Source organism: Heterodontus francisci, chromosome 6 (genome assembly GCF_036365525.1).
Source record: "Heterodontus francisci isolate sHetFra1 chromosome 6, sHetFra1.hap1, whole genome shotgun sequence".
Classification (NCBI taxonomy): domain Eukaryota; kingdom Metazoa; phylum Chordata; class Chondrichthyes; order Heterodontiformes; family Heterodontidae; genus Heterodontus; species Heterodontus francisci.
Genome location: NC_090376.1, coordinates 63,021,122 through 63,165,300, shown reverse-complemented (window position 1 = coordinate 63,165,300; position 144,179 = coordinate 63,021,122). Strand labels below are relative to the sequence as shown.

General features: G+C 41.8%; 1 protein-coding gene across 1 annotated transcript; it reads left to right on the top strand.

The window, feature by feature from the left end:
- The first annotated feature begins 69,512 nt into the window (after window positions 1-69,512).
- Window positions 69,513-142,504, top strand: LOC137371346 (GRIP and coiled-coil domain-containing protein 2). The gene is made up of 23 exons (XM_068033801.1): window positions 69,513-69,680; window positions 77,742-77,798; window positions 77,951-78,035; window positions 80,954-81,021; window positions 83,323-83,427; window positions 89,756-92,245; window positions 92,992-93,064; window positions 103,576-103,676; window positions 103,768-103,866; window positions 105,204-105,323; window positions 109,007-109,171; window positions 109,290-109,394; window positions 111,021-111,183; window positions 117,334-117,434; window positions 118,140-118,217; window positions 120,202-120,339; window positions 123,729-123,850; window positions 125,060-125,236; window positions 127,089-127,306; window positions 132,258-132,452; window positions 133,489-133,628; window positions 136,301-136,502; window positions 139,262-142,504. Exons 1-23 carry the CDS (start codon window positions 69,675-69,677, stop codon window positions 139,327-139,329), a joined length of 5,076 nt encoding a protein of 1,691 aa, XP_067889902.1. The 5' UTR covers window positions 69,513-69,674; the 3' UTR covers window positions 139,330-142,504.
- Window positions 142,505-144,179: the final 1,675 nt, after the last annotated feature.

Sequence of the window (144,179 nt, the reverse complement as noted above, 5' to 3'; positions counted from 1 at the left end):
TGCATTAATTCCATATCCCTCTATGCCTTGCTCATTCAAGTACCTGTCCAGATGCCTCTTAAATGTTGCTACTGTTCCTGCCTCCACCACCTCCTCTGACAGCTCATTCCAGATAGCCACTATTCTTTGTGTGAAAAATTTACCCCTTTGATCCCCTTTAAACCTCCTCCCTCTCACCTTAAATCTATGCCCTCTAGTTTTAGTCACCCCTACCATGGGAAACAGACTCTGGCTATCTACCCTATCTATGCCTCTCATAATTTTATATACCTCTATCATGTCCCCTCTCAACCTCCTTCACTCGAGGGAAAACAGACCCAGCCTATCCAATCTCTCTTTATAAATCAAGCCCTCCAAACCAGGCAACATCCGTGTGAATCTTTTCTGCACCCTCTCTAGCGTAATCACATCTTTCCTGTAGTGCGATGACCAGAACTGCACACAGTACTCCAAATGCGGCCTAACCAACGTTATGTACAACTGTAACATGACGTCCCAACTCTTGTACTCAATGCCTCGGCCGATGAAGGCAAGCATGCCATACGCCTTCTTCACCACCCTGTCTACCGGTGTTGCCACTTTCAGGGAATTATGTACTTGCACCCCAAGGTTTCTCTGCTCAACAACACTCCCTTGCCCACGTTCCCAGTTGATCTATATCATGTTGTAACCTTAGACAACCTTCTTCACTGTCCACTATACCACCAATTTTGGTGTCATCTGCAAACTTACTAATCATGCCCCTTACATTCACATCCAAGTCATTAATATATATGACAAACAACAGAGGGCCCAGCACCGATCCCTACGGCACACCACTGGTCACCGGCCTCCAATCTGAAAAACAACTCTCCACTACCACCCTCTGCCTCCAATCACCAAGCCAATTTTGTATCCAATTTCCTATGTCCCACCCTGGATCCCATGTTTTCGAACCTTCTGGACCAGTCTACCATGCGAGATCTTGTCAAAGGCCTTGCTAAAGTCCATGTAGAAAACGTCCATCACCCTGCCCTCATCAAACTTCTTGGTCACCTCCTCAAAAAACTCAATCAAATTCGTGACACATGATTTCTCATGCACAAAGCTATGCTGACTATCCCTAATAAGACCATGCCTTTCCAGATGTATATAAATCCTGTCTCTCAGAATCCCTTCCAATAACTTTTCCACCACTGATGTAAAGCTCACCGGCCTGTAGTTCCCTGGCTTATCCCTGCTGCCCTTCTTAAATAAAGGCTCAACATTAGCTATCCTCCAGTCTTCCGGTACCTCACCAAAACTGGGCATCCATGAGGCACTGTGGGCCATCAGCAGCAGCAGAATTGTACTCAACCACAATCTGTAACCTCATGGCCTGGCATATCCCCCACTCTACCATTACCATCAAGCCAGGAGACCAACCCTGATTCAATGAAGAGTGCAGGAGGACATGCCAAGAGCAGCACCAGGCATACCTCAAAATGAGGTGTCAACCTGGTGAAGCTACAACCCAGGACAACTAGCATGCCAAACTGCATAAGCAGCATGCAATAAACAGAGCTAAGCGATCTCATAACCAACAGATCAGATCTAAGCTCTGCAGTCCTGCCACATCCAGTCGTGAATGGTGGTGGACAATTAAACAACTAACTGGAGGAGGTGGCTCCACAAATATCCCCATCCTCAATGATGGGGGAGCCCAGCACATCAGTGCGAAAGATAAGGCAGAAGCATTTGCAACAATCTTCAGCCAGAAGTGCCGAGTTGATGATCCATCCTGAAGTCCCCAGCATTACAGATGCCAGACTTCAGCCAATTCGATTCACTCCACGTGATATCAAGAAATGACTGAAGGCACTGGATACTGCAAAGGCTATGGGCCCTGACAATATTCCGGCAATAGTACTGAAGACCTGTGCTCCAGAACTTGCCGCACCCCTAGCCAAGCTGTTCCAGTATAGCTACCCAGCAATGTGGAAAATTGCCCAGGTATGTCCTGTACACAAAAAACAGGACAAATCCAACCTGGCCAATTACCGCCCCATCAGTCTACTCTCAATCATCAGTAAAGTGATGGAAGGTGTCATCAACAGTGCCATCGAGCAGCACTTGCTTAGCAATAACTTGCTTAGTGATGCTCAGTTTGGGTTCCGCCAGGGCCACTCAGCTCCTGATCTCATTACAGCCTTAATTCAAACATGGACAAAAGAGCTGAACTCAAGAGGTGAGATGTGAACGACTGCCCTTGACATCAAGGCAGCATTTGACCGAGTATGGCATCAAGGAGCCCTAGCAAAACTGGGTGACCATGATCAGGAAGGTTTCTTTTTTCACTTTGGATCCTTTAAAAAGCCAGTGAGTCGGACAAAGAGCAGGCATTTGAAATCTTTGCTTTGACCTGCCTGGAACAAGAGAGAAAGACCCAGAGGAGTGTTACCCCTCTCTGGAAAGGAGACTTGCAGCTCTTGAAAAGGAATCCTGCATTTGAAAGGTGGCAGATTCCTGTTGCCTCCCGTCTCTTAAGAATTCCTGCATCCAGTGAGATTCCTGTTGCCTCCTGTGTTCTAAGAAATTCTGATATCTGAAGAATTCTTCTACTGTTAGACTGCTGCTGACCTAAGCAGACCTGTTGCTACACCCCTGATGGAAGACCCCTGTGATGCCTGCTGCAGTTAAATTACCATGAACACCTACCCATCACAGACTGTTCATCAACCTTGCCTGGAGAGACGGCGAGTGACATCCGACTATTCGCCTCTGGGACACCTCACCATACCGAAAACATCCTACCAGAATGTGATAAACTCAATTATTTTTATTATTCCTTCTATTTCTAAGAAACAGCCGTAACCCAAAATCCTTTTTCCCCCGTTAGCTGTTTTTTTTTATGTATGCTTGCGTGCATGAGGCTTAAGGAAATAAGGAGTTTTTCATATATATAGATTTATCTCGTTAGTAGTTAAGACTTACTATTTATTTTCTAATAAATAATTAATGTTGTTGTTGTTTAAAGAAACCTGGTTTTGGTGTATTTTATTCTGGGGGACAAATAGAGTGTCTAATTTGACCATTCTTTGGTCGGTGAAAAACTTTCTTGATATGCTGTGACCTGTGGAGTAGTCGGGCTGAATTAACAGTGCATTACTCCCGCCTTGGTCGTAACTGTAATCATTCTCTTGCATGTTCAGCCATTCCTCAAACTTTCACAGTCCAGATTCACTTTTCAAAACACTTCCACCACTTCTTGCAGCCACAGTTCACCTTCCCTTGAAGAAGTGCAGGCTGCCTTTATGTAGTGCAAGTCACTCATGATATCAGGGCTCTTGCTGATGTGCAGTCAATGAGTAGCACTGACTGCACAGAGCAATCATTTGAAACAGCAGGCAGCACGAATTTAACATGCTACCTGCATCACAATGAACGAGGGCAGGTTAATCATTTAGCACGTTCCCCATGCCTGTTTTTGGGGTTTATCTAATTTAACCTCCACTCTTTCCTCTGTTGGAGGAATCCAGAACAAGAGGACATCATCTTAAAATTAAAGCTCAGGGTAGTGGAAATGTGGAAGTTGCTCCCTCAATGTCTGTTAGGTCACTTGCAATTTTCAAGAGTAAAAGTGATAGATTTTTGTTCGTATCAAAGCATATGGAGCAAAGGTGGGTAAATAGGCTCAGAGACAGGTCAGCCATGATCTGATTGAATGGCAGAGCAGACTCAAAGTGCTAAATGACTACCTCTATTCCTATGTACCTACCAAATATGCTGACAGCTCACCAAATCACTCTGAAAAATGAAACTTCACCAATGGATATCTTTAAATTGTTAATACATAAATGACAGCAGTGCCAAATTCAAATCAAGACCTCCAGTACTTGGTTAGACCTTCATAAGTCTTTAATATGACACTCTGTACTTCCACAATCAGTTGATGTTACAACACTTGTGATATGTCCTCCACATGAAACAATGGGCAGAAAATATCTCAAGCTCTTCCTAAAAAGGTGTTTCTATCTCTAAATTGAAAAATATGAAACACTTGCAGTTAAGTGGAAAATCCTAGCTATTATTTATTGTTCTGTTGAACAGGGCACACATGAAATGTCACAATCTGTTCATTCTCTTGACAGATGCTGACTGATCTGCTGACTGACAAGCCACTGTTCTATGTTCATTCCAAGCAATTGGCATTGTGAAGTGACAGTCTTCTCTTTTTATGTGTATGGAGTAGCACCGGACCAGCTGGTTATCATTCTCTACCAATACATACCGTTGCAAAAAATAGGGTAAGAACCACAGCAACTGCAACAAAGGAGATCCCGGCACTGATGCAGGATCATTAGGATTACATACAAACAGTGACAGATAGGAAAAGACTCTTTGGTCCATCTAGACTGTCCCACACAATTGTGATATCTTCTATATCACAATATTTACACTCCCCACTCCACCTAAAACCTTGAGATCTCCTAGGAAAGGCAAATAAACAGATAAAAACACCAGCCAATTTGAGAAAAAATATCTCGGAAATTCCCTTCTGATCCCCCCGGGCAATCAAAACTAGGCCAGGAACTCACTCCAGTGCTGATAATTCATCTCTGTACCTACCTTTTGTAAGAGGTAATCTCCATCCCAGCCAGAAACGGTCTAGCTCAGTAGGTCTTCCACTGCACGAATCACCTCCTGCCATCTAACCTATCACAGAATCACAGAATTGTTACAGCACAGAAGGAGGCCATTCAGCCCATCGTATCTGCACCAGCTCTCTGACTGAGCAATTCACTTTATGCCATTCCCTCCACCTTCTCCCCATAACCCTGTACATGCTTCCTCTTCAAGCAACTATCTAATTCCCTTTTGAATGCTTCGATTGAACCTGCCTCCACTGCACTCTCCGGCAGTGCATTCCAGATCCTAAACACTCACTGCATGAAAAGGCTTTTCCTCATGTTACCATTGCTTCTTTTGCTAATTACCTTAAATCTGTGCCCTCTTGTTCTTGACCTTTTTATGATTAGGAACAGTTTCACCCTATCTACTCTGTCCAGACCCCTCATGAATACCTCTATCAATTCTACTCTCAGTCTGCTCTTCTCCAAGCAAAACAGTCCCAACTTCTCGAATCTATCTTCATAAATGAAGTTCCTCATCCCTGAACCATTCTCGTGAATCTTTGCTGCACTGACTCCAATGCTTTGCACCTTTCCTTAAATGCAGCGCACAGAACTGGGTGCAATACTGCAGCTCAGGCCAAACTAGTGTCCCAGTGTGGCTTCATCTCACCGGAAGTACTTATTAATAGAACATAGCCATAAATAACATGGGGCAGAATTTTTGCCTCATATGGGCGCGCACACGGAAGGGGGCAAGCATGAAAATTCTGCCGCCGGCTGACATGCCGGTTTGCCAGCACCATCCTGCCCCTGGGCCATTTTCCAGTGAGAAGCGCTACTGCCATTTATGGAGAGGCAGTGGCGTAGTGGTAATGTCACAGAGCTAGTAGTCCAGAGCCCATGCTAATGCTCTGGGGGCATGGGTTCGAATCCCACCTTGGCAGATGGTGAAATTTGAACTCAATTATTAAATTTGGAATTAACAGCCAGTCTAATGATGACCATGAAACCATTGTTGATTGTTGTAAAAACCCATTTCGTTCACTAATGTTCTCCATGGAAGGAAATCTGTCATCCTTCCCTGGTCTGGCCTACATGTGATTCCAGACCCTCAGCAATATGGTTGACTCTGAAATGACTGAGTAAGCTACTCAGTTGAAGGGCAATTAGGGTTGGGCAATAAATGCTGGCCTAGTCAGCAATGCCCATATCCCACAAACAAATAAAAATAAAAGCAGCAGGTAGCCAATTGAGGTGAGTAAATGACATATTAAGACCAATTCTCAGAGGCTACCTGGAATTTTCCAGTCAGCCTGCAGGAACTAGGCTAGCTGCCTGAAGGCGGCCTCCCAGTGGCAGACCAGGAGGCTAGCTTTGAAGTCCTATCCGCCTGCCTGGCCACAGCTACAGCAGCCACGGGCCAACCTGTGGAGGGGTTCCTCTCCAAAATGGTGGTCTGGCAGTTGTGGTCATTTTTTAATTTAAAAGTTTTAAAAGTTGCTGAGAGGGCACCTCAAGATGGAGGTGCCCTCTCTCTTACCCGAAATGGCAGGCTGCAGCTCCTTCCGAGTTTCGAGAGTCTACCCTCCATCCTTAATTGGAAGATGAGCTCACTGTCTGGCCACTAATTGGCCAATTCAGGGAAAATCACTGCTGGGTGACTGTTTCCCACACAGTGCAAGGTCAAATCCCCCATTTGAACCCAATGTTGAGGTTCTGACCCAAAACCCAAAAGGCTGTGTTTCTTGACAATGCAACCACCAGGTGGTGCACTACTGGCACATGCACAAATGCAGCCTCATCGAATGAAACGTCACTGTCTGCGACATCTCAGATAGCTGCCAGTAATAAAGATGGTGCTGCTCAATTTGACACAAAAAAATGAATTGAACCCAAACCCTCTCACCCCTTAATGGCCACGATTGCTGCCTCCACAACCGCCCATCAACAGTACCCCACTCCCTCCTGCAATCGCCACTTCCCTTCGCCGCTCCATCCTACACCTGCCTTCTCACCGCTTCATCCCGCCATTCCCTCCCGCTGCTCACTCCCTGCCTCGCAGCCATTGAGGGGTGAGGCAACACTTGAACGTCATTACATCTGTTGTCATTATGTGGTGATGTCACTGCGAGCATGCGTGGACTCATACTGGCAAGCTGGCAAATGTGTTCGTACGCACTGATGATGTTGGCGATCACTCTGCACATGCTCTGAATTGTCAGGAGACACTTCAAACCCAAAATCCTGACCATGGCGTGGGAACAATAGTGTAGTGCTTTCAGAAACATAGAATAAAAAAACAGAGTAGGAGGCTATTCAACCCATCGTGCCTGTGCCAGCTCTTTGAAAGAGCTATCCAATTAATCCCACACCCCTGATCTTACCCCACAAATCTGTGTGACGGAAACCACACCTGCCAAAATGAGAGATATTAATTTTGTCATATGGAACATTATTTTTGAACTGTTACTGGACTTGAAATAACTTGTTTAAAAAGACCACAACAGTGGCTGAAAACATGGCTGCACATTGGCATTCTAAAAGACAGTTGCATGAAGAAGACAATGGGAGTACTCCCTGCTTCAATTAGCCAGATGGGTTTTGTCAATAGTGATGATCAAGAGACATTGAGAGTTATTGAGCCAGCATTCCACGCAGCCCCATCCCCCCAACACCCACTCCCACTGAGAGTGTCTGGTAAGCTTGGAGAAATTCACAAATCTCACAGGCGAGGCTGCTCCACACAAGGAGCTAGTCACATGACTAACCTGCTGGTTTTTTTGAATTGTACCTGACACATAACAGGTTTTGGAAGAGACTGCAACTGAACTTCAAGAGAATACCTCTCTCTCTCTCTCGCTCATGCAAATTTCCAGGGACCCACGGAAGTAACTTAAGCCTCATGACAGGAGACCAGCAAAACAAGTTTGAAAGTGTGCGCTGGGCTCCAATGAGAACTGCAAGAATTAACTTCAATCAAAGACTTTTCATCCAATCCAAAACCAGTAACTAAATTCCATCTACTACTTTAAACCTCCTCCCCCTTTAATTCTTTCTCCTCCTCTGTCTCTATTTGCATGTGTGTTTATTGTGAATGCATGCTAGCATTGTTGCGTCACGTATTTTTAGTAGTTTTAACTGAGTTAGAGTTTTAAGGTTAATAAACTTACACCTTTCTTGTTTAAATATGAGAAAACCTGTCTGGTTGATTTCTTTGCCATTACAATTAGAGAGCAGTGAGCAAGGACTCACTGAGGGGAAGCTAAAACATGATGTTTTAAAAATTAAACACTGTTATAGCCAAACCAGGATAAAAGGCTGTGAGGGAAGCCCTAGACCACTGCCTCACCTGGTCATAACATTTGTAAATGCTTGTCTTTACAATATTTATCCAATTCTCTTTTGAAAGTTACTATTGTATCTGCTTCCACCACTTGCATAAAACAAAATCCTGTTGCCACCTTTGGTTCTATCGCCAATCCCTTTAAATCTGTGTTCTCTGGTTACGACTCTCCTGCCATTTTAAATAGTTTCTCTTTATTTACTCTTTCAAAACTTCATGATTTTGAACATATCTATCAAATCTCATCTTAACCTTCTCTGCTGTAAATAGAATAACTCAGCTTCTCCAGTTTCTCCACATAATTGAAGTCCCTCATCCCTGGTACCATTTTCGTAAATCTCCTCTGCGCCCTCTCCAAGGCCTTGACTCCCTACCTAAAGTGTGATGCCTAGAACTAAACACAATACTCCAGCTGGAGTCTAACTAGTGTTTTATAAAGGTTTAGTATAACTTCTTTGCATTTGTACTCTATACCTCTATTAATAAAGCCACAAATCCTGTAAGCCTATTTAACAGCCTTCTGAACTTGTTTGTCACCTTCAAAGATTTGTTTACACACAGCTTCAGGTCTCTCTGTTGCTGCACCCCCTTTAAAATGGTATCATTTAATTTATATGCCTCTCTTCATTCTTCCTAACCAAAACGTATCACTTCACACATCTCTGCATTAAATTTAATCTGCCATGTGTCTGCCCATGGCTTCTGTCACAGTGTTGCTGTTATGTACAATGGGTTAAGCCTCAGAAGTACTTCCTCATAGGGTTGGAGTTGGCTTCAGGGCTCTGACATTGGGACCAAATGGGTGTCCCTAATACACACTTGCCAGCAGCAAGACTGGCGGTGCAATCTTCCGGGAGGTGGCCTCCTAATTGGCTGCCTCCACTTTCACCATCATTGTGGGCTCCAGATGCTACAGGCCCAATCAGAGGGCTGATAGCTCTATGGCCTTGGCAGCCTGACAGGGAGAGGTGAGCGCAACTGATGCAGGTCAATGATCGTGATGGGGCCTTACCATGGTAACGCTCTCGCTGACCAATACAGAAGGGCTGCACTGAAGACTCCCGAAGCTGGTAGGGACATCAGGACGGAGTGGAAACCGCTCAGCAGGCCTATTCACTGATAGTGCTTAATCGGGCAGTTGAACTGGTCGGATGCTTGCTATGATGTATTAGAATTGAGCACCATGTTGAAACATGATACTGTTGGGGAAGTGATGATAGCAAATAAGACATTGAAAAAATTGAGTTTAGTCAACTGTACACTCGAGTTTCCAGCATTGGGTGACCCAGAAGAAATGAAATTGTTCATTTTTTGTGAAGTCTCACATGCTAATCTTCCCGATGGTTATTCGAGCACAGCAGGGCTCATTATATTTTTGGTGGGAAGAAATGATAAATGTTGTTCATTAGCCTAGAAATCAAAGAAAATAAAGAGGATAGTTAAAAGCACCTTAGCTGCTGAGACACTTGCACTGATAGAAGCAATAGATATGGGTATGTATTTATCAAGTATTTTAAAGGAACTCTTATATAATGGGGCAATCAGAGAAAACTTTTCCTATAGAATGCTATGTAGATAATCATTCTCTCTGGAACAATGTCGATTCGATAAAAAGTGTCACGGAAAAGAGGTTGAGGATTGATCTCGCGAGTATAAAAGATTTGTTGGGAAAGAAAAGAAATTTCCAAAATAAAATGGGTCGACGCATGTCATCAATTGTTGGATTGTTCTACGAAGAGAGGTGCTTGTTCAAAGAAATTGTTGGATGTCCTCGAAGAGGGCTGTCTTGTGTTATGATGAGTTAGGAAAACGTGGACATTTTTTCATGTTAGATCGTTTTGTAATTCTTTAAAAAAAGTTTTTTTTTTAAAAGGGGAAATATACAGTGTATTAATGGCTGGTGCTGTTGAAGGTTGATGGTATAATAATGTAAGATAAAGAAAAATGTATCATTATTTTGTCTCTTCTTTTTGATTTTATATATATGTATTTAATTTAAAGAAAAGAGGGAAATCTGTTAGTGTCTAATAAGTTCTGTTAATGGATGTTAAATACCTAGTAGTTGAAAATAACAGGGTAAACAGGTGTTGGGTGTGAATTAGTTAATTGTACTTAAATGTATATCGAAAGAAGAGCCAGCGAGCACTGGCTAGGTGTTAGGTGTGGAGAAGTAAGCTCTGTGGCAAGCAATAAACAGTCTCTACCAAAGCATCCTAGTCTCTGTGTCAACTTCACAAACAGGCTTGGAAGTTTCTCTAACACACTGTGCTGCCACCTCTGGTGGGTCTGTCCTGCTGGTGGAACAGGACATACTCAGGGATGGTGATGGCTGTATCTGGGACATTGACTGTAAGGTATGATTACGTGAGTATGACTATGTCAGGCTGTTGCTTGACTAGCCTGTGGGACAGCTCTCCCAATTTTGGCACAATCCCCCAGATGTTAGTAAGGAAGATTTTGCAGGGTTGACAGGGCTGGGCATGATATTGTCGTTTCCAGTGCTTAGGTTGATGCCAGGTGATCTGTCTGGTTTCATTCCTTTTAGACTTTTCTCTAGCAGTTTGGTCAATTTCATTTGCAGCGAGCAAAATCATGCGATCCCTTTGAGCAGTCTAATGGAAGCCGAAATGTTGGAGATAGAAAATCAGTTCCCAAAGAGACAAGAAAGGCCAAGATTGCAGAACTCGGATAGTAAGATTCACATTCCTCAGTGGTAGCCAATAGTCTGTGCCCAGGCAGATCCCTCATCATCTTTCAAGAATTTCCAGTGCTCAGGGCATGGGAGGAGGTGAGATGGATGAGCCAGCTGCCACTCATATTGATAAAAATTCCATCAAATCCAAACAGCCTTGCCATGCTACCATATGCAGTGACCCAAGCAATGTAGCTTCTGGCACCACCTCTGTCAGGATCATGAAATCAATCCTCAATGTGCTGGTGTAAGTTTCTGTGAAAGAGGTTTTGGCCCAGATTTTGCTGTCAGTGGTGAAGCATGTCGCTGACTGCACTGAGAAATACAGATTTACCTGGTTCATTGGCTGCAGCGAGAATTTCAACTTCTTGCTGCAGCATAGCCCACTGACAAAACGACCTGCAAGGCCTAGCAGTGAAGTGCATTCCCAGCGAAGCCATGCTGCCTCATGACATCACAAGTTGAAGACATGCCCCTTGAGGTCAGTTTTCAGCTCAAAGGCAAGTGAGTGTTTTATCATAATTTTAAATAGTTTTAAATACTTTGGACACTTTTGAAAACTTCTATAAACTTTTAAATACTGAGACAGAGGGAGAAGGGGAGGAAGACAAATATAGAGAAAGTCAGACAGGGAGACACAGAGGGCTGAATTTTTACCACAGAGGTGGGAAATAGGAGTTGGGTCTGTTTTTGGGTCAGAAACCTGCTTCTGGTGGGAAACTGATTAAGGTTCAGATTTTCATGGGAGTGAGCCTCAATTGATATGGAGGCAGGTTTCCTGTCCTAAAGCCAGTGCGAGCAGGAATGATTGTGGGTCATATGAAGTGTGGAACTCATTTAGACACCCCAGGACAGCGATCACTGAGGCTGCTGGCTGTCCTGAGGGAGAGATCTGCAGTTTGTGCTAAAGCCTTCCACTTCAACAGAGGGAAGTGAGATGTCACCTGGGAGACGGAGGCCTGGCACCCGGGGCAGGGCAGCCCCTCGCTTCATCAATATTAACCTGTATCTAATGTTGGAGCCATGTAAGAGAGGAGGGCGCTCCTCTTCCCAGAGGATGGCAGGAGGACACCACGTCGTAGTGCAGCAGGGGAACCTCTCTGTTCAGCGTCATCTACCTCCTCATCCTCCTCTTCCTCGTTCTCTCTCACTTCCTGCTCTCGCTGTTCCCCGGATGTGCTGTCTCCTACCAGGGACTCACCGTCCTCAGGGTCCACACCTCTCCGCAAGGACATGTTATGGAGAGCACAGCAGACCACCACAATGACCGAGACCCTTGCAGGTGGGTATTGGAGGGCACCACATGACTGGTCCATTCATCGGAATTGCATCTTCAGAAACCCAGTGGCATGCTCAATGGTTGTGCTGCTGAGCAGGTGGTATTGGTTGTATCGCCTCGGTGCATATGTCTGGGGATCCAATAGATTGGTCAGTAGCCATCTCTTCAAACGATTTCCCTTGCCCCCTAGGATCCATCCACTTACTTTGAGGATTGGAGTGAAGGTCTGAGGCATCCTGGACTGTGGAGGATGAAGGAGTTATGGCAGCTGTCAGGAAAGTGAATGCATGCATGAAGGAAGCTCTTGTTGTAGTCAGAAGCCAGTTGGACATTGAGGGAGTGGAAGCCCTTCCTTTTGATAGATCTCACTGGCTAGTCACTGGGTGTCTTGATGGCTACCTGGGTGCAATCGATGATGCCCTGCACCTGGGGGATCCAGCGATGGAGATGAAACCCAATGCCGCCAGTCCCTATGAGGCCGTATCTGTTATGAAATGAATATGTTGTCCAGCTCTGGCATCATTGACCAGTGAGACGCAAAGGTGTGCAGCTGTTCACAAGATGCCGTCAAGGTCTGCAGCTGACCCTTGGAAGGAGCCAGAAGCAAAGACGTTCAATGCCACAGTGATTTTGATGGCTACTGGAAGGGCATGGTGACCTGTGCTGTGAGGTAGAAGGTCTTCAGCGATGAGGGCACAGATGTCAGTGACCATTTCTTGGGGAGTCACAGTCTCTTGTCGCACTGGGTTTCAGTAATTTCCAGTCATCTTTCTGAATTGAGAGTTTGGCCTCCATTGCCTTCCTGCCCCTCTTTCCTCCCGAGCCCTCCTGATGCCCAGGATTCTGCCCTTCTTGTGGAGAGCATTGCCCCTCAAACCACTTTTTTTTAAGAGATACAGCACTGAAACAGGCCCTTCGGCCCACCGAGTCTGTGCCGACCATCAACCACCCATTTATACTAATCCTACACTAATTCCATATTCCTACTACATCCCCACCTGTCACAATATTTCCCTACCACCTACCTATACTAGGGGCAATTTTTAATGGCCAATTTACCTATCAACCTGCAAGTCTTTGGCATGTGGGAGGAAACCGGAGCACCCGGAGGAAACCCACGCAGACACAGGGAGAACTTGCAAACTCCACACAGGCAGCACCCAGAATTGAACCCGGGTCGCTGGAGCTGTGAGGCTGCGGTGCTAACCACTGCGCCACTGTGCCGCCATGATTCCTGGGTTGTCCTATGAAGAAAGGCTGAGTAAATTGGACCTATACTCTCTGGAGTTTAGAAGAATTAGAGGTGATCTCATTGCAACATTTAAGATTCTGAAGGGACTTGACAGGTTAGAGAGGTTGTTTCTCCTGGCTGGGGAATCTAGAACATGGGGGCACAGTCTCAGGATAAGGAGTCAATCATTTAGGACTGAGATGAGTCAAAAGATTGTGAATCTTTGAAATTCTCCACCTCAGAGGGTTGTGGATGCTCCATCGTTGTGTATATTTAAGGCTGAGATAAAAAGATTTTTTGTCTTTCAGAGAATCAAACGATATGGGGAGTGGGCAGGGAAGTGGAGTTGAGGTAGAAGATCAGCCATGATCATGTTGAATAGCAGAGCAGTCTCAAGGGGCCGTATGGTCTACTCCTGCTCCTATTCCTAATGATCTTATTTTCTTATGATGTTAGGTTCCTAACCCAACGTCATTTTTAGGGGATTTAACTCCTCGCATGCACCCAAACCCGCTTCCCCTTGCCTGGGAAATTGATAATACTTAATTCATTTTAAAGATTGTTTGATAGCAGTTACATCTCCACCTGATTCCTTCATCTATCATCTGGTAATGTGTCTGTGTTCTATAGCAGCGAGTTTGCTACATCATAAAAGCTCCTTTCAATGCATTTTTTAAAAATCGAGTATTAACTTTTAAAAATGTCCTACGAATCTGGAGGTTGCATTGCAAAAGATCCCACTGTTTGAAAATATTTTGCATGTTTAGATGTATTTGTGAAGAGTGCTTTAGGTTAAGGGGCTCATTAATTTATTGTACGGAATCTCCAGGCACGCTGTGCACCTACTAATATAAGCTTTAAAAAAAAAGACGTGAACCAGCGTAACATGTGGATAATCAGCTCAAATTGTCAAATTTCCGTTCCCAGAGCAGCTTGGCAGACCATCGTTGTACATTCCTCCACACTGCAACTTCTGGTTTGCAGTGCATGTTGTTATGATCATTGTGGAGACCACCAACAAACTAAAGTAATCGAATCCACCGATTGACCCCAATTTAGGAAACCAAATGGACAAGATTTCACTTTTATAAATTTTACTTCAACACTCAAACCAAAACCAACATAAATTAAACATGAAGTAACAGACAGATCACAGTCAATATATATATTCCAAATTATACCTGAAGAATCAGACACAACAAAGATGGGTCTCATGGTTGCACTGAGCAGTCCACCCAGCATGTATGGCAGCAAATTACAGTCACACAGTTCTTCAGAACACTGAAGTTCCTCAGGTAAATTTTCAGCTCCTTTCTTCAAGGATTTAGCCACTGTTCTTCTTCCGACAGCATTTTCCTCTCAATCCAAACTCCATGGATTAAAGTCTTCACCACAAGGTGCACTTTTCCAGCTCGGCTTACGACAGTCTTGATGGCCTTGATTTACCAGTCTTTCCTTTTATCCAGGTCCTTCAGTGACCACCTGTGCACTGTATGTCTGGGTCTGGTTAGTAGGCTACTTTAAGTAATAGAAACAGATCTTGGATTCAGTCTTTACTTTTTTCTGCTTGCCGGCGTTCCACTTGTGGCTGGTCTGCCTGATCTGGGGAGAACTCTGTCTCCTCTTATCTGGTTCGAACCAGTGTCACTTTCCCCAGAAACCTGAAGTTGTTTTTCCAACTTCTATTTCATTTTTGGTTTCCATTTCTGTTCAGTTTCTGGTTTCCCTCTCAGTTAGATAAAAAAGTTTTGCAACCACCGATTCCATCACAAAGTGCACACGTTGGATATTGCAATGCTGTTGCAGCCCTCAATAGCAATGACCGTCTCAGCGTTCACTGCTACTGGGACTGCAAAATCCAGGTCTTGGTGTTTTAATGTTCTCTAGCAGTGTACTGCTTAACATGCTTGCAAAATTATCTTTTTGGCAACATTTTAAAACAAGTGTTAATTTATTTACAATTAACAAATTAGAAGCCTCAGTAAAATAGTGCACAAAGGAATTTGAACCAAAAATTTTAAGCAGTGCACTACAAAGTTTAAATCTGCTGGACTATTTCAGATGCTGCAAAAAAATAGCTACCTTTGCACTATCAAATATTTGAGCTAAAAATTTATTTGAAGAAGTGTTTCTAATTATTATGTTGTCATATGATAAGGAAAGCTAAAACGCGCAATTTCAGAATATTTTGTATGCAGTTAGATATACAAAAAGGCTGCATTAATGCAATAAAATGTACAGCCATGTCAAAACTCAATGCAGCATTTTGTTAAATTACAAATAGAAAATGTGACCACTGATTGATGACATAATGGGGTGAATTTAATGAGTAATTGTTCCTGATGCAGGGTTTCACTTGATGGGCGGGCTGATCGGATAATTGGACACAGAGGTTATGTGCAAAATTCACGGGCCTCCCTATTTTACAGTTATTAACCTTCATCACATTAAAATTACAAGGATGAGAAAAGATTTACAAGAATGGTTTCAGGGATGAGGGACTTAAGTTATGTGGATAGATTGGAGAAGCTGGGGCTATTCACCTTACAGAAGAGAAGATTGAGAGGAAATTTGATGCAGGTTTCAAAATCATGAGGGGACTGGACAGAGTACACAGGGAGAAACTATTCCCATTGCTGGAAGGGTCAAGAACCAGAGGAGATTGATTTAAAGTGATTGGCAAAAGAAGAAATGGCGACATGAGGGAAACCTTTTAAGCAGCGTGTGGTTAGGATCTGGAATGCACTGCCTGAGAGTGTAGTGGAGGCAGATTCAATCATAGTTAATATCTGAAGAGAAAAAAATTCCAGGGCCATGGGGAAATAGCAGGGAAGTGGGACGAGGTGAGTCTTGAAGAGAGCCAGCATGGACTCGATAGGCTGAATAGCCTCTTTCTGTGCTGTAATCATTCTATGATTATATGGCAATCCAGCAGGGTGATCTCCTCACTTGATTATCGAATTGCCTTTCTGTCAAATGGGACTCCATGTCAGGAAGGCTGGCTTACCTCAATATTCACTGCGATTAAACTAAGCATGCTAATTGTCAAAGAATTATTGCAGTACATTATAACAACCATTCCAAACAAAGAAAAAAGTTAGCTTTCAAGTATAAATAAAAGGTGCATTGCAGACATTTTATTTACTTTGATGTAGTGGGGTGATCAACTTTGACTTCCACAGATGCAATGGCAAGAATACACATCGACAAAGATGTAACACAGTTGATAAATATTGAAAGAGGAATGAGACTAAGGGATACAATCCCACTAAAAATATTCACCACAGTAATGGAAGACATATGCAAGAAGGTACCCTTAGAGGGGAGGGGATTAAATATTGATGGAAAAAAACTAGCAGACTTATGCTTTGCAGATGATGTTGTACTAATTACTTCATCTGTTAAAGACTTGAGAGTACAACTAAATAACTTAAATATAGAGAGTAAAAATATTGGACTGAAAATGCCCAAAGGAGAAACAAAGTATATGACGAACTTTAAGAAAAATTGAAACTGAGAAATTGAAAAGATGACAATACAAATCCTCCAGGATGGAGGATTGTACAAATGAAGAGGTACGGAGTAGGATTAGGGCAGGATGGAGTTGTTTCAGGAGAAACAGAGATATTCTGTGATATGAAAATGCCACTAGCATTAAGGAGGAGGGTGTATGATCAGTGTGTGCTACCGACAATGACATATGGAGCAGAAGTATGGACAATTACAAAATATATAGAACAAAAACTGTGTACAGCTCAAAAAGCAATGGAAAGGCAAATGTTACACATCTCCGTTCATGATAAAATCAGGTGTAATGAAATACACCAAACCAGAGTTAAGGCCACATTCAGAAGATAAAACAAGCCAAATGGAGATGGGCTGGACATGTTGCTTGAAGAAATAACAGGGTGGACAAAGAGGCTAATGGAGTGGTAGCCAAGAACAGGAAAATAAAAGAAGGGGAAGACTGAGAGAGGACATAAGAACAATAAGGGATAGAGATAAATGGAAAAGGCATGAGACAAGCTATATCCTACAGTGGATGAACACAGCCTAAAAGAACGAAATGATGATGAGTGGTGTAGTCATCCTCATAGCAGGTCACTTCAAAATCACAGGCCCCGAAGAGTGCTGTTTATGTTAACATCCATATCTTCTATTGCCATCTCAGTGAGAGTTACCAGACTTGATCTCTCCCATAGCTAGCTGCAATGGCATGTAGAAATATCTGACTTGACCCCCACAGGGTGGTGAACCTGGCTGAGGGGTTGAAAATAGGCTGTAGGCTTCACCATCTGATTTTCCTGCTGTTTCTGCCACTATACTGTCTGACTTGGGGTAGGCTATTTAATCATGGAAGGCGTTACAGCTGAACCTAAATCCATTTTCGTCCATTATTCAGATAGCTCATTGGGTAGCAATCAGGAGCAGGAACCATGCCAGATTTACCCCTCACTAACGTTGAGGCACTGAGAATAACTGTAGCACCTCTATTGCTGTGCTGTCTGAAATAAACTAACTCAACACAGCCCACGTCAGGGAACAAACCTGGGACCTTCTAGTCAGTTTGGCTCAGCTACTCATTGCCTTAACCAGCTGACCTGAGAGGGAGCCAAGCATTTGATGTTTCAATATTCTGGAGTGAATTTCTCAAAAATCTCCTTTCCAATTCATTTAATTTTACAAATGTGTAAGATCTGCATCCAGGGTTGGTATGTCGTCCTTTGTCATGAATCTCCTTTGCAACACAAGTGCTTTATTCACAGAGCTTTATCTGCTTGAAAGCTTACCTGTGGATAGTTGATTGAGTGCGATTGGATAAAATCCAGGATAGTGCAATTTGTACATATTTTATGTATGCTTGACAGGCCAACTGGCCTTTCTTACTTTGTAGTTTGTATGGTCTCCATGCCTCAAACAATGATATACACAGCAACATTTCAATAATATTTATAGCTTAATAAAAATAAATTGGAGAAGCAGGTAAGGAACATGATATGAAAAGCAATATCTCACTTCATTAGTTGCTTCGGTGACTTTGACAGGATTAATCAGTTTATTCAATTCAAAAGAAACAGTTGGTTCTCAGAATTCTATTGCGCACATCTCCCTTTATTATTTTTCAATTTTCTGCACAGATATTTCTGTCACATATCAGCAATAATACATTCTGCTTGACACAACTTCCTCCAGCCAGCTACAGTGGGAGGTTTTCTTAGATGAACTTCTCCATCAATGTCAATTTATGATCTGTATGGAGAGAGATTTCCTCTGTCTGATGTTTGTAGCAAATTTGTAAACACAAGTATAAAAATACATTTATAATATCACTATCGTAGCAACTAGAAGAAACCTTCTTTCCTGACCCTTATTTTCTATTTGATACAACGGTAGTAGCTCATGGTATTAATCTGCTGCTAATGTATCAATCTGGTAAATCTTCATTATGGAATACCCATTTTTGTTTTATATTGATGTATTGATATTTTAAGTACTGGTTTTTAACTTTTGGACACCAGCTCTGGGCAAGGAATCACTTTTTTCATTTTTCCACACAGAATTAGTATGGAGCACTTCTAGATAAAATATGCCCCAATTAGAAACAATAACCGAATATTCAATAAGCTGAAAACACTCAGCATGTCAGGCAGCATCTGTGGAGAGAGAATTGGTAAGTTAACATTTCAGATGTGCATCCTTTTTCAAAACAGTTTTGAGGAAGGGTTCACACCTGAAATGTGAACTTCTCTGTTCAGTCCATAGGTGCTTCCTGACCTGCTGATTGTTTCCTTGTCTTCTCTATTCTTAATTCAGATTTTCAGCATCTGCAGGTTTTTTTTTAAATTACCCTTTATCACATAATTAGATGTGGAGTCCAGATCCCCCTACGATACCTTACAACATGGGTAATTTTCAACTTCAACACTTGTGCAGTAATCTGGTGCAGCGGATCACCTGCTCATTGAACAACCTGCCGATTTTCATCCCACTGATTTTAATAGGAAGAAAATCCAGAGGGCAGACTTCACCAGATTATGCCCAGGCAATGAAGGTATTAATGATCCCCATTGTCTCTATTTTAATACAATTGTGGAATGGAACATTCCATTAAATGTTATACTTCAGAAAGCCAGATAGTGAAGGATAAAACTGCAGCCAATCTTTGCACACTTTTATAAATATTTATTTACAGAGATACATATTACAAGTATGCATCTCCTAAACCAACAACCACAGTTTCAGTCTGTCCCTATTTATAGGACACAAGTGAATCCCCAGTTAACACCCTTCACCTACATACAATTAAATACAATTAATATAAAATTAACAGATTCCCTTCTCTCTCTTTAAATAAAGATTAGAGTTTATATGTACAACCAAAATGTCAAAACAAATTAAATCACAAACGCCTGTTCTCAGTACAAAGCATTACATTACGAGACACCCCTTCTCTAGGACCCCTAACAACTTCTTTGCACATGCATTTCTTTTTGTAAAACAATACAACAGTTGATAACTTGCATCTACCCATTTAATTTTAGAGATTTCCACTCTCTCCAGCATGTATTTCAAAGCAGCAAAGTCAATTCATAACATTTTCTCACTCACACTTTTCGTAGAGTATACATTATCCCACAAGGAACAATTACTTACATAACATTCAATTGGTATGCTATCTTCAATAGTCTATTGTACAGAATCTCACTTAAAATATTTGATAAATGGAATCTCATATCCACTGCCTCCACAAGAGCTAGTGTTTTGGCAGCCAAAGTACTTTAACAACCCTTTTTATTTCCTTTGCTTCCCAAGCTAAAGGACATTTCCCATTCTCACCATCAGAAATATTATGAAACCAGCCAAACTAGAGTACCCATCATGAAGATTGGCATCATTGAAAAATCACTAACTTTATGTTCTTTGGGTCACCTAAGGATGGGAACTTAAGTTCACATTTATCCAGATTTAACTTTCTTATTGTTTTATTTGCCCTGAAAACATTCTCTACTTTAAGGTGTTTCATTATAGTACCTGACCCCACACATCAAAACTAGCATCTGGTCTCGTCTGAGTGCACAACCAGTTCAACTGACCAATCAAGCTTCACAACTGCTCTGCCTTTTCTTCAGATATAACACCATCTTTCTGTGATGAACTAGTACAATTAACTAGGATGGAAGTAAACTCTGTAAATAGGATTGTTGGTTTAAAATTATTCCAGACCTACTTAGCTTAATAGCTAAACCAATATATTTAAAAGCCGCAGAAGCCTGACTCCCAATTTTAAATTCTACACCAGCTTTATTGATGACACATTATTCAAATTCTGCAGTACCATCCCATAAGAAATCAACATGCATCATGAAGATGCCTAGAAGTTTTCCTTTATGATACCAATGAAACATTGCAGGATCTGCTTTAAGTGGAACACAACCGATTGTCAGGAAAACCGTATATGCCTTTTAATAGAAAAATTCCTGCAAGTAACTTAAAAATCTAGCAGCCAAGATGGCCACTACCATTTACATCTGAAATACCAGGAGATTGGACTGGAGACTAAAGGTCTAACAAGAAGCCCAGCGTCACAATACCCCCAGTGAAAGCATAGCTAGTGAGGAAGCTACCCCTAGCTCAGGGCCATGTGCTGAGGTCTTAAAGTTCTCCCAGTTGATTCCAAAGTTCAATGAGGGAGATGTGGAAGCTTGCACTTTTGAAAAGCTTGCAAGACAGCTGAGATGGTCGGCCAAGAGCTGGACCCTGTTGTTACAGAGCAAGCTACCAGGAAAAGCCCATGAGGTTTATTCACTGTTGCCAGATGAAAGTTCATCAGATTATGAGTTGACTAAAAATGCTATCCTTGGGGCATATGAGCTTGTACCGGAAGCATACCGCCAGAAATTCTGAACCCTCTAGAAGCAGCCTGATAAAACTTATCTCAAGTTTGAAAGAGCTAAGCAGCTTGCTTTTGACCAGTGGAAAAGGGCACTTAAGATACAGTCAACATATGAAAACCTCAGAGAGATGATTCTTCTCGAGGAGTTTAAAAACTCACTTTCCCTGTCCATTAAAACCCATGTCGAGGAACAAAAGGTTCTCAGAGCCAGGCAGGCCACAGTTCTGGCTGATAAATTTACTCTCGTACATTAGTTCTTACCCTAAGGGAAACTCTTCCCTAGTCACCCCCACAACCCCGAAAATGATAAAATGCGGGAGGGTGATAGGAGCCTGAACGGCCCTAGGTGAGAAAGGAAAGCTGGACACACAGGGGGCCTTCCTCAAGCCAAAAATGATGGTGCTGAGAGCAGAAGTGAGACCCAAAGACCTGTGGTTTCCACTGTAACAAGGCAAGTCACCTCCGAGCTGACTGCTGGAAATTACGGGGAAAACCTGTAGGATTAATCAAGGCACATCAGACTGGTGCAGGAAAAGGGGCCCTGATGGAAAGCACAGCAGAGTAGGCTGTGCCTTTAACTGCAGCAGCAGTAAGACCCAGTAAACATACTGCTGTGAGTGCAGGAAAAGTTACCAAAATCCCTGAAGGTTATCAGGATTTTGTATGCCAAGGGAAAGTAATCCCATACCCCTCGAGTGAGGCGAGCGAGCCCATCATCCTACTCAGGGATACAGGGACCACCAGATCCCTTTTGCTGGAAAAAGGCATGACCTTTCTCCAAGAGTTCAGTGATTACTAGGGCGTTAGTGAATGTTATCGGAGGGCGATGTATCCTGTACCTTTATATCTGGTACACTTGGAGTGCGACCTAGTTTTGGAACAGGTGACTGTGGGGATTGTCCCTAATTTGCCTGTGGATGGGGTTGACCTGCTCCTGGGAAATGATCTGATGGGTGGCAAAGGTGGTAGCTTCCCCAGTAGAGGTAGAGAGACCGAAGGAGGTTCGAGAGATGGGGCTGTTGCAGGAGTCAGTCCCCAGCATTTCCCCTGACTGTGTGGTGACTAAGTCCATGACCAAACCAGCTCCCTCAGAGGAGGCAGAACTGGCACTGCAGACAGATGACCCTACTGTCTGGTTGTCTGAAGTTAGTGACCAAAAGAATGGGTTAAACAGATCTTCCCTACTTGAGGCTCAGCAAGCGGACCCAATATTAAAGAAGTTAGAAGCAAAATACTGCGGATGCTGGAAATCTGAAATAAAAACAAGAAATGCTGGAATCACTCAGCAGGTCTGGCAGCATCTGTGGAAAGAGAAGCAGAGTTAACGTTTCGGGTCACTGACCCGAAACGTTAACTCTGCTTCTCTTTCCACAGATGCTGCCAGACCTGCTGAGTGATTCCAGCATTTCTTGTTTTTATTAAAGAAGTTAGACCAGACTGCCCAAACTGAAACTGAAGCAGAGGGAGTTCCTGAGTGCTACAATTTAAAGGATGAGGTGTTGATGAGGAAGTGAAGACCTCCTCATAGACCTGCAGATGAAGAGTGGACAGTGGTTCACCAGATAATGGTGCCGCTAAAGTGCCGTAAAGAAATATTAAAAATGGCCCACAAGCTTCCAATGGTTGGACATGTCAGAGAAACCCAAGCCCGCATTTTGACTGGCCAAAACTCCACAAAGATGTGGTGGAGTTCTGTAAAAGTTGCCACATATGCCAGGTTGTGGGGAAGCCCCAACCTGCAGTAAAACCTGTACCCCTAATTCCCATACTGGCTTTAGGGGAACCCTCCAGTCGAGTACTGGTGGATTGTGTGGGACCCCTGCCGAAAACAAAAAGGGACAGACAGACACAGGTCTGTCAGACAGTTAGCGAGGAAGGGGACAAAACGGACATTGAGGACAGGTTAAAGGAGGGCCAGGAGGCTTCCCAAATGGAACCCCTACTGTCTGGTTAGCCAACCATGAAATGTTGGAAAAATTAGACCCCACACAGTCCTACGTAAATGCAGGCCAAAGAAGTACCTTACTAAGGCTGCTAACAGCATTTATGGAAACCTGCAGGGACAAGGAAAGTTCCCAAAAATGCAAACCAACAGTGAGGGTGATGCCTCACCTAGTCGAAGTGCCTCAGGGGAGTGCAGTGAAAGCTGGACAGATATCTGCGGGCAGGAATGTCCCAGAGGATATGGGGGTGATTAGCAAAGAGACCCTCTCTACAGTAAAGGGAAAAGGGAAACGAAAATGCCTTACATTAAACAGCACTTGTGTGACTCACCAGAAAACTAAAAGTGAGGTCAGGGTGGATCTACCCACTGAAGAACCCAGTGATCAGGGTCCAAATCTAAAGCTAATCAAACCCAACAATTTCAATTCTGAATTCAGCAAAACAAGGGCCCAGAGGAAATCCCCAGGGCCTTAAAACCAATTTATTACCCACTACCACTATAAGGAGAAAAATTGTCAAGGTACTGAAACCTGAATGGTTAAAGACACATGTTGCAAAAACAGCAGTTGAGGGGTTAAAGCGTGTACATACAGGAGAACTTGCCTTAAACAAGAATGGAAATTTGCAGAACCCAAGCTTCACCAATAACCACATGTTTATTGAGATGCCCATCCCCACGATATTACAAATTGATACTAGAGAAACCCTAACCCCATTTGACAACATGTGATCATCCCAGACAAAACTCCAAAAAATTAAATCAGCATTGCCGTTGCAGAGAAAAAACAGCTGCAACAATTCTAAGATTAATGAGTGAATTTGGGGAGTGAATGAGAATGAATGTGTGTTTTCCTTTTTTTTTTCACTCCTTTATTGAAATGCTGCTATCATCGCATTTCATTCTGCGTGGGACAGAGGTGTCAGGAACACCCTATATGCTAAATGGGACATATTAATTTCTTACCTTAGACTTTACATGGAAAAAAATTTCTTACCTCAGACTTTTCATGGAAAAAAAACCCCTACAAGTGTTGTGACCAAGGTGGGAGGATTGCACTGTGAGAAACAGAGAAAAATAGGACAAGGAGTAGGCCATTCAGCCCTTTGAGCCTGCACCGCCATTCAATACAATCATGGCTGATCATCCAAACTCAGTACCCTGTTCCCACTTTCTCCCCATATCCCAAGATCCCTTTGGCTCTAAGAACTATATCTAACTCATTCTTGAATATATTTAATGATTTGGCCTCAACTGCTTTCCGTGGTAGAGAATTCCACAGGTTCACCACTCTCTGAAGAAATCCCTCCTCATCTCAGTCCTAAATGGCTTTCCCATTATCATTAGACTGTGACCCCTGGTCCTGGACTCCCCAGCCATCGGGAACATCCTTCCTGCATCCAGTCTGTCCAGTCCTGTTAGAATTTTGTAGGTTTCTATGAGATCCCCTCTTATTCGTCTAAACTCTAGCAAATACAAGCCTAATCGACCCAATCTCTCTTCATACGTCAGTCCTGCCATCCCAGGAGTCAGTCTGGTGAACCTTCGCTGCACTCCCTCCATAGCAAGAACATCCTTCCTCAGATAAGGAGACCAAAACTGCACACAATACTCCAAATGTGGTCTCACCAAGGTTTTGTATAATTGCAGCAAGACATCCTTGCTCCTGTACTCGAATCCTCTCGCTATGAAGGCCAACATACCATTTGCCTTCTTAACTGTCTGCTGCACCTGCATGCTTACTTTCAGCGACTGGTGCACAAGGACACCCAGGTCTCGCTCCACCTTCCCCTTTCCCAATCTATCGCCGTTCAGATAATAATCTGCCTTTCTGTTTTTGCCACCAAAGTGCATAACCTCATATTTATCCACATTACACTGCATCTGCCATGTATTTGCCCACTCACTCAACCTGTCCAAATCACACTGCAGCTCCTCAGCATCCTCCTCACAGCTCACACGCCCACCTAGCTTTGTGTTGTCTGCAAACTTGCATATATTACATTTAATTCCCTCACCTATATCTTTAATATATATTGTCAATAGCCGGGGTCCTAGCACTGATCATGCGGTACCCCACTAGTCACTGTCTGCCATTCGGAAAAAGACCTGTTTATTCCTACTCTTTGTTTCCTATCTGCCAGCCAGTTCTCTATCCATGTCAGTACCTTATCCGCAATTCCATGTGCTTTAATTTTGCATGCTAATCTCTTATGTGGGACTTTATCGAAAGCCTTCTGAAAGTCCAAATACATCACATCCACTGGTTCTCCCTTATCCACTCTACTGATTACATCCTTAAAAAATTCCAGTAGATTTGTCAAGCATGATTTCCCTTTCGTAAATCCATGTTGACTTTGTCCAATCCTGTCATTGTTTTCCAAGTGCACTGCTATTACATCTTTTATAATGGACTCTAGCATTTTCCCCACTACTGATGTCAGGCTAACCGGTCTATAATTCCCTGTTTTCTCTCTACCTCCTTTTTTAAATAGTGGGGTTACATTAGCTACCCTCCTATCTATTGGAACTGTTCCAGAGTCTATAGAATTTTGAAAAATAACCAGCAATGCATCTACTATTTCTAGGGCCACTTCCTTAAGTACTCTGGGATGTAGATTATCAGGCCTGGGGGACTTATCGGCCTTCAATCTCATCAATTTCTCTAATACTATTTCCCTACTAATACTGATTTCATACAGTTCCTCCTTCTCACTAGACCCTACGTTCCCCAACATTTCTGGGAGGTAATTTGGGTCTTCCTTTGTGAAGACAGAACCAAAGTATGTATTTAAATGGTCTGCCATTTCTTTGTTCCCCATAATAAATTCCCCCATTTCTGACTGTATGGGACCCACATTTGTCTTCACTAATCTTTTTCTCTTCACATATCTATAGAAGCTTTTACAGTCAGTTTTTATGTTCTCTGCAAGCTTACTCTCATACTCTATTTTCCTTTCCATAATCAATCCCTTTGTCCTCCTTTGCTAAATTCTAAACTGCTCCCAATCCTCAGGTTTGCTAGTTGTTCTGGCCATTTTATATTTCTCCTCCTTGGATCTAATACTATCCCTAATTTCTTCCGTAAGCCACGGTTGAGCCACCCTTCCTGTTTTATTTATGCGCCAGACAGGAATGAACAATTGTTGTAATTCAGCCATGTGCTCTTTAAAAGCTAACCATTGCCTATCCACTGTCAACCCTTTAAGTAACGTTCCCCAATCTATCATAGCCAACTCGCGCCTCATACCTTCATAGTTTCCTTTATTTAGATTCAGGACCCTAGTCTCGCAATCAACTCTCTCACTCTCCATCTTAATGAAGAATTCGAGCATGTTATGGTCGCTTTTCCCCAAGAGACCCCACACAACAAGATTGTTAACTAATCCTTTCTCATTACACAATACCCACTTTAGGATGGCCTGTTCTCTAGTTGGTTCCTCAATGTATTGGTCCAAAAAAAATCATGTACACAGTGCAGGAATTCTTCCTCTACAGTATTATTGCTAATTTGGTTTGCCCAATCTATATGTAGATCAGATTCACCCATAATTACACTTGCACCCTTATTGCATGCATTTCTAATCTCCTATTTAATGCCATCCTCTGCATCACCACTGCCCTTTTTGGGATCTATATACAACCCCCACCAACGTTTTCTGCCCCTTGTTGTTTCTTAGCTCCACCCATACAGATTCCACATCAGGATTCCGTGAGCTAATATCCTTCCTCACTATTGTATTAATTTCCTCTTTTGCTAACAAAGCTCCGGTTTCCTCCCACATGCCAAAAGACTTGCAGGTTGATAGGTTAATTGGCCATTATAAATTGCCCCTAGTATAGGTAGGTGGTAGGGAAATATAGGGACAGGTGGGGATGTGGTAGGAATATGGGATTGGTGTAGGATTAGTATAAGTGGGTGGTTGATGGTCGGCACAGACTCGGTGGGCCGAAGGGCCTGTTTCAGTGCTGTATCACTAAACTAAACATCTTCCACACACTTTATAAGCATTCATTTATAGAAATTCACATTACAAGCATGCAGCTTCTAACCCAACAACCACATTTTCACTCTTTATGGGGGCATAAGTGAATCTCCAGTAAATGCCCACCACCTGCATACAATTAAAAACAATTAATATATAATTAACATTAGTGTGTGCCTTTTTCAAGTCTTTATGTAGCTCATCCACACGGTAAACTCCAACAAATCATCACAGGCCAAGGGAGGACTGTGGCCACTTGGATGTTAGAGAGGACCTTGTAGATTTTGTTTTGTGATACAGACAGCCTTCCACTTAACTGAATGTGGAATCCACAGCCAAAAGAGAGACACAACTGAGTTAACATGAACAGTTTCTGGCCCTGAGACCAACCCAGAAATATCGTCTAAAGCTTTGCTTTATTATGGTAAACATACATCAGCAATGAATCAGATCAACCAGAACAAACAATTGAACACTCATGTTAACGAGTGGTTACCATACCCAGCAACTGGGGCTCTGGTGCATCAGTCATTATTCTGTTCCTGCAAAATGGAGCTCTGATATTAGATAGGTGGACTATTATTGGATAGCATTGTCTCCTTGAGGTGCTTCCTTCAAAGGCTATTGTGACTTCTCCAGCTAGATAACTTCTTCATGGCCCTGGATTACCAAGTCCAGTACCCCTTTACAAGAGAGCTATAGTTACTCCTGCGCCTTAGGAGAGCACCATTTACTGCACCACTTGAACTACCTAAGACTTGATTCCTTTTCATGTGGTTTGAAAGTAGAGGTGATATAAAGTCATTATGCAGTCACTAATTTGCAGCACTTGTCCAGCCACAGATGTTTTTGAACCTTTTAAAATATTGTTACATCTCTTTCATTTTTAAATGATAAAAACAAGGAGCCATTTCCCAGATAAGACACAAATAAATTACCCAACTGACAGCAAGAATAAAGCAGAAGAACCAAAGGTAGGTGTGGCAATAAATGTTTGTTGCTGTTGCTATTTCACTCTGGAGTCTGCCAAAAGATAAGGCATCTGTAAAATAACAGGACAGCATATTGTATGAAACTCACCAACAAGATTTTTTTAAGATAATTCAGTTTATAGAGATTTTGTTTTTATAGATAGGAATCAAATTGAGTCAAATAGGTTTTTATACTTGCTCAGATGCCTCTTGCTTGCTATAGTAAACAAACTATTACAGACAGGAGATTTCCATCCCATTAATCTGGGCTGAATTCCAAACAATATCTTTGCATGAAAAGCCACAGTATTATTTTATCCTTTAAAACATGCTGATAGCTTTCATAAATTATGTGAAAAATCATACCCTGCTCATCATATATTTATTACTTTAAATTCCTGGTATAGAATTGTAGTAATGTATCTGGAAAATGTAAAACTACCTGATGAGGAACAACAATCTTTATTGTTTGTTAAACTGTTTGCAGGGATCCTAGTACTCCTAACCTCTGAGGATGCCATTTGTGGAACTAAAACCTGATAAAGTGCTCCTTGAATTGACTCAAACTCTTTCTAACTGCTTTTTGTTCATGCTCACTGTAAAAAGCAGTTTTCATAGGGAACCTCATGCCTCCAATAACCCAAATTTCAATTGTATGTGTGAATTGATTGCAAATAGTATGCCTCTGCGTAAACAATCCTTCCTTGTCCACTATGCTCTCCTCATGTCTCAAACCATATCTCGCAAGCTAAAATTAATATACAAAAGAAAGATATCCTGAAGATAACTAGTGAAAAAAGAACCATTTCAGTACTTCACTTCTTCTGATAATTGAAACCATTATCTAAAATTTAAGAAAACAAGTCCTCATATTCCTTTTTCAGAATTCTTTAAACTGAGTCTCTTTTGTGTTGTTTCAGAGCCATTTCTTGGAAGTACAGCCTAAATGAGGAAAGTGAAGATGTTACAAAGACTACAGTACAGTAATTTTATTATATCCAGCACAAGCAGCCTCACACACCTCAGATCAAAACAGAATTTTCTTCACTAAGCAAATTTCTTTGAAATATCCAGATCCTTTCTCAACGATCATCAATTATGTCTATCACTCCAGGTGATAGAGAAATGCAAAGCAACCTGATGAGTTGTTTTGTTCAGATCGGAAATAACACCCAAGAATTTCCTCAGAGCTGCTCCCACTCCACTGGCTTTACTTAATCATAAGTCTGGTGGCCGCCCTGTTTATGAATTTAAATAGTTCATCACTCTTCCGGCAATGTAACAGTGACGGTGCAGGAGCAGCTCTGAGGAATTTCATAGCTAAGATTTATTGAAATTACATGTGATCTTACATCCCCACTAATAGCACAGCAATCAAAGACAATGACTTTGAGCCAGGGTTGCGGAAGAGCAAATTGTGTGTGCAAAACCTTGAAGTTGGTGGTTCAGATTCTCTAATTTTGACTTGATTGAATCGTTACATTTTTCCTTCCATAGTGTCATGTATCCAAGCTGATGCACATCCACATGTTGTGATCGGAAGCCACTATTTAAATGGTTGACACAGAAATGGAATTTGAGCATCCAGGTGGTGTTTAATATGGAGCCACGATGAGCAAAGTCAGCAGCCAGATTCAATGATGTTTCCCTTGAAATTAATGCTGTGTTTAGTCAGGAGCAGAAGGGACACTCTTTTCCCCATCAATGGAAGGCAGAAACCTGCTGCTGTCACCGAGAATGGCTGGAGATGGATGAGGAAGTGAGTAGCAGGAGCATTGTGCCATGGTCGTGGATGCCGTGCAGGAAGTATTTAACGAACTAACCAGGTCAGGAAAAGTGAGTACATTTGCTGATTTACCTACATCCTGTGGGGTATATCCCGCTCACTCTGTCTTGCCAAGCATACTGCATCACATCACCCCTCATAACCACTTAATTTTCAGTACTGCTGCCCATCCTTCACTTTCTAAGCAGTTCCTCATCTCCTCATGTATCCATCTACCTCACACCAATGCTTATGCAATATGATGCATCTGTCTGATCATCACCTTCACCGAATGCAATGTATCCATCTGGTGAATATGTGACCTTCAGGCATAAACAGGCCTGTTTTTTACCCCTTGTAGGGGAAGAGATGACTAGAGGTGCCTCCCCACCCCACAAATTGTGCAGCTGACAGATGCAGAAGAAGCTATGGAGATGATTGGCACATATGCACCCATCTCAATCAAGGATGGAGAGATAGGGAGCTCGCAGATAGCTGATGACACTATTACAGATATCACTGACACAGTTTATTTCGTTAGCTGAACTATGAAAAGACTGAGTATGGTGTTTGTCAAGACTGTGACTTTGCCATGACTAAATAATATCCCTTTCTTGTGTTTTCCAGGGTCTTCACGTGTACAGCAAGTGTTGCAGGCTATCCATAAGGACAATTCCTCAGAGGACCTGATTCCTTCCGAGGGTGCACTATCACAGAATGTAATGCCATGCACCAGCGTAGATAATCCCACTTCAGTGGGTCCTCTTAGACAATTTGTTGGGTTTTCACCTGGTATTTCACACCTCACAAGTGAGCACATGTAGAAACTGGTAGCAGGGACAGCTGTGCAGTATCTGCATCGGGGGAGAAATCCTCTCCAAGCTCTGCTCAGCTGGACACAGGTTCTGAATCCCAGGGGCTATCATTGAGAATGAGAATGTTAGAGCTCTATCAGCAAATTTGCAAGGTACTGACAAACCTGCCACCCACACAGTAGCATAGAAGATTGAGGAGTCCAACTAGATTACTAGTGGGTTGGTGGTGCAGAGAATTGTGACAATATCTACCATAGAGTGGCCCCATCCATGGAGCTTCAAGCAAGTCTGTCAAATAAGACAATTCAGGCCTTGACCTCAGCTATGCAGGAGATGTCTTCAGCCTTAAAAAGAATGATAGATACCTCATCCATGGCCTTACAATAAGTCACTGATATTCACCAAGCCTGCTTTGCAGCAGAGTGATAGGTGTGATATGGCACTGGTGTAGGAGAGGGGTAAAGGTGAAAGAGGACATTGAAGTAGGAACTCCACTCAAAGCACTCCCACTTCTCATCCGTTGCCCCGTCCTCAGCCAGAACCCGACACGCTGCCTCCTCTCCAAATGGCCTAGTCTGCCCTGCACATATTTGGGTAGAGCAATCTTTGGCAGAGACCAAAGGGGCTCCGAAAACCAGAGCTCCTAGTCCAAAAGCATCTCAGCAGTCAGGACAGAGATCTGGACATCCTGCCTTACTTCTTCTGAAGCCACATGAGATGTGCCACGTAAAAGCAGTAGGAAACATAAGTTAAATAAATTTAATTCACCAGGGTATTGACATGATTAAAAATTTGTTGTGTTGGTAAGTTTCCTTTTTTTATAATGCCACACAAAATTTATTGATTAGCACCACTTCCACATCTTGCTCATTACTGCGTCCCAAGTATCAACTCACACTTCCACTTGCTTCACAATGAATGGCAATACATGACAGGATCCATTGGATTGACAGTGAGTGCAAAGAAGATTTACTAGGCTGATTCCTGGGATGGCAGGATTGACGTATGAGGAGAGATTGGGTCGACTAAGCCTAAATTCACTAGCGTTTAGAAGAATGAGAGGGGATCTCATAGAAACCTATAAAATTCTTACAGGACTAGACAGGCTAGATGCAGGGAGGATGTTCCCGATGGCTGGGGAATCCAGAACCAGGGGTCACAGTCTCAGGATACGGGGTATGCCATTTAGAACCAAGATGAGGAGAAATTTCTTCACTCAGAGAGTGGTGAATCTGTGGAATTCTTTGCCGCAGACGGCAGTGGAGGCCAAGTCATTAAATATATTCAAGAAGGAGATAGATATATTTCTTAATGCCAAAGGGATCAAGGGATATGGGGAGAAAGCGGGAACAGGGTACTGAATTAGACGATCAGCCATGATCTTTTTTGAATGGCGGAGCAGGCCCGAAGGACCAAATGGCCTACTCCTGTTCCTATTTTATAAGTTTCTACATTTCTATGGAGTATGTGTGATTGAAGGACTGTTTTTTGCAAAGGGAATGGACAGTTGGGACGATAACGGTGAGAGTGGACTGGAGGAATTTCATTTTATATTTCCTCCTCTGTGAGTCAACATTAGCTGAACCTTCCAGCTAATAGGGCTTCCCCAGCATCCTGGGCAGCAATGTACACCACTGGTATGGTGTTGGGTGCCCCATTTTCATAGTCCTCATTCTCCTTCTGTTCTTTAAGCATCTTCTGAAGAGAGAACATTAATGAGCACCATGGTTGTCCTCCACCTCTAATCCTCTTTGCGATGGAATATTGTGCAACCGTAGCACACTACTATGATTCTGGAGATCCTTGCTGGCACGTATGAAGGGCACCTCCCAAATCTATCAGGGCACCTGAAGCACATCTTCAACATGCCGATGGTTTGCTTGATGACACACCTGGTGATCATGTGGCCCTTGTTGTAGTGCTCTCACACCTCAGTGGTGGGGTTCCGCACAGGTGTCATGAGCCAAGTTGGAAGGGGGTATCCTTGTCTCCTATGAGCCAGCTATTTGATTCTACTTCTTGATAGGAAGAGATTTGGGATGTTGGACTGCTGCAGAATAAAAGCATCATGAAATCTCCCAGAGAATCTGCCGTTCACCTGCATGAACCTCTTCTGTACATTGATGGAAGGAAATCTCCGGCAGCTGATAAAACATCATGGTTGTATCTGGTTGTCCTTGGATTGTCAAGTGTGTGAAATCAATGGCACTCTGTACCTGTGGAAAGCCAGACAGAAAAGCAAATATGACTGCCTGTTCATTCTGGCTATTGTTACTGCAACAGAAGTCGAGATAGGTCAACGCCCTGGCACTCAACCCATCCGTGACTTACCTTATACATTTACGTGCAGCCGACTGAGAGATCCTGAAGATATCTCCGGTGGTTCACTGGAGAGAGACAGAGGGAAAAAAATTGAAAACAATGGTAACTTTCACAGCAACAGGCAACATGTGGCCCAGTCCAGCAGGGAGCAGCTCTTCTTAAGGGATGCTACAGATGTTGGCAACCACCTGCTGTGTCAATCTGTGCTTGTAGTAGCACTGCTCTTCAGATAGGTCAAAGAAGCTGAGCTTCTGTCTGTTAAACATTTGCCAGAAAAAGCTGACAAAGCAGCTTTAGCACTGAGTCTCAACTCAACTGGGCAATCTGAATTTTAAAATGCCCCATGAAGTGCGGCTGAATCTCGCTTCTGTTTCACTCGCGAGTTTCCCAAGCCCCAGGAAACCTGTGGTCAAGCATGCCTTTGTGAAACTGGAAATGAGCATGTTGAAGGTGTGTTTCTATCATGCTTGAAATCTACTACTTTTACTTCTCATCGAACCCAAACCACCCGTTCTTGGAAGATAAAATTCCACCGAATTAGAGGAAAGTAAGGGCAGAAATTGGTGAGGTACTGGCCATAATCTTCCAATCCTCCTTATCTACAACAGTAGTACTAGAGGACAGCAAATGTTACAACCTTGTTCAAAAAAGGATGTAGGAATACCCAGCAACTACAAGCCGGTCGATTTAACCTCGGTGGTGGGAAAGCTTTAAAAAAAATTAACCAGGACCCAATTAATAGTCACTTGGACAAGGGTGGATCAATTAAGGAAACTCAGCACGGATTTGTTAAAGACAAATTGTGTTTAACTAACTGCTTGAGTTTTTTGATGAGGTAACAGAGAGAGTTGATAAGGGTAATGTGGTTGATGTGATGTACCTGGTCTTCCAAAAGGCATTTGATAAAGTACCACATACTAGGCTTGCCAGCAAAGTTGAGGCCCATGGAATAAAAGGGATAGTGGCAGCATGGACACGAAGTTGGCTGAGTGACAGGAAACAGAAAGTAGTTGTAAACAGTTGTTTTTCAGACTGGAGGATGATATATAGTGGGGTTCCCCAGGAGTCAGTGCTAGGACCACTGCTTTTCTTGCTCATTATTAATTACTTAGACTTGGGTGTACAGGGCACAACTTCAAAATTTTCAGATGGCACACAACTTGGAAATATTGTGAACTGTGAGGAGGATGATGATAAACTTAAAGAGGACATAGACAGGCTGGTGGAATGGGCGGACATGTGGCAGAAGAAATTTAATGCAGAAACTGAAGTGATACATTTTGGTAGAAAGAACGAGGAGAGGCAATATAAAATAAAGGGTACAATTCTAAAGAGGGTGCAGGAACAGAGAGACCTAGGGGTATATGTGCAATAATCATTGAAGGTGGCAGGCAGGTTGAGAAAGCAGTTAAAAAGGCATACAGGATCCCATGTTTTCTAAATAGAGGCATAGGGTACAAACATAACAAAGTTATGAAGAACCTTTAAAACACTGCTCCAGTCTCAACTGAGTATTGTATCCAATTTTTGGCGTCACACTTTAGGAAGGATGTAAAGGCATTAGAGAGGGTGCAGAAAGATTTATGAGAATGGTTCCAGGGATGAGAGACTTCAGTTACAAGGATAGGTTGGAGAAGCTGGGATTGTTCTCCTTAGAGAAGAGAAGGTTGAGAGGAGATTTGATAGAGGTGTTGAAAATAATGAGGGGTCTAGACAGAGTAGATAGAAACTGTTCCCTGTGGCGGAGGTTTCGAGAACCAGAGGACACAGATTTAAAGTGATTGGCAAAAGTACCAAAGGCAACATGAGAAAACATTTTTTAGGCAGCGAATGGTGAGGATCTGGAATGCATTGCCTGAGGGGATGTTGGAAGCAGATCAATTGAGGCTTTCAAAAGGGAATCGGATAAGCACCTGAGGATAAAAAAAATTCAGGGTTACGGGGAAAGGGCAGAGGAATGGGACTGGTTGTCTTGTTCTTGCAGAGAGTTGGTATGGACTAGATAGGCCGAATGGCCTCCCTCTGTGCTGTAACCATTCCATGATTCTATATCTGAGTGATTCTCTCTTGTTTATTTCCTCTATCCACATGTACTCAAAGCAAGGACAAATGAAATCCTGCCAGAAACAACCGACTTGGCTCCAACATTAAAATTTTAGGGCCCTATTATAGCTACTAACTCACAAAAGGATAGAATTTAAAAATATTTTACAACATTGGTTGAAGCTGGTGTCCATCACATACATCACTGGGAAAATCTGAGATCAGTTTCATCAAACTTGTGATTTCTGCACTCACACGCCGATCTCTGTTGCTGACAATAGATTTCCATAACTGACGGAACCAGAAGCCCAAGACAATGACCTGAAGTTTCCAGTGTGTGCACATAAACAGCATTGTTTTTTTCTGTTAGAAATATTTTTTGTTTCCAAAGTTATTCAAATCTGAATGAAACCAAAATAATATATTAATAATCTCATTTTGTAATAAATATGTAAATAATACAATTTGATAATAATGCTAAATAAATGAGGCTGCACTCAGAAAATCATTCATAGGTTCATAATTTCTTTAAGTACATCTTCACAACTGGTGCGTCCCCATTTTTCGCCAGCTCTATGGCTCAGTGAGTCAAATAGATAAGGGAGGTCTCATATTGAATCTATCATATGTGCTGATTTACTATATCTTAGCACCAATGCTTTTTTTGAACAGGACATACCTGAGCAATTTTCCATTTTGTCGGGTAAATGATAGTGTTGCAACTGTACTGGAACAGCTTGGCTAGGATTGTGGCTAGTTCTGGAGCACAAGTCTTCAGCACTACAGCCAGAATGTTGTTGGGGCCTTAATCTGTTGCAATATCCAGTGGGCTCAGCTGTTTCTTGATTTCATTCGGAGTGAATCGAATAGGCTGAAAAATAGCATCTGTGATGGTGAGAACCTCAGGAGGAGGCTGAGATGGATCATCCACTGGGCACTTCTGGCTGAAGATGGTGGCAAACACTTCAGCTGTGTCTTTTGCACTCATGTGCTGGGCTCCGCCGTCATTGAGGATGGGGATGTCTGTGGAGCCTCCTCCTCTTGTTAATTGTCCACGATCATTCATGGCTGGATGTGGCAGTATTGCAGAGCTTTGATTTGATCCATTGGTTGTGGGATCGCTTAGCTCTGTCGATAGTATACTGCTTCTGCTCTTTAGCATGTACGTTAGTCCTGTGTTGTCGCTTCACTAAGTTGGCAATTCATTTTTAGGTATGCTTGGTGCTGCTTCTAGCATGCTCTCCTACACTCCTCATTGAACCAGAGTTTGAGCCCTGGCTTGATAGTAATGGTAAGGTGAGGGATATGCTGGGCCATGAGGTTCTGATTGTGGTGAAATCAATTCTTCTGCTGCCAAAGGCCCACAACACCTCACGGATGCCCATATTTGAGCCGCTAGATCTGTTCTGAATCTATCCCATTTAGCACAATGGTAGTGCCATGCAGCACAATTGAGGTGTCTTCAGCGTGAAGACAGGACTTTGTCTCCACAAGGACTGTACAGCTATCACTCCTACCAATACTGTCGTGGATAGATGCATCTTCGGCATATAGATTGCTGAGGATAAGGTCAAATAGGTTTTCCCTCTTGTTGATTTTCTCACCACCTGCTGCAGGCCCAATCTGCAAGATAAAGTCCTTCATGACTTGGCAAGCTCAGTCAGTAGTGGTGCGACCAAACCATGCTTGTTGATGAATTTTGGTCCCCCACCCAGAGTACATTCTATACTCTTACTAGCCTCAGTGCTTCTTCCAAGTGTGTTAAACCTGGAGGAGCACTGATTCTCCAGCTGAGGCAGGGCTGTAGGTTTCCTTGCCCATATTTGACCTGATGCCATGAAACTTCATGTAGTCTGGAGTCATTGTTGAGGACTCCCAGGGCCATTCCCTCCCGACTGTATATCACTGTGCTGCCAGCTGTGTCAATGGGACAGGATATACCAAGGGATGGTGATGGAGGAGTCTGGGACATTGGCTGAAATGTATGATTCTGTGACTATGACTATGTTAAGCTGTTGTTTGACAAGACTATAGGATAGCTCTCCCAATTTTGGTACAAATTCCCGGATGTTCATGAAGAGGACTTTGCAGGATCGACAGGGCTGTGTGTCATGTCTGGTGGTGGTCCTTCTGGTTTTATTCTGATTTGACTTTTTCATCGACTCAAATGCATCGCTTACTTGACCATTTAAGAGGGTACTTAAGAGTCAACCACATTGCTGTAGGTCTGGAGTTATATGTAGGCCAGACTGGGTAGGGCAGCAGATTTATTTCCGTAAAGGACTTGAGTGAAACAGATGGGTTTTTACAAGGATCATGGTCACCTTTTCTGATACTAGCTTTTTATTCCTGATTTATGTAATAAAAGCTAAATTCCCCAGCTGCCATGGTAAGAGTTGAAATGATGTCTCCATTACTCCAGGCCTCTGGTTTACTAGTCCACAAATATAATGTCTATGCCCCATTATGTTTGCCAGAAGTTCGGTGGAAACCTCATTTGTGCGCAAAAATGGATTTCCACCACACTTCCAGCAGTTATGGTGGCAGACCGGGAGGAGTTTCAAGGAAATTACCAGAAATTAGTTACGGTTTGGTTACTCTACTAGTTATCAAGTCTCAACTCAACTGTCAGTTCTGAGACTAAAACTATGGGCTGGATTTTATCAGCCCTCTGGAGACAGGCTGGGAGATGGGAGGCCTTGTAAATTTGTGGCAGAAGGCATCAGGAGGGGCAACACAACGCCATCCCACTGCCACAGAATATTTTCAATGGTGGGAATGGCAGTGGTGCAGCTGCCTGCCAACCAGAGGTGGGCAGCCAATTGAACCAATTAATTGGGCAATTAACGACCACTTCCTGCCCCCGTCGGCTTTTTACCAGTGTCAGGACAGGTTCCCGCCACGTGTGGAGACCACCAAATAAACCATGGTGACCGCCTAGTGGATTCCAGGGGGTGGGGTGATGGGATGGTGCCTTCCTTTATGGTCACTCCATGGCCCACGGAGGGGCCACCCAGTGGCAATGGCTGTCCCTGCGGCTCCGACACCGCTGCTGGAGCGTTCATCTCCCCGCCCCCCAATCTCCGGGGCCTGCCTGCCTGCCCCCAGCAGATTGAATAAAACATCCTTACTTGGCCTTAGAGATGCCCTTTTCTTCTTCCTGCAGCCTCTATTGGTGGTGCTGCCAAGGCTGCTAAGCTGCCAGCCCTCTGATTGGGTCGTCAGCTCTGAGAGAGGAGCTGCTATCCTCTTAATTGGGCGCCGCCAGTAATATCAGCCTTATGATCAGGACTATATCTCCAACACAGAAGTCCTTGAAGCGGCCAACACCCCCAGCTTATACACACTACTGAGTCAGCGGCGCTTGAGATGGCTTGGCCATGTGAGCCGCATGGAAGATGGCAGGATCCCCAAAGACACATTGTACAGCGAGCTCGCCACTGGTATCAGACCCACCGGCCGTCCATGTCTCCGTTATAAAGACGTCTGCAAACGCGACATGAAATCGTGTGACATTGATCACAAGTCGTGGGAGTCAGTTGCCAGCATTCGCCAGAGCTGGCGGGCAGCCATAAAGACAGGGCTAAATTGTGGCGAGTCGAAGAGACTTAGTAGTTGGCAGGAAAAAAGACAGAGGCGCAAGGGGAGAGCCAACTGTGCAACAGCCCCAACAAACAAATTTCTCTGCAGCACCTGTGGAAGAGCCTGTCACTCCAGAATTGGCCTTTATAGCCACTCCAGGCGCTGCTTCACAAACCACTGACCACCTCCAGGCGCGTATCCATTGTCTCTCGAGATAAGGAGGCCCAAAAGAAGAAAGAATGATCCCAGTTTGAGAAATTTGAATTTTTCAAAGCTTTTTCTGGACTTTCTTTTTTTCCTGGATGAAATAAGAAAATTCAAATATGATCAATTCTACAGGATTATTTTTACAAGGAAGATGCTGACTGGCATTTTTGTGAGCAACAGTGGCTAGGAGTGTAAGGCTTTAAGCGCAAGATGGTATCTTTCTCAACATTCACTGGGGTTGGGAAACCTTGCCCTATGGCAGCACATTTTAGAATATTGGCTCAGAATGTAGTTGTCAGAATCTCTGTTTATAGTTCAAGATTGATCTAAATACACTAATATCTGATAATGGTACTTCAGACATGACAAATACAGAGATCTTGATTTCTGTTGAGTGAATGTTACCCTCTTACTTTGTCCCTTCATTTTTCTCTCTTCCAGCCAAATTGGATCACATGCCTCTTTCAGCCAAGAAAGAGACCGTCAATCTGTCTGCAAAAATGGCAACCAAACAAATGTCTTTTCCATAGGAACAGGAATAGACCATTTAGCACATCACAACAGTTCTTTTTTCCATATCCTTCAATACCCTTAGTTCCCAAGTAAATACTTTCTAAAAACCTCAATTGACTTTGCACCTATAGCCTTCTGGGACAGCACAGCCCTTTTTATGAAAAGGTAGTTTCTAGATTTGATTAACTAGCTTAGCTGGCAGTCAAGCCTTGTAAAATCAACCCATATAGGTTTGGTACATGGGTGTTTAATTTCATAAACGGGTAAGCGAGCATATAGGCACAGTGTCAGCTGCAATAACTGATATAAGAAATTATTTGTGACAGAGCATGAGATAGAGATTGCATCACTGATGAGATTGGAAGAGAGGGAAGCTTGGGATGGTGCAACTAGAACAATACTTGTAAAAGCAGCTCATTCTCTACCTGCAAACTGAAGCTGGACTTTGGTTCATCAATGCATTTACAATTACTATGGCAACTCAGGCTTTCTTTACGGCCTTATGCTGTGGTCCATATGTACAATTTTTTGAAAGAAACATATTTGAATTTCTATGAAAGAAAGGCAGTTTTGCACAAAAGGCAAAAATGAAAGCTCTGAAGATCACTGTCAAGTTGACAGAGATAATTTATACAAGAAACGAAGCAGCACTAGTTCTCTGAATGCCTGTAGAATACTTGTTTCATTACTAATCTTTCACGTTAATTTCATGACATGTCAATATGACAAATGGGCAAAATACTTTGAAAAATTATTTTCCTAAATCAAATCATAATAAAGTTAAATGTCAACAGTTTGATAAGATTTGCAAGTAAAATAACTTTTGTATTCTATTGCAAATGCAGACAGTTGGCAAAGCAGAATGAAATTTGAAGGCTGCCTTGAAAATGTCAGTTCTCTTCATCAATAAATCAAAACTAAAATAGTCCCTTGACTTTTATCATGAATTACAAAAGGTATAGAGATTTTACATTGTTACAGAGAATAATGTGAATGAAACAATGTGTCCTCTCCAATTCTTTTGCACATAGTTCAATATTTATATAAGACTATTACATGACAAATTTAATGTGCATGTTTTTAAAGTACTAACAGAACTCCCTTGGCCTTGTTCACAGATAGTTTGGAATCTGGAGCATGGTTGTGATGTTTAGTTGCTGAACTGACCTGTTCCTGTAACAGCAGACTTCCCAGACATTTTCCATAGGATTTCTAGACTGCTGTCCAGAATGGCTGGGCAGGCCATGAAGCAGAATACACTGAGGAGGGTTCCTTTTTGGTCATAGCTCTTCCAGTAGTTATCTGGTGTACAGGGATGAAATTTGAGGAGTTTAATAGGATATGGAACATTCAATGTATGACCTTGAATTGGCATTTGTGCAGTTTGTTTTCTCTGGTACAGTAGCGTTGAGTATCTGAGATTCCCTATCTCTCACCACTCCTCTTCTTTCTTTAACAGATGGTTGAGGTCACATTTTCAAATTTCCCTCAGATTTTCTGTCTTGTCTTTTGTGTTCAGTTTCTCCAGCTTGTACTCAGTAGATGTCTGGATTCATTCTGATATATATCACCAGAGGTTCATGGTCCAGGCAAAGAAGAAAGAATATAGGGAGCCTCCCCATCTGGTCCCCTGGTGGAATTGGAGCTGAGTCTATTGAAGCCCACTGTGGATGTGAGGTGTAAGTGAAAGATTTTAATCACTTCCTGAATGCATCACCAAACGCCATTCTCCTGAATGTCACAAGAAGGAATTTCCATTCTACCCAGCTAATGACATTGCTGCATCAGGGGACATATTGGTGTCATTACAGTGATGCATGATAGGGAATAGCTTATCTGATGTTGCCCTTCGAGAGGCAGCACTATTTAGTAAAATGGGTCATCCCAGAATAATTGTATCTTGACTAGAAGTCAGGATCTTGGGCGTTACTTTATTGTTGGCATTGAGGAGAGATACAGGTCTGTATGATGAGCACTGGGTGGAATCCTTTGCTGGGAATTTTCATGGGGTTCTTCTTTGATGGAAGATTAGCAAAAACCCAATAAAGATCATGTAAATGGTGTTTCCACCAATCTTCTGCCAAAGTTACAGTCGCCAATCAGGCAAATCCCTAAGGAAATTCCTGGTGCTTAGTCTTTCTATGGACAAGCATGATAACGTTGAAGGTGTTTTGAAGGCTCTTTATCTTCAGCATAGTGGAGGAGTTGCAATTATGGAGAAGTTAGCTCTGGCAAGAGACTCATGTAAAAGTGAGCAGGGTAGCCATCATGGTTTGAGGTTCAAGTTTAAAGCATTTCCAGCACAGACATGATTAATGTTAGCTAGGGTGTTTGGTTTAAATTTATAAGGCCAGATAATCTAATTACCCAACAACCCCCAGACCCCCTGCCAACACCCTCCATCCCCACCACCATCCCACAGAAAATGTTAAAATGTTGTTTATTTTGTTGGCACCAATACTAAGGAACACAATAGGCTGGATTTTACCTTAGGCGGACGGGAATTCACCACCAACGTAAAAGCATTTTACGGGTCCCCAGGCTTTAATTGTCCCGAGGTGGACTTCCACCCGCCTGAGCGAGGAAGTCCCGCCTCAGTGAGCTGCTGGCTAATTAGCGGGCCGGCAGCTCTTAGTCCCAGCAGCATTACTGAGAGCGGTGGCCACTGCTGGGACTGCAGCACAGCTGACCAGATGTAGCCAGGAGACGAGGTAAGCTGGGAATGCCTCACCAGGGAGATCGGTCCTTCCCTGGCGAGGCTAGAGTGGGCGTTTGGGGGGAGGGGGCGTATTGGGTTCCGGGGGTGGGTTGGGAGGCAGGGGTAGCCCTCAATCGGGCATCTTTCACATCCCCAGCATGCCACAGGTAAAATACCTGTGGAGGTGGGCGAGGGCCCTTAAGTAGTCATTTAAGGACCTTGATTGGCCTCGGGCAGGCAGGCCGTTTCCCCCCAATGCCTGACCATCGTAAAAGTCAACCAGAGGTGGGAGCGGGGCGGGTAAGCTTCCCAGAGCCTCCCGCTCAATTTTACGCCGCCCCCATGCAGCCATCCAACCCGCTGGGGTGGTGTAAAATTCAGCACAACAACTCAGCTATATACTATCTCCTTTGTGTGTTAGATTTTGCATAAAATTGTGAGAACAATGCTTTCTCTTAAGTGAAAACGTTATTTTACTTGGTTCACCAGCAATATAAAGGAAACATTCAGTATAGTTGTGAAATAGCATTGAAGCCACCCAACTGAAATAACAATGCTTTACATTGCTTTTCCACACCAAATTTTGGTCAGATTTTATGAAAGAAAAATAGAAAGCACCAATTAAATCCAGATTCAGTGCAACTAAAAAATTGATAAAATATTCAGTGTAAAATGTAAGACTGTGTAAAATGTAAGACTATCAAAAACTGCAAATCATAACTTTATCTCAATTCCAGCACATTGAATTTAGCCTGAAGGCTATATTTTTCTTCCAATTTTGCCGCTGAGTGAACATTCTCTTAAAGACCACCTATTCATGGTGACAACCTAATATCAGTCTCAAGATCATCATATCAGTTTAAAAAAGATCATGCAGGATAGCAACCACTTCAATGATGTAAACAAACGCTACTGTGTTCCATTGAACATTAAACTTTTACTCTTGAATAATGACTGTAAACTATTTGAATCAAACTTTCAAACAGAATCTTTTATTCAAGGATCCAAATCTGGACTGCCTACAAATGATTTTAAAAGCTGATATAGTATGTATTTTGCTGGAAAGCTTTCTTAAATATTGAATATAATTGTATCTTATTTTTGCCATCTCAGAATATTGTATAGAAAACTGTCAGCAGTATTGGTGTAGAACGTTCCTTTCTCCCTCCTTTCTGCATGTCAATAACTTAACTGATATTTAGTTGCACTTAGGATCCAGAATGTTCCCACCATTATAGTCTATATCCAACACAGTACCACTTTTTCAACCTTCCACTTGCAGTCTCCATCAATTTGTTTGGTTTAAAAGGGAGTAAACACCAAACTACAGCTTTAGAACCATGTTGCTAGGAGTATTCATCCTTAATGAATAGAAAACTATTTATAAAAGTACATTTAAATGTGAATACATGAGTTTGTGCATCACAGTTTCCATGACTGTACATATCCTCCAAGATTGTGGTATCACATCACTGAGCTGGGAGTCTGTGATCTCATATATTTGATTCTGTCCAAATACAGCAGTATTAGCAGGATTGGGTAACACAAAGGTCCAGCATAATCTATCTATTATTTGGAAAATTGCAATCCCAAATTAATAAATTAAATTTACCTAAACTTCTTTGAATTAATTTTAATGTGAAAAATAGGGGTAATGCATTCTATTCAGAGAAATACATATCTCTGCATACTCTATTCTACTTTCATATTTGCCAACTGCCTGCTTCTTACATGGACATTGATGTTTTGAACCCACATTCATGGTGATCATACTGGGGACAAAATAGTCACTTATTCTTGGACAGCCTAAATTGCCTCATAAGTCATTGTGAGTTTTCTCTACTATACGTGTGTGATGTCGCATATGTTGGAAGAGGTGACCCATGATGTATTATGGGGCAAGTTTTGCCAGCTTTCCCAGGAAGTAGCATGAATGAGGCTCAAAGATTAGGGAGAATGAAGTGTTGCATGTTAGATTTGTTGTAAACATGTTTTTAATAAAGGTTGGTTACTTAAATCCTAGTTTGAAAATGCTTCAAAACCATCCCAAATTATAGTTGAATTTAGTGTGAGAAGATAGTTCCAAGATATCATTCAAGTGGTCTTATTTATTCCTTAATACTATAATTGTATAGTGGGTGGATATACAATTTCTCTCACTACTCAATTATAGCATATTGGGAACATCCTAATGTAGTGTTGCAAACATCCATAGAAAGGAGACTCAAAGTAAATGAAAACTTTATTCAAAAAAACAAAGAGCTAATCTGAATAAAGACCCCTTTCTCCCCTCTTCCAAGTTAAACCCATGGTTCCTGGATATGAGCTGTACAAAATCAGCCTGTGAATAGACTCGTGTATAGATGCACATATGGTTTTCACAAGGATTTTCAACACTTCCAGCTTACATTTGTGTTGTCCATATTAGCTGCTGGAATCAGCTGAAAATGGTTGGCATTTATGTGTAAGATGCATTTGTGCCTGAAACTTCATCCCCTTAGAATGCCTTCTAAATTAAATAAAAGCAAGAGGTGGCTGCAAATTACTAGTTATCAAACCCACACAAAAATTGTTAAGTATATATTAATTGTGTTTAATTGTTGGCAGGCAGTGGGTGATAACTGGGGATTCATTTGTACCCCAAGAATAGACACTGACTTAAATTGTGATTTTTGGATTAGGAGGTGTTTGCTTGTAATCTGTAAGTATGTAAATAGATGCTTATAAAAGGAATAAAAACAGTAAGTGCTGGAAATTCTCAGCAGGTCTGGCAGCATCTGTGGAGAGAAACAGATTCAAGTCTGTGACCTTTCATCAGAACTAACAACGGTTAGAAATGTAATAGGCTTTGAGCAAGTGAAAAGGGGGAGGGGGAAGAAGAACAAAAGGGAAGGTGTGTGATAGGGTAGAGGGTAGGAGAGATTAAATGACAAAGATGTCACAGAATAAAGGCAAAGGGAGGGCGAACAGTTGTATTAAAAGACAAAGCATTAGTCCAAAGAGAGTGTTAATGGCAGAATAATGAACAGCTCTGTCCAAAAGCAAAAACCTGAAAAACAAGATTACGACAGGCACATGGTTAAAAAATAAAATAAAATAAAAAAGGCTCTGAAATTGTTCAACTCAATGCTGAGTCCAGAAGGCTGTAGAGTGCCTAATCGGAAGATGAGGTGCTGTTCCTCGAGCTTGTGCTGAGGTTTACTGGAACACTGCAAAGAACAAAAGAACAAAGATAATTACAGCACAGGAACAGGCCCTTCGGCCCTCCAAGCCTGCGCCGATCCAGATCCTCTCTCTAAACATGTCGCCTATTTTCTAAGGTTCTGTATCTCTTTTCTTCCTGCCCATTCATGTATCTGTCTAGATACATCTTAAAAGACGCCATCGTGCCCGCATCTACCACCTCCGCTGGCAACACGTTCAAGGCACCCACCACCCTCTGCGTAAAGAACTTTCCACGCATATCCCCCCTAAACTTTTCCCCTCTCACTTTGAACTCGTGTCCTCTAGTAATTGAATCCCCCACTCTGGGAAAAAGCCTCTTGCTATCCACCCTGTCTATACCTCTCATGATTTTGTACACCTCAATCAGGTCCCCCCTCAACCTCCGTCTTTCTAATGAAAATAATCCTAATCTACTCAACCTCTCTTCATAGCTAGCGCCCTCCATACCAGGCAACATCCTGGTGAACCTCCTCTGCACCCTCTCCAAAGCATCCACATCCTTTTGGTAATGTGGCGACCAGAACTGTACGCAGTATTCCAAATGTGGCCGAACCAAAGTCCTATACAACTGTAACATGACCTGCCAACTCTTGTACTCAATACCCCGTCCGATGAAGGAAAGCATGCCGTATGCCTTCTTGACCACTCTATTTACCTGCGTTGCCACCTTCAGGGAACAGTGGACCTGAACACCCAAATCTCTCTGGACATCAATTTTCCCCAGGACTTCTCCATTTACTGTATAGTTCACTCTTGAATTCGATCTTCCAAAATGCATCACCTCGCATTTGCCCTGATTGAACTCCATCTGCCATTTCTCTGCCCAACTCTCCAATCTATCTATATTCTGCTGTATTCTCTGACAGTCCCCTTCACTATCTGCTACTCCACCAATCTTAGTGTCGTCTGCAAACTTGCTAATCAGTCCACCTATACTTTCCTCCAAATCATTTATGTATATCACAAACAACAGTGGTCCCAGCACGGATCCCTGTGGAACACCACTGGTCACACGTCTCCATTTTGAGAAACTCCCTTCTACAGCTACTCTCTGTCTCCTGTTGCCCAGCCAGTTCTTTATCCATCTAGCTAGTACACCTTGGACCCCATGCGCCTTCACTTTCTCCATCAGCCTGCCATGGGGAACCTTATCAAACGCCTTACTGAAGTCCATGTATATGACATCGACAGCCCTTCCCTCATCAATCAACTTTGTCACTTCCTCAAAGAATTCTATTAAGTTGGTAAGACATGACCTTCCCTGCACAAAACCATGTTGCCTATCACTGATAAGCCCATTTTCTTCCAAATGGGAATAGATCCTATCCCTCAGTATCTTCTCCAGCAGCTTCCCTACCACTGACGTCAGGCTCACCGGTCTATAATTACCTGGATTATCCCTGCTACCCTTCTTAAACAAGGGGACAACATTAGCAATTCTCCAGTCCTCCGGGACCTCACCCGTGTTTAAGGATGCTGCAAAGATATCTGTTAAAGCTCCAGCTATTTCCTCTCTCGCTTCCCTCAGTAACCTGGGATAGATCCCATCCGGACCTGGGGACTTGTCCACCTTAATGCCCTTTAGAATACCCAACACTTCCTCCCTCCTTATGCCGACTTGACCTAGTGTAATCAAACATCTGTTCCGAACCTCAACATCCGTCATGTCCCTCTCCTCGGTGAATACCGATGCAAAGTACTCGTTTAGAATCTCACCCATTTTCTCTGAGTCCAAGCATAACATTCCTCCTTTGTCCTTGAGTGGGCCAATCCTTTCTCTAGTTACCCTCTTTCTCCTTATATATGAATAAAAGGCTTTGGGATTTTCTTTAACCCTGTTTGCTAAAGATATTTCATGACCCCTTTTAGCCCTCTTAATTCCTCGTTTCAGATTGGTCCTACATTCCCGATATTCTTTCAAAGCTTCGTCTTTCATCAGCCGCCTAGACCTTATGTATGCTTCCTTTTTCCTCTTAGCTAGTCTCACAATTTCACCTGTCATCCATGGTTCCCTAATCTTGCCATTTCTATCCTTCATTTTCACAGGAACATGTCTCTCCTGCACGCTAATCAACCTCTCTTTAAAAGCCTCCCACATATCACATGTGGATTTACCTTCAAACAGCTGCTCCCAATCTACATTCCCCAGCTCCTGCCGAATTTTGGTATAGTTGGCATTCCCCCAATTTAGCACTCTTCCTTTAGGACCACTTTCGTCTTTGTCCATGAGTATTTTAAAGCTTACGGAATTGTGATCACTATTCCCAAAGTAGTCCCCTACTGAAACTTCAACCACCTGGCCGGGCTCATTCCCCAACACCAGGTCCAGTATGGCCCCTTCCCGAGTTGGACTATTTACATACTGCTCTAGAAAACCCTCCTGGATGCTCCTTACAAATTCTGCTCCATCTAGACCTTTAACACTAAGTGAATCCCAGTCAATGTTGGGAAAATTAAAATCTCCTATCACCACCACCCTGTTGCTCCTACATCTTTCCATAATCTGTTTACATATTTGTACCTCTATCTCACGCTCGCTGTTGGGAGGCCTGTAGTACAGCCCCAACATTGTTACCGCACCCTTCCTATTTCTGAGTTCTGTCCATATTGCCTCACTGCTCGAGTCCTCCATAGTGCCCTCCTTCAGCACAGCTGTGATATCCTCTTTGACCAGTAATGCAACTCCACCACCCCTTTTACCTCCCTCTCTATCCCGCCGGAAGCATCGATATCCTGGGATATTTAGTTGCCAATCATGCCCTTCCCTCAACCAAGTCTCAGTAATAGCAATAACATCATACTCCCAGGTACTAATCCAAGCCCTAAGTTCATCTGCCTTACCTACTACACTTCTTGCATTAAAACAAATGCACCTCAGACCACCAGTCCCTTTATATTCATCATCTACTCCCTGCCTGCTCTTCCCCTTAGTCACACTGACTTCATTATCTAGTTCCTTACAGGCTTTTGTTACTACCTCCTTACTGTCAACTGACCTCAATTGGTTCCCATCCCCCTGCCACATTAGTTTAAACCCTCCCCAACAGCGTTAGCAAAAGCACCCCCAAGGACATTGGTTCCAGTCCGGCCCAGGTGTAGACCGTCCAATTTGTAATAGTCCCACCTCCCCCAGAACCGGTCCCAATGTCCCAAAAATCTGAACCCCTCCTTCCTGCACCATCTCTCAAGCCACGCATTCATCCTGACTATTCTTTCATTTTTACTCTGACTATCACGTGGCACTGGTAGCAATCCTGAGATTACTACCTCTGAGGTCCTGCTTTTTAACTTGGCTCCTAACTCCCTAAACTCTGCTTGTCGGACCTCAACCCGTTTTTTACCTATATCATTGGTGCCTATGTGCACAATGACAACTGGCTGTTCACCCTTCCCCTTTAGAATGTTCTGCAGCCGATCTGAGACATCCCTGACTGTGCACCTGGGAGGCAACATACCATTCGGGAGCCTCGTTTTCGACCACAGAACCGCCTATCTACTCCCCTTACAATCGAATCCCCTACGACTATTGCCCGTCCACTCTTTTTCCCGCCCTTCTGAACAGCAGAGCCAGCCACGGTGCCATGGACCTGGCTACTGCTGCCTTCCCCTGGTGAGCCATCTCCCTCAACAGTATCCAAAACGGTATACTTGTTTTGGAGGGAGATGACCGCAGCGGACTCCTGCGCTGCCTTCCTGCTCTTTCTCTGCCTTTTGGTCACCCATTCCCTTTCTCCCTCAGCAATCCTAATCTGCGGTGTGACCAATTCACTAAACGTGCTATCCACGACCTCCTCAGCATCGCGCATGCTCCAAAGTGAGTCCATCCGCAGCTCGAGAGCCGTCATGCGGTCTAACAAGAGCTGCAGTTGGACACACTTCCTGCACGTGAAGGAGTCAGGGACATCAGCCATGTCCCTGAGCTCCCACATTGAGCAAGAGGAGCATGACACGGGTCTGAGATCTCCTGCCATTTTTAATCTTAAGCTTAACTTAGTTAAATGAAAAAGGAACGAAAAGTTTTTACCAATCACGATAAAACCAGAGAAATAGAAAAAGCCTTACCTTATAAACACCCCACCGAGTCCTTTTTTTTTGGTTCGAGGAGGAGGGCGGGTGGGAGACACTACAAGTGTGGTGTCTCGGGTTCAGAAACCGCCCAAATATATAGTGTTTTACTTACCCAGCAGCCCCCTGGCCTCCGCCGAAAACAAAAGGAAATTAAGTTTACTTTCAAACTGACCTTCCCAGCTGCTCACTCGCTCACACTCTGCTCCCGAAAAAGCTGCTGCAATGAAAGGAAAGTTATTTTAAACCGCCCAAATATATAGTGTTTTACTTACCCAGCAGCCCCCTGGCCTCCGCCGAAAACAAAAGGAAACTAAGTTTACTTTCAAACTGACCTTCCCAGCTGCTCACTCGCTCACACTCTGCTCCCGAAAAAGCTGCTGCAATGAAAGGCAGTAGGCCAAGAACAGAAATGTTGGCATAGGAGTAGGGTGGTGAATTAAAATGGCAAGCAACTGGAAGTTCAGGGTCATGCTTGCTGCCTGAGTGGAGGTGTTCTGCAAAGTGGTCACCCAATCTGCATTTGGTCTCCCCTATGTAGAGGCGACCGCATTGTGAGCAGCGAATACAGTATAGTAAATTGAAAGAAGTACAAGTAAATCACTGCTTCACCTGGAAGGAGTGTTTGGGGCCTTGGATGGTGAGGAGAGAGGAGTTAAAACATCTCCTACTATTGTACGGGAAGATGCCGTGAAAAGGGGACAAGGTGTTTGGTGTGATGGAGGATTGGACCAGTGTGTCACGGAGGGAATGAGCCCTTTGGAATGCTGACAGGGGAGGGGAAGATGTGTTTGGTGGTGGCATCATGCTGGAGGTGGTGGAAATGATCCTTTGGATGTGAAGGCTGTTGGAGTGGAAAGTGAGGACAAGGGGAACCCTGCCACAGTTCGGGGAAGGTGTGAGGGCAGAAGTGTGGGAAATGGGTCAGACACAGTGAGGGCCCTGTCAACCACAGTAGGGGGGAATCCTCGGTTGAGGAAACAGGAAGATGTGTCAGAAGTACTGTTGCCGAAGGTAGCATCATCAGATGTGTCAGAGAAGGAGAAATTGGGAGAATGGATTAGAATTCTTACAGAGGGTAGGGTGTGAGGAAGTGTAGTCAAAGTAGCTGTGGGAGTCGGTGGGCTTGTATTGAATATTTTTGGAACCTCAACGCAACTCAATTCACCACCCTGCTCTCATGTCCACATTTCTGTCCTCTGCCTGCTGCAGTGTACCAGTGAAGCTCAACGCAAGCTCGAGAAACAGCACCTCATCTTCCGATTAGGCACTCTACAGCCTTCTTGACTTAGCATTGAGTTCAACTATTTCAGAACTTGACTGCCCTTTTTATTTTATTTCATTTTATTTTGAACCATGTACCTGTTGTAAACTTATTTTTCAGGTTTTTGCTTTTGGACAGAGCTGTTCATTATTCTGCCATTAACACTCTCTCTGGACTAACGCTTTGTCTTTAAATACAGCTATTAGCATTCTCTTTGCTTTTGTTCTGTGACATCTTTGTCATTTAATCTCTCCTGCCATCTACCCTATCACACACCTTCCCTTTTGTTCTTCTTCCACCACCCCCCCCCACCCCCACTGCCCACGCCACCCCCCCACCACTCCGCTTTTCACTTGCTGAAAGCCTATTATTTTCTAACCTTTGCCAGTTTTGATGAGAGGTCACAGACCTGAAATGTTAACTCTATTTCTCTCTCCATAGATGCTGCCAGACCTGCTGAATATTTCAAGCACTTTCTGTTTTTAGTTCAGATTTCCAGGATCCGCAGTATTTTGCTTTTCTTTTGATGTATATAAAAGATTGCCTCCGGTCATATCTTTCACCAACTGGTTTTCTGGACTATGACAAAAGTAACCCCACCAATAATTAAACTTAAGTTGTTTTACACAGTTGTGAAGATGAGCTAAACATGGGCAGCAGTGCGTTCTGGGAGTTGTAGTCAGGTCTGCTAGTTTTCATATGAACGATCATAGATTGTGGTCAATGGTGTTTGATGCATTGGGTGGATGAGGAGAGTTCTGACCTCAGTATACAGTGATGGAAATAAGGGCTATTAGTACTGAAAGTGTAAGGCATTTGGATACATCTCTTTTTTGTTATGCTGTGAGGCATTTGTTAATATCTCCTGTATTTTTGTTCATAAGTAAAAGGTAACCAGCTGTGGTATGGACCAGCGTGCAGAGCTCACCGGGTGGTAAGAATATGGAGGCGGAGGACATCAGGACAAAGGGAGAAGAATTCTGACCAAAGACATCATCACTGGGGTTCATATTGGACTTTTTAAAAATAAAAGACAATGTATCCGGACAAGGACCACCCCCCCCCCACCCCCCCACCAACCACACACACACACACACACACACAGAAAAGTCAGGGTATGCCACTGATTTGGTAGTCTGGGCTGTTAGAACATTAAACAGCCTGTCTACAACCACTCTCATGGATAATGGCCTTTTGAAATATGTGTGAATGGTTTCCTTCTTGCCTTATCAAGATTCAGATTTCACATCCATGGGTGGTATGCACCTAAGAACTCCCCCTGTTGAGAGCAGGATATGACCTGCATGTGCAGGTGGTCTTCCATAGCCAGGGTGGGATTAGTAAGGTACTGAAACCCAATCACATGACCCAATTCAAAACATTAACTTATTTTTAGTATAGTTTAGAGATACAGCACTGAAACAGGCCCTTTGGCCCACCGAGTCTGTGCCGACCATCAACCACCCATTTATACTAATCCTACACTAATCCCATATTCCTACCACATCCCCACCTGTCCCTACCACCTACCTATACTAGTGGCAATTTATGATGGCCAATTTACCTACCAACCTGCAAGTCTTTTGGCTTGTGGGAGGAAACCGGAGAAAACCCACGCAGACACAGGGAGAACTTGCAAACTCCACACAGGCAGTACCCAGCATTGAACCCAGGTCGCTGGAGCTGTGAGGCTGCGGTGCTAACCACTGTGCCACTGTGCCGCCCGTATGTCAAGGGACCAGGGTCAGAGAGGGGTATAAAGCCACAGCTCACAAGGACATTGTTGCTGCAGCCGAGAAGTATGACTTGGTCAGTCACAGGACGTTGTGTGGGAGAAGTCGTTCAGTGGACCTGACCACCCGGGAACGAGCTCCTGTACACGGGTATATAAGCGACTGATGTTGTAAGTATATACTATTGCTTGGTGAGTTAATAAAGGTGTTCCACATAAAGTGGAAATTGTATCCAAAGTCTGTTTCATGCGATTGATACTCAGTATGGGGTCAGGACCTTTGAGGAAGTGAGACTCCCTTTTTAAGAGTCTTATAAAAGCACATTAAGATGAGGCATTTAACCTGTTCAGTAAGTTAGCCAGTAGATTATTAAGAGTGGGGCCCGACTAATTTGAATGCTAACATGTTTTGACGGAGCCCGAAAACCCTGTCAGTATCAACCACTAAGCATGTTTGCCTCTGTGTGTGTGTGGAGAATATAGAATCAATATTCCCTGAGGAGAAAGCAATTTAAATAAATCCCATGCAAAAACTGTACTGCCCAAATGTGTCTTCTGCTTCTCCTGCACGTCAAATTAACTGCCTTACTCAACCAGATATGGTAATTGTAATTTAAATTAGCTCATGTTTATTTTATACATTCAGTTTGATTCTATTCTGAAGTAGATCCCCAATCTACTCAATCACTGGTTAGTACAGAGCAGTACACTTCAACTACTTTTTTAAAAATAACTTCTAGCAACTCTGCCCTTTAAATTTTCTTTCAAACTATCTTTTATCTTCTTCAATGACAATACAAGCAAGCAGTCTGTCAAGTGTTGCTGGGAATTTCAATCCTAAAACCTGTAGTCAGTGTGAAATCCAACAAAGCTGGTTACAAATCCAAAATTACTGTAAATTATTGGACAGGCTTGGCTCAGCCTAGGGTGGGGTGTTTATGCAAAATGTCGTAAGTGAAAAGATTACTAGTTGAGGTATAATTGGTGTGACCGATGTGTGGATTTGATTGTTGCTAATTTGAAGCCATCCCTTCGATAGTTTTTTACTGCAGCTAAAGATTTGTCACAGCTTTTGTTTAATTTAAATATAAATGTATCAGAGTTCCAGATGTGGATACATCTTGTACAAACATGGCAATTATATTCAGTTGATTTCCATCCATCAGCAAGATTGGGGTTAAAGAAAAGTCTGTTGATATAAACATTATAATAGTGATTACATTTCAAAATGACTTAATTGTCTGTAAAGTGCTTTGGGACATTCGGTGGTTGTGAAAGGCACTTCCTAAATGCAAGTCTTTTTTTTGGATGGTTGGCAGTAGTGAATACAACCGAAGGAATATTTGGTATGTCTGCAGTTTAATCATCACATGTTCATGCCGCACCTACATTCCCATTATAACTACTTTTTATATGTCATGTTGGGTTTCAGCTTTCGCAAGGAACAACCTAAATTATTTGTGGAATGTTGTCCAAACACCAATCAAATCCTGAATTCCAATGTAATAAAAGGATTTTGATTTATTTCATTACTTGTGAAATATTTTGGGATGTCCTCAGGTTGTGCAGGGTGCTGTATAAATGCAAGTTCATTCTTTTCTTTCCTATTCAGATACCATGAAGCAGTGGCCTTGATCATTGGCCTTTATTGAGTGTTGTTTTCTATCCTACATTGAGATTTTTGAAGCTGTCTGTCAGCTTTTGAGTTTTGTAGGTTGTCATGTAAAAAAAGAACTTGAATTTATGTTATATCTTTCATAACCTCAGGACATCCTAAAAAGCTATACAGCCAATTGAACTTTTGAAGTGTAGTCATTAATGCTTTTTCCAAGGTACAATGTATGGCCTTTCATGCATACAAAAACAATTGGTATTTTGAAATTGACAGTCTGAGTTATATAGATATTAATAACATTACTTAATATTGAGGTAGGAGAAGAGACTTAAATGTACCCTAAAGTAGTTTCACAGTGAATTACTTTTTAAGTGTAGTCACTACTATATTTTGTAGGCAAATACAGCAGCCAATTTGCATACATCACAGTCCCACAAACACCAATGAGATGAATTTGTTTTGGCGATGTTGGTTAAGCGGTAAATATTGTCTGGACATCAAGAGAACTTCCCTGGTCTTCAAATAGTGCCTTGGGATGTTTTTACCAGCATGCTTTGCAAGGCCAAAAGACTTTTAGAAGTAAAGTAACCTGCTAAATGCTGCAGTATGCTTTTTCCCAGATAAACACGAAGCACTGATGGGAAACAGCACTTTCAGGCCATGGAATGTTTTTCTGAGAGGTACATGGACATAAAATAGGGCTAACATAACAATCAACTATGCTGCCATGCTGTGTTAAGTCTTCCAGCTAAACCATGCCCAATTAAGAAATGCTTGCTGGAATGCAAAAGTTAATTAGTGTTTAAAGCTTGAGCATGGTTTCAATAGTCTAATAAAATCAGAGAACATCAGCTCTGAAAGTTAGTTTACAAATCGGAGACAAGATTTTTTTGAGAGAGTTGTGCAAAACAGCCTAGAATGAGATAAAGGAAGACAATGTAAAAGCTTGGTTGATCAAAGACAGAAGGCATGTATGAAAGCTCTAGAAACTCGTGGAGGATAGACAATGTAAGGGCGGGCTTTAACTCTATGGTTCAAGTAAGAACCCAATGTTCCATTAGATAATGTATGGTTACAAAAGATTTTTCCTGGATGGTGTTCAAATCCCACCACAGCAACTGGAGGAATTTAAAATTAATTAATTAATCTAGAATAAAATGCTAGTCTCTTTATTAATAATCATAAAACTGCTGGATTGTTGTTAAAAACCCATCTGGTTCACTAGCATCTGTCAGGGGAGGAAATCTGCTGTCCTTACCTGGTCAAGCTTACATATGACCCTGGACCCACAGCAATGTGATTGACTCTTAGCTGCCTTCTAGCAAGCAGTTCAAGGGCAATAAATGCTGGCCTTGCCAGCAATGCTTACAGCCCAAGAATGAATAAAAAAATTATTGGTGTTCTGCTCACATTATAGTGTTTTTATAACTAACTTTAGATTGTGTGGTCGTGATGGTTTTGAATCTGTCATGAAGATACAATAAAATCTTATAGAAGGAACATGTGTGTACTGTGTAATTTCTCAAAACACTCAAGTAAAAGAATCATAAGCCTGTGGTCACTGGGAATGTGGTCTTACAGAATTAATGGCAACCACAAAGAGATTTGATTAAGAATTAACAGACCAGTAAAATGGGTATTAAAAAACTCCAAGACAATGGATGAGTTACCCACTAAATATGTTGCAGGAAAGCTGCCACTGAATGAGAGGTGGATTCGAGATCGAATCTATGAAATGGAACAATGGGCACAAGGGTCCACTAGTCGCTCGAGAATGATGAAAGCAGTATGGTTAATGACATATCAAAGGCAGGTCAAAAATGACAAAGGATTGAACTACAAAATATGTGAAGGGACCAGGAAGCATTGGGAATAGGCTATTAAAGGAACTCAAAGAAGAATAATTAAGTCAGTTCAGCTTAGAGGAAAAATTAGGAGAAAAAGAGATGGTGTATTAAAGAACAATATTTGGAAAGTCAGTGTGTATATCAAGGGGATGACAGTAAAATATGGAAAAAGGAAGCATATAGTCAAGGGGAATGGGTAGAAACGTTAGTGAGGATCTGAAAGCTGCTATTAGAGTGGTGCTGAAACAAGCATCAGAACAAGGTGGACCTTTGGAACACAGTTTATGCAAAAGAATAATGAAGGAATTAGAAGCTAAGTTAAGAGTGCAGAGAGGTGTTATGTGTGCCATGACCTCCTCTTCGATAGGTTTTGATTCAGTAGAAGAGAAGGATAGAGGAAGTGAAAAGAAGAAACATCAAACTTTCTGTATCTAATGCTGGGAATTCCGAAGTTCAGAGAGGGGGTTTAGGCCAGAAATAAAGAAGTTGCAGAACTTGCAGAGCAGCTAGTGGCAGCCAAGGAAAAGATAGAAAACCAGAGATTTTGGACACTTGAAGCAGCCAGGACTGTTCTGATACTGGAATGGCATTTTGCCAATGAACAGAACAGAAATCATGACTCAGAGAGAGGAATATCTGCAGCATGCAGAGCTGGTGGACCCCAGACAGGCATAGTAATTAGAGGGGCTCCTACCACCCTACATGAAGGGGATGGAAGGGCAACAAATGGCAGTATTAGCTTGCCCACTGGAGACAGAAATTGATGAAGCACAGCGGTGTTCAGAGGATCCTCCAGCTCCAAAGGTTGAAAAGGGAACTTTGGAATAGGGAGTGAGGCCACCTTTTTCTTCTGCACCCCGTTTATCTTCTCCCACTTCGAAGCCCCGAACCTGCACAGTTCAAGTGGCACTGTTGAGTATGGAGGAAGAGCAGTTAGATGCCTCTTTGGCTCCTCAGGTACTTGTTATCTCACAACAGTACACTCGACCTTCCGATAACACGGCAAGTGGGAGAAGCACACTCAGGCAGACAAGTTGAGATTCTGATGGTGAATCTTTTATTCCCTATAAAGGTTGTGACGGTAACACAACATTTGGTGGCTTCAGGGATTCCTGGATAAGTGAGGACAAGTAAAGGAGGACATGAGATGTAGAAAATAAGTTATGCAGGAGGACGTGGAGTATGTTACAGCCTTCAAATGTTGTAAAAGAATTGCATTAAAAAAAAATCTGGGTTGGAGAAAATGGTTAAAAGGAAAGAGAGAAGGTAAAAAGGTCCACTGCAAAAGTTAAACGGCTGTGAGAAAGGAATAGGCGGCATGTTTTGTTTTTAAGGAAAAGGCAACTGGATTTTGTTTTCAGTTCCTATGTATGTGAGTGTGAGAAGCTTCTTGATCTGCAAATGATCAATGAATGAGAGACGGTCTTAAAGTTATGCTTTATGTTTGTTTAGGTTTGTATGAAAGTGTGGGCGAATTTGTGAAAGTTAACAACATTTTTGTTTGAAGATCTGTCTTAAAAAATTTGTATCTGTCAGCTCCACCCATTATTGTGTGAACAGAACTAAAAGTTGTTTAACCCTTTGAGTTCTTCTCTTGGATGTTAAGTATACAGGCAGGCATGTGCTGTTGTAACTTTGTTCTATGCGTATACACATTTACATTATTGGTGAGAATCTTGAACCATGTTTTTGATTTTGAACCAGTTGAAACTGTAAATTTTTCCAAGGGATTGAGACCTGGGAATAGCATAAAATTTGGCACTTTGAGTTTAGAATTGATTACAGGAATCAGTATTTCTAAGTTGCATAGAAATATGCAAGTGTGAATGTGATTGTTGATATGTTCATTTCAATTTAAGATTGTGAACCCAGAATTGGGATTGAAAAAAACTTTTGACAAGTTTACTCGTGGATCTATGAAAAGTTAAAACATGAATGTTGTGAGCATAGTCTGAAGGGACATGGTATTGGTGTTGGGGTGTTGAAATGCTGAGCTTCAATATTCCTTTCACCTTTTTCATTATGTCTCTCTCCCTTCTTCTTCTTCTTCTTTGGCCTCCTTGTCTCGAGAGACAAAGGGTAAGCGCCTAAGGGTGGTCAGTGGTTTGTGAAGCAGCGCCTGGAGTGGCTATAAAGGCCAATTCTAGAGTGACAGATTTTTCCACAGGTGCTGCAGATAAAATTGGTTTTCGGGACCCTTACACAGTTGGCTCTCCCCTTGCACTTCTGTCCTTTTTTCTGCCAACTGCTAAGTCTCTTCGACTCGCCACACTTTAGCCCCGCCTTTATGGTTGCCCGCCAGCTCTGGCGATCACAGGCAACTGGCTCCCACGACTTGTGATCAATGTCACAGGACTTCATGTTGCGTTTGCAGACGTCTTTAAAGCGGAGACATGGACGGCCGGTGGGTCTGATACCAGTGACGAGCTTGCTGTACAATGTGTCCTTGGGGATCCTGCCATCTTCCATGTGGCTCACATGGCCAAGCCATCTCAAGCGCCGCTGGCTCAGTAGGGTGTATATGCTGGGGATGTTGGCCGCCTCGAGGACTTCTGTGTTGGAGATACAGTCCTGCCACCTGATGCCAAGGATTCTCCAGAGGCAGCGAAGATGGAATGAATTGAGACATCGCTCTTGGCTGACATACGTTGTCCAGGCCTCGCTGCCGTAGAGCAAGGTACTGAGGACACAGGCTTGATACACTCGTACTTTTGTGTTCCGTGTCAGTGCGCCATTTTCCCACACTCTCTTGGCCAGTCTGGACATAGCAGTGGAAGCCTTTCCCATGCGCTTGTTGATTTCTGCATCGAGAGACAGGTTACTGGTGATAGTTGAGCCTAGGCAGGTGAACTCTTGAACCACTTCCAGAGCGTGGTCGCCGATATCGCGATCTCTCACCCATACACCGGATAAAAGTGTTAAGATTTTGCAGAAGGTAACAGGTTTGGGTGAGGACACAGACTTTGGGTTTGAGATTTTGAATTAGTACAGAATAGGATAATGTAGATAACATCAGGAATTGAAAATTGGTTTACGGGAGATAAAAGGATAAATAAATCTAAAGGAATAAAGGAAAGAGGGGGAAAATTCTGTCCCTTTTTCTCCTGTTAAAGACTGCAAGGTTGCAGTGTTGTCTCTTTAAAATGCTGGTGTGAATGCTTGGAGCTCACAAGTTGTGGGGAGCTCCTCCCTCTTTAACTTATATTGTGTTGGAATGTTGAAGATTTTGTTTAACTGTGAAAGCTAACTTTTGCTTTGGTTTTATTAGTCATTTGGAAGGAAGTTTGTAGAAAGAACTAGAAAAATCATGTAAATTATTTTTTCTTTTTGAAGCATATTCTATTCTGTTTTGTGTTTAGTCATTAAGTATTAGTCTGAATTAAATTGGAATTATGAAGATTAACTAACCTGTTAAGTTGTGAAAACCTGACTTTCATTGGGGCCACAGTGAAATTCTGTTTGTTGAAATATTTGGGAATCTTTAGCTCCAGATATGAAGCTTTCACATATAAAAACTGGCAGTTTTGAATTTCTTAAATGATTTACATTGGAATTTGAGACATTTAAGGTGATTCTGATTGTTTTTAAATTCTTGGGTCAAAAACCTCTTAAAAAAAGGAATGTTAAAAAGTTTGGAATCAATTGCAGTTTAATCTAAAAAGTTGTCTACTCTGATGAGAATGCTTTCCTTTGAAATTGATGTTACCAATGAATTTTGTTGTTTTCAATTCCTAAGGATAAAATTTATGCAAATTTAAAAAGGTACTACACTTGGGAAAACAATTTAAAATGTTTAGTTCTCCTTCGATGAAAAACAAATATGCGAAGTGACGCTATCACATGCGTCTGAGCATGTTTCGCTCCGCCTTCTTGCAAACAAGCCATGAAGTTAACACTTTCTGTAGACAGTTCAAATTTTGAGTTCTTAAATTGATTGATATGTTTGAACAAATTTAACCCATTGGGCTCTAAGGCAGAGCCACAATGGATTATTTGTTTTTCCTTTTAAAACAGGTGACCATGAATTCCAGGTCCATACTGCAGCAAGAGATCTACAGCTTTAGAAATTTAAGAGCTTATCTGCAGACATCAAACATCACAGCATGGTGACAATTTGAACTAAAGGCTTTGTGTTTTGAAGACTTGGCTTTAATCCATCCAGGGTCATTTGTTATCTTACTGAGACAAAGTGCTTGAGAAAGGAAGATAATTGCAAGCACTTTTGTCTCTAATATAAAACCACCAAGCCTGGGCACCACTGTTTGTGAGATTGGAATTGATAAAATAAATTGAAATGAATTCCTATTTCAAGCACTTGAAAAGGAAATATTTACCTGATGTTTGAGGGGATAATCAAATTTTCATTAAAATAAACAAATGAAAAACGGTCTGGGTGGTTCCTGAGTATCAAGAAATAAAGTTATTTGGAGGCGGAGGGAAATAAAAGTGAATATTGACAAAAGCTGTCAGTTCCGCTTCCCTGGTGTAACTTCAGTAGAAAACCTGCTTATAGTAACAAATCTGGAATTCTTTTCCCCTTAAACTGTGGATACTGGGTCAACTGAAATTATCATGACTAAAATTCACAGGAATATTTGGTAAGGGTATTAAGGGATATGGGTGTGAAGTGATTTATGACTTTAACCCCTTATAAGGACTAAACCAAATCAGGAGTACATCCCTATGAATCTCCTTTAATCAAGTTCAAACCAGACCAATTCTCAGACACTTATTTGGGTCCAAAGAATTGCACTAGCTTTCCCTGAAAGAAAGAAAACCAACAGAGAATATTACCATCTTTCAGATCGCCTATTTTTAATATTATGGCTGAGTTGTAAATATCCCAGATATTATAAGAGTCTGGGAAACTCTCTTCAATACATATCTCTCCACTTAAGGATACACAGAGAGGGGGTGCATGTAGTTGTATACAGAATACTACATGAAATGATTTATTAACTTTTATATATTTATTAAAGAATTTAACATGCAATAAATTGTTTAAGTGAATAAGTATATCACAGTATCAAATATTACTGAGAGATGTAACACTTATTCTTATTTCTAACATATAATCCAAAAGTTTAACCTTGCCAAACTTACAGCAAAATTATCTTAGAATATCCACCAAAATTTAAAGTAAACGTTTTACCTTAAATGCCCCTTAGTTGAGAAGCGCTGTTTGAGGATCCAACGCTTCTAATCTTTGCTTTCAAAACCTCTCATTTTTATACTATTTCTAAGGTGTCATATGACCTCTTAGCATATAGGTGCTACCTTTCTGTGTATGTTTTTCTTGCTTTCAAAATCTATATTTGGTAGTATCATTAACTAACACTCCACTTAATGTTTTACTGGAAACCCCGTTTTTTGAAGTTATGAGCCTTTATCTGGTCAAAATGTTTATAATTGTGTTTACTTGACCTTTTGTTCCTGTAAGTCCATTTTCATTTATTGTTTTATTATCTATATTTGCCTTTTTATGGTACCTCTAAGCAACCTCCAGAGCCGATTTGGCTGCATCAACAACTCCATAAACTAATTAAGTTTATTGCTACCTCTTACTGATGTCATACAGGATATTTCAATATGTGTGTTTATCTTCCAATTCCCTGGCAACAGAAAATCTATTCTAACAGGGACCTTGAAATATTTAACTCTATCTTCTTAAAGGGGAATTTCAGTGAGTTCTGAAAACTGACCATTTATTCAATCTTTAATTCTAAAAGGTATAATATATTAACTATATCTGAATGCTACCTAATTAAGCCTATTATACCTATATTCCATCACAGGTGATCTAGTGTACAGATCAAACATAATCTAATTAAATGGTGGACCAGGCTAGAAGGCTTAATAATAATATAAAAAATAGGAGCTGGAGGAGGTCATTTGGCCTTGCGAGCCTGCTCCACCATTCAACAAGACCATTGCTGATCTTCTACCTCAACTTCATCTTCCTGGACTATCCCCATATCCCTTAATTCCCTTGGTATCCAAAAATCCATTGACCTCAGTCTTGTATTTCAGAACATAAGAAATAGGTGCCTTTTGGCCGTTCAAGCCTGCTTCGCCATTCAATAAGATCATGGCTCATCTGATCATGACTTCAACTCCACTTTTCTGCCTGCCGCCCATAACCCTTGACTTCCTTGTAGAGCAAAACTTTGTCTGACTCAGCCTTGAATATATTCAATGGCCCAGCCTCCACTGCTCTCTGGGGTCTAGAATTCCAAAATTTAGTGACCCTCTGAGAGAAGAAATTCCTCCTCATTTCTGCCTTAAAAGGGAGACCTTTATTCTGAACCTGTGCCCCCTAGTTCTAGATTTCCCCACAAGGGGAAACATCCTCTTGGCATCTACCCTGTCAAACCCTAAATGTTTCAATGAAATCACCTCTCACTCTTCTAAATTCCAATGAGTATAGGCCTAACCTGCTCAACCTTTCCTCATAAGACAACTCCTTCATCCCAAGAATCAACCGAGTGAACCTCTGACCTGCCTCCAAAGCAAGTAGATCCCTCCTTAAATAAGGAGACCAAAACGCAGTACTCTGGGTGCGGTCTCACCAACACCCTATAGTTGTAGCAAGACTTCTCTACTTTTATACTTCATCCCTCTTGCAATAAAGGCCAACGTTCCATTTCCCTTCCTAATTACCTACCGTATCTGCATGCTAACTATTTGTGATGCACGTAAGAGGACACCCAGATCCTTCAGTACCGCAACATTCTGTAGACTCCCTCTAATTAAATAATATTTTGCTTTTCTATTCTTCCTACCAGTGAATAACCTCACATTTTCCCACAATATACTCCATTTGTCAAATTTTTGCCCATTCGCTTAACCTATCTATATCCCTTTGCACTCTCTGGACTGGATTTTACCAAGCTCCTGACGTCGAGCTCTGTGGCAGGGGGCCGGAAGATCATTCCAGTAGAGGCCCACCACAGAGCTTGACGCTGGGAGGGCCCGGCCCAATCCTCACGGGGGCAGCAACACTCCGTGGCAGCACCCCGACCCACCCCCACCACCGCTGGGCAATGGGATTTATTTATTTATTTAGAGATACAGCACTGAATCAGGCCTTTTGGCCTACCGAGTCTGTGCCGCCCATCAACCACCCATTTATACTAATCCTACATTAATCCCATATTCCTACCCCATCCCCACCTTTACTCAATTCCCCTACCACCTACCCATACTAGGGGCAATTTATAATGGCCAATATAGCTATCAACCTGCAAGTCTTTGGCTGTGGGAGGAAACCAGAGCACCCAGTGAAAACCCACACGGTCACAGGGAGAACTTGCAAACTCCGCACAGGCAATATCCAGAATTGAACCCGGGTCGCTGGAGCTATGAGGCTGCGGTGCTAACCACTGTGCCGCCCTAGTTCTCTGCATCTAAATATTTAAATCAATAAAATGAATACATTAATATAAACCTACCTTCAATCTTCCGGGTCCGCCGCAATCTTCACTGCAGTGGCCGGCCCTCCTGTGCCTTCACTTCCCTGCCTGGGGAAAGCAGGAGTAACACCGGTGGGGAAGGCGGGGAGTAAAGATTTTTTGTGCAGGGGATGGGTGAACGGTGTCAAATAAAAATAATGAGTGTAGGGGATGGTGGGAAGCAGTGAATTTTAAACTTTGTACAGTCTTGGGGGGGGGGGGGAGGTCAGATTTCAAAGGTAAGTGTTTTGAGGGGAAAAGGTAAATATTTGATGTATTTGTTTTTGGAGGGTGGGAAAGGAACGTTATAATCTTATTTGGTACATTTTGGTGGGGTATGTCTTTAAAAATTTAAATTTTCCAGCAGGGCTGGCTGTCCTTTAGAAATGGCGCCAGCGCCGGTGTCAGACAGCTCGCCCCCTCCACGTGATTGGGGGGTGGGCCGCCCCGACTATTTAAGTGAGCCGCCACGTGGGAGATTGAGGTGGCTCTAAAGTGTGCGGCCCACCATTTTGTGAGCCTGACGCCGAGAGTGGTGGCAGAGTCTTGAAATCCAGCCCTCTGTGACTTCCTCACAACTTGCTTTCCCGCCTATCTTTGTTTCGCCAGCAGATTTGACTACAATACCCCCTATCCCTTCATCCAAGTTATTAATATAGACGGATTAATATAGATGGACTAACTGTAATTAGTCGGGTGGCACAGGGATCAGTGCTAGGGCCTCAACGATTAACAAAGTTATTAATATAGATTGTTAATCGTTGAGGCCCTAGCACTGATCCCTGTGCCACCCGACTAATTACAGTTTGCCAACCTGAAAATGACTTATTTATCCCGACTCTCTGTTTCCAGTTGGTTAGCTAATTCTTTATCCATGCTAATATATTACCCCCCCACCCCCATTCCATGAGCTCTTCTCTTGTGCAGTAACCATTTATGTGGCACCTTATTGAATATCTTTTGGAAATCCAAATACACTACATCTACTGGTTCCCCTTTATCCACCCTGCTTGTTACATCCTCAAAAAACTAATAAATTTGTCGAACACGATTTGCCTTTCATAAAACCACGTTGACTCTGCTTGATTGGATTATGATTTTAAATGACCTGCTACTACTTCCTTAATGATGGATTCCAGCATTTTCCCAATGACAGATGTTACGCTAACTGGTTTATAGTTTCTTGCTTTCTGTCTCCCTCCTTTCTTGAACACTTGTAGTTTTCCAAACCATTGATACCTCTCCAGAATGTAGGGAATTTTGGAAGATTAAAACCAATGCATCCACTATCTCTACAGTCACATTGTTTAAGACCCTAGGATGCAGGCCATCAGGTCCTGGGGACTTGTCAGCTGTTACGACTGAGGCGGGAGGAGTGTACTGTCTTTTCCAGTTCCACTTCTCCACAGGTCACAACATATATTTAAAATGGTTACCCAGTTACTGACACGGTCAATCATATACCCTTTATCCCAGAATAAAATACACCAACCAGGTTTCTTTAATAAACATCAAAATTATCAGTTTATTATAAAACAAGACTTATCCATTAATGAGGCAAAGCATTAACACACAGCTAGAAATATGAAAGTTCCATTTTTAAATAGCTCATACATGCGTTGGAAAAAAATAATTTCTTCCTGCAGAGGTCTTTTACAAAAAAAGGAATACTTTGGCCAAATGCTTGCTAGTTCTTGAAGAAAAAAAAAAGATATGGAAGGATGTCAGTTGTCCCTTTTGTCCATGTGTCCAGGTTTCCAGAGACAGGTCACTGGGATCATTTCAGAAGCAGTTTGTTCTGGAGATGTTGAGAAATAGTCTGGTAGGCTTTCCAGGAGAAATGTGGCATCAGGAGTTTCAGTTATCACAAGCTGGATTCACAGGGTTTTTTCAAAGAGGTAGAGAAAGAGGACCTGACACACTGAATTTCTCCAGATCTCTTACAGAGGTGCAGGAAAGATGAGCTGGGTGTTTCTTTTTTAGCAGGCTACAAAGCCAAATGCTTTTCAACGCTGTCCACACCGCAGCTGAACCAAAACAATATCTCAGAAGCAAAACTACCTCCTGACCCTCATAAATCTTGACATGTCACTTCTCTGTAAACATCTCCTCCAAGTCACCAAGATTTCTATTGTTGATTTATCTTAAGGCATGTGATATCCAGTAAAGGTTGTTTTCAAGCACAACAACTCAAGTGTCCCTTCAGTGAACTTTCATCAAAAAACAAAGTCCAGCATCTATGAAATCTTCAGCCTTCCAAAATGAATCCCTTTCCACAATTCAAAAGAGTCCTCAAAAATATTTAACAAAAATGGAAGCACTTTCATAGCCTTGAGTCCCATTAGTTTTCTTCGTGTTTTTTCTCCAGTGAGTGATTGTTTCCGTTCCTCTCTCCGTTTTTCCTCTTGATTTTCTCTATTATTGGGATGCTTTTGGTGTTTTCTATCTTAAAGACAGAAACAAAATATTTGTTCAAAGTCTCTGCCATTTCCAGTTTCGCAGTCTCATCCTCTAAGGGACCAACATTTATTTTAGTTACTTTCTTCCTTTTTAAACACTGGTAGAAGTTCTTACTATCTGTTTTTCGATTTCTTGTCAGTTTACTCTCATATTCTAGTTTCTCCCTCTTTAATCTTTTGGTCATCCATTGCTAGTTTCTGAAATTTTCCCAATCTTCTGGCCTACCACGAATCTTTGCAGAATTGTATGCCTTTTCTTTCAATTTGATAACATCCTTAACTTCCTTAGTTATCCACGCATGGTTCATTCTTCTCATAGAGTCTTTCTTTCTCATAGGAATATATCTTTGCTGAGAGTAATAAAATATCTCCTTAAATGTCTGCCACTGTTTATCTACCGTCCAACCTTTTAAGCTATCTTCCCAGCCCACTTTAGCCAACTATGTCTTCATTCCTTTGTAATTGCCTTTATCTAAGTTTAAGACACTAGTTTCAGTCCCAAGTTTTTCACCCTCAAGCTAAATGTGAAATTCTATCATGTTGTGATCATTGTTTCCGAGAGGAACTTTACTATCAGATAATTAATTAATTACACATTACCAAGTCTGAAATAGTCTGTTCCCTGGTTGATTCCACAATGTAGTATTCTAAGAAACTGTCCCAAATATAGGGCTGGATTTTAAGAGCCCACCACAAATCTCAGTGGCAAACTCAAAAAATGGCAGCTCGCACACCAAAGAAATGCTGCAATCTCCCGCGTGGCAGCTCATTTAAATAGCCGGGGCAGCCCGCCTCCACCAATCACATAGAGGGGGCAGGCTGTCTGTCCCTGGCAATGGTGTCAGCTGCCTGTTGGCAGGCATTGGCGCCATTTTTAAATTTGAATATTTAAAGCAGTATCCCCACAAGATTTATACCTCATTTAAGTTCCTAATCATCACCACTCCTCCTTTTACCACCCTTTTATTATTTATATGTCTATAGAAGACTTTTAGATTCCCTCTTATGTTAGCTGCCAATCTCTTCTCATACTTTTCGGTTTTCTTATTTGTTTTTTCACTTCCTCTCTAAACCTTCTATGTTCATCCTGGTTCTCAATTATATTATCCACCTGACACCTGTCATATGCACCTTTTTTCTGCTTTGTCTTACTCTCTATCTCCTTCAGCATCCAGGGAGCTCTGGATCTGTTTGCCCTACCTTTCACCCTGTGGGAATGTACCTTGACTGTACCCAAACTATCTCCTCTTTAAAGGCAGCCCATTGTTCTGTTACAGTTTTGCCTGCCAAACTTTGATTCTAATTTACTTGGGCCAGATCTGTTCTCACTCTATTGAAGTTGGCCCTCCCCCAATTAATTACCCTTACTCTGGATTGTTCCTTGTCCATTTCCATAGCTAACCTAAAATTATGATGCTATGGTCACTGTCCCCTAAATGTTCCCCTACTGACACTTGATTCACTTGACCCACCTCATTCCCCAGAACCAGATCCAGCAATGCCTCTTTGCTCATTGGTCTAGAGCAATATTGAAACATGTAGAAAAATTTCTTGAACATAGTCTAAAAACTCTCGCTCCTCTCTGCCCTTTACTCTATTACTATCCCAGTCTGTATTAGTATAATTAAAATCCCCCATTATAATTCTTGCACCTCTCCATAATTTCTTTGCAATTTTGTTTCCTCTATATCTTTCCCAGTAGATGGTGGGCTATAAAAAACACCCAGCAATCTAATGGTATCTCTATTTTGCAGCGCAGCCTGATGACGTCAATGGGGAGCTGCGTTGTCAGGAATCACTTTGTTTTTGTTAGCTCTAACCAAATAGATGTTGTCCTTGATCCCTCTAGGACATCCTCTCTTCAGCACTGTAATTTTCTCCTTAATCAATACATCTACTTCTGCTCCATTCCTTCCTTCCCTATCTTTCCTGAACACCTTGTAACCAAGAATATTTAGTACCGATGCCTACCTTTTTTTGACCCAGGTCTTGGTTATCGCCACATTATATTTCCATCTGGCTATCTGTGCCAGTTGCTCACCAACTTTATTTACCACACTTCACACGTGCACAGTGATCCTAATTTAGACCTTATTATATTCCCTCTTAATCCGACTCCACCTAATTCATTGCTATTTCCTACTCTCGTGCCATCTGTCTCTCCCAATTGTCTGTACACCTTGGTTTTCCTCTCTAATATTACCTCCTGCTTCCCACACCCCTGCTAAGTTTGTTTAAACCCGCCCCAATCTCTCTCTCTTTGACCTCCTTGTCTCAGGAGACAAGTGGTAAGCACCTGGAGGTGGTTAGTGGTTTGTGAAGCAGGGCCTGGAGTGACTATAAAGGCCAATTCTAGAGTGACAGATTTTTCCACAGGTGCTGCAGATAAAATTGGTTTTCCGGGCTCTTACACAGTTGGCTCTCCCCTTGCATTTCTGTCCTTTTTCCTGCCAACCGCTAAGTCTCTTCGACTCGCCACACTTTAGCCCTGCCTTTATGGTTGCCCGCCAGCTCTGGCGATCACTGGCAACTGACTCCCACGACTTGTGATCAATGTCACAGGACTTCATGTTGTGTTTGCAGACGTCTTTAAAGCGGAGACATTGATGGCCGGTGGGTCTGATACCAGTGACAAGCTCGCTGTACAATGTGTGCTTGGGGATCCTGCCATCTTCCATGTGGCTCACATGGCCAAGCCATCTCAAGCGCCGCTGGCTCAATAGGGTGTATATGCTGGGGATGTTGGCCGCCTCGAGGACTTCTGTGTTGGAGATACGGTCCTGCCACCTGATGCCAAGGATTCTCCAGAGGCAGCGAAGATGGAATGAATTGAGACGTCGCTCTTGGCTTACATACGTTGTCCAGGCCTCGCTGCCGTAGAGCAAGGTACTGAGGACACAGGCTTGATACACTCGTACTTTTGTGTTCCGTGTCAGTGCGCCATTTTCCCACACTCTCTTAGCCAGTCTGGACACAGCAGTGGAAGCCTTTCCCATGCGCTTGTTGATTTCTGCATCGAGAGACAGGTTACTGGTGATAGTTGAGCCTAGGCAGGTGAACTCTTGAACCACTTCCAGAGCGTGGTCGCCGATATTGATGGATGGACCATTTCTGATGTCCTGTCCCATGATGTTCGTTTTCTTGAGGTTGATGGTTAGGCTAAATTCGTTGCAGGCAGCCGCAATCCTGTCGATGAGTCTCTGCAGACACTCTTCAATGTGAGATGTTAATGCAGCATCGTCAGCAAAGAGAAGTTCCCTGATGAGGACTTTCCTTACCATCCACAGCTGTTACATAAGTTTCTAAATTCACTTGAAAAAGCCCTTGAAAACACTCCTACAGGGGATGCTGAGACCAAGTGGGCCCAAATCAGAAGCGCCATCTATGATTCAGCAATGACCACCTATGGCAAACGTGTGAAGCGAATGCAGACTGGTTTCAATCTCACTTCGAAGATCTGGAACCTGTCATAGCCGCTAAGCGCATTGCATTGCTGAACTACAAGAAACCCACCCCAATAGCACTAGCAAGTCACCTTGCAAACAAATTGGTCCTGGGTCTCTTGACGTGCAACCTGTCTAGCCTGTACAGGTGCCATCTCCCCCAGAACTGGTCCCAATGGCCCAGGAATCTAAAGCGCTCCCTCCTGCACCATCTCTCCAACCACACATTCATCTGCTCTATCCTCCTATTTCTTTACTCAATTGCATGTGGTACTGGAAGTAATCCAGAAATTAATACCTTTCAGGTCCTGCTTGCTAGTTTTCTTTCCTAAACTCTGCCTGCAGGTCCTCATTCCTCTTTCCACCTATTGTTTTTCCTTGCCGTGCAATTTACGTTTTTTAGTGGCGGCCAAACCACAGATACACAGTTGGGGCTTTGTGCTTCGAAACACTGTTTGTACACATCAGAGTTCTCCAATGAGAAAGAAGGCGGCGGCGACTCGCTTTGAGAGCGCAGGCCCGTCGCCATGGTAACTCTCACTTCCGGTAGGAGACGTCAGCAGGAACCGGAGCCGTGAGACGGGAAAAACCGGAGGCGGTGATCGGAGGCTGGAGCTGGGCACGCAGGAATCTTGCTGCCGTGCTTTGCACAGCTTATTTGATTGCAGTGAGAGGGAGGCGGCCGGAACACGAAGAGGATGGAGGTGAGGAGATGGTGTGAGGTGTCAGTTGCTGTCACTGGGCCTCGACACCCAGACTGAATTCTCCAGCGAGTCTTCTCTACCGGTGTGAAATGGAAACGGGTGGGCAAGCCTTGGGGTGAAAAGGGCGATAGAAGTGAAAATTCATTCGGTTATTAACTTAAATTAGGAACAAGTAATGGCTTTGGGTGAGAAAAAGCTAAACTGATCACTTGTCAATACGGTTGATACTGCGTCAAAACCTCCCTAAATGAACTTTATTATCGCCATTAAATCTAATTTCTAAAACTGTCGTGTAACAAAGTACCTTTCAAGCTGTCAAATTAATCATTAGCGAATGTTTGATTTGTAGTGGTTGTTCGCTGTACCAACTCTAAGTAGGGTATTTACAAAGCAAATCCTGGAGGATGCCAGCTATCGGATGTCTGCTTCACACGCATTTGAGATCAACAGTCGAACTGTATAATAAATGAGATGATGTCCCTATCTTTGGCGGTGCCAAGATAGTTTCTGCTTGTTTCTCAAGGTAGTTCTGACTCTTACAGCAAATTGAATGTTGCCTCCAGAGGCTGAAGTTACATTTTCGGCCCTATGGGCCAAACATTGAGTACGCGCCTGTAGTCCAGACTACAGTGATGTTTTTCACTTCATCAGTTCGTATTTCCTGAACCATTTAACAGTCAAACTGTGAAAGCTACTGCATCTAGCAAGTTACTTAACAGTTTTTTGTGTGTTGTGGAACCTACCACTGCAATATAAACGGCATGGATTCCACAGCTGTGGGAACTAAGGGTGATTCTGCAGTATAAATTAAACACTAATGGTAATATTGTACATTATTGATAGAGAGCTTTCTGTGACCATATCTATAATTCTTCATTTACATTATAGAAGAAAGAGGTGTCTTGCATGTATATGGCCCCTTATTGTCAGGGTGTCCTACAGCACCATAATTAATTTATTTTTGAAGTGCAGACTTACGTTGGCAATGTAGTCACCAGTTTGGTGTTGCTTGAGAAAAGAATGTTATGACACTAAAAGTACTCCCTGCCCCTCTTACTACTTTCATTTGACAGGAAACGCTTATAATGGGATGCCTAGTTTGGCTATCCATTTGATGTAAAATTGCCTGACTTTGCCCCTGCCTCAACTCATCTGTTGCTGAAACCCTCTAGACTTGACTATTCCAGCACACTCCTGGCTGGTGTGTCTCATTCTACCCTCCATAAGCTTGAGGTCATCAAAAACCCTGCTGCCCATGTCCTAATTTGCATCAAGTCCCAATCAACTATCAGCCCCGTGCTCACTGACCTACATTGGCTCCCGGCCAAGCAACGTCTTGATTTTAAAATTCTCATCCTTGCTTTCAAATCACTCAATTTTCTCTCCCCTCCCTGTCTCTCCAGCCCCACAATCCTCCGAGGTATCTGCGCTCCTTCAATTCTGACCTCGTGAGCATTTCCAATTTCAGTCGCTCCACCATTGGTGACCACACCTTCAGTTGCCTAGGCCCGAAGCTCTGGAATTCCCTCCCTACACCTCTCTGCCTCTCTACTTGGCTTTCCTCCTTTAAGACACTCATTAAAACCTACCTCTTTGACCAAGCTCTTGGTCATCTGACATAATATGCCCATATGTGGCTCAATGTCATATTTTGTTTTATAATGTTCCTGTGAAGTGCTTTGGGACGTTTTATTATGTTAAGGGTGCTCTATAAATATAAGTTGTTGTTTTTGATGGCCTTCTGAGATGCTGAGTGGAGAAATGAGGTGCCTCCTGCAACAGATCTTAGTGGGAAGTATGATGTGATGTGTTCTATGGCCTAGGACTCATGGCTAGAATCGCACATCGGGTCGTTCCCCCGTCTTCCACTTATGGAGCTGGTTGCCGCATCATCCATGTCCTGCGTAGATTTGGTTGAGCGCTGTCCACTGTTTTTGAGGGAGCTGGAAGCCAGGGACTTCTGCTGTTGGGTCAGTTGAGGTTTTTTTTCTATGCTGCATGCATCCCATGATTCTGGATAGTGGGTTGATAACCAGCTGCATGAGTATTAGCTACTGTTTCCCAGAATGGCTGGCAGGATTTTAAGCGCTTTCTTGGAAGGATTTTCCCATGAATGGGAAGGTCGGTGTTGCTCATGACTTTTTCCATCTCATGGAACATGATGGTGTCACAGCAAATGGCCGGTGGAGCAATGTGGGACAGCACTGGGAGCCACTCATTCTGGGTGGACTTGAACATCCCTGACATCGTCATCATTTAGCTGCACATTTAGCTCATTTGGCTCCACATCCACGATCCTTGTGTGGTGGCTGTAGGACTATGAGGCAGAGCAGTTTTCTGCAGCAGAGCAGACTAGAGCCACTGTTGTGATGCAAAGTGTTCTGACTGCACTCCCCGATGATGCTGCAGCGAGTTTACAGACCAGGTTCATTCTGGTTTTTGCTTTTTGGCTGGTATTGTTGAAATGAGGTCGATAGGTGAGAGTCGTGACCAGGGTGACACCCAGGTATTTTGTGTTGGGTTTCCGACTAAGTTGCCTTTCACAGAAGGAAACATTGAGTTCTTTCCCAGTGGCATTGTTCAGATGGAATGCTGGCACAACTGTCTTCTCTGGATCAGGGTGGAGGCGCCAGCTCTGGAAGTAGCATTCCAGTAGGTCCAGATTGCTGGTGAGCATCCTACTTGCTTCCTCTAATGTTGAAGCCTGCTGTGTCATTGGCATTGGCGCACTTCCACGATTTGGCGCAGGGCATGTCCACTGCATAAGATGTTGGAAAAGGCCAGTGTGAGAACTGACGCCTATGGCAGACCATTGTTGAGAGTTCGTGTTTGGCTGGTCTTGTCACCAAGATAAAACAGAAATTGTGTTTCCTCGTTAGGATGTTGATAAGCCAAAGAGTTTTGCAGCATTGACTGCTGAAAACTTCATCACCAGGTCTTTGCGTTGGTGTTGTATGCTGAGGACAAGTCTCTGAAGGCAGCTGCGGTCTCAGCTGCTTCTAGAACCCTGTCTCAATGTTGATAGTGCAAGAACCTGGTTGGAGCAGCTTCTTCCTTCTGCTCTTCAAACAATGTACTGGGAATTTGTACTTCATTTGGAAAGATAAGTGGGGCCTCAGTTGAACATCTCTTCTGAAAGATGGCAGAAAGAATGCAGCATTCCCTTAGTAGTGCACTCAAGTGTCAGTCTAGATCATATACTCAAATCCTGGAGTGGGGCTTGAACTCATCTTTTGTTTCAACTGAGATCTTTGGAAACTGAGCCAAGCTGTTGATAGAAGTGAAAACAGTTCTGCAATATGACCTGGTTCTGTGTTTTGAATCTGTTCAGTTTATTTTTAAAAAAATGTTGCGACAGCAATTTCAAAATCAAGTGGTAACAGTGGCAGCCAATTCCCTTTCTGCCATCATCAACATTTTACCTCTAGAGTCATAGTCATTTACAGCATAGAAGGAGGCCATTCGGCTCATCAAGTCCATGCCAGCTCTCTACAGATCTATTCAGTCAGTCCCACTCCCCCGTTTGATCCTTGTAACCCTGCAAGTCTATTTCCTTCAAATGGTTATCCAATTTACTTTTGAAGTCATTGATGGTGTCCGCTTGCACCAGCCTTGTAGGCAGTGAGTTCCAGGTCATTATCACCTGCTGCATAACAACGTTCTTCCTCATATTCCCCCTAGAAGCATGGAGAGAAGCAAAGCAATGTTTACTGAGCATTGGGGTGTGTATTCCACCTCTGGAGGGAATATGTTAATACACAGTAAAATGGGGTAATGGTTAATGTACATATCTAGGTGAGCTGCTATGTAGCATTATCTTTTCTTACAAGTGAGTAAGGAGTTATGGCAATATCACTCATAGAAAGGTCAATCAATTATTCTGGCTTAGTTTAAAAAGATTGGAATTTCTCTCAAAATGTAAAAGAGATTTTAATAATTGCTGTAGCACCACTCACTATATATAATATCTAAATAGATGACCTCTGAGGTAACCTAAAACGTTTCTGCATCAGGCAGGCAGGCAGACTAACGAAAATAGCCTGTTTATGACATACTTCTCACTATAATACTAAAGCATGTCTTTCAAAGATTGCATTATTTAAAGGCCTGTGCTGTACAGTACTGTCTTAGAACTGTAATGCCAAGGTACATTTTGGTGCTGTCTAACCAATTTCAGGATGTACGATAAGGATTAATGATTAGATTTTGTTTCAGTGAAATGAATGCACAAATACCGTGCTTGTGTCCGAGCAGAAGTTTGGAAAGGGCATATTACTGTCTTTAGGTGTTTTTACTACTATAATAAAACAAAATATTAAAAACATTATTGGAGAAAAATGTTGCCATAGCAACTATCTTTTAAATTTGTTCTGCCAGAATACAACCTGTATAAATTTATTCATATACCAACTATAGAAGGAATCAGAAAATTACTTCTAACTGCTTTTCTACAAGTTTTCAGATCTCACAGCAGGGAAAGTAACCAAATTTGCCATTTATTTATCGTGGGTTTTAAATTTGCTGTGATATGGAATGGATATGCTTCAAAAGGATCCCCCTGTCGCCTTGTTGACTTAAAATTGGTTATCCATAAATATACACAGATACGCATCATCATTCTACAGAATTTCCAAAGGAAATTGCCGAAAAATCCACGCAAGTAGGAATTAAATTTGCCTGATATTTAAGTGTACACACTCCCTGTAGGATCTTCATTTACGTAAATCAGTGCATTTTGGCACAGAGAACATTTAAGCCAAGGGTTTAGGGGATTGCAAGTCTGCACAGGGCTGCTGTTGGTATTTGGTAACCTTATAGTGGGCTGCATAGAGTACTAATGTGCTTACTATTGCTTGTTTTTTGATGATTTGTCACGTTAAAGGTGCGATATAAATTTAGGTTGTTCAGCTATGAACTCCCTATCTATTATATTGACTTGCACAGTGTTTTATGCTCATTGGGAAGAATCCCATTCTCGCTGCCTGGTCTACCCATCAAAGTTCCATCAATGAACCAGACTGGCTACTGAATTATTAACTGCATTATAGTACTGTGGAACTGTGTGGTCTTGTACTGGATTTTGTTTTATTCATTCATGGGATGTGGGCGTCGCTGGCCAGGTCAGCACTTATTGCCCATCCCTAATTGCCCTAACTGAGTGGCTTGCTAGGCCATTTCAGAGGGCATGTAAGAGTTAACCACATTGCTGTGGGTCTGGAGTCACATGTAGGCCAGACCAGCTAAGGACAGCAGATTTCCTTCCCTAAAGGACGTTAGTGAACCAGATGGCCATCATTAGACTAGATTTTTAATTCCAGATTTATTAATTGAATTCAAATTCCACCTTCTGCTGTGGTGGGATTTGAACCCATGTCCCCAGAGCAATACCCTGGGTCTCTGGGTTACTAGTCCAGTGACAATACCACAACGCCACCACCTCCCCCTATTGTAAATACCAGAGTATTGATGGCTAAAATGTTTCCATTGCTTGGCATATCATCTAGGTGCCAACTTGACCTCAATGAGGTTCGGCTTAAATCATTTCCCCTTCTTCCACCACACCATGCCCAGCCCCCTTCGCTGAAGGATAGATATAGTTGGTAATTAGATGCTTGACAAGCATGTGTTTGAGCCCTTGATTGGTGGCCTGCAGGTACCATAAACTCATTGAAAGTGGTGTGAACAGTACAACTTATTATAAAATGTGTGAGTGCACTGCCATACTTTACTGACCACTGTAAATGTGCATCATATAATCCATCAAACTGAGATTCCGCTGGTTAAAAATGCAACTACTTGCTTCTCTGCAACCCTACATGGCAGAAAACCTTGAATATGTGACCATGTGTTCATATTCTGTTCTTCCAAGCTGCTTTATAGAATTTCACAGAGGAGTTCTGTAATTAGGGATATTGGAAAGGGGGAGAAGAAAAAATAAATGCCATGTATTTATGGAGGGTCTAAAGCTTAGAGGCAACCATTTATAATTCCTGCTACTAGTTCCTGCATTTTAATTTCCCATACCCTAACCTGAACACAGGAGAGGTCTGAACTTTGTTTATGCCATATAACAGGATGTGGAGCTAACTCTGTAGGATAAACAACACAGTGATGCAACAACAGAATAAACTTTGTTTTTAAACATTTTGAACCGTTTCAGGGGGTAATTGATTGCATTCCAATTTCCTTCGATGCATGTAACTTAACTGCAATGGTGCACATGCACGTTTGGCCACATACTGAATTTATTATGTGCCACCTTTTCAAATTTAGTTGTAAAATGTGTTGCTTGCTTGTTAAATTAAGTTCCCCACTGTATTCAAAAACAGAAAATGCTGGAAATACTCAGCAGATCAGGCTGCATCTGTGGAGAGAAAAAAATCAGAGTAAGCGTTTCAAGTCTGTGACCTTTCATCATAACTGGCAAAAATTAGAAATGTGATAGGTTTTGAGTAAGTGGAGAGGGGAAGAACAACAAAAGGGAAGGTCTGAGAGGGTGGAGGGCAGGAGAGCTTGAATGACAAGGGTTTCATGGTACAAAGCCAAAGGGAGTGGTAATAGGACAAGTGAGGAAACAAAAGATGTTTCTGGATGAGGTATGAATGGCAGGATAGCAACCGTCCGAATACAAAGTAAAGGATTTATAAAGAAATTGTGGGGGGTGGTGGTGTGGAGAATCGAACCAGCAAAAAAAACACAAAAAGGGCCAGAGTTTATGATCTAAAATTATTGAACTCAATGTTGAGTTCAGAAGGCTGTAAAGTGCCCATTCGAAAGGTGAGGTGCTGCTCCTTGAGCTTGCATTGAGTTTCATTGGAGCTTGTGGACTGAACGGAGATGTTCCGCAAAGTGGTCACCCAGTCTGCGTTTACTCTCCCCATTGTTGAGGTGCCCACATTGTGAGCAGCGAGTGCTGTACACCAAGTTAAAAGAAGTACAAGTAAATTGTTACTTCATTTTGAAGGAGCGTTTGGGGCCCTGGACAGTGAAGGTAGGAGGTGTTGCATCTCCTGCTCTTGCATGGTCAGATGCTATAGGAAAGCGGGAAGGTTTAGTTCACAAGCACGACCCAGAGCTTCCTGTTGCTTGTCATTTCAATTCTCCACCTTGTTCCCACTCTGACCTTTCTGTCCTTAGTCTGTTACATTGTTTTAATGAAGCTCGACACAAGCTCAAGGAACAGCATTTCATCTTTCGACTGGGCACTTTACAGCCTTCCAGACTCAAGATTGAGTTCAATAATTTTAGATCATAAACTGTGTCGCCATTTTTTCTTGTGCTTTTTTTTTTGCTGTTTCATTTTCTTCCCCCATCCTCCTCCACCCCCTGGTTTCTTTCTTAATCCCTTTACTTTGTGTTCAGACGGCTGCTATCCTGCCATCTACACCTCATCCAGACAAATCTTCTGTTTCTTTACTTGTCCCATTACCACTCCCTTTGGCTTTGTACTATGAACCCTTTTGTCCTTTAATTTCTCCCGATCTCCACCCTATTGCAGATCTTCCCTTTTGTTCTTCCCTCTCCCGCCCCATTTCACTTGCTTAAAATCTATGACATTTCTAACTTTTGCCAGTTCTGATGACAGGTCACAGACCTGAAATGTTAACTTTTTTTTCTCTCCACAGATGCTGCCTGACATGTTGAGTATTTCCAGCATTTTCTGTTTTTGGTTTAGATTTCCAGCATCCACAGTATTTTGTTTTTGTTCCCCATTGTATTGTTTAAGTGGAGCAGAACTACAATTCTGCCAACTGAGTTTGCTAATGAAGTGTTTAATTATTATTGAAGTTTTGCAGAGAGTAAGGCATGATGTAGAATAGGGACTCTGATCACTGGACAGAAATTAGTCTGTAACCATTTTCAAATAACATTTGTTTTTGATCAGTTACATTATGGCTAGTTGGAATAAGAAGTGTGATTTTTTTTATGCTGAATTTGAAATGTAGTTTTAGGATTTCGCGATTATCTATCAGATGCAAAAATGATGTGTTGATTGCAATATTGATATTAAAACATTGTACCAACTTCATAAGTTGTAAAACTTCTTTTTCTGTTTAACAGGAGAGTAGTCAGGATGGTGTGTCTTCACCAGCAACCCCTGGAACAGGAAAATCTAAGGTTCGAAAGAAAAAAAATCTTTTGGACTAGGATGCATTAACTACACAGTTTCTCAGAGCGTGTTTTTAAAGAACATCTAAATATTAATTCCTTATGAATTAACATTGGAATATGTTGAATCCATACTAATTTATGTTCTACTGTATTTACAGCTGGACACTCTACCAAAGGAAGACCTCATAAAATTTGCAAAGAAACAGGTTATGCTTTTACAGAAGACAAAGTCAAAATGCACTGGTAATGTGTATAGTCAATGGCTATCATTGAAAAGAGAATCCTCTATAAGCACTCTTTTTAAAAATAATTATAATATGCATTGTTTTCTCTACTCACTTAAATAGTGAATACTAATCCACTATACTATACTGGAAGGTCTACAGCACCCAACCGCATGAGGGAGCTGCAAATTACCATAATTGTTTTTGAGTACTCCTCTTCATTGTACGATGATGGTATCCGTCTGTGTCGGGAGATGATGGAATGTGCCCAGGGTGTATTTCACTTCGGGGTTGTGGCTGTAGAGGCCGACTAGTGAGTGGCAGTCCCTTCCACAGCTGGCACAGATGAATAATGTTGACCCAAGGTCAACTGATGTTTTTTTTCCTGCCACCAGGCTGTCTTTCGCCATCTCGTTGGTTCTTTGCTCCTCTGCTTTTTCCACGTCCTTCCTGACTGCTTGTCTCCATTGTATAGTTTAATTTTAAATAAGGAACTGATCACATAGTTTTGGCAGTACCATCTCATGCCATTCTAACGCTACATCACCTGGCATGGTGGATGCAGTAATATGTTCAGTAACATCCCTACTACAGATGCCTGGATAATGTGCTCAGATTGTATATGGTTAGGAGCCTGATCAGTTTACCCAAATACAAAACGACAACCTTAATGGAGGAATGAGTGCTCCTCTCTGGAAAACGTAATCTTTTCTGAAGTTTAGTTTGCAGAGAGTGACAACCATGCTCTCGCTTCTTGCACTTCCATTACTAAAACTGGCTACCCAATTCCAAAACATTGGTCTATAACTCTACTGTTAAGATAAGGAAGTTAATTTTGGCAATTTGTAATGAAAGAATTGGTGCATGGATATTACGTTTGCAACCAGCTGTAACAATAAGTTGCATTTATAGAGCACCTTCAATATAAATAGTTCTGAAACACTACTACTTCTTCTTTGGCTTCCTTGTCTCTCGAGATAATGGGTAAGCGCCTAGAGATGGTCAGTGGTTTGTGAAGCAGCGCCTGGAGTGGCTATAAAGGCCAATTCTAGAGTGACAGACTCTTCCCCAGGCGCTGCAGATAAAATTGGTTGTCGGGGCTGTTACATAGTTGGCTCTCTCCTTACACTTCTCTTTCCCTGCCAACCGCTAAGTCTTTTCGACTCGCCTCTCTTTAGCCTCGCCTTTATAGCTGTCCACCAGCTCTGGCGATCGCTGGCCACTGACTCCCACGACTTGTGGTCAGTGTCGCAGGACTTCATGCCGCGTTTGCAGACGTCTTTAAAACGGAGACATGGACGGCAGGTGGGTCTGATACCAGTGACGAGCTGGCTGTACAGTTCGTCCTTGGGGATCCTGCCATCTTCCATGCGGCTCACATGGCCAAGCAATCTCAAGCGCCGCTGGCTCAGTAGGGCGTATATGCTGGGGATGTTGGCCGCCTCGAGGACTTCTGCGTGGGAGGTAGTCCTGCCACCTGATGCCAAGGATTCTCCGGAGACAGCGAAGATGGAATGAGTTGAGACGTCGCTCTTGGCTGACGTACATTGTCCAGGCCTCGCTGCCGTAGAGCAAGGTACTGAGGACACAGGCTTGATACACTCGTACTTTTGTGTTCCATGTCAGTGCGCCATTTTCTCACACCCTCTTGGCCAGTCTGAACATAGCAGCAGACGCCTTTCCCATGTGCTTGTTGATTTCTGCATCGAGAGACAGGTTATTTGTGATAGTTGAGCCTAGGTAGGTGACTCTTGAACCACTTCCAGAGCATGGTCATCGATATTGATGGATGGAGCATTTCTGATGTCCTGTCCCATGATCGTTTTCTTGAGGCAGATGGTTAGGCCAAATTCGTTGCAGGCAGCAGCAATCCTGTCGATGAGTCTCTGCAGACACTGTTCCCTGTGGGATGTTAACGCAGCATCGTCAGCAAAGAGGAGTTCCCTGATGAGGACTTTCCGTACTTTGGTCTTCGCTCTAAGACGGGCAAGGTTGAACAACCTGCCATCTGATCTTGTGTGGTGGAAAATTCCTTCTTCTGAAGACTTGAACGCATGTGAGAGCAGCAGTGAGATCAAGATCCCAAACAGTGTAGGTGCGAGAACACAGTCCTGTTTCACGCCACTCAGGGTAGGAAAGGGGTCTGATCAGGCTATGCTGAATTGTGCCTTTCATATTGTCATGGAATGAGGTGATGATACTTAGTCGCTTTGGTGGACATCTGACCTTTGCTAGTAGTCTGAAGCGACCACATCTGCTGACTAGGTCAAAGGCTTTGGTGAGATCTATGAAGGCAACGTAGAGGCGCATCTGTTGTTCGCGGCATTTCTCCTGTAGCTGACGAAGGGAGAACGGCATGTCAATGGTGGATCTCTCTCTGCTCGAAAGCTTCACTGTGTGCCTCAGGGTAGACATGCTCAGCCAGCTTCTGGAGTCTGTTTAAAACGACTTGAATGAAGGCTTTTGCTCAGCATAATCAACATATCAATATCCTCCTTTTAAGGCTCTGCTTAGAACCTATCTGTTTGACCACACTTTTGGTCAACTCTCCTAATCACTTGTTCTATGCATTAGTGTACATTTTGGTCAGATACACTACTCTGAAGCACTTTGGGAGATTTTACTACATTAAAAGTACAATATAATTGCAAGTTACTATATTGTACACTGGCAACAATATGTTTAAATATTTTAATGTATTGACTGGATCATAGATCTTCCAAAAACTGTACCAACCAAAACAGGCATGACTACTGTTTCCTTACATTTTCTAGTGCTTCCCTTTTTAAACTCAATTATATTTTACTTATTAAATTGAGTATACTGTATTTCAGTAAGGTTTATCCTATAAATATTTAACTTTTGCTTTGGCAGATTTAAATCTAATCAAGCAGTTTGTATTTTAAATGTTTTACAATGCATATAATGTCATTTCAGCACTGGAAAAAGAAATTGAACAGCTCAAAACAAAACCAGTTATTGAAGCTAATGATGCAGTCATCCAGGTAATGCCCATGAAGCGGATTTCAATTGTTGTTTTAGTAATGCTTTTACAATCACTGTATGCAAGCAGGCTTATGAACTTGTTTGACTAAAACTGGCATACCTGCAGGATTGAGTGCACTAGTTTAAATTGTGGAAATGGTTACTTGGGCTCCTTAGCACAAAGAAAACTACATGGTTTTAATTAGTGTAATTAGTTGTAATCTGTAGATGAAGTGACTGGTTGTTACATAGATCCTACCAACAACAAATTTTTTTGATTTCTTTGGGACTTTTTATGCAAAACTGCAGTACTTGAACAGCAAATTGTTTTGCTTGCAATAAGTAGATGTGGTTTGTTGTAAGATGATGGGCTATACTGAATCACTGTCCTAGTCATAGCAGAACCGACTCTTCCTTTTCCCTGTTTACTTACGCTTTACCAGGATGATTTTTCCATTGCCTGAGTTTTGTATGCATTTTCTCTCCTGGTTTCCCCTTCTTTCCTCTGGCACCCTTGCCAAGATATGGCTCTCTGGTAGCCCTTGAGTATCTCGTCTGGTTAGCCATCCTTACTCTTTGGGCTTAGATAGTGAATATCACAGGAGGCTATTCAAGTGTGAAGGAATCAAAGCCTGTTCTTATCTAGTGTCCACTTACACAGCATGGGCCACTGTATAGTGATCATGAATGAGAACTGTGGCTGATTTTTACACCATTGTAGCCCAGATTCTTCTGGCCTGTATAATTTAATGCCACATCATATTCATTTACTCACTAAGCCATCAAGGGAGTTGTTTGAGTTTTCAAAATGACATCAAGATTTTTTCATGCTTTTGCTCACAGTAGTGTGCTTTCACCTGCCCAGAGGAACATGAATAGGCATTAATGTCCTTTGAATAGTACACTGGGTGAAGGACAAGAAAGAGGCATATATAGATGACATGAGAGATGTTAATCACATTGTGGGAGAAAATTTGCCTATTCTTTGTATCATGTTAGCTGCTTTATAAAGATGTTACGACCAGGTGAGAAAGGTGTCTAGGGGTCCATCTCAGGCTTCACCTGGTCTTACCGTAACAGGGTTTAATTTTAAGCACACCGTGTTTTTAGCTCGCCCTTGGTGAATCCTTGTTCACTACTTTCCAGTTATAAGGCAGCATCTGTGAAGAGAGAAACACAATTAATGATTCATGTTGATAACCTTTCATCAGAACTGATGAATGCTGCCAGACCTACTGAATGTTTCCAGCATTTTCTGTTTTTATTTCCACTATAAGGAGGGATTGTTTGGGGCCACTTAATTAGGTTTAAAGAAGAAAACATAAACTCTAATTCGGTTAATGCCTATGGATACCCGACATGCCCACGCTAGCTTGCATAAGTGATACACATCTGCAAATAGAGACAGAAAAGAGCAGTGGAAATGTTTGAGGCAATATCTGAAGAGTTGTTAGTTCTTCGAGCTCACTATAGAGTCCTTGATTGGAGGTAGGTCTTGTGTTTTGTTGGGGCCCAGTATTCTTAAACCTTGTTCACTGTAGGAGACTTTTCTCTCTTGGGGTTCAGGTGTCTTCAGTGGATTCAGAGGCTTGTGAGAAAGAGATGGGAGCAGACAGGAGAGATCTTCTTAGTCCAGGAGCAAACAGTCTTTCTGCATTCAAACTCTCTGTGGTCGGTTCAAAAGGAAAGCCTGCAACAGCCAGGTAGTCATGTGACCAGCTGGCCTAACCAGTCTTGGATTGTATCGCCTTAGCAGTCTCTGGAATGCTCCTCTTACACACAGTACCTGGTGATCAAGGTCCATTGTGGGTTGAATGTGTCGGGGTATGGTCCTTTGTCCTTCCAAGCACTGTCTGTTAATATGCAAATGTCTTTTCCAGCCACGGCTGATCTGTTTAACAAGTCATTTCCTCGCTCCAGCAAACAGTTTAAAATCAATGTTCATGACACAATTAATGTGCCTCTTTCTTGGCAGGTGGGGCCTAGCATGACAAAGGTATACAAGGGCTATACTCACACTAAGGAATGTGAATAAATAATATCATAGTTGGATAATGTTAACGTTACAGTTTGTGTGCTTCTCAAATACATATCAGTGTAAATTGTGCATGTAAGTTAATTTGACTAATGAAATTGAAATGGAATTAATTTTTGGGTTATGTGCATTTATATTTTTGCAGACTTCATGTTATGCAGCTATATGTGATCTTTATTTGTGTAGGGATTAAAAATTACTTCTGTCCAGCTGAATAAAACAATAAATCAGAACTTTTTATAACGTAGGTAAATTTGATATATTGCTATTCTGCTTATTTGACTAGGAGCTGACAAACAGGTTGGATTCGGTACTTTTGGAAAAAGCAGAAGCTCAGCAAAGTATGCTTTCCCTTAGAAAGGGGATTGAAAAAAATAAAGAGGAATTGAAGGTACTGACTTTAATTGATTTTTTTTCTTTTTTTAAAAAAAAGGCTGTCTGTGCCCTAAGCTCCAGATTCCAGCCTTAATCTCCCTGTCCCTCACATCCTTAAAATCTACCTCTTTTTGACCAACTTTTTAATCACCCCTCCTAATATCAGCATAAGTATGCAGTGCAGGAAGCCCAGCCTTTTGTCCCCTCCCTTTCCCCCATCCTGTCTTTCTTTGATTTCTCCTCCCTCTCATCTACTGGCAGTCATTTTTTGCCCCAAACCATCTGAGTATTAACTCTAATGCAGACAACTTCATTTGGCCTCTTCTGTACCAACTGCCTCTGCCTGTCAGATTAACGATGCTCTTCCCTTGGTTTCAGACTGGTCCAGAGCACAACAGCAGACCCTTCCATCTGACATTTTATTCAATTCATTCCAGGGATGTAGACAATGCTGGCAAGTACCAGCATTTGTTGTCCATCTTTAATTATCCTTGAGAAGGTGGTGGTGAGTGGCTGTCTTGAATCGCTATAGTCCATCTGGTGTAGGTACACCCACAGTGCCGTTAGAAAGGGAGTTCCAGGTCTTTGACCCAGCGACAGTGAAGGAATGTTCCAAGTCAGGATGACTTGAAAGGCAACTTGTAGGTGATGGTGTTCCCATGCATCTGTTTCCCTTGTTCTTCTAGGTGGTAGAGTTCGCAAGTTTGGGAGGTGCTGTCGAAGGGGGCTTGGCAAGTTGCTGCAGTGCATCTTGCAGATGGTACACACTACTGCCAGTATGCATTGGTGGTGGAGGGAGTGAATGTTGAAGATGGTGGATGGGGTGCCAATGAAGCTGTATCTGTATGGGTGGCTAAGAAACACCAAGGAGCAGAAAACGTTGGTGGTTGTCAGTAGGCCCCCAAACAGTAAGGGATGGCATTAATAGGGGAAAATAGAGATGCATGCAATAAGGGTACAACTGTAATCATGGGTGACTTTAATCTACATATAGATTGGTCAAACCAAATTAGCAATAATACTGTGGAGGAGGATTTCCTGGAGTGTGTACATGATGTTTCTTTAGACAAATATGTTGTGGAACCAACTAGAGAACAGGCTATCCTAAACTGGGTACTGTGCAATGAGAAGGGATTAATTAACAGTCTTGTTGTGCGGGGTCCCTTGGGGAGGAGCGACCATAACATGATAGAATTCTTCATTAAGCTGGAGAGTGAAGTAGTTGAATCCAAAACTAGGGTCCTGAATCTAAATAAGGGAAACTATGAAGGTATGAGGCGCGAGCTGGCTATGGTAGATTGCTATTTAAAAAGGAAGGAGAGAAAAAACAGGGAATTACAGACCAGTTAGTCTTACATCAGTAGTGGGAAAAATGCTAGCGTCTATAATAAAGGATGTGATAGCAGAACACCTGGAAAGCGTAAATGGGATTGGACAAAGTTAGCATGGGTTTATGAAAGGGAAATTATGCTTAACAAATCTACTGGAGTTTTTTAAGGATGTAACTAGTAGAATAGATAAGGGAGAACCTGTGGATATGGTGTATTTGGATTTTCAGAATGCTTTTGATAAGGCCCACATAAGAGGTTAGTGTGCAAAATTAAAGCACATGGAATTGGGGGTAATATACTGGCATGGATTGAGAATTGGTTGACAGACAGGAAACAGAGTGTCGGAATAAACGGGTCTTTTTCCGGGTGGCAGGCAGTGACTAGTGGGGTACCACGGGGATCAGTTCTTGGGCCCCAGCTATTCACAATAAATATTAATGACTTGGGTGAGGGAACTATATGTAACATTTCCAAGTTTGCAGATTACATAAAGTTGGGGGGGAATGTGACCTGTGAGGAGAATGCAAAGAGGCTCCAATGTGATTTGGACAAGTTGGGTGAGTGGGCAAATGCATGGCAGATGCAGTATAACGTGGATAAATGTGACGTTATCCACTTGGTTGTAAAAACAGAAAGGCAGATTATTATCTGAATGGTGATAGATTGGGAAAGGGGGAGGTGCAATGAGACTTGGGTGTCCTTGAAAGCAAACATTCAGGTGCAGCAAGCAATTAGGAAGATGAATGGTATGTTGGCCTTCATTGCATGAAGATTTGAGTACAGGAGCAAGGATGTCTTACTGCAGTTATACAGGGCCTTGGTGAGACCACATCTAGAGTATTGTGTGCAGTTTTGGTCTCCTTATCTGAGGAAGGATGTTCCTGCCATGGAGGGAGTGCAAAGAAGATTTACATGGCTGATTCCTGGGATGGCATGATTGATATATGAGGAGAGATTGGGTCGTCTAGGTCTATATTCATTAGAGTTTAGAAGAATGAGAGGGGATCTCATAAAAACCTATAAAATTCTAACAGGACTAGACAGGCAAGATGCAGGGAGGATGTTCCCGATGGCTGGGGAGTCCAGAACCAGCGGACACAGTCTCAGGATACGGCGTATGCCAGTTAGAACCGAGATGAGGAGAAATTTCTTCACTCAGAGAGTGGTGAACCTGTGGAATTCTCTACCGCAGTGGAGGCCGTCATTAAATATATTCAAGAAGGAGATAGATATATTTCTCAATGCCAAAGGGATCAAGGGATATGGGGAGAAAGCGGGAACAGGGTATTGTATTAAATGATCAGCCATGATCTTTTTTGAATGGTGGAGCAGGCCCAAAGGGCCGAATGTCCTACTCCTGCTCCTGTTTTCTATGTTTCTAAGCAGGCTGCTTTGTCCTGGATGGTGTCGAGCTTCTTGAGCATTGTTGGAGCTGCACTCATCAGGAGAGTATTCAATGACACTTCTGACTTGTGCCTTCATAGATGGTGAACAGGCTTTGGGGAATCAATAGGTACAGAAATTCTCAGCCTCTGACCTGCTCCTGTAGCCACAGTATTTATATGGTTGGTCCAATTCAGTTTCTGATCAATGGTAAACCTCAGGCTGTTTGTGGGGGTCGGGGGAGTGGGGTGGGATTTCGTGATGGTAATGCCGTTGATCGTCGAGGGCAGATGGTTAGATTCTCTCTTGTTGGAGATGGTCATTTCCCGGCACTTGTGTGGCACGAATGTAACTTGCCAGTATTCAGTCCGAGCCTGTATGTTGTCCAGGTCTTGCTGCGTATGAACACGGACTGCTTCAATATCTGAGGAGTAGCAAATGGTACTGAACACTGTGCAATCATCAGCGAATATCCCCACTTCTGACCTTATGATGGATGGAAGCTCATTGTTGAAGCAGCTGAAGGTGGCTGGGCCTAGGACACTACTTTGAGGAATCCTGCAAAAATGTCCTGGGGCTGAGATGATTGGCTGGCAACAACCTCAACCATCTTCCTTTGTGCTAGGTATGAATCCAATTATTGGAGAATTTTTCTCCTGATTCCCATTGACTTCAATTTTGCTATGGCTCCTTGATGGCACACTTGTTCAAATGCATTCTTGATGTCAAGGGCAGTCACTCTCACCTCATCTCTTGAATTCAGCTCTTTTGTCCACGTGTGGACCAAGGCTGTGATGAGGTTTGGAGCTGGGTGCCCTTAGTGGAACCTAAATTGAGCATCAGTAAACAGGTTATTGCTGATAAAGTGCTGCTTGATGGCACTGTCAACGACACCTTCCATCACTTTGCTACTGATTGGGAGTCGACTGATGGGGCAATAATTGGCCGGATTGGATTTGACCTTTTTATGGACAGGACTTAACTGGGCAATTTTCCATATTGTCGCATAGATACCAGTGGTGTAGCTGTACTGGAACAGCTTGGCTAGGGGTGTGGCCCATTCTGGAGCTTAAGTTTTCAATGCTACAGCCACATGTTGTCAGGGCTGATAGCCTTTGTTGTATCCAGTGTCTTCAGCCATTTCTTGACATCACATGGAGTGAATCGCATTGGCTGATGACTGGCAACTGTGAGGCTGGGGATCTTGGGAGGAGACAGAGATGAATCATCCTCTGGTACCTCTGGCTGAAGATGGTTGCAAATGCTTCATCCTTGTTTTTTGCAATAACGTGGTGGGCACCCTCATTATTGAGGATGGGGATGTTTGTGGAGCCACGTCTTTTGGTTAGTTGCTTTATTGACCACCACCATTCACCACTGGATGTGACAGGACTGCAGAGCTTTGATCTCATTGGGAATTGGATTGTTATCTGAAAAGACAGAATGTGCAGCGTAGTGGGGGAATGGCATTAGGTGAATTGCTCATTCGGAGAGCTGGTGCAGACCCGATGGGCCGAATGGCCTCCTTCCCCGCTGTAACACTTGTGATTTTTTGGTTGTGACATCTCTTCTTTGTCTGTAGCATGTTGCTTCCACTGTTTAGCATGCATGTAGTCCTGTGTTGTAGCTTCACCAGGTTGGCATCTCATTTTTAGGTATATCTGGTGCTGTTTCTGGTATGCTCTATTGTACTCCTCATTGAACCAGGGTTGATCCCTTGACTTGATGCTAATGGTAGAATGAGGGATATGACGGGCCATGAGATTACAAATTACAGTTGAATGCAATTCTGTTGTAAATGGCCCACAACGCCTTATGGATGCCCAGTTTTAAGCTCCTACTGTTCTGAATCTATTCCATTTAGCACAGTGTCAATGTCTCAACACTATGGAGGATATCCTCAGTGTGAAGATGGGACTTGGTCTCCACAAGGACTGTGCAGTGGTCACTCCTATCAATACTGTGATGGACAGATGCATTTGTGACGTGTAGATTGGCGGGGGCGGAATCAAGTAGGTTTTTCTCTCTTGGTTCTCTCTCCAACTGCAACAGGCCGAGTCTGGCAGATATATCCTCTGGGACTCAGCCAGCTCGTTCAGTGGTAGTGCTACCGAGCCCCTCTTGGTAATGGACATTGAAGTCCCCCACTCAGAGTACATTCTGTGCCGATACTGCCCTCAGTGCTTCTTCCATGTGGAGAGGTACTGATTCATCAGTTAAGGGAGGGCTGTACAGGGTAATCGGGTTTCCTTGCCTATGTTTGGCCTAATGCCATGAAACTTCATGAGGTCCAGAGTCAATGTTGAAGACTCCCAGGGCCAGTCCCTCCCAACTGTATATCACTGTGCTGCCACCTCTGTTGGGTCTGTCCTACTGATGGGACAGGACATACCTGGGAATGGTGATGGAGTCTGGAATATTGGCTGTAAGGTAATGTTTCCATGAGTATGACTGTTAGGATGTCTGTGGGACAGTTCTCCCAATGTTGACATGAGACCCCAGATGTTAATAAGGAGGCTTTTGCACAGTTGACTGGGCAGGGTATCTCTTTATTGTTTTCTGGTGCCTAGATCGATGCCAAGTGGTCAGTCCAATTTTATTTTTTGACTTTTCTGTAATGGTTTTGATGCAACTGAGTGGCTTGCTTGACTATATCAGAGGGAAGTTAAGAGTCAACCACATTGCTCTGGGTCTGGAGTCACATGTAGGTCAGACTAGGGAAGGACGACAGATTTCCTTCCCAAAAGGGCATTAGTGAATCTGATGGGTTTTTACGACAGTCCAGTAGTTTCTTGCTCACCAGTACTGTGACTAATTTTGTATTCCAGATTTTTATTAATTAATTGAATTTAAATTTCACCAACTGCCGTTGTGGCACTTGAACTCGTGACCCCAGAGCATTAGTCCGGGTCTCTGGATTACTAGTCCAGTAACGTTACCACTACACTAGTGTTCCCACAGAAGTCATATGCGGCTTATGATTTGCCAATGTACTTCCCCATTCTAGAAATTGCAATCATAAGTCTACTTGAAGCTAGACAATTTTGTTGTTGTAAGACATAAATTTGTTTTTAATGAAAACGAGTAGAGGATCTAGACTCCATTTTAATCCATCCTTCTGCTTTTCAAGTGCTGGTACATCTATTCCAAGCATTTGTTACTAAGTAGTGACCTCCATTAAGTAAACTAGTTCAGATGAATACTGCATTGATAGTATGGCTTATTTTGGCTCAATAACTACTCTTTATTGATTGCTCTGAGGTCAGAGGCTATTATTGTTCAAACAAAAATATTCTACTTTTAAATATAGCTTGCCTTGGGTGAAAAAAATATTTTATGTTTGCATTTAATAGCAAAACTTTACAGTTAGACTTGGCTACATTCATGATTCTACAGTGGTTAGTGATGTAGTGAAACTTATATATGTTAAGATTCTCCAAATCTGTGAGGATCATTGTAGCTTTAATTTATATTTTAAAAAAAGGCTTCTCCTTTAATCATACTGAAGGTCATACTTTTCTATATTTATAAACTGGTTGGATGAATATTAATGTAACTTCAATTTGAGGTAAACAGAACATATGTCTATGATGTAAGTGAACTATGATGAAAATCTGTTTAAATTTTAAGGATGCATTGTCAAGAGAAACCGAACTCCAGGAGGAGATGAAATTGCTAAAAAATCAACATTTAAACAAAATTGAAGCTTTGTGTGGGGAATTGGAAGCTGCTCAGGCCAAACACACAGAGGAAGTAACCAGCTTAGAAAATGAACTTCAAGCATCAAATCTCAAACACAGCACTGACATTGGACAACTTGAGCAAAAGCTTGAAGTCTATTCAGCCCAGAAAACTGAAGCAAAGAGACTGGAAGAAGAATTAAATGCAGTTAAAATTGCCTCTGAGGATCAGATTTTGCAGTTGAAACAACAATTAGAAGCTCTCACTGAGAAGCAGAAAGAAGAAATTAGAAGGCTACAAGAAAGTAATGGGGACGTTGTTGCTAAAAACAAAAGTGAAATGAAGGAACTCGAGAAGGAGCTTCAAATAATCCAAATTGCCCATCATGAAGAAGTGACAATGTGGAAGCAAAAGTTTGAATCTGCCGTCATAACACATGAGAAGGAACTTAGGACATTAGAACAAGAGTTAACAGAGAAACATTCAATAAAAGAGAAAAGTCTTGAGAATGAGCAGATCACTAATAGGAGCAACTATGAGCATCAGCTGAATCAACTGAAGGAAGAGTTAAGAAAAATGACAGAAGAGCAAAAGGAGGTCCAAAAAGAAATCCCAAAAGAAGCAGCTTCTGAATCCAATGATCAGATGAAGTACCTTGAGAACTATGTGAAAAAATTAGAATTGCAGCAAAGTTTGTTACAGGATGAACTTGTGTACATAAAAAATATAAAAGAGAAACTAGAGATGGAACTGCACCACACGAAAGAGGAGTTCTTTCATGAGCGAGAAGACTGGGAGTTTAAGATAAATGAACTCCAGCTGTGCAAGGAAGATTATATGAATATGGTTACAAAACTGAAAGATGAACTTCAATCTACTAATGACTGTTGTGAAATGGCAGTAACCCAGCATTCCTACGAAATGCAAGTTATAACAGAACAACATGAAAAAGATATTTCAGTATTAAAGCAAACATTACATACTGGAGCTGAAAAAGAGAAACTAGAATCACTTCTCGAAATAGACAATCTAAAGAAGCATTGCCAAACTTTATTGGAAGAGAAAGAAGAGGCAGAGTGTCAATATGAAAACTTGCGCAAAACCATGGAAACATTACAGACTGAATTGGGAGAATCTGCTTCAAAGATCAGTTATGAGTTTGCAGTTATGAAGCAGCAGCAATCTGATGAAATTCATGACCTGCAACAGAAACTCAGAAGAGTTTTTAATGAAAAAGATTCTCTTATGGAAATGATCAACAGACTGCAGGCTGAAGTTGAGGAGGCTAAAGAATTGAAGCAAACTGTAAATAGTTTTCAAGAGAAGAATCAAGAGTTGACATCTTCAATTCGGAAAAAGGAGGCAAGCTTAAATGACTTACAAGAACAAGTGGGCACATTAATCAGAGAGAAGGAGAGACTAGTCACAACAATGAATGTTTCTGAAGAGTCAATAAGTAAGTTGAAACAATCTCTTGTGGTGGAGCAGGGTAAATCTGTAGAACTTCAACAACAATTGCAAGTACTTGACGAGGACAAATGTGAATTGCAGAAAAGATTAGTTGAAATTGTACATCAATTAGAAGAGGCAGTTTCAGAAAAGGAGTATACTTGTCAAAAACTGAGAGAGATGGAAAACAGACTGGGAACTATAATAACTGAGAAGGAGCATTTGGACTCCCAAACAAAGAATCTGAACGAGCTTATTACAAAGTTAGAAAAAGAAAAGGAAGCATTACAAAAAGATGCAGCTATGTTCAGTTTACAAAAAGAAAATTTGGGAGCAAATGAAGAAAAACTTCAAGATCTCAATAAACAGTTACAAACTCTGACTTGGGAAAGAGACAATCTCCAACTAGCAGATGGAGTTGAAAAACAGAAACTTTGTGATGTTAAACTTGCAATAATTAATATTCTTGAACAAGAAGTCTTCAGTTCTGCAAATAATGCTCCTGAGATAGGTATAAATGAGGCAGTGCAATTATTGGAGGAATATGTGAAAAAAATCAGGGACGAAAAGCAATCTCTGGTGCTGCAGTGCAATGAACGCATACTACAGTTGCAACGAGAATTGGAATTACAAAATGATGCAAATAGAGATCAACAGGCTGAGCTCAGTTGTTTAATAGATGACCTCAGAAAAGAGAAAACCCTTCTGCAAAAGCATCTAGATGAAGCACTGTTGGATAAGGAAGGATTGCAAAGAGATCTGTTAGAGTTGCAGAGCCTAAGTGAGAAAATCACCCAGGAAAATGAAGAACTGCTCATTCAGATTCAGGATGTTACAGAGAAGCTTGAGAGCTTGGAAACAGAAAAGCAAGAACAGAATGAGAAAACTGAAAAAGAAGCAACAGAAGAAAAAGAGGAACAATTAAAGCACCAGCTGAATGAAAAAGAGTCTGAGCTATCAAAGTTTAAAGAGGAGATTCAAATATTGAAGGTAACCATTTATATGTACATTTAAATATATTAAAAGACTAAAATATATAATTGAGGGATCTGAATGGTGTGTTGTAGTCTATTAGCCTTATGGGTTGAAAGTTTTTCTGGTGCCTATGAATCTGAGTTTAAGCTGGGTTTCGAGGAAGTGTGCTGAATGTTTATCATCACCTGACTGAGAATTAGGAGGGATCACAGCAGATATCCTTTGACATCCCAATATGTAATCATTTGTCTTCGAAGACCTCTCTCAGGTATGTTTGTTAATATACTGAAGACCATGATTCCATGATGTCATAACTGCAGAAGACATCTGTTCAATTTTTCATTGTAATCTAGTTTATTCTTTATGCATAAATTTCTTGGGGCTGAATACCTGTTTTGAAGGCAATGTCAACAAACATCTGTTTGCACAATAGCCAAATTGATTTGGCACTATTTTTCTTCATTTAAAAACTTTCAAGGTGAAAGGAATCTGAATAGAACTTAAATTCTCTTCAATTGAATGACAATTTGAAACAGTTGCTGTTGACCTATGTATGAATAATCATTTTTGATTTTTCACATTTGAAATCAAATTTTGAGCAGTAATTTTTATATTTTACAGAGGGAAATGGCTGACACCTGGCAGTTTGATGGAAAAGAGTATTTTTCTTTCTGTTTCAAGAAACTTTATAATGTAAATAATACTGAACTTATGGGACAGCTTAAAAATGGGTAACCTTTGTTTTCTTGCATTCAATACAGGATTTGATGCAGAAAACATCCAGTGAAGAAAATACCTTACAAGGCACTATTGTCGAACTGAATGACAAAATAGGTATAGTTTCTTTTCACTTCCTATCATTCCACTAAAATTTAAAATGTAAGTATTCCATTTAGTGTTACATGGGAATTGAATATTTTTTCAAATATTTTTGATTTTTTTCCCCCCAGTAGTACCTAAATTTGGCTCACAATTTGTCCTACAACTTGGCTCTGTGACCACTGATCCATAGTGAACTGATCCTACCTGATCATATGATCCATCTTGTTTAAGTCTTTATTTTATCCTTTTATGTACTTTAAGCAGAAATGTTAAATGAAAATAAACAAGTGAATTTCAGACTTTCTCATGAGGGAGTAAAACATAATTTTTAGCAATTTCCTGTGCGTTGTTCCATTTGTCCTTTGGTTTCATGTTTGTCTTCTAATTGTGGCACTTCAGTCTGTTATTTTTTTTTTCCTCCTGAAGCAGCATGGGTTTTTATAAAACAGCATTGTGATAGCTTTAATGCTGGGTTTCAGTGTCTGGCTTTCTAAGTGGCTGAGTGGATTAATATACTGTCTGGTGAGATATTGAGTGATACAGAATTGGGGGAGGTTCCAGGGTTTGATGTCTGGTCTATAATAGGATAATTGAGCCAAGCAATAAGGTTTCTTTCCCTTGTGATTGATCAACAATCTTTATAAAACTGTGTGCTGTCATCAGAATGTCATTTTTACCAGGCACTCATTGTTTTCCTTGACGTATTCTGTAATTTGCAAAATTCTGCTGTTCCAGATACTTGCAGTAAAAGCAGTTTAAATTTCAATTGTGCTGTTTTCAAATTGAGCAGTTCCTGTTCTCATATTTGATCCATTCTTCCTTCAAGCTGTATTTCTTTTTATTCGCATTGTGCTATTTGTTTTTATTGATTCATGTAATGTAGACATTACTGGTAAGGCCTTTATTTACTGTAGAGCCCTAGTTGCCTTTGACAAGGTAGTGGTGAGCTGCCTTCTTGAACAGCTCCAGACTGTGGGATGTGGGTACACCCACCATGCTGTTCATGTTCCAGGTTTTTGTCCCAATGACAATGAAGGAACATCAGTATATTTCCAAGGCAGGATGATGTGAAACTTGGAGGGGAACTTGAAGATGGCAGTTTTCCCATGCACCTGCTTCCCTTGTCCTTCTAGGTAGTAGAGGTAATGGGTTTGGAAGGTACTGTTGAAGAATTGCTGCAGTGTATCTTGTAGATGGTACATACTGCAGCTACTGTGCATCAGTGGTGGAGACCATGAATGTTTAGATGATGGTTAGGGTGCCATCATCCAGTTGATTGGGGAGTATTCCATCACACTCCTGACTTGTGTCTTTTTGATGGTGGAAAGGCTTTGGGAGTTGGGGGGTGAGTCACTTGCTGCAAAGTACTGAACCTCTGACTTGCTCTTGTAGCCACAGTATTTATGTGCATGGTCCAGTTAAGCTTCTAATCATTGGTAGCCCCAAGGATGTTGTTGATGGGGGATTCAACAATGGTAATGCCATTGAATGTCATGGGGAGATGGTTGGACTCCCTCATTGGGAAATGGTCATTGCCTGGCACTTGTGTCATGCAAATGTTACTTGTCACTTACCAGCCCAAGGCTGAATGTTGTCTAGCTTTTGCTGCATGTAGGCACAGACTGCTTCATTATCTGAAGAGTTGCAAATGGAACTGAACAAGGTGCAATCATCAGCAAACATTCCCAATTCTGATCTTGTGACGGAGGGAAAGTCATTAATGAAACAGCTGAAGGTGGTTGGTCCTAGGACACTGCCCTGAGGAACTCCCCATGTCCTGGGGCTGAGATGATTGACCTTCAAAACCTCAACCATCTTCCTTTGTGCAAGATATGATTCCAACCAGTAGAGAGTTTGTCCTTCTATTTCAATTGACTTAAATTTTACTACGGCTTCTAGAGGCCACACTTGGTTAAATGCTGCCTTAATATCAAGGCTGTCACTGTTGCCCCACCTCTGGTATTCAGCTCTTTTGTCCCTGTTTGGATCAAGGCTATAAAGAGGCTGGAGTTGACTGGTCCTGGCAGAATTCAAACTGCACATCACTAAGCAGGTTATTGGTGAGTAAGGGCTGCTTGATAGTACTGTCGACAATACCTTCTATCACTTTGCTGATGATTGAGAGTAGACTGGGATGATAATTGTCTGGATTTTGTGGACAGGACATACTGGGGCAGTTTTTTCATGTCCTCTCTTCGCTCTCCTAATTACTTTTTTAAGTATCCCCCTACACTTTCTATGCTCCTCTAGGGCCTCCACTGTTTTCGGTACTCTGAATCTGCCAAAAGCCTCCTTTTTTTTCCCTGATGCAATCCTCTATATCCCTTGACATCCAGGGTTTCCTGGACTTGTTGGTGCTGCCCTTCACACTAATGGGGACATGTTGGCTCTGAACTATCACTATTTCCTCTTTGACTCCCACTGGTCTGATGTAGACTTTCCTACAAATAGCTGCTCCCAGTCCACTTTGGCCGGATCCTGTTTTATCATACTGAAATTGGCCTTCCCCCAATTCAGTACCTTTATTTCCGGTCCATCTTTGTCCTTTTCCATAACTACCTTTAAATCTTAGAGTTATGGTCTCTATCCCCGAAATGCTCCCCCACTAATAATTCTACCGCTTGTCCAGCTTCATTCCCTAGGATTAGGTCCAGTACTGCCCGTTCTCTTGTAGGACTTTCTACGCACTGGCTCAAAAAGCTCTCCTGGATGCATTTTAAGACTTCCGCCCCCTTTAAGCCTTTTGCACTAAGACTATCCCAGTTGATATTGAGGAAGTTGAAATCCCTTACTATTATTACTCTATTATTTTTACACCTCTCTGAGATTAACCTACATCTCTGCTCCTCTATCTCTCCCTGACTGTTTGGAGGTCTGTAGTACACTCCCAGCCAAGTGATTGCCCCATTTTTGTTTGTAAGTTCTACCCATATGGCTTCATTTAAGGAACTTTCAAAGATATCATCCCTCCTTACTGCAGTAATTGACTCCTTGATCAACAGTGCAATACTACCACCTCTTTTATCCCCTCCCCTGTCACGCCTGAAGATTCTATACCCTGGAATATTGAGCTGCCAGTCCTGTCCCTCTCTCAACTATGTCTCTCTGATAGCAATAATATCATAATCCCATGTGCTAATCAATGCCTTCAATTCATCTGACTTACTTGTAAGACTCCTTGCATTAAAATAGATGCAATCCAGCCTTGCATTTTTCACTTGTGCCTTAACAGGTCGATATTTGCTCTGCCTTCCAGACGGACACTATTTCTCTTCTATATTTGACTGTGCATCACCCCCTAATGTACCTCCACTCTGTATCCCATCCCCCTGCCAAATTAGTTTAAACACTCCCGCCCCAACAGCACTTGCAAACCTCCTAGCAAGGATGTTGGTCCCGTTCTGGTTCAGGTGCAACCCGTCCAACTTGTACAGGTCCCACCTTTGCCAGAAACAGTCCCAGTGATCCAGGAAACTAAAGCCCTCCTTCCTGCACCATCTCCTCAGCCAAGTATTCATCTGCTCTATCCTCCTCCTATTCCTATACTCGCTAGAACGTGGCACCAGGAGTAGTCCAGAGATTACAACCTTCGAGGTCCTGCTTTTTAATCTGCTACCTAGCTCCCTATATTCTTGTTGCAGAACCTCATCCTTCTCTACCTATGTCATTGGTACCAATGTGTACCACAACCTCTGACTGTGCTGATATATACCCACTCCCCTGCTATATCAGAATATTTTCTGTATCTACTGTTACTTTGATATGTTGGACCAAGAAATAAGTGTAGGAAGCTAAGAACTCCTGTAAAATACATTTGAATGAAACAGGAAGTCCAAAACTCTGCTGCCAGTGTCCTAACTTGTACCAAATCCCATTCACCCATTTACCCCTGTGCCTGCCGACCTACATTGGCTCCCGCCTCGATTTTTAAAATTCTTATCCTTGTTTTCAAATTCCTCCATGGCCTGGCCCCTCCCAATGTCTATAATCTCCTCCAGCCCTGCAAGATATCTGCACTCTAATTCTGGCTGCTTAAGCATTCTCAGTTTTAATCGCTCTACCATTGGTGGCTGTGCCTTCGGCTGCCTCGGTCCTCAGCTCTGGAATTCTCTACCTAAACCCCTCTACTGTGCTTTCCTCCTTGAAAACACACCTTCAGGCCACCTCTTTGACCAAGCTTTTGGTTATCTGCCCTAATGTCTCCTTATGTGACTTGGTGTCATATTTTGTTTTGTAATGCTTTTCTGAAGCACGTTGGCATGTTTTATTATGTTAAAGGTGCTATATACAAGTTGTGGTTGAAATGAATTTAAAAATAAAAAGATAGGAAGATTCACAATGTTTTTGTAAACTGCCCATTCTGACTAACACTTATGAAAAGTATGTTTAACTTTGTGATATCTATTCTCATTATCAGGATGGCTGTAACAGGTCGCACATTTATGTGCAGAGCTAGAGTGAGATTTAAAAACTTTAAAAAAAAATGTCCAGTAGGAAGGTGGTATACTTTTGCTATAAAACGTATTGGGTTGAATTTTATTAGCGCGCTGCGCTTTGAACTTGGCGGCTTTCCGACACGGAACTGCTGCCGCCGAGCCCCCGCGATGTTACGAGTGGGAGCTCATTTAAATAGCAGGGGCGGATGACTTAGAGGGGGCGGCTGCCGTGTCCCTGGCAATGGCGTCCGGCACCACCGTCATTTTTTTAAAGGGCTTCAAGCCCTTCAGTAACATTTTAGTAGTAAAGAGGTCCCGATCCCTGGGAAATACATTTTTTTTTATTTCAACTGAAATCTAGTCTTCCACCACCCCCCCCCCCCCCCCCAAATGGGTAGTTTATATATAAATTGCCCTCTTTCCTCCCCCCCCCCATAATAAACTTTTAATATCCCAAACTCCCTCAACCCCTTCCCACCATCTCCACAGCCAATAAAAATTGTTTTCCCCAACCCTCCCGCCCTGAAAATTTTATTCCTCTCCCCATCCCAACAGATTCTCGCCTCAGAGCTCCGTAACCCCACCCCACCGTTGATAAGTGGCGGGCCCTTTTCAATGTCAGGGGTCGAGGTGGGCCTCTCCCCATAGAATTTTACAGCCCCCCGCTCCCCCCCCCCCCCAACCGCCCAGCTGCTACCCGTGGCGTCGAGGGGCTGGTAAAATTCAGCCCAAAATTTGGAGTCCTAAACTTGCTATCTTCTAATCGCAGATTAATATGAATCTGTGGTTGTCTTAAAAATAAGCATAGCAATTTTATAATTTGTCTAGTTATTGTATATCTTTATGAAGGAATAAAATTGAAATTGCAGTATCTTCCAGTTAATGAGAACAGACTTGCATATGATTTTTGTGAGCCTTCTGCTGATATATTTTTAATATTTCAGTTTTTACATCTAATGAGTTTTATTATTCAAATTAGCCAGGAGTTTCCACTAAGATGTGCTAGTTCCTGGCTTAATTCGCTCAAAATTAGCCAAACCCCGCAAAAGATGAAGAAATTTTAAGCACAAATTACATTCCACGCAAATAGAGGTTCCGCGATCTCTTGTGCTAGCTTAAACATCATGTTGGTAGCTGGCCCTGCCCACAAAACCGGCCACACCCGCAGATTGAGTTACCCTGGCGAGTTTCCGCTTATTGCACCTGTTTGTCGGCCCTCGAGGAGACTTTTAAAATTAAACTTTTTTTAGGCACAAGGACTCTAATAGGTCTATTTTAAAAGCTTTTAAATATATTGTTTCAATCTGCCACGTAACTGACCACTGTACACCAATGTAACCAGTAAATGGTTCTGTACAGTTAAAATACTGTCATTTTCATTTATTTAAAATTATTACTCATTTTAAGCTATATTAATAAAGCTGAACCAGATTACCACTTTTAATGCAAGTTTTTTTTTAAAAAGTGTTCTAAAATGCTGCCTGATTGCACTAGTTCATGGGAGATTTTTACATTTGGCAAATGCAAATAAATTTAAGTAGAAACTTGAGGGGGGGAAAAAGACTTCCCAAAGCTCACACAATTTCGAGTGCAGCTTGCACCCAGATCACCAATTGCACCCATTGGAATATAGTAACAGAAGAGGACCATTTAGTCCCTCTAACCTCAGTGAGATCATGGTTGGTCTGCGACCATATTTGCCTTTGCCCATGTCCCTTAAATTTTTGTTAACCAAAGGTATTATCAATTTCAGATCAATTGCTAAGTTTAAATCTATCATTAGCTGTTGTTTGCAGAAGAGAGTTCCAAATTTCTACCACACTTTGTGTGAAGTAGTGTTTTCTAATTTCATTCCTGAAAAGTCTGGCTTTAACTTTTAGACTAAGCCTCCTAGTCCACAACCAACAAAAATAGGGTAGATAGTTTCTCTCTATCTGTTTCCCTTAATATCTTGAAAACTTCAATGTAATCACCCCTTAACCATTTAAATTCCAGGGAATACAACCCTAGTTTGTGTAATCTCTCCTTGTAATTTAACCCTTGGAGGCCAGATATTGTTCTGGTAAATCTACTTGCACTCCTTCCAAGGCCAATATATCCTTCCTAAAGTGTGCTGCCCAGAACTGCTCACAGCACTCCAGTTGTGGTCTAACCAGGGCTTTGTATAGTTATAGCATAGCTTCTACCCTTGGTATTTTAGTTCTCTAAATATAAAGCCCAACATTCCATTAGCCTTTTTGATTATTTTCTCTACCTGTTCATTACTTCCAAAAAAGGGAAAAGGGCTTGCATTTATATAGCGCTTTGTCTCGAGGTGCTTTACAGGCAATGAAATACTTTTGAAAATTTTCACACCGCAAACTCCTACAAACATTAAAGTGATAATGACCAGATAATCTGTTTTTGTGATGTTGTTTGAGAGATAAATATTGGGCATGACAGTGGGGATAACTCCCCGCTCCTCTTCAAAGTAGTGCCATGGGATTTTTGACATCTTCCCAAGCAGGCAGATGGTTTAAGTCCAAACTGTCATCCAAAAGACAGCAGTGTCCGCTTTGATCTTCATGCTCAAGCCCTGGAGTGGGACTTGAACCCAAAACGTTGTGACTCAGAGACAGGAGTGATATCCATTGAGCCATGGCTGACATTGATGATTTAATAAACTATGTACATGGACCTCCATGTCTCTTTGGAACTCCACTGTTTCAAGCTTTTCACCTTTCAGAAATTACTCTGTTCTATCCTTTTTGGGTCCAAAGTAGATGACCTTGCATTTGCCTACATTGAAATCCACTTGTCACAGTTTTTCCCATTCAGCTCGATGGGTGCCTTTCTATACCATCACTTAAGTTGTTCATAAATACAGTGACTAGTTGAGGTCCCAACACAGATCCTTGTGGGACACCACGAATGGTATCCTGCCGATTAGAGTATCTGCCTATTATCCCTAGTCTCTGTCTGCTGCCACTCAGCCAATTTCTGAGCTAGGTCAGTAATTTACCTTCAATTCCATGAGTTCCAACTTTAGCTAACTATGCCTTATGAGGGACTTTATCAGATGCCTTCTGGAAGTTCATATAAATAGCATCCATAGACATTCCCCTGTGCACTACTTTAATCACCTCTTCAAAAAAATTCAGTCAGATTTGACAGGCATAATGTGCCCTTTACAAATCCATGCTGGTGCTCTCTAATCAACTGAAAAATTTCAAGGTGTTCTGTCACCCTATCCTTAATTATGGACTCTCGCAATTTCTTGACAACAGATGTTAGGCTAACTGGTCTATAATTCTCTCATTTCCCTCTGTCATCTTTCATACCTAATGGAGTGATAGGCACAATTTTCAGTCGAAAGGAACAGTTCCCGAATGGTGAGAACTTGGAGATTACAGTTAGGGCATCTGCAATGTTCTCACCCACCTTTTTAAAATAAAAACAAAGTGCTGGAAATACTTAGCAGGTCTGGCAGCTTCTATGGAGAGAGAAACAGAGTTAATGTTTCAGGTCTGTGACCTTTCATCAGGAGGTTAACTAATCTGGATCATTACTCATTACTAAATGTAATATGGCCTGCCCTCTTGTTTCTAGGATATATTGCTGCAGAAAATATCCTGCGCACACTCAAGAAATTCTCTACCTTCCTTGCGTGCTAGTCTGCTTATCCGAATCTACATGAAAGTTAAATCTTACATTAAAACCACTCTGCCTTTGCTACATGCTTGTCTAATCTCTACATTTATACAATCCACTGCTTCACAGTTGCTACCAGGGGGCCTATACACCACTCGACTACAGTCTTGTATCCTTTTCTGTTTCTTCATTCTACCCATCAAGTCTCCACTGCCTGCTGACTTCTCACTATATCCTCTTATGAAAGGGATTTCAACCTTAAACGTTCAGGCTACTCCTCCCCCTCTACCATTTTCCCGATCTTTCCTGTAGACCTTATAACCTGGTTCCAGTCCTGACTATCTTGCAGTCATGTCTCAGTTATGGCCACCTTGTCATACCCTCCAAGTTGAATTTGCACTTGAAATTCATTCAATTTTTTCCTTTATACTCTGTGCATTTGTATGATTGCTTATTTGAGCCAAACACCCTAACCTGTCCTTCTGCTCTGTTTTAGAAATCATAGAAAGTTTAAGGCACAGAAAGAGGCCACTTGGCCCATTGTGTCTGTGCCTGCCGAAAAATGATCCATCTATTCTAATCCCAACTCCCAGTATTTGGTCCATGGACCCTGCAGATTACGACACTTGAGGTGCATATCCAGACTCCTTTTGAATGAGTTGAGGATCTCTGCCTCAACTACCCTTTCAGGCAGTGAGTTCCAGATCCCCACCACCCTCTGGGTGAAAAAGTTTTTCCTCATCTCTCTTCTAATTTTTCTACCAATCACTGTATTGACCTCTAGGGGTGAATAGGGCCTTCATCTCCACTATATCCAGGCCCCTCACAATTTTGTACATCTCAATCAAATCTCCCCTCACCCTTCTCTGTTCCAAGGAGAACAATCCCAGCCTATCCAATCTTTCCTGATAGCTACATTTTTCCAGTCCTGGCAACATCCTCGTAAATCTCCTCTGTACCCTCTAATGCAATTACATCCTTTCTGTAATGAGGTGACCAGAACTGCACGCACTACTCAAGTTGTGGCCTAACCAATGAGTTATACAGTTCCAGCATAACCTCCCTGCTCTTATATTCTATACCTCGGCTCATATAGGAAAGGATTCCATATGCCTCCTTAAACACCTTAGCGACCTGTCCTGCTACCTTCAGGGATCTGTGGACATTCATTCCAAGGTCCCTCACTTCCTCTACACTTCCCAGTATTTTACTCGCATGATTCTTTCTTCTGGTTTAATTACTTCACATCTTTTTAGTTTTCCCTTCACCTGCAGTGTCAAAGCACAATTTCTGACTGTTGCTTTACTCTCTTCCCTTTTCATTTGTTTTGAACTGTTATTTATACTACCTTTTCCACCTCAGCCTTTCTTTCCTTCCCTTCTCTTTCCCCCCCCCCCCCCCCCCCCCCCGTTTACTAGTTTAAAGTCGTCATGACCTACCCCCATTCTTTCTGTTAGGACTCTGGTCCCACCCCGATTCAGGTGGGACCTGTTCCAAAGGTACAGTTTCTTCCTGTCCCAGTGTACCATGGAAATGGATCCTCTTTTCCCAGGCCACTCCTTCAGCCACATATTCACCTCCTAATCTGCTTAACTTGCTGACGCTTGTGGCTCAGGTAATAATTGAGAGACCCCTTTGGATAGCCTACTTCTCCAAGGTGCCATGGCCAGCATTGTGGTTGACCTTTCGACAGTCTGTATCCATATCCTCACAGGTAGTATTTATTATACTTGTTGGATCGGTTGAGTTTTTGCAGATCCACGTTCTCTAGCTCACCCTTACTCTGTATAATATAGATCATACCAACCCTGTTCTGAGCCTGCAACCTTCTATTAGATATGGCAAAGGTCTGAAGTATAATATCCAGATAGTTCTCCCCCCTCCCTTATATATTGGATTGTCTCCAACTCTCACTCAAGCTCAATGTATCTGAGCCAGAGTGATTCGAGACCGACCTCTACTTCAGATGTGTTTGCTCAGGACAGTCTCACTGCCCACAAACTCCCATATACTGCAATCCAGCCATGCAACTTTCTCTGCCACTTCTTAATCTAGATTATTTATATCTACTTTCTAGTTGAGTTTTTTTTTTCTTTTACTATACACTTACTTGCACTAAGTACTACAATGCTGGACAAAATGTTACATAGTCACTGCCTCAAGCTTACGTGAAGCACTACAAATATTGGAAGCAAAAATCAACACCTGCTTTCTGCCCCACCGAATTTCCACTCTTGCCAAACTCCCAACTCTTATACTCTCTTGACACTGTACTCCATTTACGACCACTCTGACCACCCAAAGAGGAAACTCTTATCCAACGCCAATGTTTAAAATAATTTCTCATGTTTTAACTTAAGCAACCCCATGAAAGTGATCTTGTAAGACTAATATTTAAAAAGAAAAAGACTGAAAGAAAGATTGTTGACTTATTTGTAATATTTTAATTTTAAACAGTTGCTCTAGAAAAAGTAAGCAATGACAAGGAAAACCGAATAAACAAGATTAAAGCTGTAGCTGTGAAAGCTAAGAAAGAACTTGATGCCAGCAAAAAACAGGTAAGGCATCCAGTTAAAATTTTCCCTTTCCATTTAAAAGTAGTGTCTGCAGAGTGTGTCCTTTTATATAGAGATGTTTATTTTCAATTAGGTGCTACTGTTAACAGAAGAGATGGAGATTGTAAAGTCTGAGCGAGACAGATTGTCATCTTCCATAAAAGGCATTATGCAAGGAGCAGAAAGCTACAAGGTACATTATTAATTACATAAAATTGTGGGGGGAAAAAGGCTTGAGAGGGTCTGATATGTCTATAAAAGTGACAGTGGAAAGCCCTATAATATATCTACATTTTGAGAAAGCCTTCAATAAAGTTCCACATGAGATGCTGATGTACAAGTTTAGGAAAGTACATTAAGTAAAACTTGGAGGTGGTAATGGAATTTGCTGAAAAAGGAAGCAACAGGTAGTAGTTAGGCTAGGGGTGCGCCTACTGTTTCTGATCTAGATAAATTATAAAACTGAATGGAGCATTGTCAATATTCCCATTACACCTGCTGCCTGCATTAGAATGGAAAAAAAAAAACATCCCTACCAATTTCATTATGATAATGAATACAAGAGCATAGTTTCTTAAGGTAACTTTTTTTTCCTCCAAGATTTGGATCAAAGTTGGAACCCACTTCAACTTTTATCTCAGATAATAGTGGTGATTTGAACCCCACATTGAAGTTCCTACTTGTAATCACTGCTAGGTATCCATTGTATGGTCCTGAAAATGTTAAACTAGGCCTAATTATAAGGTTAATATTTTTCTCGTCACCTGGTATAATCGTTAAATGAATAAGCATCATGTTCATTAGAGCAACTGGGAAGACTTACTCGGCGTAAAGTTAGTCACCATTCCAAGGTGCTTCATTGAGCTGGGTCAATCCAGCATATTTATATTGCTGCCGAGGGAACGATCTTCCGATTTTAGTTTCACCCTAAATCAGATTCAGGCTGATAATTGATTAAAAGTTGGCTAGAATCCATTGTTCAGAGTATGAGATGTTTATGGTACATAAATGCTAACATAAATGGTCATATGTTCAGCTGTTGCACTGCTAAGAAAAGTAAGGAAATTATACTTTATATCTTCCTTCCCCTTTTCACCAGTTTTTCTTAACTTTCTTAATGCTGTTGACTCTTTACTGGGCCACAGTCTCACGGATTCCAGTTAGTCTCTGGTGTCTCGCTTATGTGACCATTAGTCATGTATGAACCTTGAATGGCAGCTTATTGTGAGGGCAGTAACAGCCAAACAGATTCTGCCCTCGCCTGAAATCTACATATGCACATCCAATTGAACAGACCCAGGGCCCTGAGACATTCTTACCATTACCCCAACTGAAAACTGCTCGGTCAGGCCAGTATTAAACCTTGGACATGCCTCATCTGTATGACTTATCTACTTAGTGGAAAAGCTTACTAAGCCATTTGTTGTTTAAAATAATAAATAACCACATTGACAAAAAAGAATGTTTATAGTACTGAATAACTGTTTAACTTCCTCTAAGTTTATTTAAGATCATGTTTCTTTGGCTCAGAACCTTTTGCTAGAATATGAGAAACAAGGAGAAAAGCTGGATATGGAAAAGGAGCGAGCACATGCCTCCGAACGTCAGGTGGAGGAGCTTACACAACATTTACATGCGTGTCTTCAACAGGTGCGAAACTATCTTCCTGTGCTGCTGCCTACTGAGCAATATTTTTCCATTGTTTAAAATATAGAAGTTCACAATGCATCTTGATCTGTTTCAACTGTATAATTACTAAGTTTAAAGAGCTACTATAAAATCTTGTATCTGGATCTTGTAAGATCTAGTATGTAGTGGCCATAGCAATAACATGCATTTCTATAGCGCATTTAATATAGAAAATGACCAATGATGCTTCACAAGGATGAAACAAGGTGCACAGTAATGTGAGTTAAGGGAGGTGACAAAAAGCATGGTTGACATGGTAGGTTTTGCAAATAATTGAGACTCTGGGGAGAGAAGTGGCAAGGTGGAGGGATTTAGGGAACGAGTTAGAAATAGTGTGACTAAGATAGCTAAAGGCTCTGTCACTAGCAGCAAAGCAAAGAAAGGAGAGGGATGCACAGGGTACAGTTTGGAATGTTGCAGTGACAGAATAGGATGAGTCAATGGAGGTATTTTTTAAAAAAAAGATTTATATGTGCAGTACGAACAAGGGAGTTCTGGATGGGTTAGGAAGGCTGGATCTTGGCAGTGAAGTGGGGAAGTTTGGCATCTCCACATAATTACATCAAAGGGTTTCAGTGGCATGGTATGAGATAAAGTCAGATGCAGGAAATCTTGCTGAAGTGAGAATAAATGCTCTTGGTGATGGGTAGCATAGCTATTTGAAGCTTTAAGTTTAACAGCAGATGAAAGTTGTGTACCACGTGGTTCAGCCTTAGCAAGCAGCCAGAGTGGGCAGTGGTGGAGAAATAGTAGTTTAGTTTAGTTTAGTTTAGAGATACAGCACTGAAACAGGCCCTTCGGCCCACCGAGTCTGTGCCGACCATCAACCACCCATTTATACTAATCCTACACTAATCCCACATTCCTACCACATCCCCACCTGTCCCTATATTTCCCTACCACCTACCTATACTAGGGGCAATTTATAATGGCCAATTAACCTATCAACCTGCAAGTCTTTGGCATGTGGGAGGAAACCAGAGCACCCGGAGGAAACCCACGCAGACACAGGGAGAACTTGCAAACTCCACACAGGCAGTACCCAGAATTGAACCCGGGTCGCTGGAGCTGTGAAGCTGCGGTGCTAACCACTGCGCCACTGTGCTTGATAGGAAATCAACAGGATGGCTTTGGTCTTCCCAAATTCAATTGGAGGAAGGTCTGCATTATTCATGACTTGATTCAGATAAGTAATCTGACAACGCAAAAGCAGTTACTGTATCGAGAGTAGTGCTGGGGTAGGTATTGTTGGGTATCATCAACAGATGTATAGAAATGGACTCCATCCCTATGGATAATCTTGTTCAGAAGCAAGTGAGGAAAAAGGAGGGGACAGTGAATGGAACTTTGGCATTTTCGAAAGTTGCTTGAGGGCATGTGGTGAATCCATTGTTGGAGATGTGTTGGCTAAAGTTGGAACATGTAGGAGTGAAACCATGGAATGGCATTCCACAAGGTAGAACATAGAGGGGAGGTTTTGGAGCAAGAATGAGTGGTCAACCATGCCCATTGCTGCAGAGAGAAGGAGGAATAGGGTATTATGATTGGAATCGCAAAGGATCTCATTGTTGACTTTGACCATGATGGTCTCAGTACTTTGGGCACAGTGGAAGTCAAACTGAAGGGATTCCAACAGGAAATTGTGGGAGAGGTGAGCACGTATCTGGTGGCAGTGACCCATTTGGGGAAGCAAAACAATTAAATGCTGTGTGCTATTGGACAAAACTTTACGAATGGAAAACTTTAATGAAGTTCTTTTTTTTTAACATTTTCTTTTTGTATAATTGTTTTTAGTGTTTCACTTTAAAGTTAACAGTTGGAAGCTAACATTAGACAGCATTATAAAAAAAAAGGTAGCAGCTATGTAGGTATAATGGCAATATATTTAACAAGCAATATTTAAGTGCATTCAAACGCTGTGTGAAAAAGTGAAAGCAATTTTTTGAAAAATAGATTACTCTTGGGTTTAAATCGAAGAAAATCATGGAATCCTGCAGATTACCATCCTCCAACTCCAAATAAGCTAACATGCTGAAAAAAAGTTCCTTCTCCCCATGATTGACTGGAATAGATTTTCGTATTACATACCTAAAAGTGTACTCATTGAAAGAAAATTTCTTTGTTTACCATAGTTCTCAAAAATGACTCAAATTTTACATGAACATAAGTATAACTAGTTGCCATTTTGTTTTTCTTTTTCATAGGTGAGTTAGGAATTGTCCATTTCAAAATGCTTGCAAATTAATGTTGTAATAGTAAAGAATATTGTCTCCTGAACTTGTTTAAATTGTTTTTACTATATGTCAGCCACAGCACATGAAAATATATTATATATTTCCATGTTAATAACATCAGCTGCAGTCAGTGGGCTTTTGCCAGTTCCCACTCCTTTGTTTTTTTTGAGGGGGGCTAGCTTACTGATGTTGCCTAACTCAGTGTGAAATGAGAGTTGAAAATCATGGTCTTACCCTTGCTGCTGCCTGCAGGTCAATTATTATTTTTCCAAATGTTAAGGAAATAAGAATAAAAATTATCTGTATACTCTACCGAGGATGCAGCTGAGATAGTTTAATGGGTCTTTCAGAATGTATGAATTTAGGTGAACCAAGTGAGCTTTCTGGAATAATCTTGTGAAGAGTTGGATTCATTGTTTTGCTTCTCTTACCCACTGGCGATAGGATGTGCAGAGCATCCTTCCTGAAGCTGTGAGATAAAGCTTGTGCAGTGACTACTTCTGCATTCATTCTTCTTTAAAAGCCATGCAAATTTAAACAAGTTTAATGCTGTTTGCAAAGCAGCGAAATGAATCAAAGATCACAATATTTAAATCTTTTTTCAAGTTAAATGTTAGATAGGCAACCATTTTTTCTGAGTTTATAGCATGTTCTTCTTTGGCCTCCTTGTCTCGAGAGGCAATGGGTAAGCGCCTGGAGGTGGTCAATGGTTTGTGAAGCAGCGCCTGGAGTGGTTATAAAGGCCAATTCTAGAGTGACCGACTCTTTCACAGGTGCTGCAGATAAAATTGGTTGTCGGGGCTGTTACACAGTTGTGTAGTTACATAGTAGTGTGCTGCCGATTAATGAGATTTTCAAGGCCACGCTGGAAAGAGAGGTAAATCCTGCAAAGCAACAAATTCTGTTTCATCCTCGTCCAAGCAGTATCCTCTATTACTCCAATGGATGCCAGTAGCTGGATATATTGTCTGGATGCTATGGCACATCTTTGTGGGTAAGAGAAGCAAAATAATGAAGAACCCATCTTGACTAAAGTTTGAGGCCATATAATCCAGCTCAAGATCGTTCAGAAAGGTCACTTGGCCCATCTTATTGCATCCATTCCAAAAGGCCCATTAAACTATCTCACCAGCATCCTTAATATAGAATATAGAATTTTATTTCTATTTACTCAACATTTAAGGAAAAAAAACAAATTAATCTGGATAAGTCTGAATGTCTGTCTTTGCAGTAAACAGTTGCAGTAGAAAACATAACAGGCTAAATGATTGATTTAGGGCCTCCCCCTGATTTAATACAATGCATAAAATGCTACCCAATCAAGATACTTTTTGTGACAAGTTGCATAAATGAGCTGCTGTAATATTTCTGAATTAATCTTGTGCGATATTTCTAATGCCTTCAATTCAGCACAAACAGTTGGGATCAGATAAGGAAGATATATTGGCTCATTTGGGAACTTTGCAGTCAAATGTCAGACAGCTGGAAATGCAAATAGTAGAATCTGAGAAAGCCAAGATAGCTATTGAAAAGGAGCTCGAGGCCATAAAGCTGCTTAAGGAGCAGGGATCCAAGGTAATGGAAGCTTAATAAAGACATATGCCTTATGTTTTTAGATGCATTCTATGGAATTGCTTGCATTTTCTCAAGGATCTACATTTTTCATATAATATATATTTATTGTACTCTTCAGGAGAATTATGCACTGTCGAAAGAAGTTGAAGAACTTAAAAAGCAGCTTCAAAATGAGAAACATCAGCTGCAGCAAACCGCACAAGAACTGGAACTTGTGAGAAAGGTAGGAAACTTTGAAAGGTGGACAGACAGAGCCTTGTTTAAATTACTCGGCCTCTGCCTGGCTGAATGTTTAATTGTCATGTTTAGGAGACAGCTTTACACACGTCTGGATAGATGCAGGGGTAGAGTTGCCATCCAAAATTTAGAAATTTAAATGTTGAGTGGGTGGTGGAGGGGTGGTGGGTGGATTTCTGTTCAGACCTGTCCAGAGGGTCCAAAAGACTCTCAGAATGTTTTGTAAATCAGGTAATATGACCTGAAATATTAATAATTTTCCTTTCTCCACAAATGCTGCCTGAGTGTTTCCAGGATTTTCTGTTTTAATTTCAAATTTCCAGCATGCATCTCAACTTTCATTGCAACCTGGGTGAAAAATAGAACTGACAAATCTTATAACCCAATTGTTTGCTGCAGCCAGGAAATGCATCTAATGAAATTTAAGCCCCTGGATCTTCCAAGTCGGAAATTACAATTACTTATTGTCCAACATATGTGGAATAAAAACAGTAGTGAACACATGCAGAATATTCTCGTGTCTATATTGAAAAGACATGAATAAAGTAATTAACATGGTGATAGTCATTGTTTAAAAACTCCTAAATAAATGCCACTGTTACTGTATGCATTCTGACCATTAAGCGCTGAAAGACAAATATCAGGGAAAAGTGCAAAAAAAAACTTGTGCTAGAGCGAGAACGTTGTTCAAGTCAACTTCAGGTCAAAGTATTAAACGGAAGCAAGAAAGAAAGAACTTGAATTTATATCATGCTCTTCTCATACCACAGCCAATAAATCACTTTTGAAGCGCAGTACTGCTTTTTGTAGGTGAATAAGTAAATTAGGTTTTAAAAAATTTGGATCTTTCACAATCACGAAATGTCCCAAGGTTTTACAGCCAATAACGTACTTTTTGAAGTGTAGTCATTGTTTTGTGATGTAGGAAACATAGCCAATTTGCACACCGCAAGCTCCCACAAAGTACAATGTGATAATGACCAGATAATCTGTTTTTGTGATGTTAATTGAGGGATAAATATTGGCCAGGACTCCAGGGATAACTCCCCTGCTCCTCTTTGAAATAGTACCATGGGATCCTTTTATGTCAATGTGAGGGGGCATACAGGGCCTAGGTTTCACATATCATCGGAAAGACAGCACCTCTGACAGTGCTCCCTCAGCATTGCACTGGAGTGTTATCCTTGAATTATGTGCTCAAGTCCTGGACTTGAGGCGAGAGTGCTCCCAACTGAGCCATGACTGAGACTTAATAACCAGTTAGTCTGCCCTTTTTGGTGGTATTGGTTAAATGATGTGCATTGACAGGACAATGGGATTACCTGCTTCTCTTCAAATAGTATAATGAAATCTTTAAATGTCCACTTAAACAGGCAAGTGGGGCCTCAGTTTAATAATTCATCTGAAAGGTGGCATCTCTGGCAATATAGCACTCCTTCTAGATTGTATGCTGAAACCCTGTAGTGGGACTTTATTTTATCCTTGTGAAATAAATTCCGCAAAATGTCACTATCAGTGCAATATTCTCTATTTGAAATCTAAAAATGCAATGCAAATAACTCTTACTTTGAATATTCAAACCAAATACTTATTATTCCAACTGTGGTACTAGGATGCTCAAAAAAGCACTCTAATGGACATGGAGATTGCAGACTATGAGCGTTTTGTGAAAGAACTGAACCAGAAAATTACTGATCGAGACAACCGGATTGTAGAAGTAGTAGAAGAAATGACATTGTACAAACAGAAACTAGAAACTATGGAATATGAAATCAGTAAGTTGAGTACTTGAGACACTTCACTTTTTTTTTTTTGCTGATTAAACATGAATTCAGCAAGATATCTTGAACTGCATGCCACATTCCTGTCCTTTCCTGGATTCTACTTGCATGCCTAAAGTATGTTGCATGTTCAGGGGTAGTCGAATACATTTCCAGTCTAAGGTAGTTCACAGTCCATTCTTAGGTTATGGCCCTCAATGAAGTGAATAGAACCACTTTGGTAAAGGCAGCTGTTCCTGAGCAGTGATATCACTAGAATTACAGAATAGATTCATTGAATGGTTACAGCACAGGAAGAGATCATTTGGCCTGTTGTGTCCATGCCAGCTCTTTGAAGGAGCAACTCCGCTCGTCCCACTCCTCTGCCTTTTCCCTGTGTCCCTGCAAATTTTTTCTCTTCAGATAATTGTCCAATTCCCTTTTGAAAACCCCAATTGAATCTACCTCCACCACACACCATAAAAGTCCAAGCTGAAGCATTTGCATCAATCTTCAGCCAGAAATGCCGAGTGGATGATCCATCTCTGCCTCCTCCTGAGGTCCCCAGCATCACAGATGCCAGTCTTTAGCCAATCCAATTTGCTCCATGTGATATCAAGAAACAGCTGAAGTCACTGGATGCAGCAAAAGTCATGGGCCCTGACAACAGTCCGGCAATAGTACTGAAGACCTGTGCTCCAGAACTAGCCGCACCCCCTAGCCAAGCTGTTCCAGTACAGCTACAACACTGTCATCTACCCGGCAATGTGGAAAATTGCGCAAGTACGTCCTGTCCACAAAAAGCAGGACAAATCCAACCCAGCCAATTAACACCCTATCAGTTTACTCTTGACCATCAGCAAAGTGATGGAAGGGGTCGTCAACAGTACTATGAAGCAGCACTTGTTCAGCAATAACCTGCTCACTGATGCTCAGTTTGGTTTCCGCCAGGGCCACTCTGTTCCTGACCTCATTATAGCCTTTGTCCAAACATGGACAAAAGAGCTGAACTCCAGAGATGAGGTGCGAGTAACTACCCTTGACGTCAAGGCAGCATTTGACAGAGTGTGGCATCAAGGAGCCCTAGCAAAACTGGAGTTAATGGGAATCAGCTGGGGGAACTCTTTGCTGGTTGGAGTCGTACCTAGCTCAAAGGAAGATGTTTGTGGTTGTTGTAGGTCAATCATCAGTCCCAGGACATCACTGCAGGAAGTCCTCAGGATAGTGTCCTAGGTTCAACTATCTTCAGCTGCTTCATCATAAGGTCAGAAGTGGGGATGTTTGCTGATAATGGAACAATGTTCAGCACCCTTCACAAATCCTCAGATACTGAAGCAGCCCATATTCAGATGCAGCAAGATCTGGTCAACATCCAGGCTTGGGCTGCTAAGTGGCAAGTAACATTCAAACAAGAGAGGATCTAACCATTTCCCCTTGATGTTCCATGGCATTGCCATCACTGAATCTCCCACGATCAACATCCTGGGGGTTACCATTGAACAGAAACTGAACTGTACTAGCCACATAAATACTGTGACTACAAGAGCAGATCAGAGCCTGGGAATTCCGCGGAGAGTAACTCACCTCCTGAACCTCCAATGCCTGTCCACCATCTACAAGGGATAAGTCAGAAGTATGATGGAGTACTCTCCACTTGCCAAGATGGGTGCAGCTCCAACGACACTCCAGAAGCTTGACACCATCCAGGATAAAGCAGTCCGCTTGATTGGCACCCTATCTACCACATTCAACATTCACTACTTTCACCACCAAAGCACAGTGGCAGCAGTGTGTAGCATCTACAAGATGCACTGCAGCAACTCACCAAGTCTCCTTCGACAGCACCTTCCAAACCCATGACCTCTACCACCTAGAAGGACAAGGACAGCAAATGCATGGGAACACCACTGCCTGCAATTTTCCCTCCAAGCCATACACCATCCTGACTTGGAACTATAACGCCGTTTCTTCACTGTCGCTCAGTCAAAATCCTGGAATTACCTTCCTAACAGCACTGTTGGTGTACCTACGCCCCAAGGACTGCAGTAGTTCAAGAAGGCAGCTCACCACCACCACCTCTTTGAGGGCAATTGGGGATGGGCAATAAATGCTGGCCTAGCCAGTGATGCCCATATCCCATGAATGAACACTAAAAAGACACTCTCGAGCAGTGCATTCCGGATCCTAACCACTCGCTGAGTACAAAAAAAATTTCCACATGTTACCTCTGGTTCTTTTGCCAGTCACCTTAAATCGGTGTCCTTTGGTTCTCTGCTAATGGGAATAGTTTCTCCCTATCTGCCCCAATCCCTCATGATTTTAAAATCTTCTCTCAACTTTCTCTAAGGAGAACAACCCCAATTTCTCCAAACTATCCATGTAACTGAAATCCCTCATCCCTCGAATCATTCTTGTAAATTTTTTTTGCACCCTTTCTAAAGTCTTCACTTCCTTCCTAAAGTGTGGTGCCCAGAATTGGACACACTACTCCAGTTGAGGTCGAACCAGCATTTTATAAAGGTTCACCATAACTTCCTTGCTTTTGTACTCAATGCCTCTATTTATAAAGCCCAGGATTCCGTATGCTTTCTTCACTGCTTTCTCTACCTGCCCTGCTACCTTCAACAATTGTGCACACATGTCTCCCAGGTCCCTCCACTACTGCACCCCCTTTAGAATTGTATCCTTTATTTTATATTGCTTCACATCATTCTTTGTACTAAATGCATCACTTCACACTTCTCTTCATTAAATTTCATCTGCCACTTGTCCATCCATTCCACCAGCCTATCTACGTACTCTTGAAATCTATCACTATTGTTATGATCGAGGCTTGAGGAGTGTACTGTTAATTCAGTCCCACTTCACAGGTCACAGCATGTCAATAAATTTTCCCACTTACTGAAACAGCCCAATTAGATACTCTATTTGTCCCCAGAATAAAGCACACCAACCAGGTTTCTTTAATAAACGACAAAATTATCCGTTTATTATAAACCAAGTCTTAACCGATAATGAAGTAAATATGTACGCAAATTGAAATATTAAAGCCCCATAATTTTTATATCCTAGCCCTCACACACACTCCCATACATCCAAAAACTGGTGAACCAGGAAAAAAGGGATTTTTGTTTACAGCTGTTACAAAGGAAGTCCGTTCTTTGGGGAGATGTCCCAAAGTCCAAGAGTTGGCTGCCACTAAGAAGTTTTCCAGGCAAGTCTGTTTTGAGTAGGCGTTCAAAGAAATTCAACTGCAGAAGGCTTCACATAGGTCTTCAATCAGGCGTGCAGCAACAGAGATTTCAGTACACTCATTCGATTCAGAATTCATTTGAAGATGCAAGGTTTCTGCAAATATTCAGGGTTTCTTCAAAGAGAGGTAACAGCTGTCTTCTGAACTCCTGACAGGTCCGTATCCAATTCCAATTGCCTGCTTTAGTCCAAACCCACTGGCTTTTAACAGTTCAAAAATGAAATTACTTTTCCATGCAAGTCTCATGCTAGTCATAAATTCTGTCTTGTTACAACAAAGAGTAGCTCTTAAATCAGACTCCTTGTGGTATTGACTTGAAATCACCTGGTTTCTGTTTTTCTGGTCAAAACCAGGAATCTCTTGTTGACCTTCCTTTTTTTTTTAAAGCATCCATAAAGTTCAGCTATCCAGATGTTTCAATGTCCATGAAATTTTTTTTTAGTTTTTAAAAATATAGATTCCCAAGTTTTAACACAAAAAAAGGAAATTCTGTAACGCTATCCTCCTCACAATTCCAAGTTTTGGCATCCACAAATTTTGAAATTGTGCCCTGCTTACCCAAGCATAGGTCATTAATATAGATCAAGAAAAGCAGTGGTCCTGATACTGACCCCTGGGGAGCTGCATATATACCTTTCTCTAGTCCGGGGGAGAAGAAAAATGTTCACCAGTACTCTCTTTCCTGTCACTCAACCAGCTTTGTACCCATGCTACCACTGTCTTGCATTTCATGGGTATCAACTTTGCTAGCTTGTTATTTGGCACTTTATCAAAAGCTTTTTGGAAATCAATGCATACCACATCAACTCTCTCTGTTACCTCAAACAAATTAGTTAAGTACAGTTTGCCCTTAACAAATCCCTGCTGGCCTTCCTTAATGAATCCACACTTTCCAATGAACTGTTAATTTTGTCCCAGATTATCGTTCCTAAAAGCTTCCCACCACCAAGATTAAACTGACTGGCCTGTAGTTTACTAGGTTTATCCTTATCACCCTTTTTTGAACAAGGGTGTAACATTTACAAATGTCCAGTCTTTTGGCACCATCCCTGTAGCTAAGGAGGATTGGAAGATTATGGCCAATGCCGCCACAATTTCCACACTTGCTTCCCTCAGTATCCTCTGATACATCTGATCCGGTCCTGGTGACTTGTCAACCTTAAGTTTAGCCAGCCTATCTAATGCCTCCTCTTTATCAAGTTTTAGCCCATCCAGTGTCTTAACTACCTCCTCTTTCACTACAACTTTGGCAGCGCCATCTTCCTTGGTAAAGACAGATGCAAAGTGCTCATTTAGTACCTCAGCTATGCCCTGTGCCTCCATGTGTAAATCCCCTTTTTAGTTCCTGATTGCCCCTAATCCTCCTTTTACCACCCCTTTATCATTTATATGCCTATATAAGACGTTTTGATTCAGTTTTATGTTGGCTGCCAATCTCTTCTCAGTCTTTGTTGCTCTTATTTCTTTTTTTCATTTCCCCTCTGAGCTTTATATATTTTCTATATTCTAAAATGGCTGGTCTACATAAGATGAGGAAAAAATACTGGGGATGAAATTAGTCTTGGGCAATAGTGAAAAATGGGTGAAGGCAATGTAAAAGGAAAATTGGCATATAAAACAGTTGCAGATACATTATTGGTTGTTTTGTGCTGCTGCAGAATCCCAATTTTACCACCACAGTGTTTTAATAACAGTGAATGGATTACTTCGCCTTTTTCCGATGTAGACATGCTGCCTGCCCCCAGGGAATCAAAGTAAGTTTTTGTAGTGCTGCTAGAAGCGGTGTTACATGAACAAATTTCTCTCCCTAGTACTTTGCATAACACTGAGTGTTACGATCCCCATGGAGATCAACAAACCAAAAGAACTGAACTTGCCAAACAATCCCAATAAAAAGTCATATTTTACTTTTATAACTTTTACTTTATCAAACCAAAACCTACCCCCCCCCCCACTTAAGCATAAATAAACAGACAAAGCAAGGTCAGTATAAAAAATCCAAATTGCACGTTAACTATCAGGTACAACAAAGATAGATCTCTAAGATTTACTGGGCTGTCCACTCAGCCTATATGGCACCAATTACAGCCATCAGGTAGATCTCCAGATCATGTTTTCCAAGATGCAGTCATTGATTTTCATCTGACAACAGTTCCCCTGCAATTCCGAACTCCCCGGGTATGGTCACCTCCAAAAAACAATGCACTACTCCCGAACCCCTTCAACTCTGTTCACAAAAGTCCTGATGGCATGAATCCGCTAGTGTTTCTCTTAAGTCACCGAAGACAGCAGCAGCAACTCATGTTTTCCAATGACCAGTGCCCATATTCAGCTTCCACTCCCAGCAGCTTGTCTGCAAACACTGCTTGTTTGAACTCTGCAATCTTGTGATCTGGGGATGACTCGGTCAGATGACTCTGTCTCTTATCTGGTTCCAACCAGTTCTGTCTCACCAGAACCCTGAAGCTTTTTAGTTTCACTTTTAAGGTAGGGACTGTCTCAACAAAAAGCTTTGAAACCAGAGTCAGTGCACCTAACAGAATTCAACAAGTTGTCTGTTCAGACAGCTGTCTGCGCACACTCCCCCAGTGATCTCGCAGGCTGCGGACTCCATCACACTGAGAGAGTTTGGACTTTTCTTCACCCTTCATTTAATACTAGTTATGAATTTAATTTTATGCAAAGTCTAGAATTTTATTTTGTTTTAGAAAGCTACTAAAGATGCAATGTGCAAGTTGACTATTATACTGTTTCGTCCAAAAATCTATTCACCTAGAAATAGTTAAATAAGAATATAGTAAGTAAACTGTTGTCTTAATTAAATTCTATATTAATCCTCTCAACAGATGACATAATATGGCCTTTGTAAGAAATCTAATAATAAGTAACCTGATTATTTGGTCATGTTGTAGAATCTCTTCAGACAAGTTTGGAGGAGAACAAAGAGAAAAATACCAAGATGAAACAAATCCTAGTGAAAACTAAGAAAGAACTTACTGATTCAAAGAGAGTTGTGAGTAACATGAATAGGTCCAAAATAATCCTAATCATTGAAATGTATTTTAATTATAAAAATAATATTTTGTAAATCTATGCATAATAGACAATGTATAACTGGCATCTCCATTTCCTCTGTCACATTTCAGGCAGTGACTTGTATATTTGTGTAATGGGGTCTGATTGAGACGAGATGGTTGCTGAGATTTGTAATATCTGCCTCTCTGAGGGGAGTTATTGCATTATATAATATATTACTCTTTTTGCTTAAATGTGGGTGTTTGAGACAAGGGAATGAAAGAAAGCAAGAGCAGTCTTTGCCGTTGGGGAAAAATGGGATGAGATACCCAAAAGATCTCCAGTTCAAACACTGGAGAGAACCACAGAAATGACAATGCAACAACTGAGTTTTGTTCATATTCAATTTAATCAAAATTCCAAGATACTAAAAAACACATTTTAAGTTGTCCTTTATTTTTAATGTATGAACTGTTTTTGTTAAAAAAAAACACAAAATTTGGGCAGGATTTGGGGAGGAGGTGGTAAGAAAGACTTGCACACTGAATTTTATTGTAAATGAAATACTATAGGATATTAAATGCAGCTACAGAATATTATACAAACTTTAATTGCATACTCAAAATCAAGTGGAAATTAGCCCTTAAATTTGACTTGCGGTTTGGCAAACAACTATATAATTGATATGGTATTATGTTTTTAGGAAGGAGAGCAATTAGCTCTTCAAGCTTCTATTAAAGGAGAATTGGAAGCAAACCAACAGCAAGTGGAAAATTACAAGGTACCTTCTAATCTGTGATTTTTCAACTAAATTCTTGGAAATGGAGTTACTGATGCCAAGTAAAGAGGTGCAGTAAAATAGCAGTTATGTTATGGGACTATTAATCAAGTGCCTTGGATTAACAATCCAGAAAATGTGTTCAAATCCCACAATGGCAAATTGAGAATTTGAATTCAGTTTAAAAGAAAAATTAAAAATTTGGAAATAAAGAATTGGCATTAGTAACTCCATTTCTTGGAAACTTTGAAAAGAGTTTTCATAGGTATTAACTTGTTTGGCCTTGTTTATCAACTGTTTGACTTCTTGTTTGGTGGAATAGTTGATCTCCTGTTCGATAAATCAAAGACTCAGGAAGTTGGAGCAACTTTTGAACTTCTGTGGGCTGAGTTTTGTAGAGTACTGTTTTTGTTAGCGTTAACTAATGGGTCACACTTTGTGAGCATGTAGGTTTTCTTTTTATATTAAAATTACACAAAAAGGGGCAACAGGAAGATCCAGAGAACTGCAGATCAGTGAGCTTAACATGTTATGGGTATATGTATTCAAAGGCATTTGGGAAAAGGGAATAATAAAACATCTATATAGGTGCTGTGTGGTAAAAGGGAGTCGGCATAGAACTATGGAAGGGAGCCTTGCTCAACGATTCTTTTGGTCTTCAAAGAAGCCTTATTGACAGCAGGACATTTGTGGATATGATATCTTTAAACTTCAGCAAGGGTTTTGCAACTGAGCAACACAAGCTATTACTCTGCAAGGTAGGAAACCAAATAGAAATGTAATTTCTGAGGTGGATTGAACATTGGTTAAACAAAGTGAAGGATGATTGTGAATATAGCTGTGTTGAAGAAACTGTTTATTTTCCATTTGGAGAAATGCTAGTTTAAAATCTGGCTGATCTAGAGAATGTCTCATGAATATGTGGTTTTATTATTTTCAAATGTGATTTAACGAGACCTCATACAGAATTAGAGATCCATTACTGTAAAGATTCCAATCAAAAGCATTCATTACTTCACTAACTTGCACTGGTGGTCTAGATTTTGTTGGTAACCCTTATCCAATTAGCATGCAGACACTTGCACACTATTTGCAAGAGGTGCAGTAAAATAGCAGCTATGTTATGGGACTATTAATCAAGTGCCTTGGATTAATAATCCAGAAAATGTGTTCAAATCCCACAATGGCAAATTGAGAATTTGAATTCAGTTGAAAAGAAAAATTAAAAATCTGGAAATAAAGAATTGGCATCAGTAATAGTAACTATGAAGTTACTATTAAGACGCCAATTAGTTTACTAATATCCTTTAGGGAAGGAAACCTGTCATCCTTACCCACTCTGGCCTATATGTGAATTAGTCACAACAATGTGATGACTTTTAACTATCCTCTAGAGGAGCTGAGCAAGCCATTGTATCAAACCGCTTGCAGCAGTTCAAAAAGGCCCACTGCCACCCTCTTGGGGAAACTAACGATGGACAATTAAATGGTGCCAATGTCCACATCATAAAAAGAGGAGAATGACCATGGAAGGGACATTTCAACAAAGCCTAGTGCAGTCTCATCCAATGTCCATATGTATGCATTTCTAGCAGGGGTCATTAAATAGGAGTGAAAATTCTTGCTCATTTTTCTCTGCCTAGCTAAGGAGACGAAATCTAATAATAGAAACTTTGCTGTTGTTCCTTGCTCCCCAAAAGGCATCAGCAAACTCAACACCAACCAGGAATTGTCTGTCAGTTTTGGGCCAACAATAAAACACTGGTCTATTGGAGTAACACAATTCTTTGCAAAATCTAGTTTTGCACATTTGTTTTTTTTAGACCAAAGTAATTATGGTAGTTACTCTTCATAAAATGTGGAAATACTATTTTTTTTTTAAGTTCCTGTGTAGGTATGCAATTCAGAATAACAATGCAGTAGTGATCCTAGAATGTGAAGACGGACTTGCAGAAAATCCATAGATGATTGTTATGAAATGTTGCAGATACAAGTGGCAGAGTTAACTGCTGAAAACCACAAGATTCAGGAACAATTGCGTCAAACAAATGAGCAGAACCAACGTACAATGACTGCATTTACAAAGAAGATGGCAGCTCTTCAGGAAGAGTGCAATGTTGCTAAGGTACAATCTTGAAAGTATCCAGAGTAGGCTGTCAACAGATCCAAAACACAATCTTTCTCGTAAAATTGGACAATAACTTAAGATGTTTCTTGGCAGAAACAAGGTAACTATAATTTTGAATAGAGCTATAAATGAAACCTCTCTCTCCAGCTTGTGGCTCAGATAATCAAGTGGTTCTATCCACAGCTCTCTTTTTTTTTTTCCCCAGCCTTACCGCTGCCTGTAATTACTAAAGATGATTGTTTGATACAAAGTAAAGGCCTGCTCGGGTGTAAAATTGAAACCTGTCCCATGCCCGAGTCCTTTAATTTTTTTCGCGCCCGACCCGAATCACGCAATAAATTTAATGACATCAACCATGTTATTGTGTTCTACCTTGTCCAAATGGTAATATTTGTGATCCAGTTCATCCGTTCTGGCAGCAGGCTATTCCTGCAGATGGAGTTGTGGGGAATCACGGGTGAGCCTGATCCCGTGAGTTCCTGGAAGCAGCACTGTCCGGCTCGACCCGATCCGAGCCCGAATGCCGGACTCGGAATATTGACGTGACACATGTAGTCGGGTTCAGGTCAGTTAGCCAGGCTTTAATACAAAGTCATAAATAGAAAAAAAATCAGTGAATTTCCAGTAATTTCTAGCATTACAGTGATAAAACATTCTGATTTTCTGTGGATAATGTGCTGAGTTTTTCAAGTTGGACAGTGAAAATAAGAAGAATCAACTTAAGATTTTGACACTTGGCCTGCTACAGTGTTCTGGTGAAGCTCATTGCAAGCTCGAGGAACAGCACCCCATCTTTCAACTGGGCACTTTACAGTCTTCCGGACTCAACATTGATTTCAATAATTTTAGATCACAACCTCTGCCCAATTTTTTTTCTAGTGTTTTTTTTGCAGACTTCTTCCCCCACCTACCCACCCCTTGTTTGTTTCTTACTTTGTGTTTGAACAGCTGCTATCCTGTCATTTACACCTCTTCCAGACACATGGGGCTGAATTTTACGCGGCCCTTGTGGGACGGATGGTGGCGGTGTAAAATTGAGCGGGAGGCTCTGGGAGGCCTACCCTCACCGCTTCCATCTCCGGTCAGGTTTACGGTGTCGGACAGGGGGGGAAAAACGGCCCGCCTGCCTGAGGCCAATCAAAGCCCTTAAGTGGCCACTTAAAGGCCCTCGCCTGCCTCCATGGGTATTTTACCCATGGCAAGCAGGTGTGCTTGGGACGTGAAAGGCCACCCAGCGATAGCTGCCGGCCTTTTCGTGCCCTGGGAGTGGGGCCATGGTAGTCGGGCATAGGGTGCCTGATTGAGGACCGCCCCTGCCTCCCAACTCACCCCTGGGACCCAAGAAACCTCCCTCCCCCCCCAAACGACCACTCCAGCCTCACCAGGGAAGGACGAATCCCCCTGGTGAGGCAAGCCCAACTTACCTACTCTTGGCTCCATCAGGTCGGCTGGGCTACAGTCCCAGCGGTGGCCACTGCTCCCGGTGGCGCTGCTGGGACTAAGAGCTGCCAGCCCGCTGATTGGCCGGCAGCTCACTGAGGCGGGACCTCCTCCCATAACTGAGTGGAAATCCTGCCTCGGGACAATTGAAGCCCGGGGACCTGTAAAATATGGGACGGATCCTGGGGCTAGGCGGAAGTGGGTTCGCCACCGACTTTTATGTCGGTTGTGAATTCCCGTCCGCCTAAGATAAAATCCTGCCCATCGTTTGTTTCTTCATTTGTCCCATTACTACCCGCTTTGGCTTTGTAACATAAAACCTTTTGTCATTTAATCCATGCTGTTCTCTGTCCTATCACAGACCTTCCCGTTTGTTTTTCCCCCTCTCCCCCTTTCACTTCCTCAAAACCGGTTACGTTTTTAACTTTTGCCAGTTCTGATAAAAGGTCTCACAGACCTGAAGTATTAACTCTGTTTTTCTCTGAGTGTTTCCAGCATTTTCAGTTTAAGATTTATAAGCTATTTTTGGGAAAATGAATCAGTGAAAGGTGAACATTTGCTCCTGAAGCTGCTGTGTGCCATTGATAGTGTCAATCACCAATGTCATCAGTGCATCCGACCGTTTGCCAGTATGGGTCCGCACACGCGCAACAACGTCACCATGTAATGGCGTCAGAGTGTTGCTTCACCACTCAATGGCTACAATTGCTGCCTCCACATTTTCCCCCCCCCCCCCCCAACAGTACCCCGCTCCCTCCCGCAATTGATGCCTCAATCGCTGCTTCTCTTCCCTGCTCCCTCCCGCGATCACCCCCTCAATTGCTGCTTCTCTTCCCCACTCGCGCTTGCTGTTCTCTTCTGCCTGCTCGAGACTGCTCACCGCTCCATCCCACCTCGCCGTTCGCTCGCTTCCCCTCTGTCCCCACCGCTCTTCCTGGTGCCGAGGTGGGGAGCAAACGGCGGGAGGGCCCAGCGAGCAGACAGGAGAGAACGGAAGGAGCGTGAAACTTAATGTAGCAGTTGAAGCTGTGATCGCAGGAGGGAGCGGGGAACAGAGGTGGCGATCGCGAGAGGGCATGGGGTACTGTTGGGGGTGGGTGCGGAGGCGGCAATCGCTGCCATTGAGGGGTGATGGGATTTGTGTTCAATTCGTTTTTTTGTGTCAAATTGAGCAGCACCATCCTTGTTACTGGCAGCTGCCAAAGACGTCGCAGACAGTGACGTTTCAGTCAATGAGACTGGATTTGTGCATGTCAGTACTGTGCCACGTAGTGGTTGCGTTGTCAGCAAACACAGCCTTGATAATACAAGATTTTTTCTGGTAGCTGCCATATTTAAGTGTGGTGTTCACAATGCTTAGTCATTATTTTCACTCACTCCTGCCCTGCCATAGTTAATTTACATTTTTGATAGTAAGTTCTGTTCTCGTAAAATATATTCAGCATCTAAACATGAATACTTTAACATGATAATTCCGATATCAAGTTCTTTTTAAACGAAGAAAGGTATTTTCTAATTTCATAAGTTTATAGGGCTAAGGCTTCTGTTCCCCAAGCAGCAACTTGCTCAGTGGGAGCATGGGTCAGAGAATACGGCACACCCGGCCTCCATCCTCCGACTCTTGGTACTCAGCACATTCTGCTAATTTAGAGCTCATGATTCTCCAACCTGTGCTGCAGTCAAACGAGGCTCTATGCTGGGGCCTCCTGTTGCAAAGTTTACCCTTGTATGTTCGCTGCCTTTGGGAATAGATCAGGAGGTTTCCAATATTAAAAACAATGAAGTGATCAGAAATTAATTAATCCTGATCAGAGAGAAAAAAATTTCCAATGTTATGAATTAAGGATTAGTTCTGATGTGCTATGCAAATTACTTAAATAATGGTAGTGTTTAGTTCATTGAAATTCATGTACTTCTATTGAAGTGATCTCATGTTGCCCTTACAGGCTGAACAAACTGCAACTGCTGTGGATTTTGAAAGTTACAAAGTTCGTGTTCATAATGTCCTAAAACAACAGAAGAGCCGGTCTGCTACCCAGAGTGAACATGAGTTGACCCAGCAAGAAAAGTGAGTTAAAGAACCCAAGAGATTCTCAATACAATCTCAATTGCTGATGCATTTTTTGTGACTTGTAAATTTTACTCTTTCAGTTGTTTACTGAGGATTCCTCTGTTTATATAGGTAGAACATTGAGTGCAGAACTACTGCATGGATACTCTGTAGTCCTCTCACAAATGCAGCAGAGCACCTATTTATGCCCATTGTTAGTATCAACACACCAGACTGGGAAAAGTTAGGACTTTGGATTGGATAGGGACAGTTTTCTGGAGTGCTGCAGAACAGCCAGGGATAAGGCCATAATCACGTTTACTGATGAGTAACAAACCTCTAGAGCAATCTAAGTGTGGCTTAAAGGTACCTGGGAGTAACTGTAGACTCATTACAGGCAATGTGGAGAAGCAAATAGAATTTTGGGATAAATAGCTAAAATATTGTAAGTCAAAGATTATTCTGAGACAATATAATGTTGGACCACACTTGAAATATTGTTTACAATTTTGATTTCTATGCTTCAGACGAAATGTACTAAGGGGAGGGTGCACAAAAAGAACAAGAATGGCTTCAGTTTCAGGGAGAACTATGAGACAAGAATAGAAGAGGTTAAGAAAGTTGGACAATATAGAAAGAAGGAAGTTAAAGGATACGTAGGGATGGCATCGAGGTAAATTAAAGCATGGATGAGTTGAATGCCTCAAGATAATTTGGACCAGTAAATTAAATTTAACATGGATCTTAAGTTTTCATTATTCAAAGGGTGAAAGATGTTTGGAATAATCTGTTCCTTTTTATTTTTCCCCTCTATAAACTGACTCGTTAAAGGCCCCATGTAAATGCAAAATTGTTTTAATCTATTAGCAGTATATTAGAGTCAGACATGAGAGACATTCAAAATGCAGTTGGTTGTTTAAGTGAATTAAAATGCTAGAAGGATAAGTTGTGTTGGGTTGGATAGCCATTTCTTTCCCTTGACTGGCTTACGCAACATTCAGGAATGAAGCTCTGTCTCTTTCCTGGTGCTTAGTCTGCTGATGTGGGAACCCATTGTAGCAGCCTCCACTACAATCACTAACCTAGCAGAAAGTAGGAATCTAACTTCATTACTTTTTTGTGAAATTACAAGGTGTGTAGTATATGGTTGCTTGACCAATAGTATCCAGGAGATGTGCCAAAAGCAACAATTGTGCTCAATAAATGTAAACATTTGTTTTGTTGTAGAGAACATCTCCAAAAGGTGGTTGACCAACTGAAGGCCAAGTTACAGGAGACTCAGTGCAATCTACAAGTCAATGTGGGTGAGTTACAGACTCTGCAGTTAGAGCATGATATGCTGCTGGAGCGACATAACAAGATTCTTCAGGAAACTGTGTCCAAGGAGGCTGAGATTCGAGAAAAGTATGTCTTTTCATTTTTCATGTTCTTCAAGTAGACATTATACAAAATGGTCAGCTTTTAAGTACAAGTATTGTAATTCCTTTTCTTAAGTATCTCTTTTGTGAATTAGTTTGTATAATTTAGTGTTTACTGTAACATTTTTCGTAATGTTACTACGTCACAGCAAAATGTCTAATTCATGTCATTTTGTCCTAACCTTTTTATACATCCTATAACCAGAGGCTTTTCCATTAGTAACCTTTAGAGCCTACATTTTGACAACATCCATTCTTGAACGTTTGAAGACAAATTGATATTTTTGCACATCTGAGATGAGAGCTGTTAAATAGCTGGTAAATCTGTAATTGTGTAAAAGTAAAAATCCTGCAACTAAAGTACTGAGATTATTTTTGTGCTTACTTTTAAGCACCGAGGTGCTGCAAATACAAGATTTTAAAATGTTAATTTAAACTACCTGTATTTGAAAGTAAAATAGCTATTTTCTCAAACCAGTAGAATCTACAGACATGTAAACTCGATGTAAGCAAATTATAGGCAATATACCCAATTTCACTCTTTACAAAGCAAACATTAGATGTTCAGACCTGTTGCATGAAACTAATTTTCAACTTTTATTTTGTCCTATCCCGTTGTGTATAATTGTATCTCACTTTCGTTTGCGATCCTAAGTATCATAATCTTTATATAAAAGCAAAATACTGCAGATGCTGGAAATCTGAAATAAAAGCAAGAAATGCTGGAACCACTCAGAAGGTCTGGCAGCATCTGTGGAAAGAGAAGCAGGGTTAACGTTTCGGGTCAGTGACCCTTCTTCGGACCCAAAACGTTAACTCTGCTTCTCTTTCCACAGATGCTGCCAGACCTGCTGAGTGGTTCCATCATAATCTTTATGTTGCATATGAATAGTCTGCTGATGTTTTGAAGTATGATGAATTATTTAATAATGATTCACCCAAAGGTGAGGTCCTGCAACATTTTGCATTAGAAACCTCTAATATAGACATCTGAAAATCATGACAAATGGCAGCAGAGGAATTAAAATATAAATAATTAAATTTTTAACAAAAACATAAGAGGTGATGCAAATTATAGTTATTTAGAGGACAAATGACTAACAAGCTATTGGAGGGTTATTCTTGTGAGTTACGTCTCCAGAGCTCCTTGATTTTCAATAACCCCATATAATCTTATTTCTTTATATTGATGAGTGATAAGTTTTCCGGTCATGGTGAACCTCAGTGTAAGGTAATTAAATGTATTGCAGAAATATGTAGTTTGAAAATTGAAAACTCAGGCAGGAATACATAATTATCATTGATGTTTACATGCAAGCGTACAAATTTGCAGGAGGATTTTTTTTTTAGAAGCTAGTTGAGTTCACATTAATCCAGATTATAAATCAAATTGTGATGCTTGATTGAGATTTTCTCCCTAATGTATTTTGTGCTGTATAGTCTAATACAGTATTACTGCTTAACCGTTCGCACAACATTACATTATTGGTGCTCTAGATTTATATACGCAGTGCTAGAGTTTAATGATACAGTAACATACTGCAACACATGTTGGTAAATCCAGATTTGCACCAAGAGTTCCACATTTGGTGGATTTGTCAATTTAGCCCAGGTATTTAAGTCGGGGAATAGAAAAGGACAGAAAATTGAGATGTTGCCAGTGTTGTGTATCTCCTAACAATGTATGGAGGAACATGAACAGAAGCTAGGACAGTGGTCTCCTGTCTGTTCACCTTAATGCATGGGTATGATATTTTATAAAGAAGTTTTATGTAATGTTTCACAATTGGACTGAGGTGAAGTTGATGGCATTTGTATTTTTAAATGATAATTTGCAGACTTTGCTGCATGCAGTCTGAAAATGTATTGCTGAAATCAGAGCATGCTCAGACAGTGAGCCAGATGACTGCCCAGAATGAAGCAGCACACAAAAGCTTTCGCGAGCAAGTCTGGCACCTGCAAGAAGACCACAGAAAGACAGTTGAAATGTTACAAAAGCAGATGACAAAAATGGAGGCACAGATCTTCCAGCTTCAAACTGAAAGCAGTTTAGCAAGTGAGTCGCAATATAGAACCTATAGAACAACCATCTGTTGATGTGAGATTGCAGTCATAGAGACCATACGCTGCTGATTTAAAGGGGGGATAGAACAACGTCTTGTAATTATTTAAAACTTGTTCTAATATAAGAAATACTTTCTATTTTGATATGATCTACTTCCAGAACACAGATTTGTTTTCCAATTGTGAAAATGTTACAGATCAGAGTGGTGTGTGTTTTCTTTAAAAGTTATTTGAAGTCTATTCAGCACCTCTTTCACAGTTTAGCTATAGCTTGATTTCAAATAATGAATTCTTCATTTGCATGCTTTTCTGAGCATTATTTGTTATAGTTATTACTTGCATTTCAAATTGGCATTTCAAGCTGACAAATTTCTCCAATAGTACAACATTTCTCACTGTCTTTGTCCATTTCTTAAAGAAACCTTCCTATTCGGGTATGATTTAAATGACAGCAGTATATAATCTTTCAAATTGTTCTTGTATTTGGGCAATTCGCTCTCTTTCTCTTGTTGATCTCCTGAGGCATTACCCACTGGGAGTCAAGATCAAGTAGGGTTAATGGACTGGCTTTAACTGGACCAGAGTGAGTCAAGATTTCCACCAGAAGACATCTAAGAGCTATTTTTTTTTGAAAGCGGTCATGGTTATTCTTTAGGTTGCATAGCAACTGACCAGCAGGAAGACCTGTTTATTCTTCTGGCCATGAGGGATCTGACATGGGGGCAGGAGGGCTTATGAGGGAAGACATGTTATCATTCAAGCCATAAGATGATCAAATGATCAACAGCAGCAACAGAGCAGAAGTGAGGAGAATTACAGAGAAAATTATATTACATATGCTGTACAACACCGAAATGAGCCATTCGGTCCAATTGGCCCATGCCAGAGTTTATGCTCCACCGGAGCCCTAGAGGAGGCCAATAATCTAAGCCCCAGGACATGTTGCAGGAGTTCCAGGAGTCCGAGGCCTATCCATCTTCAGCTGCTTCATCAATGACCTTCCCTCCATCTTAAGGTCAGAAGTGGGGATGTTCACTGATGATTGCACGCTGTTTTGAATCATTTGCGACTCGTCAGGTACTGAAGCAGACCGTGTAGAAACACAGCAAGACCTGGACAACATTCAGGGGCTTGGGCTGATGACTGGCAAGTAACATTTGTGCCACAGAAGTGCCAAACAATGACTAGCTATCTAACCACCTCCCCATGACATTTCAACGGCATTACCCATTGCTGAATCCCCCACCATCAACATCCTGGGGAATTACCATTGAGCAGAAACTTAACTGGACCAGCCGTATAAATACTGTGGCTACAAGAATTGGTTCAATGAAGAGTGCAGGAAGGCATGCCAGGAGCAGCATCAGGCATACCTCAAAATGAGGTGTCAACATGGTGAGGCTACAACCCAGGACTGCTTGCATGCCAAACAGCGGAAGCAGCATGTGATGGACCGAGCTAAGCCATCGCACAACCGTGGATCAAATCCAAGCTCTCTAGTCCTGCTACATCCAGTCATGAATGGTGGACAGTTAAACAGTTGACAGGAGGAGGTGGCTCCACAAATATCCCCATCCTCAATGATGGGGGAGCCCAGCACATCAGTACAAAAGATAAGGCTGAAGCATTTGCACCAGCCTTCAGCCAGAACTGTTAAGTGGGTGATCCATCTCGGCCTCTTCCTGAAGTTCCCATCATCACAGATGCCAGTCTTCAGCCAATATCACTCTGCGCGATATCAAGAAACGACTGAAGGCACTGGATACTGCAAAGGCTATAGGCCCTGACAACATTTCAGCAATAATACTGAAAACTTGTGCTTCCGAACTACCCGCGCCCCTAGAAAAGCTGTTCCAGTACAGCTACAACACCTGCATCTATCCGGCAATGTGGAAAATTGCCCAGGTACGTCCTGTACAGAAAAAGCAGGACAAATCCAACCCAGCCAATTACCGCCCCATCAGTCTAATCTCAATAATCAGTAAAGTGATGGAAGGTGTCGTCGACAATGCTATCAAGTGGCAGTTGTTTAGCAATAACCCACTCAGTGACGCTCAGTTTGGGTTCTGCTAGGGTCACTCACCTCCTGACCTCATTACAGCTTTTGTCCAAACATGGACAAAAGAGCTCAATGCCAGAGGTGAGAGGAGAGTGACAGCCCATGACATCAAGGCAGCACTTGACCAAGTATGGCATCAAGGAGCCCTAGCAAAGCTGGAGTCAGTGGGAATCAGGGAAACTCTCCACTGGTTGGACTTGTACCTAGCGCATAGGAAGATGGTTGTGGTTGTTGGAGGTCAGTCAGCTCAGCTCCAGGATATCACTGCAGGGGTTCCTCAGGGTAGTGTCCTGGCCCAACCATCTTCAGCTGCTTCATCAATGACCTTCCTTCAATCATAAGGTCAGAAGTGGGGATGTTCGCTGATTGCACAATGTTTACCTTCGCAACTCCTCAGGCACTGAAGCAGTCTGTGTAGAAATGCAGCAAGACCTGGACAATATACAGGCTTGGGCTGATAAGTGGCAAGTAACATTCGTGCCACACAGTGCCAGGCAATGACCATCTCCAACAAGAGAGAGTCTAACCATCTCCCCTTGACATTCAGTGGCGGATTCAGTGATCATAATTCCATTATCAAGATCCTGGGGGTTACCATTGACCAGAAACTGAACTGGAGTAGCCATATAAATACTGTGGCTAAAAGAGCAAGTCAGCAGCTAGGAATACTGTGGCAAGTAACTCACCTTGTGACTCCCCAAAGCCTATCCATCATCTACAAGGCACAAGTCAGGAGTGTGATGGAATATTCTCCACTTGCCTGGCACCCCATCCACAAACATTCACTCCCTTCACCACTGATGCACAGTGGCAGCAGTGTGTACCATCTAGAAGATGCACTGCAGCAACTCACCAAGCCTCTTCAACAGCATCTTCCAAACACACGAACTCTACCATTTCGAAGGACAAGGGCAGCAGGCACATGGGAACACCATCTGCAGGTTTCCCTCCAAGTCACACAACATATTGACTTGGAACTATATCGCCATTCCTTCACTGTTGCTGGGTCAAAAACCTGGAACTCCCTCCCTGACAGCACTGTGGGTGTACTTACACCAGATGGACTGCAGTAGTTCAAGAATGTGGCTCACCACCACCTTCTCAAGGGCACTTGAGGGGCAATAAATGCTGACCTTGCCAGTGATGCTCGCATCCCATTCCAGGGATGGGGGATTTTAGTTACAAGGTTTGGTTGGAAAATCTGGGGTGGTTCTCCTTTAGAGTAAAGGAGATTGGGGGGAGATTTAATGAAGGTTCAGGATTATGGCAGGCTTAAATAAGTTAGACAGAGAAACTGTCCCATTAACAAAGGATACAAGGACTAGGAAACACAGATCGAAGGTTTTGGGCAAGCGATGCGGGGGAATATGAGGAAGAACTTTTTTACGCAGCAGATGTTAATGATTTGGAACAATCAATGTCATCAAAAGGAAATTGGATGGCCATTTTAAGGAAATAAACTTGCAGGGCTACAGGGATCAAGCGGGGGAGTGGGACTGACTGGATAGTTCATGGAGAGCGGCATGGACTCAATGGGCCGAATGGCGGCCTGTGCCGTAAATGACTCTGAAAAAAATGACTATTTGTATGTATTTGTCATAAAAATTATAAAGAATAAAGGCCACTAATTTAAAATTGTTTTTTCTACCTTAGTAATTATTTTATGGAGAACTCTTACTATTTTCAATTTATCATTTAATTTTTTGGTATAAGTAAGGGTAAACATCTTCAAAACATAGTAAATATGGTTGTTATTTAAATCTTTAGAATGCTTATTCCGTACATTTGTAAAAGTTATTATAAAACAGAGTTGTATATCTTCAAACTATCCGTCTGCAGTAGTATTGTTTGCATATTGAAACTGCTGCTATAAAACATCCTGAGGGTTACCATTGACCAGAAGCTTAATTGGACTGGCCACATAAATACTATGGCTACAAGAGCAGGTTAGAGGTTTGGAATTCAGTTATGAGTAACTCCTGAGAGCCTGTCCACGGTCGACAAGGCACAAATCAGGAGTGTGATAGAATATTCCCCACTTGCCTGGATGAGTGCAACTCCAACAACTCTCGTGAGGTTTGACACTATCCAGGGCAAAGCAACCTGCTTGATCAGCACCCCATCCACCACCTTAAACATTCACTTCCTCCACCACCAGTGGACAGAAGCAGTAGTGTGTACCATCTACAAGATTCAGTACAGCAACTTGCCACGGCTCCTTCGTCAGCACCTTCCAAACCACAACCTCTACCATCTCGAAGAACAAGGGCAGCGGGCGCATGGGACCATCACTACCTGCAAGTTCCTCTCTGTGTCACACACCATCCTGACTTGGAAATATATGGTCTTTCCTTCATTGATGCTGGGTCAAAATCCTGGAGCTCCTTCCCTAACAGCATTGTGGGTGTACCTAGTCCACAAAGACTGCAATGGTTTCAAGAAGATAGCTCACCACCACCACCTCGAGGGCAATTGCGGGTGAGCAGTAAATGTTGGCCTTTTCAGCGATGCCCACATCGCATGAATGAACAAAAAAACCCCATCCAATTGCCAGAGCCTGCAACTAAACTTTACAAACACCACCAGGAACAGATAGTGTGAGCGCAGAGAGGTTTAATATTTCAGTTCATATAAATGAGAAAATCTACTCCATGGTTGGCATAGTTTCTGACTAAAAAACTAAAGCTAACATATTTTGCTATATACTGTGCCCCTTTCCAGGAGGATAAGAATGATTTTGATCACAGCCTTTACAATGACACCCTGCACATCTTGCATGAATCTCCATAATATCCATTTAGTGTTACAAGCAGCAGTTGATTTCCTCATATTACTCATCATGTGGATGAACCAGTATGATTTTGTCCTTTCTCTTTCATTGAAGATCCTCCACCACTTGAGCCATCGGGGAAAATTTTGCGTGACCGAAGAAATGTGGACATATCTTTGTTGGATATAAATTCCATTGACCGTGGGGAAGGAGAAGGAATGGAGATGACGGAAACGGAGTCGGTATCTTCTACCAATACCCAAGTTGCATCCCTTGAGCAATTGCTCACTTCCCCTGAAACTATGTTAGGTTGGTTGACAATAGTGAATTTACAACAGACTTAAAATGTAGTTATTTTGTTAACTTTCCTTATCAGACTAATATATTTGTTGTATGTATCTGACATAAAAATTATAAAAGGATTTAAGGCCATAAATTTTATTCTTGTGTTTTCTCTTCGTTTTCTGTAAGATCAAGGCGGCGCAGTGGTTAGCACCGCAGCCTCACAGCTCCAGTGACCCGGGTTCAATTCTGGGTACTGCCTGTGTGGAGTTTGCAAGTTCTCCCTGTGTCTGCGTGGGTTTCCTCCGGGTGCTCCGGTTTCCTCCCACATGCCAAAAGACTTGCAGGTTGATAGGTTAATTGGCCATTATAAATTGCCACTGGTATAGGTAGAACGTAGGGATAGGTGGGGATGTGGTAGGAATATGGAAATAGTGTAGGATTACTATAAATGGGTGGTTGATGGTCGGCACAGACTCGGTGGGCCGAAGGGCCTGTTTCAGTGCTGTATCTCTAAACTAAATAATCATGTTCACCATTTTCAGTTTATCGTGTTTAGATTTCCTCAACACATACTAAATGGTAGTTATTTTAATCTTGTGGTTATTCTATGCATTTGTAAAAGCTATTATAAAACTGAATTGCATAACTTAAAATTATCTAACTGCAATAGTATTCTTTGTCTCTTGAAACTGCTAAGGAAGACAGCAAGTGCAAATCAACATTTCTCAACAAAAGGATAGGAAAACCTAAGGAGAACCATTTGGAGCTGCATGTCTATATTTCCTAAAGTTTAGATTGAGAACGGTATTGGCAGATATCTGGAAACAGGTCAGCTGTTTGCTCCCCCAATCAACTTTGGTGTATGTTATGGAGAGAATGAAAGTGGGCAAAGTCTAAAATTGCAAATTAAAAATACTTGCTGATCCTCCTCGATTTTGAATTAGGGAAACTACTATTTTCTTTTATAGGAAAAAAGGCTTCAGGAAAAACAACTAAAATATTTCTATATCTATGTTAACTGGAAAAAACTGTTCTTATTTATTCCATTGATGATTTGCAGACGTTCCTCAATGGCAGCCTGAGCCAACCAAGGAGGAAATAACACAGAAGTTAAACACAGCTACTAAGAGTATTGACCATTTAAATGGGCTCCTACGTGAGACAGAAGCTACCAATGCCATCCTTATGGAACAAATTACGGTAGGCACGCACAGTGGGATGGAGCAATAAAGTAACTGGTGAAATGGTGCAAGATCTGTTTAATTTTGAGGAATTTACTCATGGAGTATAAAATGAAATTTGCTTCAATTGTTTAGTAAATGATTTTTTTTCTGTTTGATATCAGGAGAGAGAAGCATGGGCAAGTCAGTAGACTTTCAAAATTAAATGGTCCGATGTGTTGTTTCTGTCTTGTGAACGTCGGTGTTTAAACCTAGCAGCAGCAGTCTGTTATGTGATTGTGGTTCAACTACAATAGACATGAAATACAAACAAGAAATGCTGGAAATACTCAGCAGGTCTGGCAGCAAAGCAGAGTTAACGTTTCAGGTCAGTGATCCTTCATCAGAATTCTGCCATAGATGCTGCCAGACCTGCTGAGTGTTTCCAGCATTTCTTGTTTTTATTTCAGATTTCCAGCATCTGCAGTATTTTGCTTTTACAATAGACGACACGTGTCACAAGATCAAATAATGAGAAAGGCCATTTAGCCCATCTTAATTCATCTCAACTGTGCAGCAAAGGGTTTCTTAAATGAATCCAGGGTTTTCACCTCTACCAAACTACTTGTAATCCATCCCATATATTGATCCCTCTTTTTGTGAAGATCCTGCCAACATTGGTCCTAAATTTGATTTTTTTTTTACTAGGTGAGGCCTATGTCATCTTTGTTTCATTTCTAAGCCATTTCTCCTTTTTACTCAGATCATTTATCAGTCTCTTGAAAGCTGAAAAGTTCAAGATATTCCAGTCTTTCCTTATAACTTGGTCTTCTGATACATGGGATTAATCTCTTGGCTTTTCACTTAACTGCTTCCAGAGCTTGAATGTTCCCTTTGTGTCTTGGTGACCAGAACTAAACACAACACTCAAGCCACTAGAAAACAAAATATATAATATAGTTTATTTGTATGAAGTTTTTCTAATTGGCATAGATTTTCAATGAGCTAAAATTCTGAACCAATTTACACAAACAAATGCCAGGTATTTCAAATATTTCTGATTCTACATAGTCTCCATTAAGTGGCTGCAAGGGTGAGTGTATGCTTTTCTATTTGTTACTAAGTGCAGAGCTAGATTTGTCTACTTTAACTTCTGCAAGTTTTTGTTCATTTTTGGTGTGTGGTTGCTTATGAGAGTAGCAAAGGACATCTAATTGTTACAAAATCTGACAATGGCTTATACCCCAAAGTGTAATTGTGTTGTAGAGAAAAGGTTATTAAAAGTTCAGAGGAAAATTATACTTTTCTTAAGCAATTAGTGTCATAATGGCACAGAAGGAAGCTATTCGGCCCATCAAGTCCATGCCAGCTCACTAGAACAGTCCAATGAGTTCCCATACCCCCGCTTGATTCCTGTAGCCCTGTAAGTTTATTTCCCTCAAGTGCCCAACCAATTTCCTTTTGAAATCTGTCTCCACTTGCACCACCCTCGTTGGCGGTGTGTTCCAGCTCATTACCACTCTGTGTTTAAAAAAAAAAAATTCTTCCTCGCATCACCCCCCTGCATCCAGTGCCCAAAACCTTAAATCTGTGACCCCTATTCTTGCACCATCAGCTAATGGGAATAGCTTTTCTTTGCCTACTCTATTCAACCCTGTCAGAATCTTGTATGCCTCTTATCAAATCTCCCCTCAATCTCCTTTGCTCCAAGGAGAGCAACCCCAGCTTCTCCAGTTTAACCTTGTAGCTAAAATCTCTCATCCCTGGAACCATTCTGGTAAATCTCCTCTGCACCCTGTCAAGGACCTTCCCATCCTTTCTAATGTGTGGTGACCAGAACTGGACGCAATACTCCAGATGTCACCTAACCAGAGCTTTATAAGGATTCAGCATAACCTCTTTGCTTTTGTACTCAATACCTGAGTTTATGAAGCTCAAAAATCCTATATGAATATGATAAAAGGGCAGATAAGTGGGGTTGGAAAAAAGAATGAACTTGTTAGCCTTATGGCATTTTTGTAATAAATGTGTGTGTTCTTCTGATCAGCTCCTGATGGTAAATGTAGTTTAATCGGAATGCACTCTCATTAGGTTTGAAGGTGAATAGTTTTCCTTAAGTACCATGTCTGATCCTGCTCTAGACACTGGTGCAGTCCCTGGATTGGGGAATGGATGAGGTTCTGACAGTTTGAGATTGCTTTAGCTGAGGTTAGCCTGCAGATCATAAATGGATTTGATTTGACCTGATTTCTTTTGGCAATTGTTTGGTCGTCTTTCTCTTGGTCAAAGGCAAAGTTAACGAATTGGATGTTTCATCACCTCATGTCCAATAGGAGTCACAGGCCAACAATCAGGAGTGGAAATCCTTGCTGATTCCCACCATAGGGTACTGAGGCCAATTACAATGTCTCAATCGTTGCCCTGAATGAGATGAGGTTGCTCACCAATGGTCTAATTAGTTAGTATGAAACTGGTTTTGTTTTAATTTTAATTTAGTAAATAAAAAATTAAATTGCCCTTTTAAAATGGCCAGTGCCAAACTTACTAGCAAATAACTCCATTGCCTTCATTATATTTGGACTAATGCCAGTGTCAAAAAAAAAGACTGCTGGGCTTTGTAAAATGACACTATTATAACCAATGGAATGCTTACGTTCATTGCTGCTTTTCTGACTCAATATGCAGTTTAAAGAGTGTTCTTTTCCCACATAGCTGCTGAAAAATGAAGTGAGGAGGCTAGAGAGGAACCAGGAACGTGAGAAGTCTATCGCAAACCTGGAGTACTTGAAGAATGTTATGTTGAAATTCATATTCCTAAATGCAGGTAGTGAGAAGCAGAGCCTTCTCCCAGTAATTGTCACAATGTTACAGCTGAGTCCAGAGGAGAGAAGTAAACTTGCTGCTATAGCTCAAGGTAAAGTTTTGAAACTTAACAAAAACTCCATGCTACATATTTCTATTAAGTGAGGACTCCATACAGATTGTAAACATTCATTTGAATATTAAACAAGTGGTTTTCACACTTTTCTATGTGTAGTGCCCTTACAAATATTGGCCTGGATTTTGCCATCAGTGGCAAACAAACTGTGTTAGCCATTCACTATACACATGCTCACAGACTTTCCATGGGCTTTTGCACCTAGAGAGCCAAAACAGTATGGCATCCTCTACAGTGGATCTAGTTGCTGTGTAAATAGAGCAAGCAATGGTGTGTTCCTGAACTACCCCCCAGCTTTTTCCCCAAAACACTACAAATTAGTCTGCTTTTACATGTCCATTTGCCTTTTGAAAATTCATGTCGAATTTGCTTTCACCACCCTTTTACATAATATGTTACAGATCTTAACCATCTATGTGAAAAGATGTTTCATTTACCCTCTAGTTCTTTACAATTATTTCAAAGGATGACCACTGGTTACTGACCCACTTGCCAGGGGAAAGCTTCTTCCTATTTGCTCTATCACCGTCCCTCATTGGGCTGGATTTTGTATTCAGCTGTCAGCGGTGAATGAACGGTGCTAGCCATTCATTACACTTTTATACTTGCCCACAGACCTTCTCTGGGGTTTTGCACTGGAACGTGGTGTAATTAGAAAGCTGTTTGGATGCAGTGTCCTCTACAGGTGATCTTGGACATGTGTGAACATGGCAAGCAATGATGTATCTCCTTAACCAGTCAGATTGAAGAATTGTTACTGAGTAGTGCAAAGTCTGAACCAGGTTAAGACCAATAAGTTAGGATGGTTAATTCAATGTCAAATCACATACGTAAACCAGAAAAGGAAAGATATAATTGAGAGATAAGAGACAAAGAAAACATAAAAAAATTTACATTTCATTTTTTTAAATTAACAATAATTAAAATCTGAGGGAATGAGACTCCATATTTGTAAAAGTTAATTTTCAGTACCAGAAAGGTTGTCTTGCAGTAATTAAGACTTATCATGCTAAAATTCACTCACATTTGAATGGCCAAGCCCTAACCTTTCCTGGCATGTTTAATGAGTAGGCACCACGACTTCACACCCTTCCATGTATTTCAATGGTGAATCTCTCTCAATATACTGTTGTAGTGAAGCTTCTGGAGGAGCAGGGCAACTTGGACAGCAGCTTTCTGATTTCCAATTTTAACTGCACATGTGTGGTCATGGGAAGTTGCTATCTGATCTACTCTTTGATGTCCGTGACTGCTGATAGCCTTGCTGTTATTTTTAACCAGAAAATCTGGACCATTGACTCACACCAGCAACCCCTGTACAGTGAAACAATGTCAGCTACCCAAGTGCTATTATTTATTTATTTAGCGATGCAGCACTGAAACAGGCCCTTTGGCCCTCCGAGTCTGTGCCGACCAACAACCACCCATTTATACTAATCCTACATTAATCCCATATTCCCTATCACATCCCCACCGTTCTCCTACCACCTACCTTCACTAGGGGCAATTTACAATGGCCAATTGACCGATCAACCTGCAAGTCTTTGGCTGTGGGAAGAAACCGGAGCACCCGGCGGAAACCCACGCGGTCACAGGGAGAACTTGCAAACTCCACACAGACAGTACCCAGAACTGAACCCGGGTCGCTGGAGCTGTGAGGCTGCGGAGCTAACCACTGCGCTACTGTGCTGCCCTATTACAGAAAATCATTCATCAACATATACAGTACAGAAGTAACTAAGCCAAAAATGCAGAAATGTCGTTATCTGGGATCCTTTTGCAGACTCCCCACAGCTTGGCTACTCCAATCTGAAGGCCTAAAGAAGGCAGCCTTGTAGCAAAGTATGTTTGTGTACCAATATGCTGTGCTTGGAATAGTAAAAGAAGGTTCGCACTTCTTCCCCACACAGTGAGTTCTCCGTCATAAATTGGTCATGTGTGGGAGAGGTGCTTCTCTTCAAATGGAAAATCAGAATATAAGTCAGCCTACATCTCCCTCATCTTTGAAATTCTCTACCCCAGAGGTTTATGGATGCTCCATTGTTGAATACATTTAAGGCTGGGAAAGATGGATTTTTGGTGTCTCAGGGAATCGAGGGATAGAGTGAGCAGGCAGGAAAGTGGTGTTGAACCTTAAGATCAGCCATGATCGTATTGAATGGTGGAGCAGGCTCAATGGGCCACATGGTCCAGTCTTGCTCCTATTTCTTGTGTTCTTGTATTCATCCATTGGCAGGAGGGCAAAAGAAGTCACTCATGGGAGTTTTTTTGTCAACTGTACAGGAGATTTTACAGTCAGGGAAAAACTAATAAAATTTTACAATTTTATTTTATAATTTGTACATCGGTAAACATTTGGCAATGACTTTGCTTGCTCATTGACTTCCATCCTTGGCTGTGCTGCCAAGGATGGTGAAGCAGAAAGCAGGTGCTCCAAAGGGGGAGGAAAAAATAGTCAGTGAGCCGTACATCTGCCTATTCTTGTGCATTTCCAATCAGCCAGTTTCAAAGCAGCACTGATAGCTTGCAACTGTTACCCAACTACCAGACTAAGGATTTAGCATGATGCAGGGAGATATGTATAAAAATGAATTTTTCCTATTCAACCTAACAAAATTACATGAAAATTATGCAATTTTCATCTTTATTTCTCTACCAACTTGCATAGTTTCCACCTCCTGGTTTTAAGATAGGAATAATTACGAGTCCCTTAATTTAGTTTTATTTTATTTTAGGAGAAGAAGAAAACACATCAAGGTCATCAGGTTGGACTTCGTATTTTCAAAGCTGGTCTGGACTGTGATAAAGATCGATGGGACAAGATATTTAACATTCCAACCTTTCCAGGAAGGAAGACAGTTTTTGGCTTTATGGATAGGAGACCTGCCTTATGACCAACTTAGTTTCAATTCCATTCGCCCATTGTGTTTGTTTGGCTTCCAAATGCCCTTATTTATTATGCATTAATTGTGGGGGGTTTTGTTGTTCAAAATTTACATCACTATTGGGAAGAACTTGCAACTAAAAGGAGAAATTTTCAAGTGATTTGCATAGAAAGGTGATTGATCTTTAATTTTAAAGTAAATTCATGATCAGCCCTTTTACTTTGTTCCAATGTTGTGAAAGCAATGTTAGCATGCAGCTGATGACATTTGGCATGATAAGCCCACTTATTTTATATACTATTGTAAAAGGGTTTACTGATGTTTAGAGTTGTCTGACATAACTTGATCTTATGGAAGCAATAGTTTACAGAGTGAAAGCTATTCAATTAATGTTATGATTTCTGGAACTAAATATTTTATCGTGTTTAAAAGGTGAATGGAATGTAAAAATTGTGTGTGTGTGTGTATATATATATATATATATATATATTCAAAATTAAGAGTTTATCAAGAACTTCTTGACTTTGTACATAATACTTGCAAATTTAAGTCTGGGCATTATAGGTACATGAAAGCATAGAATTTCAATGTAACTGGAATACAATATATCAGTATAAAGCTGCTTGGCAAATTGGTCATCCATTGATTAGGATGAGCTGTATGTTTGAATTTGTTTAACTTTTATGAGCAAACCGTAATCTAAGTGGAATAATCAACACCAAAAATAAACCATGTTGGAAAATAGAGAAATGAAAGTAATGTTCACTGAAGGGATTGAAGGATTTACACACTAAAGATGAAGTGTGTTTTGGAAAAAATAATTACTCTTTTTTTCCCCCAGAATTGTATAAAATTATACCAGTATATTTTAGGTTTTTCAGTCGAGGGATCAAATGAATTATTTTGAAATATGTCATGTACTTTATTGCTTTACATTTTCTGACAATATATCCCTACAAGTTGTACATGTTGAGATGAAGATTATTCTGTAGATTTTAGGCTTTGTATCCATAGATAAAAACAAATTAAAACTATCAGATTTCTCCTTCTCTTTCCCAGATTTCCATTAGCCACTCAGTAATGGTGGCCAAAAGGTTAGGTGCTCAACTTGCTACCTGCCATCTTTCAGCATCACAGAACTGGAAAGTGTGTGAAAGCAGTGTGGTAAATGGTCTCCTGATGATTTTCCCCCTTCCTTCCCTTGAGTGCATCTACACTTCTCTTTCAACTTCCCTAAAGTCAATTTTTCACTCTGATGAACTATTTTTATTGTGAAATTGTATACTCAGTTTATCACCCACCGCCTGTTGCTTTCTGTGAAAAGCCACTGATCATCTCCCACAATTGGAATAGGGAAGGGTCGTACTGTTTGTGTATAATACAAAACAAGAAATGTGAAGATTAATCTCAAAGGTCTTTTGTTGGTTGTGCAGGCTTGCAAGTAGATTTTCAACTGGAGTGCACATCCACCTTTTGGCTCATAACCAATAAGAAATTTCACACAGCTGTAATTCATTGGGTTCTCTAATAAAAAAAAAACTTATAGCAAAAACATTGTGCACATTAGAATATAAATATTTTGTGAAACATTAGAACTAGAATGCAAAGTTCTTTAGCATGGTAACTCCAATAGTATACAATGTTTTGCCTATTTTCTTCATGAAGAAATCTGCACCTACATCCTGAGAGATCATTTAAAACATGCTCCATCCTGCTTGAAAGCCAAGTCATTGTGTGTTATAACTATTTTTGGACTTTCAGTGAATGTCACCTATAATATAAAAAACTCCCAGGGCTGAAATCAGTCTGCCTCATAGTCCAGGTATTACTGCATGTTTATAATTAATTTTGTCTTGTATATAAAACACAAATTTAATGCACTGAGGAATGAAAATATTAGAGTTTCTTTTGACTGTTAATTTAAATTCAACCGTTGCCATATTCGGTAGCACATAGGGCTGAATTTTATTCGGGTGCCACGCTCCGCGGCAGCACCCTTTTGAACTCGGGGTGCCCGCATTCAGCGGCCGCCGAGGAGCCCCCATGCTTTTTGCGCGGGGGCTCATTTAAATAGTGGAGGCGGAGTGCCCGCCCCCGATGACATGTAGGGGCAGCCTCCGCGTCCCTGGCAACGGTGCCCGGTGCCACCGCGCAGTCGCCAGTGCCATTTTTAAAGGGCTATAAGCCCTTACAATTTTATTTTTTAAAGGGAAAACATTGTTGATTTTTATTAAATATAAAATTAAGTGATGGAGGCCCTTCCCCAACTCCATAATGGTCATTTCATTGCCCGAAATGACCATCAGTTGATTTTTTCAAATACCTGGATTTCCCCCCCCCACCTTCAATCTTTTGCCTTTCAAGCCCTTCCCACCATCCCCACATCGAATAAAAGTTGACTTCCCTGCTCCTCCACCCCTCCTGCCCTGAAATTTATATTACTCCCCCCTCCCCACCATGTTCTCAGCTTGGAACTCCGTGCGGAGTTCTGAAGGTGCGCGAAGGCCAAACTGAGGCCGTAAAATTGGCGTGGGATGGCAGGTAATTTCACTTGAATATATTTAATGGCAATCTACATATGGAATTAAAGGGCCCGCTGCCAAGTTGCGCGGGCGGGGGCCGCATTGAGATCCCCCTGCCAACGGTAATATGCCGCAGGTCGAGGCGGGCCTCCCCCCGCAGAATTTTACTGGACTCTGTGCCACGACCTGCGGCATTGAGAGGCTGGTAAAATTCAGCCCATTGTATTCACAATTTGCGGGATGACTACTAAGGGAAGCGTCAAGAAATGATCAACTTGTAAAATGCTAGAATTTATGTGAACTAAGATAAGCCTGTGAAGAATCTTGGTGCTTATTTTAGTCCCTTTTCATGAGGGTAGTTTTGTTTGCAATTTAAAGATGAGTTTTCTGTTGCATTTCCCTTGCAGAATTGTGCTGATTTTCCCAGAAGACTGATCTGTTAATCAGAGCTGAAACTGAATGACTTTCTTGATGACTATCATATAACTTGGTTCAATGTAATGGCTATCCGGCTAATTGTGTAAACACGAAACGGACCATTTAATTTACCTATTGTTCCCAATTATAAATTAATCGCATTGTTTAAAAAAATTTTTTTTTCCATGGGTCAGACTTTTGTTTAGTTTTAATTTTCAAACGTGTTGTCTCTAATTTGCATATATTGTAACAAGCTGAACATTCTAGTCCAAGATCCCTGTTTTAAAAGGAGTAATGGTGGCTGGAATTTTATACCCCCCCCCACCCCGCAAGAGCAGTCTGGTGGCAGGGGGGGTGAACCATAAAATGGACTGGGGGCCGTTCCCGCTGGCAATTTTACGCAGGCCAGTGGAGAGAAACAGCCTGCCCGCCCTGGCCAATTAACTGCCACTTAAGGGCCTTAAAACCTGGTGGCCTTATTGCGGGCTGGGGGGGTGGGGGCCTCCTGATCGAGCACTCTGTGCCCCACAGAGGGCTCCCTCCCTCTAATGGCCCAACCGCCCCCACTGCACAAAACTTCCCCTGCCCCCTTGCCTTTTCAAAGCTCGGCCACTTGTCACCGGCGAGGCCCCAAAAGCTTATCGTTCCGGGGCCATCCTTCCTTTTGCTGCTGTTGACTGGGTGTAGTCCCAGCAGTGGCCACCGCTCCCGGTGGTGCTGCTGGGACTAAGCTGCCGGCCTGCTGATTGGTAGGCAGCTCCATTAGGCGGAACTTCTTGCCTCAAGGAGGTGGAACTCCCACCCAAGGCCAATTAAGGGCCTGGGAAGCAGAAAATCCCAGCATAGCTCAGCAGGCCCGGCAGAGGCAGCTTCACCCCTGACTTCTCAGCCAGTGGGTGGGGCTTCCTGGCCAACGTAAAATTCTGACCATTGTGTTTTGTTGGTTGTGGATGGTGATGATCTGTCCACTCTTAATTTCAGGGGCTGTAGTGTGACATTACACATGAATTTTAGGTCTATTTCCTCATTCTCTAAGTTCAAATCTACTGTATTTTGCTGGGGGAAAGCCTCCCACATTATACCCCTTGACTACAGCTGCAGGCATGAGGTTTGCTTCCACATATACGCAGATGACAGCCAGCACCATCTATCTTGATCCTTCCGTTGTTTGTTTGACATCCATTCTTAGATGAGCTATAACTTGCTCCAGCTAAACATGGGCAAGAGGAAATTTATTGACCTGGCATCTTGCCACGAATGCCAGCACCCCTATTACCAATTGCATCTTTGTGCATTGTCTCAGGCTGAATCAGACTTTGCAACCTTGATAACCTGCCCCAAACCCAATCATTCCTGTCACATCTCCTTCCACCTCAGTACCCATCTTCTGAAACCCTTCAGGTTCCATTACTCCAATACTCTACAGACTGGCCTACCACCAACTTATACAAACTTCAAGTCATCTATACAACACCAAGTTCCACTTACCTGGCTTCCTCTGGTTCCATGTCCCCAGTTTGGGTGCTGCCAGGGCCACTCAGCTCCTGACCTCAGCACAGCCTTGGTTCAAACATGGACAAAAGAGCTGAACTCGAGGTGAGGTGAGAGTGACTGCCCTTGACGTCAAGGCAACATTTGACTGAGTATGACATCAAGGAGCCCTAGCAAAACTCAGGTCAATGGGAATTGCGGAAAACCCTCTGCTGGCTGGAGTCATAACTAGCACAAAGGAAGGTGGTTGTGGTTGTTGGAGGTCAATCATCTGAGTTCCAGGACATCACTGCTGGAGTTCCTTAGGATAGTGTCCTAGGCCCAACCATTTTCAGCTG

Coding starts and splice junctions, on each gene's coding strand:
- LOC137371346 (XM_068033801.1), top strand. Junction 118,218..120,201: donor AGCAAGTGGAAAATTACAAG/GTACCTTCTAAT, acceptor GAAATGTTGCAG/ATACAAGTGGCAGAGTTAAC. Junction 127,307..132,257: donor AACTGAAAGCAGTTTAGCAA/GTGAGTCGCAAT, acceptor CTTTCATTGAAG/ATCCTCCACCACTTGAGCCA.